The following is a 126,836-nucleotide window of genomic DNA, read 5'->3' on the forward strand; positions in this document are numbered from 1 at the left end:
TAAAGGTGAGGGTTTATTTCTGACTCTTCATTTTATTCTGGTGACCTGTGTGCCGGTGCCACACTACCTGTATCGCCGAAGCTTTCAGGAAGTTTTGGAATCGGGAGTATGAGTCTTCCGACTCTGTTCTTTCTCGGGGTCGTCCTGGCGATTCTGGGCCCCTTGAGCTTCCCACACGACCTTTCGCATCAGCTCGTCAGTTTCTGCAGCCGCTGGGCCTCAGTGGCAGGGCGGGGCCGCCGGGAGGGAGGTCAGTCTGGGGAGTCCCCGGACACAGGACGTTTTTCCACTTACTTGGACCTTTTAAATTTTTTCAGGGATGTTTTGTAGTTTTCAGTGTGCCGTGTAGCCCCCTTTTGCTAAGGACCCGTGGGCAGCAGATTCCGGGGTGCTGTCTGCTTGCGGCAGGCAGGGCCACACGGTGCCAGGGGTGGGGGCCCAGGGTGGAAGGCCTCAGTGGCCAGGACACGTTTTGCAAGGGTAGGGGTGACGGGCGGCTGCTTTCCTGCTCTTTCCCTGCAGGCTTGGGGACACTTGCCTTTGGTCTCCCGGCCCCGGGGGCCGGGCAGAGAGCATAAAGTGCTATTTGGGACGGCTGTGGGGCAGGGGGCGGGCCTTCTGCGGCTCCGGTTCTGAGTCACCCTCCAGCCTGACCTGGCAGAGCCGCCGCCCGTCGGAGCTGGGGGGCTGGTCTAGTGGGTGGAGCAAGCCTCTTTGTCGTGGCCCCCGCAGCTCCCAGGGAGGGCCAGCTGTCAGAGGGGTGTCGCAGCCTGCAGGGGCCTGCCGCCACCTCCCAGCACCCCCACTGTACACCAGGCCTTGGGGTGCTCCAGGCGCAGGGCCCTGGGAGCCCGTTGGCCTGAGCCCTAGGCTGTGTGACTTCAGACAGAACAGTCAGCCTCTCTGAGTCGTTTGTCCTGTATGAACACGGGGCTGCTGGGATGCAGGCGGTGGGCGTAGTGGGGTGGCGGTGCCTGGGGCAAGCCCCTCCTCGCTGGGTCAGGGACGGGGGGAGAAAGCCCGGCTGTCACTTCTGCTCCGTCGAGGGCGGTGGCTGAGTGCCAGGGCCCCCCATGCTGCAGGCTGGGCATCTGTCCTGCCCCTTCACCGCCCGGCACACGTTGGGTTGTGGGCCCTGTGACCTGGGGCAGCCCGTCCCTTCCGGGCCCTTGGTCTCCCGCTCTCCCAGGCCCCTTCTGCGCGGGAAGTCTGCTCCTAAAACACGAAACATCGGCTGAGCTATAGGCAAAGGGTGTGTTCAGCAGCCGCGGTGTGACAGCTCTCCGGGGCCCAGGCTGGTCATTGAGTCTCAGCTGGGTCCCCTTCCCAGGAGCAGTGACTAGCCTAGGCTTTGGGATCAACAGGCCCGGGCACTCTGGCTGGGTGACCCTGTCTGTGCGAGTCCCCGCTGGGCCCTGGGCCCGAGTCTGCACCTGTGAGGGGGCCCCAGTGTTTGGCCTGGGAAGCCCCTCAGCCCCTGGCTTTCCAGTGGTTTTAACTGTCAGTGCCTTTGACGTGACTGTGAATCGCAGCCCCCGGCATCCCTGCCTTCCCGCAGGGGACTGGGTCTGAAGAGGCCACGAGAGAGGCTGGGGGTCGTCCAGCTCAGGCGGGGCCAGGACTTGCCCCCCAAGAAAACGGAGGAGGAAAAGAGCCCGCAGCTGGCGGAGAACCTCTGACACCGCACTTTCGTTCGTGTTATTCCTGCCACTCCTGGCCACCGGGCCACCTGAGGGCGGTGGCCGATTGTCCCTCTCTCCTCTCTCTCTCTCTCTCTCTCTCTGCAGGCTCCCGGGTCCCGTGTTCTCCCAGGTGTGGAGAGGCCCGGAGCCCCGTGCTGGCTGCGATTGCCTGCCACGCCCAGGCCAAAACCGTTGCTGTCTTTTCTGTCCCCTCAGCCTCAAGGACAAAAACCAAGGCGAACTCATCCCACCCGTGCTGAGGTTCACGGTGACCTACCTGAGAGAGAAAGGTGAGTGGGAGGAGCTGGCTCCAGACGGGGAGCGGGGGGACGGGAGGGCCGCCTGCGTGCCTCACTGGAAGGCTAGCCTGGTCCTGAGCACCCCAGGCTGGGGAGTTGGGGGAGGGGCGCCCGTGCAGGGGGGTGACCGGGATGTGACGTGTTTCGGGACCGGGCGGAGGATAATGCACAAAGACCCAGGTCAGAGACTGGGAAAGGGGCTGAGTCTGTTTCAGGAAGCTACTCTGTCCGTTAACAAACAAACACCGAGACAGCGCACAGCAGGGGCTCAGGGTCTGTTCCTTGAGTAAGCAGGGGGCTGGAGGCTGGAGGCTGGAGGCTGGAGGGAGAGGCGGCAGGGGCGGGAGACGGGCTGCAGGGCCTGCCCAGCTGGTCCGAGTCAGGGATCCCCGGGGGTGGGAGGGGGGAGCATCCTGTGGCTGACGAGGGAGGACTGGAGAGTCGGCCCAGCCTGCCGATGCTCCTACGGAGCCAGGGGGCAGGGAAAACACTGGAGAGGGGGCGGGGGGGAACACTGGAGAGGGGGCAGGGGGAACACAGGTCTCGCCTGGGCCTCCCACCCCCAAGTGGGCGTCCCTACCCCCCGAGGGGAATCGCCCCACAGAGCCCTTACACCTGGCATGAGTGCTGAGTGGCTGGAGTTTTAAATGCCATTTAATTTTAATTAAATTTAAATCTCTGAGTGCAGCGAGGGACTGTGTGCCGGGCAGGCAGCCCTAGACCCTGGTGGGGAGGAAGGGAAGCAGCAGGCTGGGGCCCGGGGGTGCCCGATGCTCGCCACTCCTTTTCCCGTCCATTGGCCCCCGGGGGCAGCGGGCGGCCCGGGCCTCGCTCTGCAGACCGGCGGCTGAGCTCGGGCAGGCTGTGTGCTGGGTCCGAGGCAGCGCTGCCCGGGACCCAGGTCTGTCTGGCCTCCATGGCAGTTGGTCTCCAGCCTCCCTTCCCGGGGGCCACACAGGTGGGAGGGAAATCGGGTCAGATTGGGGAACGTGGAAAAGTTTGAACCGAGGGGAATGAATGGAGGAGGGCAGCGGAGGGAGGAGGAGCCCTGGTACGGGCAGGGGGAGTCATGGAAGGTTCTGGAAACCTGATGTGCTGGGACTGGTGAGACCCCTGGAGGCCCTCTCCCTGCAGGACTGCGCACGGAGGGCCTGTTCCGGCGATCGGCCAGCGTCCAGACCGTGCGCGAGGTCCAGCGGCTCTACAATCAGGGTGAGTCGGCCCCCCCCTCCCGGAGCCACCTGCCCGCCGGGGCCTTGGAGCACCCCCCCACCCCCCACCCAAGGCAGCTCAGCTCTGCCCCCAGCCCCCAAAGAGCCCTGGGCCAGGACAGCTGTCCCGGTGGGTCCTGTGCCCAGCTCCAGGGGCAGGTGGCCTCTCGACGCCCTTCTGCCCTGAGGGTTTCTCCAGGAGCACCAGGAGGACGGTGCAGGGGATGGTTCTGCGGCAGCTGCGTCGGCAGCAGCGCCGACCTGCTCGGTGGGGCGTCCTCAGTGGCCAGGGTGTAGCCTGAGGGTGGGGAGACGCCCTGACGCCGGCAAAGCAGATGGCTCACCCACAAGGAGGAGCCCCATGCCCCCCATCCCCTCGTCGTTTCTGTGGTCACACATTCGCTCCCGTAGCGACTCGGCTGGCGCCTGGTGCCGGCGGGCCAACCCCTCCCTGCACTGGTGTGGGCACTGGGGACAGTGAGGGCCAGGGCCCTGACCCCGACCCTGAGCACTCCCACCGTGGCCGGGACACAGGCTGCCCAGCCGAGAAGCCAGCAACGCCCCAGCCTCCACAGGGCTCCCTGGGGGACGCGGGGGCGGGGGCGGGGGCGGGGGCGGGGGCGGGGGCGGGTGGGATGACAGCACCCCCACCTCCAGAGAGGAGCCAGACCACCCCCAGTCATCCCTGCTGCCGCCTGAGGCTCTCCCTCGGAGGTTTAAAGCCGCTTCGCCTCCGCCCCGTGTTGAAGCCCGAGTCCCCGGCCCAGGGTCGGACAGAACTCAGGGCCACGTGCTCCGTGTCCAGGCAAGCCCGTGGACTTCGACGACTACGGGGACATCCACGTCCCGGCCGTGATCCTGAAGACCTTCCTGCGGGAGCTGCCCCAGCCGCTGCTGACCTTCAAGGCCTACGAGCAGATCCTGGGGATCACCGGTACGCGCCTGCCCGGGGCCACCAGCTGTGGGCCCGGACCCGGGGTTGCCCGGTGCCGCCGCGCTGAGAGGCAGGGTGCTCGAGGGCGAGCCGGGCCTGGCTCCAGGCACCCAGGACGAGCCCCAGGCACGGCGGCTCTGTGGCCGTCAGTGGGGCGTCCCTCCTGCCCGCTGCCAGGGGTCTTTCCCGAAGGGGCCGCAGGGGGCGCTGGAGACGGCCGCCGCACCGGAAGCCGCTCTGGGACCCTCATGCGGAGGACGTGGGGTGAGGCTGGAGAGTTGAGTTCCAGCACAGGGGGTGTGGGGCAGCCCCAGGCGCGTGGGCGGCTCGAGAATAGTCCTTTCACGGGGACTGCATGTCCCTTTAAATGGCCCGACAGCGGGTTTTCACGAGAGAACGGCTTTTACCAGAAACCCTGCAGGAACGTTCGCAGCGGAAGGCTTTGTGTCCTTCCGCTGTGGCCGCGTTTGCGGAGCCTGGGGTGTCCCTGGTGGCCCCGCCCGAGGTGCAGCGGGAGGTCAGCACACCCCGGGACTGGGCTGTGAGAGTGTGTGTATGTGTGTGTGAGTGCGTGTGAGTGTGCAAGTCGGTGTGGTGTGAGTCAGTGCGAGCGTGTGGGTACGCTTTTGCAGGGGGAGCTTGGGGACACTTGTTGGTTGGTGAGCTGTGTGTGTGTGTGTTTAAAAGATTTTATTCATCTTTTTTTCAAGAGGGGAAGGGAGGGAGAGAAACATCAGTGTGTGGTTGCCTCTCACGAGTCCCCCACTGGGGACCTGGCCTGCAACCCAGGCGTGTGCCCTGCCTGGGAATCAAACCAGTGACCCCTTGGGGTTCGCAGCCAGAGCTCAATCCACTGAGCTACACTACTCGCCAGGGCTGGTTGGTGAGGTCCGACCTGAAGTTCACAGAGCTCCATGGGGGGCGTCGTTAAGAGGGAACTGGGGTGGGGGGGGGCGGTCTCGACCCTGGGACAGCTACATCCAGCCCCCTTGTCGCTGCGGGGCCCTGAGCTGCTGAGAATCATAACCGGGTCAGGTCAGTCGAGAGCAGGGTCAGCACGCGTTCTAACGGGCCATATAGGAAATGCTTCGGGCTCAGTGCGCCCGACTCCACTCCGCAAAGGCGGCCGCAGGTAGTGTGTGAGCGGCAGGCGCGGCCCCGAGCCGGGGGAGCATTAATGATGAGAACAGGCCGCTTGGCCCCGGGTCCCCGGGCTGCTGTGTGCCAGTGCCCGGCCAGACGCCCCACGGGTGGAGTGATGTGGCGCTCCGGGCCATTGGCGGGGGGGGGCGCCTTCTGTCCTCCCTCCGCCCACGCCCTCCCCTCGGAAGGGCTCAGCGGGACCCTGGTGCTGTCACAGGCGTGGAGAGCAGCCTGCGGGTGACCCGCTGCCGCCAGATCCTGCAGAGCCTTCCAGAACACAACTACGCGGTGCTCGAGTACCTCATGGGTTTCCTGCACGAGGTGCGTGGGCGGAGCCGGGCTGCGGGGTGGGTGGGCGGCCTCGCCCTCTCGTCCGTGCACACCCACGGACCGGGGTCTGGGGTCACACCCTCCCTCCGGCTGGAATGCCACTTCCGGGCCCCCGGGGGCTTCCCCCCGAGGCCTGGCGGGCAGCTGCGGCAAGGAGAAGCCCTCCGCCTTCTGGCCGGGGTCAGCCACGCCCACCCCCTGCTGCCCCACGTGGTCTCCCGGGAAGGGGCGGTCCTGGAGGCAGGGGCAGAGCGGCACGGTGACAGCCCGAGGGCACGGCCCTGGCTCCCAGCCCAGTGCTCTTCCCGCCACGCAGGCCCCACGGGTCACCCCGTGTCACGTGTGTCCGCAGGTGTCCCGGGAGAGCATTTTCAACAAGATGAACAGCTCCAACCTGGCCTGCGTCTTCGGGCTGAACCTGATCTGGCCGTCGCAGGGGGCGGCCTCCCTGAGCGCGCTGGTGCCCCTGAACCTATTCACCGAGCTGCTCATCGAGCACCACGGAAGGGTCTTCCGCGCCCAGGACGCTGGTGGGGAGCCGGGCGCCGGCTCGGCGGGGCGGGAGAGCAGGGCGGCCCCTTTGCCAGAGGCTTCGCCGCGCCCCGTGCGCCTGCGCCCCCTGGCGGCTGCCGGGAGCCTCCGCTAGTGTGGAAAGGCCTGTCCCTCTGGGCCGGCGCGCGCGTTAACCTGCCATTAAAGACACTCCTGGCGAACCTTCCGGGGCAATGCCGTGGCTGTGGTCCTCCGGCCCCGCCCACGCTGCTGAGCGTGGGCGCAGAGGGGAGGGTGGCTCTGTCGGAATCACAGTCCGACGTGGCTTCACTGCAGATGGGTGTCTGCGGGCTGGGCCCTGTATGGGGCAGCCGCTGTGGCTGTGATGCTGTGTAACAGACGGGCCAGTAACGTACAGCGCCAGCGTTTCTGGCGGCTGTCGGTGGGCCAGCCGGCCACTCCGGTTGGGCCGGGGCTTTAGGAGGCGGAACACGTTCCCACCCTGCAGGTGGAGGGGCAGGCGGCCTCCTGGCTCTGGCTGCCGTCCCGCGTGCTTACACTGTATTAGCCAAAGCCAGCCTCGGGGCCAAGGCCAGATTCACAGTGGGAGGGCTCTGCCGATTATCTGGCACAGGGGTGACCCTGGGGCAGGTGGGGGCTGGGGTGGTAAGGCAGGCAGCCTTCCTGGGGGCTCTGGGACCCGCTCTGGCCCTGCGGCCCTGGCTGCCCCACCAGGAAGGACACCGACCCTCTGACCGTGTCTGGAGTACAGGAGGTGGAGCCGGGGTTCGGTGTGCTGGGAGGGAGCCCCCGCGGCTCACGGGACGTGTCTTCCCTGGGGGAGGGCAGCCCGGGTCCTCTGGGAGGACGAGGTGGGAGGCCGAGGCGGGTCCCTCCAGCAGGGGCCACAGGCTGACGAGGAGACTGCTGCCACCCCTGCTGGGCCCCTGCCGTGTGCCGGGGGTGGTGCTGGACCGCCTTCCCCACCCGCCACGGGAGCCTCGTGGCAGCCCAGCTGGGTAGGTGTCCTTGGGCGGGGCTCGAGGGGGCTTCATTGACGCCCCTCCTCGTGCCTCAGCTCAGAACGGCAAGGGAGAGGACGTCCCGAGGGCAGAGCGGAGTGGAGACCTGCCTTAGATCCGGGGCCGAGGGCGTCTCGGCTGCTCCAAGCCACCGCCTGGCCCCCACCCCGGGAAGGCGTGGGCTGGAACCCAGGCGCCCCCGGCAGCCGACTTCCGAGAAGGAGAGTTCGGCTCCCTCTCCCAGCCAAGCCAATCCGGAGTGTCCCTCCTCTCCCCAAGGGGGGGTGACGGCGGGGAGAGGGGCCGGGGGTCATTCCACCTGATGAAGTTTCCCCGCACCCCCAGACAGGTGGGCATGGGGGCCCGCAGGAGTACAGGGACTTGCTCCAGGCCACACAGCCCCTGAGCGCAGACCTGGGGGTGCACCTTCAGGGAGCTGTGGGAGCCACGGGGAGGGCCTCCGTCTCCCCATCTGCACAATGGGGGCATTTGCACTGTGTGCCCTGCCCCCGCCCACTGGTTCTCAGCACCTGGCTCAGGAGCCACGTGGCCTCGCCTGGACTCGGCTTCCCCGGACGCTGGCCCACCTGAGCCGTGTTTACCCTCCACGCGCCTGTTCCCTGTCTGAACAGGGGATCCGGCCAATGTGGCACCCAAACCACTGCCGCCACACAGCACTGTGGACACTTCCTACCTGGACCAGAACCATCTAGATCTTTGGTTTAACGTGGGCTTTGGTCCCCCCACCCCCACCCCCACCCCCGGTGGCCATCGTGTTCCTCAATCTGTGCGACCCACCAGGCGCTCCTCCAGGGACTGCCTCTGCCCTGGGCAGAGGGCAGCGGGCAGCGGCCAGCAGGTGCCCCGGAGCCCCCAGGCTTCTGAGGCTCCAGCTCACCCCGAACCTGCACCCGCACCCACACGGCTGAGGCCCTAGCGGAGAGCAGAGCCCCCAGGCGCCAGCCCCCCTTCCTCTCCAGCCTCCCTGAGCCTCCCTCTCCCCCCAGGTCTGGTGTCCCCCGCCCGCCATCCGCTCCTCTTCACAGTCTTCAGCTCACAGTTCACCCGGGCTGGAATATTCTCTCCTGCACCTTAAGGAGGGATTGTTTATTTCTTCTCAGTTCAGCTACCAACATTTTTTTTTTAAGAGAATGAAAGAAAAAACAAAACACAGCCCTGGCTGGTGTAGCTCAGTGGATTGAGCGCAGGCTGCAAACCAAAGAGTTGCCAGTTTCAAAACCCAGTCAGGGCACATACTTGGGTTGCGGGCCAGGTCCCTAGTGAGGCCCATGTGAGAGGCAACTACACGTTTCTCTTTCTCTTTCTCCTTCCCTTCCCCCCTCTTTAAAAAAAAAAATTAAACAAAACAACCCTCCAGATCTGACCAGCCAGTTCAGGGAGCCCAGACCTGGCCTTCGTGGGGTGCCCAGGAAGGGTTGGGTTTGGACCCCCGGCCGTGAGGCTGGCATCTGCTTCCCGCCCCTGGGGCGGGGGGTGTTGCTCTCACAGTTCAGAGCAACCCTGAAGTGGCCTCAGCGTTCTGTGGCAGGAAAAAAAAAAAATCTGAAATGACGGCTCCCTTACGTGCTCACCACTGTGAACACCAAAATTAATAGCATTAAATCAGGTCTCATGAATTATGCAGGAAGGTTTATGGCGTGACGCACGATGGGGGAAATCTGTGCCTCAAATTTTCTGACGCCAAAAGGTGGCCCGAGACATTCTCCCAGGCGCACTTTGGTAGCAGGCCCCCCCGCCGCGCACCGACTGTGGAAGCGTAGCCACAGTGTGCGTGGTGAGGCCTCGTCACCCCTCCCCGCCTCCAAGCCCGATTTCCCGATCAGCTCCCGGCAGAGGGAAGCGGTTACAGGGTTACTATCTTGAAACACACACAGCGCCTTTCAGCTCGAAACAATGAAACGTGATGGGGAAATGAGGACTCCAGGGTGTCGCTGCTGTCGACAGGGCGTGTGGAAAAATTGTCCAAACATTCGCTTCTGCAGAAATGACAGATGTTAAGTGACGTCAGAGAGTAGCAGGCGGGAGGGGGAGCCTGCCACTGACGTCCTCGGGGAGCGGTTGGATCCCGCCCAGAGCCGAAAAGGCTGAAGCCAAAAAAAGCAGGAGGTCGGTCTAACCCAAGGAGAGAGAGCCAGGACTGGGCACCCCACCTCTGGGGCCAGCCCAGAGTCACAGCAGTATGGCCCTAGGTAGGTAGGTCGGTCATTTCGCTGGGCAGGGGGAAGCTGCGGTTGGAAGGCTTGGGGTGAGCTTCCTCTGTCTGACGCAGTGGACGGTAGAGGCAGGCTCAGTGCCTCGAGCTCTCCCCCATTTATACAATGAGGAAGGCCGTGGGCACGTTGCAATTCCGTGGACCTGCTTTGCTCCAGGTGAAGCCCATGTCGCAGTTTACAGAGACACGTCGGGCACACCTGCTCGCAAGGGGCTTGCGGAGCAGTTGGGGAGAAAATAAGCAGGGACACGCACGAGGAATGTGTTTTTAAAGGTTTATTTGTTTTTAGAGACGGGAAGGAAGGGAAAGAGAAACATCAATGTGTGGTCTCCTGTCAAGCGCCCCCTACTGGGGACCTGGCTCGAAACCCAGGCATGTGCCCTGACTGGGAATCAAACTGGTGACCTTTCAGTTCCCAGGTGGGTGCTCAATCCGCTGAGCCACATCAGCCAAGATGGGGGTGGGGCTTGTCTCCACGCCCCGCAGGGCTGAGAACCGGGGCGGCCCCGTGCGCCCGTCGACGGGAGGGTGGCAGACAGGCCTGCGCCACAGCCGTGGGCTTGAATGCTGCCCCACAGGTGAAGTTACCCAGCTGGGCTTGCACGTGCCCACGTGGCTGCAACTCCAAATACCACGTGAGATAGGGGCGGGGGGGGGGGGCTGCGGAGCGAGAGACACGTGTGCTTTCACTTGTGCAAAGTTAGAAAACTCCCGATCCTGAGTGTGCTTTAGGAGCTAGCGAGTGTTTTGAGCAATATTCATAGAAAAAAAGGGTTTTGAAGAAGTGAGTGAGAAGGCGACACACCGCACCCCCATGGAGGGGAGGAGCAGTGAGGTCTTCAGCTGCGTCTGCAATGTGTCTCATCGTTTGTCCGAAACCTGTGACCGTCCCACAGACAGCGTCTGAGAGCCTTGGACCGACTGTGAAGCGACGAGGGCAGACCAACCAACGACCTGACGGCACCGGAGGGTGCAACGCGGTGGCTGCACGGCACAGGCGGAGCCTCCACAGTGTGGCTCTACCCTGAGCCGGCCAGAGCTGGCGCTCCTGTCAGATGGGGCTCGATGTCCAGGAGGAAATGACAACCTTGTGGCTCAACGAGCAGAGGACAGGGTCTGGGACGACCACCGCCTCTAGAAACGAAGGGGGGGGGGTCCCAGGCAGGGGGAGCCGGGGAGAGAGGGCCTGGGTCTATGCCTCCGCCTCCACCCACCGTGCCGCCCGGCCCCCAAGCCACGCACGGGCGGGGCCGGCACCAGGTGTGGGTAAAAACGAGGAAACACAGCTGAACAGAGGTTTGAGCTGCAGATGGACAGAGTTGACAATCTGGGTCCATCCCAGGTAAACACGTGCTGAAGCAAACAACCAGGACCGAACACTCTTCAGAGGAATGTAACAGAACCCAGGGTCTCCCCAACATCATATTCGCAGTGTCCAGGATACAGTACGGATTAATCACTATACAAATAAACAGGCAGACATAGCCCAGCCGATCAATCAACAGAGACCACCCTTAACACGACGCAGGTGTTGGCAAGAGTGGGGGCGGGGCAAGGCTGTCAAAGTAGCGATTATAAGCGTCCTCCAGCGTGGGAAGGAAAATGTGCTTATTGTTAGCAAAAACATGGGACAGGTCCGTTCCAAAAAAAGAAAATTTTTTTTAAAAACAAAGGGATTCCAGAAAAGCAAAATAAAATACCTGAAATTTTTAAAACACAGAAAAAATAGACATTAAAAAAAAACCCTGGAATTTGAAAAACACAAAATCCAGGGTCTGAGGTTTCAGAGACACGGCAGCGCCGGTCGTGTGTTCCGAGGACGGAGGTGGCGGGAGGCGTCGGTGGCCGGCAGGAGCCGCCCGTCCGAAGGATAAGCCGTAAAAGGGTTGAGAAAAGGTGACAGGGCCCCTGGGACCTGTGGGGAAATGTGACACCACCTCACACACGAGGTCTGTCCAGAAGGCAGCCGGCCATGCGATATGAGAAACAGAGACAGGTACTGAAGACGCAGGACACACGGTGCACAGGACAAGGGCGCCTCGGTCCCCTTTGAAGCAGGCGCCTTGGGACCTCACGCGGTTCTCCCAGTCGCTGTCGGTGGCCCCGCCTTATTTTCTTGAAGCTCATTGTCGGTCTGAAACCTCTTCCCTTTCGAAGGTGATTTCAGTTTTGGGAAAGGTGAGAAGCCGCAGGTGCCAAATCCGGGCCGCAGGGGAGGGCTGAATGAGTCACGTGGGGGGCGCGATGTTTTGCAGACAACCCTGCCCGAGACGGGATGCACGGGCGGGTGGGCATGCCGCGGTGGTGACGCTGCCCGCCACCTGCGCCCAGAGCGGCGGCCTCCCGAGTCACCCCGGTAGCTCCCAAGCAAGAACGTTCAAGCTTGACGCGAAACCTGATGGTGACTTGTTGCTCTGCTTGCTCAGTCATCCTGGATGGGACGGCCACCCAGCACACACGCTTACCCGGTGGTGTCTGCCGCTCCCCTTGGCCGGGGCAGTGGCGTCACCACTGCTGCGGGGCTCACAAGCAGACACAAGCTGACCTGGGAACCTCTGCTCCCCTCCTGCGCACACATGCACACGTGTGTGCACATCCACACGGACACAGGCATGGGAGCTCTGACCTGTCGTGTCTGCCCATTTCCGAGGTGTAAATATTCCCACCTGGCCTCAGACTCCCCACACGAAACCCCCAAACATGGGTTTGGGGAGAGACACTCACAGCGGCCCTGGGGTTGATGGGGGCTGGTCCCAGCACCAGAGGGTGCCCGTCCCTGGCCCGGCCTCCCTGCCACTTCCAGGCGCGTCCCTGCCTAGCAGGGGCCCCGCCCGGGGAACACCTGTCTGTCTGTGTTATCCCAGGGGTGGGAGGAAGCTGGGGTGGAAGTATAGCCGAACACTCCCCACGGGGACCCACCTTCCTCCGGGCCTAGTTCTTACACCGCCTGCCACCCACCACTGGGACCCGGGGACCTCTGTCACTTGACATCAAAACAGGGCCTGTTCGGAGCTGCACTGCCCTGCAGGTGGAGGGGGGCCCCTCTGCTTCTGTCTGGAAACCAGGGGTCCTCGGTGAAGTAACAGCAACCGTGGGTAGCGCCCAGCGCGCTGTGGCCTGGCGTGGGGTCCTCCAGGGGGACGGAGCAGGTAGGGGCGGGCGTGTGAGGTGAGGGGCAGAAGGGCCACACTGGGTGGTCCCGGTGGGGGGGAGTCCCAGGAAAGCACACCCCACACACCCAGGGACAGGGGCTGTTACGGCTGGAGTGTGCTCCCCGCAAAGACGCGGAAGTCCTGACATCCCGTGTGTGAATGTGACCTTATTTGGAGAAAGAAGTAGGGCGGGTAAGTTTAAAGGAGACCACCTGGGTGGTCCCTCATCCACCCTGCCTGTGTCCTTCTGAGAAGGGGACACTGAGACACACCAGCATCAGGGGGAATGCCACGTGAGAAGGGGACACTGAGACACACCAGCATCAGGGGGAATGCCACGTGAGAAGGGGACACTGAGACACACCAGCATCAGGGGGAATGCCACGTGAGAAGGGGACACTGAGACACACCAGCATCAGGGGGAACGCCACGTGCAGACGGAGGCCCAGGGTGGGGGGGGGGGGGCAGGGGGCGGAGCCCAGGCCAGGGACCACTGAAGACCGCCGGCCAACTGCACGGAGGGGAACCAGTGAGAGCCCCGGAAGAGACCGCCGTCCGCAGGCCACGGACACCCGAGGTCACCGGGAGCCGGGCGGGAGGCTGAACAGCGTGTCCCACCGCCCTCGGGGGTGGGGGGGGGAACCAGCCCTGCTGGCCCCTTGACCTTGGACCCCCAGCCTCCAGAACTGGGAGAGAATAAGCACGTCTGCTGTTCAGGCTGCGAGGTCTGCGGTGCTGTGTCACAGCTGTCCCCCAGCTGAGAGTGTCCCAGCAGCAGGGCCCTCGGCCCTCGGGGAGGGCGAGTCTGCTTCAACGTGGTCGCGTGAGCAGGGAGGGGTCGTCCCCAGGCCTGCACCCCTCCATTCCCGGGGGCCCCTCACCCAGGAGTGGAGCCTGTGGCCTGGGCTGGGTCACATGGAGCTGGGGAAGGAGGCGGTGACGGAGGGATGGCCGTCCCCACCCAAGGGCTGTCCCAGGGCACGGGCACGGGTCACCCGGGCGCTGGGTTGGGTGGGCAAAGCTGTGGGGGGCAGACATCTGCACACTGGGGCCCCCTTCCTAATGGCAGAGTTGTCTCATGGAGGAGAAGGGGGCGTGGAGGGTGGGTCTTTGGAGGGAGCTCCCACCCTGGTCAGGGAGTGCAGTGGGCGGGGTGGAGGGCCGGCTGGGGTCCTGGCTCCCCAGCTGCCCCGGATGTGAGCAGATTCTTCACTTCCCTGACCTCAGCGCTCTCGCCGTCCCAACACCCCAGCTTCACAGGGCCAGTTGGACCTGGCCCCTGGCCTAGCAGGGGTGCCCCCCAGGGGGCCCCTGAGCCAGGACGGAGGCCGCCCCAGGCCCGGCAGCTCCGGACGAAGCAGCTGGAGTCCCCCGCCCCTGGCAAGAGGAGTAGGGGAGCAGCAGCGCAGACGCGAAGCCAGGAGGCTGGGCGGAGCGGCCTAGGAATTCCAGAGGGCGGGGCGCAGCCCAGACCAGGACCTGCGCACTCAACGGTGGGGCAGGAGGGGAGCGAGCGCCCTCTAACTAACCGAACAGTGCGTGGCAGACCCCACCTGGGTGGGCCGTGTAGCCCTGCCCCCACCCCAGTGTACCTCTCAGAACCCAGAGCTCCAGGGGACAGTCGCTTCCTGTTGGATCCCACCCAACGGCCACGGGTGACTGCCCACCGGTGGCCCCTCGCCCAGCCTGGCTCACCGGCGCAGTGTCTGCACCCAGGGTGCGGGGGCTCGGGCCTCCGCGCGCATGCTCTCAGAGGCCCACAGATTAGGCCTCCGCTGGTTGTGGGTCACTGCATGCCTTGCTGCACGGGAAGCAGAAGTGGGTGCCGTCGATCCGCTGAGAACGAGAAAGGAGCCAGCGGGGCAGTGTGGACCGCACCCTTGGGCTCCGCGTGGTGCCAGTGGCCTGGTGGGTTTCTTACTGGCAACCGTGGATCCCGGCCCTGCAGGTGCACCTGCCGCCTCCCGGGGAGGGGGCGGTCGGCCTGTAGAGGGCGCCCGTGAGCACCTCGCCCTCCGCCCTGCCCCATGGGCTCCCAGAGGCCTCTCTGCGGAAGGCAAGCGGACAGAACCACAGGACTCCGCAATCATCAATCGAGTTTAATGCGTCGCACAGAAGGGCTACACGGGCATATTTAAGACGAACACTCTTCTCTAGCCTGACTCTATCCACTGGACGGCCCTCCGGGGTCCGAGGAATCTAAGACTCAAGACACGCCAGCAGCGACCCCTCCCGGGTCCAGCCGCTCACACCCTCCCATTACATTGTTAAAAAAAACTCAATCCAATCCATCCAGGAAGAAAACAAACCCAAAGAAAGGAATCTGAGGACGTTTGCATCGCAAGCCGCGCGGCAGGTACTGCATAATCGGCGTCTCGAGTAACCAACATAGAAGACGTGTGTCCCGCAGTTCGCTCTGTTCATCGATAAAAGAATATAAAAATCTTGTTCAACCCAGTGTTACGTGTATTAAAATAGCTCTGTATCGTACAGCACAGTTTCTCCCGGAGTCGTGGAAGTGGCAGGAGGCCCCGCGGCCGCCTGTGGGGGCGGGGCCGGCCCCCTGCTCGGCACCTCTGCGCGCGCATGCGTGCGCCCGCACACGTGTGGTCCCTGCAACGCGGCACCGGGCGACGGGCTCGGGGGTGGGAGCCCCCGAGGCTCCCGGGTGCTTGTCTGTTGTGCTAAGTCCCTCGGGACTGGAGAAGCTGGTGGGGGTGAGGGGCGGGCAGAGCCCACCCCGGGGTGCAGGAGCGCTCTGAGACAGCGGGCGCCCCCTCTGCTCTCTAGGAGCCGGCAAGGAGGGGGGCTCTGTGGAGTCTCCAAGGTCTGAGCCCTCCCGAGGCCCCACCCCCTTCCCCGCCCGCCCCCGGGACGTCTCCAGCCCCGGCAGCCCCGGGAGGGCGCCCCCACTCGGACCTGGCCGCAGAGAGTGGCCGGCAGGCAGGGCGGCCAGCAGGCGTGCCCCCTTCACATTAAACATCCCACAATAAAAACACCGTACAAAAACGGAAGGTTATTTTTGGCATAGTGTCTGTACTGGCAAGAAACAGGGAGTGGAATACTTGATCGGCTCTTCGGAAGGAGAGAGTAAAAGGCTTCGGTCGCAGGTTGAACGATTCAACCGGAACCAGGGTGCCTGCCCCATGCCCCGCCGCACGGCTGCGCCTCCGTCTGGCCCGAAACTCCATGAGAAAAATACATCGACAGCAACGTGGATCCGAAGCACTAGCGAGAGGAAGGCGGTGCGCGGCCGGGGCGCCCCAGGACTCTGGGGACCGTGGCACTGGCAGGGAACGCAGGCCGCGCAGAGTTTCAAGTCAAACAGCTGCGATTTTAACGCCAATAATACTGACCGGCAGGCCTGGGGTTCTGGGAAGGCACCCGTGGCCCAGGCCCAGGCGTGGGCCCCCTGCGGGGGAGGGGCCGGAGTCCTACCTAGATTCCTACCCACTTCTGCCCCACTACCTGCACTACTCAGCTACGTCTGCATCCCGGCTCCCTCCCTGCAGGACGCTGGACAGGTGCCGGCCCCTCCGCACACTACACAAGGCCACAGGGACAGCTGGGCTAGAGGCCGGAGCGGACAGTGTGCACCACCTGGCTTCCGGGGGTCCTGCCTGCACCTGAAGGGGCAGGACTCCACCCCCACCCGCCCCGGCTGCAGGACCAGGACCCCCATCCAGCTCCACCTCCCTCTGGCCCCTGTCTCTCTCTGTCTGGTTTTATTTTTGTCTGAAAGTCAGAGTGTTTATGAATTAAGGCTGACGGAACCCGCGGGTCTTGTGAGCAGGGGGTCCCAGGGGCTCTCCACGGGCGTGAAGACGGGTCCCTCGGGGTCAGTTGTGCCCCTGGGGGTGCTGGAGGGCAGAGTGCATGGCTGCTGCTGAGGGCTTGGTCCAGGGCCCTGCCAGCAGCGGGGTGGGGCTGGTGGTCGTCATGGTGACCTGGAGCATCTGTTCACCCTGTATCAGTCTCAGGAGGGCCCGAAGACGGTCCAAGGACGACTGGGTGCCCCTCTGCCGGGCCAGCAGGCTTGTCTTCAGCTCCAGGCATTTCTGTGAGGGCGGAAGGGGGCCAGAGACAAGGGTCTTGGAATTCCACAGTGGGGGTGCCCCCAGCGGCCATCCCTCAGCCCTGTCCCCCAAAGCCCCTCCCTCCCATGGCAGAGGCCTGAAAGGACCAGCCAGAGGGACTCACTGAACCCGGGCAGTGGCAGTGAAAAATGTAATTAAACAGCAGCCAAACCCACAGGGGAAGTTTGTTTTAAATTTGGGGGTTGGGGGCCAGAAGCCTGACTGGTGTGGCTCAGTATATTGAGTGTGGGCCTGCGAACCAAAAGGTTGCCAGTTCCATTCCCAGTCAGGGCACACGCCTGGGTTGTGGGCCAGGTCCCCAGAGGCAACCACACATTGATGTGTGTGTGTGTGTGTGTGTGTGTGTGTGTGTCTCTCTCCCCTTCTCTTTCCCTCTCTCCTAAAGACAAATAAATAAAAATCTTTAAAAACAAATGGTGCCAGAAACGGTGTGGCTTGTGCAGAAGTGTGGGAACCCCCTGCTCACCGCCGCAACCCCCCCAACTGGCCACACCTGTCTCTCCTCCTCCGGCACGAGCTCCGAGCCAGATGACGCAGCCATGGCAGCTGTGCCAGACCTTGCAGGTCACCAGCCAGTGTCCGCTCTTTCTCCTGCAGGCTGTGTTCCTGCCTCTGCCTAGCCTTTCTATACAGAGCTAAGGACAGATGCATCGGGCTAAAGTTCATTTGGTGCTGGGGCCAACAGCGTAAAATCCCTAAGACTGTCCAGAACACTAAGACGGGAATAAACAGACAGCCTCATCACATTACATTGAAAGGGTTTCACCAGCCCTGGCTGGTGTGGCTGGGTGGGTGGAGCATCAGCTGGTGAACCTACATGTCCCAGTTCGATTCCCTGTCAGGGCACATGCCTGGGTTGCAGACCAGGCACCCAGTAGGGGGCGCATGAGAGACAACCACACATTGATGTTTCTCTCCCTTCCCCTCTCGAAAAATAAATAAATAAAGTCTTTAAAAAAAGTTTTACAGGGCCTGGCACTGCTGTTACTACATCAACATCATCAGCAGCAGCAGCAGCATCACCATCACCACCATCACCACGTCTCATTGGCATGCCACAGAGGAATCCTTATGGTCGCACCAGAGAGAGGAAACGGGTGCAGACACAGCCAGGGCTCGGCTGGCGCCACAGCCGAGAAGGAACCGAGCCACCAGCCAGTGAGCTCACTCACTCGACAACGCTGGTGGAGTGAGTCACAGGGCCGCACCCTCCGCCGACCTGCGGAGGGATACGGGCGAGTCCGCCTTCTCCTGGGGTCCCAGGAACCGGACGCCGGCGCTGCGCTCCAGACCCACACCGTGTGGTTCCAGGACGCACCCCCCGCCCCCAGCCCCAACCCCCACGCACCTTCACGGCCGAGGCCAGGCGCCGGTCCCGCTCCTCCAGCTGCCGGTGCTCGCTCTGCAGCTCCGTGCCCTTCTGCAGCAGCTTCTGCTTCTCCTCTTCTTTCACTAGAAACAGGGCCCGGCCGCGCCGAGAAGGGCAGGTCAGTGGCTCCTGCCGGACGCACGGGGACTGGGACGCCACCTCCCACGGTCACTGCCCTGCGCGCAGGACCAGTCCCAGGGCCCCTTCCAGAGTTCAGGCCCAGAGCGGCCTCCGATGGGCCCGAGGCGAGCCCGGAGGCCTGGAGGCGGGGCTAGAGAGAGGGGCGGGGCCGCTCCCGCTCCCTACCTGTCTTGTGGGTGACGTAGGAGCGCACGACGGCCAGCATCCCCGTCCAGGGCACACCTTCGTCCTTCTTTAAGGCCTGCGGGGCGGAGGGGAGATGGGCAAGCAGGCAGGTGGGGACCCGCCACGCCGGGTGTGTGTGTGTGTGTGTGTGTGCACATGCACACACGTGTGACCCTGGGAGAGGCTCGAGCTCCCCGAGCCACACCCTCCGCAGCTGTGACCAGGAATGGGGGCCGCCCTGGGGTTCCGGCTCAGAGGCTGCTGAGCGGGGCAGGGCCTGCTGACCACCAGGGCCTCCGACAGTGGCCGCTGCGAGCAGACTCGAATTCTTCTCCAACAAATGAATAAATGTCTGTCTTGTTCCCGTGTCCCGGGGACCTGAGAGCAGCCAGCGGCAAACGCAGGGGCCCAGGGAGGCCCCACCACCGTGCTGAAGTGGGAAGCCACCTCGCTCCCCCTGGGCACCCCTCAAAGAGCTGTGACCCCCGGGGAGTGACAATGCAGGGGCTGGCAGCCCCCTCAGCGACACACAGACCCCCACATCTCAGAACCCAGATGACAGAATGCTCCAGGTGGTGGTTTTTTGAAACAAAGAGAACCACCCTACGGTTTTACAAGAAGACGTTCCTTGGAAAACCGTCCTGTTAAAAAACCAGTCGATGCCCCTCACTGCCCAGCCGCAAACAAGGCTGCCCACTCGGACCCCTCGCCCGGGTTTTTCTTCTGCACACAGCTTTCCTTAGCTGGCAGCCACACTACATGGCAGCTATAAAGCCTGTTTTTAATTTTTATTTCTTTAAACTCAATTCCACATAGTGAACATGTCCCGAAGAACTGCAAACTCTTTGTGAAAAAATAATCCTTAAAACTTTATTTATTTATTTATTTTTAGAGAGGGAAAAAGAGAGGGAGAGAAACATCAATGTGTGGTTACCTCTCACGCGCCCCCTACTAGGGACCTGGCCCACAATCCAGGCACACGCCCTGACTGGGAATCGAACTGCCAACCCCCTGGTTCACAGGCTGGCACTCAACCCACTGAGCTACACTCGCCGGGGCAAAACCACCATTTTCAATGATCGCCTGTCTCAGCACAAGCCTTGGGATTTATTTCACCACCTTTGACTGCTGGGGAGCTCATCTCTCCCCCTTCTATAAACAGAGGGGGGCTCCTTCATGCACGGGGTTTTGAATGTGTTTGGATTATACCCTCAGACTGCATTCCCCCAAGCAAGATTCTCGGCTGTGAGGTGCACACTTTTCCCTTAAATCCTACCAGGGGATTTGCTTACTGATCTTAGAAAGAGGGAGGGAGGGAGAGAGAGACACTGAGTGAGGGAGCAACATCGGTCGGTTGCCTCTTGCAGGAGGCCCGACTGGGCACTGAACCTGCAACCAAGGTATGTGCCCTGCCGGGGAATTGAACCCGTGACCTTTCCATTTAAGGGACGACACTCCGGCCGAGTCTCTCCACTAGACACTGGCAAGTGTCAGAGTGGCCGCCTCACCGCCTCGCCGCAGGAAGGGCGTGTGGCTGCTCTGGCTAATCTGAGAGCTTTTCATTCCCGCCATCGCTGCCTTGGTGGCTGGCGTCGCTGGTCCCCTCCGCCTGGGGGAGTCTGGTGCTCACGGCGCAGCCCCTCGGGCGGGCACGGCTGCGCTGGGTCCACAGCAGCCAGCGGTCTCCAACCCGCACTGTCTGAGCACCCTGATGGGGGGCTCCCCCTGCACGGGACGGCCCCCACAACGGGTCACTCGGGGTGCAGAAGCCTGTCCTACAGCCGGCCCCTCTCGTCCGTCCCTGCCTCCGCAGGGGCCCCCACCCCCAGGCCGCACGGGAGCCCGTACCTTCTGCTGGCACTTGGGGCACAGCCACACGCCCTTGGGTGCCGTCTTGAGGGGCGGGTCCAGGCAGCCGAGGTGGTAGGCCCCCGGGCAGGCGCCGCAGGGCTGCAGGTCGGTGCCGCGCTTGCAGGCGGCGCAGCGCTCATCGCGGCCGGTCTCGTGCTGCAGGACAAGGGCGCCGGGGGTGAGCGGTCCCCTCCCGGGCGGGCGGCTGCCACCCCAGCCGCGTGTCCCGGCAGCTCTGGGAGAGAGGGCTGGGCCCCAGCCTGACCGGGAGGGGCAGCAGGACTCCCGGGCACCCACAGGCACGCTTGCTAGTGTCACCGAGTGTTAGCAGCGGGCGGGGGTCGGTGCACCGCAGTCTAACCTGGCGTCTCCATCATCCTGGGGCGGGTGCTGCACTCCGTCCCCACGCCTGGCACCCGTGCGGATACCGGCCCCGTGGGAGGGGGGAGGGCTCACCAGACCAGGGCACACGGAGTGCCACCCGGAGAGGAACCTGGGGAGGGGTCGCCTTCCCTCTCCTCAGAGTGACCATCTGCAGAGTCATCCCCCTTGGGTTTGGTCTATACTCACACACCTCCAGGGACGGGGAGCTCACTACCTTTCAAGCCTCGGGGGGCAGCCCTGAGGGGGAGGAGCCTCCCGTGGCCTGCACAGTCTGCAGGACCTCCAGCCAACTGACGGAAACCCTTCTCCCTGCATGTCATGCCTGTTCCCCAGCCCCGTGTCTGCGTCTGCCCCTCAGGAACGGACCAGAGGACCCTCATGCGGGATGACCCAAGCCACCGTGACAAGAGATTCCAAGGCTGTCTCTGAAGGCGGCCTCGGAGACCCTGTCCCCCTCACCTCTAGTTTCTGTTCGAGGGCATAGCGAGGGTGACCCGCTGGCCCAAGGTGACACAGGGAGCTGGGGGTGGGGCCAAGGCCGGCCTCAGGGTCTCCTGCCCGGAACCCAGGCCCTGCAGCGCTGTGGGCTCTGCAGGCGTGGGCCTCGGGCTCGAGGTGGGTGCCACCCCCACACCTGCACGGGCTGGGCACAGGGTAGCTGTGGACCAGTATGGCCAGGCCTCCTGCCAGGGTTCACGCCCACCGCCGACTGTCTCTCAGCAGCGTGGCCGTCATGGGCACGTAGGGACCGGGCACCCCCAGAGTTAGGTCTGAACCCCGGTGAAGAGACACACTGAGTGAACTCTGAGCAGGACCCCCAAACGAGGTCGTGACCCATCTGTCTGGGAATGGGGGGGTGCACAGGCACGAGGGGCTGGGGCTCGCAGTGTCACAGGAAGGTGGGTGTGGGGGTCAAGACCCTGCAGACCACCGAGCCTCACCCCTCGAGGGGCGGGCAGTGAAGACCAGAGCGGGGCAGCTCTGCCCAGGGCCCCACAGTGAGGCCGGGCAGCACCAGGGAGAGTCCAGCCGGCACCCGGGGCATCGTGGCTCCCAGGGCCCCTGCACCCTCAGCGCCGGGCGGGGAGGCCCCAGTCTGCCCCGGGGAAGGCTGGGCCGGCTGAGCCCGGGTGCAAAGTGCGGCACCGGGGCCAGAGTCTCAAGGCCCTCTGCTCCACCCCAGGACGGGGTGGCCCCTGTCCCGTGCCAGGAGTGGCTCTCCCTGGATTGTGGGAAGCTCGACCCTCCCCCAGGTGTGAAGAGGGGACACGTACCTTCCAGCAGGGCTCCTCATTGGCTAGCACAGGGAGGAAGGGCGTAGAGAATGTTAGTGGGTGTCTGGGAGCACCGATGGGGACTGGAGTCCACGGGGCCCAGTGTGACCCGGTCCTCACCCAGGGCATGATGGGAGCGTCACAGGCCCCGGCGACAGCCAGTTCTCACCCATGGAGTGGTGGCAGCGAGGGTCTCTGGCCTGGTCACGGCCAGGACCCGCCCCGGCCCAGGCCCGTCGGGGCCCGAGTTCCCGAGGGACATGGCAGCAGTGAGCCAGGGGAGTGAACCGCCGTCACTCCCAGGAAAACAAGTGACTTATTTTCAGGTCTCTCTTTGGCTGTAACCCCCTCTCACGCTGGGAGGTGGTGCCCGACCCCGAGTTTCAGTTTGAGAGCTGACCGGCCCGCGATGGCGCCTCGCAGTGGGGAGGACGGTCCTATGCGCCCAGCACCCTGGAGTGCCATCTGCTCGGCCCCCATGCGGCTGCCCGAGCTCGGAGAGGCGGGTACCGCAGGGCTCACTCCGGATGGCAGCAAAGCGAGGCCAGAGGCGGTGTGGCAGGTGCGTGACGGGCCAGCATTACAGGGCCCCACGAAGAGCATGACACGCGTGCCCGGCCCTGGAGCCTGCTCGTCTCCCCTCGCTGCGAACAAAGGCCCCTCCTGGCCGCTGTGCCGGAGGACGCTGCACCTGTCAGGGGCTGTGTCCTCCGTGCGCACTGGGTTCCCGGGCCGGCGGCTCCCCCGGTGGGGCGGGGCTGGCGGAGGAGAGCGGAGCTGTGCATCCCGGGGGAGGGCCTCAGGCCGGGGCCCAGCACGCCAGTGCAGGGTGTGGGTGTACGCCCCGTTACCCAGAAGGACCCTGAGGCCCCGGGGGAAGGTCTGGCCCAGGCAGCACAGCTCTGACCGCTTGGGGAGTCAGAGGCAGGGCTGGGCCAAGGGTCCCGGACCCCCTCACGGTGCAGGGCGGGCCCAGGAGGATGCACCGAGAGCCGCCAGCCCAGCCAGCTGCCTGTGTGGATGGAGAAGGAGGGGTTCTCCAGGGCTCCTCCCGGCGCACTGCCTTCACCCTGGCCCAGCTCAGCCCTGGGAGGGCGGACCCTGCCCCAGTGGCGTTCAGCACCGAGGGGCAGCCTGAGCCCTGGGTGTGGCCCTGTGGGTGACCCCCATCGGCACCCCTGCTCAGAGCCCCAGTGCCTGCCCCTGCCAGGAGGGGGCCCTCCCCCCACCCCGGGCCTCCTCCCCGAAGCAGAGTGAGGCTGAGGAGGCCAGGGAGGGCCGGGAGCTCAGGCCCAGAGAGGACGGCCCCCGAAGCGCCCGCCCCAGAACAGCCCCGGCTGGGCAGCTTACCTCGTGCTGTGAGGAACAGGGGGTTGTTGAGATAGTTGGACGCCAGCCGCTTCCTCTGAAGGGGACAGAAAGCGAGACCAGACCACCCGTCGTGCGGAGCCTCCTCAGGCCACAGCCCCTGCCCGGGACACCCCTGGCCGGACGCCCACGGCCAGAGGCAGGAACAGGGCCAGAGGGGACGCAGGGCAGGGGAGTCCCATGGGTACGTGGCGGACCGCACTCGGGAGGGACAGGCTAGGACCCCGCACTGGGGCAAATTGGAAACAGGGTTGGCGTCTGGCTCCCGTGTCTCCTTCCTCAGCCGGCTCTGGGGTCCGTCCGGTGGGGAAACGAGGGGTGGTGCTAGCCAGCTCCGCAAACCCCACTTCCGCCACGTGGCCCAGGGACCTGGGTCCCTCCCCTCGCGGGTAGACGGAAGTTTCTGGTGCGCGCACTCCAGCAAAGTGGCTCTGCCCCTCAGGCCACACTGATGGCTTTGGCGGTGGCTGTCCAGAGACCGTTCTGGAGCTGTGTTGGGCTGGAGACCTGTCTCTCTGGGTACCCCTGGGCTGCGGTCAAGGCCGAGGGGGGACCCATGGAAGGGCCGCTCCTGAGGCTACTGTGTGGCCAAGGCTTAAGGGCCTGGAGCTTAGTGCCGGCTGCTGATGTGCTCCCCAGGTCACCTCCGGCCCCAGCCGGACGTCAGAGACCAGAGCAGAGGGGCAGCTCATCAGTGACCACAGCCAAGGGGGCGGGGATCTTATCCGACGGAGAGCCCGCCGTCCCCAGGCGCAGGGTGAGAAACAACTCGGTGGCATTCTTCCAGAGGGGACGCGGGCCCGGGGCTGCCCGTGCTCCCCGCTGAGGTCCCGCTCACAAGCTGCGGACTGGGGACGGCGGGCCCCAGCCGGCCAGCGCCCAGGAAAGCCAGCACAGCCGCTCCTGGACGCGCCTCGGGGCCCCGCAGAGCCTTGCCGGCCCCTGGCCGTGACGGCTGAGTCTGGAATGTGCAGTCGCTGGCCTCTGGGGACATCATTCCGCTTCAGAAGCCTGTCCCCCACTTTGGACTTTAAAGCCCTGAAAATCTGCTTCTAGTTTAGGGGACAATTCCTGGGTGCCGCTCCACAGTGGCTGGGACCGGGAGACAGGCCTGGCGATCGGGGGAGGGTCAGGAGCCCATGCCCCTCGCAGCCCGGCCACGCCCCCTCGCAGCCTGGCCACGCCCCCTCGCAGCCCGGCCACGCCCCCTGCCGCCGGGCCACGCCCGGTGCAGCTCACGGGAAGAGGTCGGCCGGCATTCTGTCCTCCCACCTAGGTCTGTCGGCTGATTCTGACCTCAGGAGTGATGAGGGCGTGGCTTACGGCCACCGCCCGGCTCCCGTGCAGGTAGGGCAGGGGAGGCTGGCCAGTGCCCCGCCCCCCCCCAGCCTCCCCGCCCCCGCGCAGCAGCGACGGGGCTCACCTCCGTCTCCAGGAGGCCGCTGTAGGCCGGGTTGGCTGTGCTTCTCCTCTTGCGCTCCTGGCGTTTGCTCTGGATCTCTGCAAGGCACACGAAGTGGCCGCTGGGTCCCTCCCGCCCCGGAGCCCGCACGCCTCCTCCACAAGCTCAGTCGCCACGGCCCCCTGCTGCCCCGCAGGCTCTGTCTGCGCAGCGTCCAGGCCTGCCGCGGCCTGGAGCAGGTGGGGTCAACAGGTCTCGCGGCCTCCGAGGCAGGACAGGCCTCCTGGGCTCAGGCTGGAGAACGGGGCGGCAGGCAGGGGGCAGCACTCGGAATCCAAGTGCCCACTCGCAGCTCCCTGTGCCCCTGGGCCTAGCCTGGGCTGTCTCTCCCGGGTCTCTCAGGCCGACAGGTGCCCATCGGTCAGACACTGGCCTGGCTGGGCCGTGGAGTGAGGCTCAGGGCTGCTGGGGGACCGGGGTCCCCGAAACCCCAGACACAGAGACACCAAGAGGGGTGGTGTGGCGTGTGCCCCCACAGGGACAGTGACCGAGTGTCCTCTCCCCCATCTCACTCTCCCCCTCGGCTCTGACTGCGAGAGGGACTTGAGTGCGGCCGCGCTGACACCAGCCTCCAGCCCTGCCTCTGGGTCCCCACGGGCCCTTTCGCACCCTCTTGTGTTCCTGGTGCGCGCCCTGCGGCACCTGGGGCCTTCCGTGGAAGGGGGCGGGGCCCCGGCGCCTGGCCCTCAGCGCTCCACCCTGCGGCCTCGCCCCGGGGGGCAGGGACCCACAGGGTCCCTCCGCCGAGACCAGGAAGCGCCACATGGGGTTTTGTGCGGACGGCTGCCAGGGAGAGCGGGCAAGGTCTGCCTCGGGGGTGACCCCTCGGCGGGCACCCCGGCAGGCCTCCCAGGAGCCAGCTCATGCTCGGGCGCCGCCATCTGACCCAGGGGATCGGGGACCCGCTGCTTCTACTCAGGGGCCCGAGTACGGCCCGCCCTGCCCATCATCCGGGCCAGCCCCGGCCCCGCCCACGCCGCGGGGACCTTACCTTCCAAGTGCTCCGTGGTGACCAGGCCTAGCGCCACCATGAAGGCGATTTTCTGGGGGGAGGAAGCAGAGGAGTGTGAGCGCGGCCCTCCTCCCGCATGCGCTCACTCGGCAAACTCCGGCCGAGTGCCCGCTCCTGGAGCTTCCTTATCGATGTTGGGGTCCCCTGGTCTTAACCTAAGGGTCTCTCCCTGGTCCCAGGACCCCCTCCGAGGTCCCACCGTACATCACGCCGCCTCAGCTCCCCTGGGCGCCGACCGTTCCTCAGAACTTCCTTGTCTGGGCGACCTTGGCAATGGGGCGGAGGGCCGGGCGGGGATTCTGGGAGATGCCCCTCCCCTGGGGTTCCTCAGGTCTTTTTCTCAGGGTCACAGTGGGGTCACGGGTCTGGGGGGGACACAGCGGGCAAGCGCCCTCTCGTCACATCCTGTCGGGCACGTGCTGTCCACGTGACCGCTCACTGTGACCCTGACCTTGACTTCCCCTCCCTGGCGGTGTCTCGGAGAGGAAGAAGTCCCTGTGCACGGCCCACGCTTACGGAGCTGGGGCCACGTGCACGTTACACCGCGTGTGACGTGTGTGTGGTGGGGCTCGTCACTGTCCCCCCGGGCGGCGCCTGGAGTTTCGAACCTCGGCCAGAGGCCGTGAGGTGACAGAGCACGTTCACTGCGTCTCGCTTCAGCCCCCCGTTTCCCGTTCTACCTGCAGAGCTTTGACCCGCTGGCGTTCACCTGCAGTCACAGACTGACTGGCCCTACGTACTGGGGTGACGTTAACACCCCTCACAACCCAGGGCACCACGACGGCTCTAAAACACCGAATTCCCCACCCGGACCACGGCGCGCCTTGATTCCGTTTCCTCTGCTCTTCAGGGATTTAGACTCTCAGGTGGGCGCAGAAGTTCGTGCGACGATCCCTCCGAGGCCCTGGGCCTTCCTGCCGCTCTGTCCCGGGGGCCGTCCACTCGGCCCCTCCCGGGGGCCAGGCCCCGCCACGCCCGCTCGCCCACACCCCACCCGCTGCCACGCCGCAGTCTCTCCCGGTCCGAGGGAGATTTCACGGATCCTCCGGGGCTTCCTGCACTTTCAAACAGTGACCGTTCATCCCCCTTTCTAATTCTCACTTCTGCGCTGTTACAAACACTTCTCCTCACGTTGTCAGCTGTGAATGACACTCTCTGGTTCGTGTGAAGTCCCAACTACGACCCGAGCCCACGGGACGGCTCAGTCCGCCCCTGCCCCCCACTGCGCTCAGCTGGGCCTGTGACCCGCCACCGGAGGAGCAGGTGATGTCCACACTGTCCCGACATGCTCCTCCTGCCTCGGGTTCGCTCTGCAGTGAATCTCGGTGGGGGGGGGTGCCTGCCTCAGTCCGGGAGCCAGAGCGGCCCCAGCGGGCTCACGGCCGACTGCGCTGGGCCTGCAGTAGTGCTCTCCCGCCAACGGCTCCGGGGAGTCCCTCGCAGACTTAAAACTTCCCTGTGGCCTTTCACCTGGAAGGCCAGCTCGGCTGGTGGACAAAGCATCCTCAGCTCCTTCTGTCCTCGGGATCCTGCCGCGGTGGCCGGGCTGTGGTCTCGAGCTCAGTGCTGCGTGGACAGGGCAGAAGCCGGTCTGACCATCCTCCCCCCAAAGTCTCTGGGTCGCTTCCGCCTGGGCGCCCAGCAGACCCCTGTGCTTCTGTGGAAAGGCAGTGACTTTCTGGGTGGCGTCTCCCGGTTGACCGGTCATTTCTGCTGCTGCTCAGTGTGTTTGCTCAATGTGTAAGTTCAAGTCCTCTTGACTTCAGTAAACCTTGCTTGGGTTACATTTAAAAGACACCGAAGCATCACCACACCCAGGAAGGTGGGCCATACCATCAGATCCTGTAAGGTGCGTGCCCAGCTCAGTGCGAGACTAATGGGTACCCATCGGGCTGCAGTGAGGTGGCTCCTGGTGTCAGTGTCACTCCCGGGCCCTGTGGCTGAGTGGATGGCAGCGGGGCCTCCGGGCATCCCCGGGACTGGAAGGCTGGGATGGGGACACCGAAAGGCCTGTGCTCCTGCCTCCTGGCTCCCCGCTCAGGAGCTCACGCTCACCTGAGGACAGGTAACCGGTAGGTCACAGTGGCCAACAGCTGCCCTGGTGTGGCCTCACTCACACTGGGGGACCGCGGGCGGCTGTATTCACTGTTCTCCGTCACCCCGGTGTCCACGCCGGCCTCCGGTGATCTGCCGGTTGCACCCTCTCTGCCGTCTTTTGCATCACGGTCTAACTCTCCTTTGGTTCTGCGTGCTTTGCTCACCTCTGCCTCCTTGGTGTCGCGCTGTGTCCACGGCACACTCGGCTCATCCGGCTACGTACGTGCTCCTGTGTTACTTCTTCCTGAGTCATTCCGGCGCGGGTCTCACGGTCTCCTGCACTTTGGCCACTGAGCCGGCCCTCCCCTAAACCCTTGTGTTCCACGAGTCGCCCCCTTCCCAGTGGTGGCTCACCTGCGTTTTCAGCTGGTCATCCCCCCTTCCACCCCCTTTCCTGTCTTCTTAAAAACACAGTCCCACACCCACCTCCTTTTCCTCCGCTGATGTGGAAATTATAGGTGGCATTTTATTATTTTTAGAGATTAGCCTAGATGTTTGAAGGGCATGTTCTTTTTTTTTAAGATTTCATTTACTTATTTTAGAGAGAGGAGAAGGAAAGGAGGAAGAGGGGGAGAGAAACATTGATGTGTGAGAGACACATTGATCGGTTGCCTCTCACATACCCCAACTGGGGACCCAGCCTGCAACCCAGGCCCATGCCCTGACTGGGAATAGAACCGGCAGCCTTTTGATTCTCAGGTGGGTATTCAATCCACGGGGCCACGCCCTCCAGGGCTCATGTTTTAACTGCACGGTTTTCTAACCAAGTCTCAGGTTATTGAATGTTTGTATCTTCCCCCAGCACAACACTAACCCTAGCAGGCTCTAGTGCCCTCCGAACATCACCAACCGACTTGCTGCTGTCACCCAGGACTCCCCGTCCACCTGCTCTGGAACACGAGGCAGGGGACCATCGCAGGCTCGGCCTGCGTGTGGCAGCCGCCGCCACTAACGACGGCCGTGCCGGCTGCGGCTTCTCACACCCGCCTCTGGGCTCCCTGGCTCCCCACCAAAGCCCGGCCCTTTTCATGGACGGTTTGTGGGGGACACAAATCTCAGTCTCCCTACGTCTAAAATGTCTCTCCTTCGCCCTGGCTCTGGAAAAAACGATCTCAGCGTCTGGGAATCCCTGAGTGTGCAGTCACCCTCTCTCAGAGGGTCGCCCCCTGGTGGTGACCTGTGCCTCTGCACCAGCAATTTTCACAACCTCTCCTTTTTCTCTCTGGACACAGAAGCCTAGCCTTCTAGGTTTATTCTCAGTCAGCTGCCCGGCGGGTGGAGATGACGTCTGATCTAAAGACCCCCACCAGCCCTGGCTGGCGTAGCTCAGTGGATGGAGCGCGGGCTGCAAACCAAAGTGTCGCAGGTTCGATTCCCAGTCAGGGCACATGCCTGGGTTGCAGGCCATGACCCCCAGCAACCGCACATTGATGTTTCTCTCTCTCTCTCTCTCTCTATCCCCCCCTAAAAATAAATAAAATATTTTTTAAAAAAAGACCCCCACCGATGCTCCTCAGTCCCAGGACGCTTTTCGGCTCCGTTCTCGGATCACCATGGCTCCCCGTTCCCTCCCCCTGTGCTCCCACGCGGTGGAGCTGAGGCCTCTCCGCCCTGCGGCTTCTCGCCTGCTCTCACACGCAAACTACCCTTGAACTTGGCATCTCTGCGGGGCCCGCGGCACCACTCCCGGGGCACTTGCTGCCTCCTCGCTCATCCCGTGTAGTAGGGAGGTTTCCTCATTTCCACTCACCGCCACGTGGTTCGCTGGCGGGTTCTCAAATAACTTTCATATTCGCCGGTTCCTGTTTGATTTCAGGATCTTCTGCTTCATTGTTCCTTGTGGGTATCGTTCCCTTTTCTGAACGTCTTTGAGGACCCCAAACACCCTCACTTAAACAGTCGCTGTGAGAGTATTCCACCAAATCAGCTCCGTCGAGAGTGCATGAATCCAGGTTCCAGTGCTGGTTTTCATGGGTCGTTGTTCCCAGCATCAGATCACTTCACACGTTTGGGGTTCTGTCCACAGACTCGTCTGGGGCACAGCTTTTTTTTCCTGTTTATTTATTTATTTTTTTGCATATTCTCCCTGCTGCTTAGCCTTCCCTTACAACAAGTTTGCAACAGCCTCACCACCTGCCCCCTCCCTGCACCACAGGTGCAGAGTGACTCCCAACACTCAGAGAAGCCGGGTTCCGCTCCTCTCTAGCCCAAGTAGCTTTGGGGACCCACTGCCCGTGTGTGCTGCCCCTCCTGGCCCCCCGCCCCGACTCTGGGCCTGGGGCCCAGCACCAGTCCTGCTCCCCACGGCTATTCCAGACACAGCGGCACACGGCCCTACCTTTGCCCTGCCTGTGCACCCCCTGCTGCTCTGGTGGGTCTGCAGCAGACAGACCTGAGAGTCACCCCGAGATGGGATGTGCTTTGGGGGGTTCCGAGAGGGGGCTGAGTTGGTTATTTCTGAATTGTGGGAGGACCCTTCCAGCTGCAGAGTGGACAGAGGGGGGAGGGACCCCGTCTGGGACTGGAAGACAAGGGCCTAGTGGCAGACGAGGCGGGGACAGGGCGCTGGCAGCAGGGACACGTGCAGGGAGGGAGCAACTGCGTGCACAGGTCTGGCCCCGAGAGGCAGTGGGGCGGGGGCCTTGGACAGGCCCGTATGGGGCTGCAGCCCCCCAGACCCCGCTCCAGCCGGCTCTCTGCCAGCACATGGTGGTCTGAGGGCGGCCAGCTCCGTCAGGCGCCACTGAGGCCAGGACAACAGGAGGCCCGGACAATGCCGCAGCTGTCGTGAAGAAGCCCAGGCCTGGGACAGGAAGGAGCAGAGACAGCCCAGGCCAGGGCCCTCGCGCACGGCCAGCCTCAGTGGGCCTCACCGACCAAATGGACGCACAGCTCCCCGGCCCAGCTCTGGGGCAGAGCCGCCGTGAGGACGTGGGGAGAAGGAGCAGACGCACGTGAGCTCTGAGGCCTCCGCTGTGTGATTTGGGGTGACTGCCCGCGTCCTTGCCACACCTCGGGTGGGCACCGTCCCCTCCTGGGCCCGAGCGTCAGCTGCCTGCCCACCTCCCAGGGCCCCACCCTGGGGCGCAGCAGACGCCCAGCGTGCGGACGCATGTCACAAGCTGCAGAGGGTCACAGACACAAGCAGCCCCACCACGGACCCTGGGCCGCCCTGCCTCTGCTTTCACACAGCAGGAAGCCCTGGGCACCCCCGAGACGGAGCGGGGACGCCCCGAGAACGCCGGGGTCCGACGGCGGCCAGACTGCGTGGCCCCGACCGTCCATGCCGAGTGCTTTCTCTGGGGCCCCTTCTCTGTCTACTTCCAGCCTGGTCATTCGAGCTGTGTCCTCATGAACACGCAGCCCATCACCATGGCAGCCAGGAGGCGCCGTGGGGCTGCAGGGAGACTGGAGACGGGGTTCCTGGCCCCAAGTTCCCAGAACGACCAGGACGGAGGCCTCTGGCTGCTCTGAGCCTGGGGTGCACACGCATGCCCCGCGGCAGGGAACATGAGCCCATCCCACGCGTGGCTGTGTGGGGTCAACGGACTAGCCACGCACACGTGTGTCCCGCACGCGCCCGGTGCAGCCTGGGAGTGTGAGGATGGGCCCGGGCCCCTGGGTGCGGGGTTGTGTGGGGCCACGTGGCGTGTGTCCTTCAGGAGTGAGTGGCGCAATCTCAGCCATGAAAAGGGTCCTTCGGAGAAGGCCTTGACCTTGATCACAGGAAGAGCAGCACATACCTGCAATCAGCACTAATTACTGCGTGACTGATGTCCAAAATGATACCCACTCAGTTCCGGGGAAAAAGAACTTGCAGTGGATGTAAACAACGGGAAAAGGACAAACACAACAAGGAAGCAGGGAGGAGGGGGAACAAACTTAGGAACGCCAGTCAAAGGCAGGCGGGCGGGGTCCAGCCTCACGCGGCCGGTCAGGGGCCATCTGCGATGATTCAGGGCAGGGCACAGCCGGCCAGGAGCTCCCTGGCAGCCAGAGCAAAGAGGGTTACTGGAGCAGTCCCAGGGTCCCAGGGTCCCATGACCCCGACCCTCAGGAATCTCGTGGAAGTGCAGGGGCCCTAAAGGGTGGGGGGGACCCCCCCACATGGATGATCAGGATGCGGAGGAAAGGCTGGAGCGGCCCGTGGGGAAACCAGGGAGCGAGGGGAGCCCGGGGTAGCGGCCGGCCGCTCCCTGACCATCCGAGCAGCTCAGCCCGGCCCCACTTTGCACGAGCGAAGGTGGAGGTGGCCAGTGGGGCTCAGGGCTTGGGATGCCTGGGGTAGCCCCCACCTCTGCCGGGCACTGCTTCTGAGCCTCAGTTTCCCTCTCTGCACACGAGGCCAACAGTCTCCCGCGACAGGCCGCCCCCGGTGAGGACTGAGCCTGACCCACGTGGAGCTCCCCCAGGCTGGCAGCGGGTGCTCTCAGAGGCACCCCAGAGCCACAGCAATGTCCTTCCTGTGACGCCCAAGTGTCCTCTGCCTGTCCCTGCTCGGCTGCAGTACCGCCGGGCGGCCACCGGGCGGGCCCCGACGGCTGGTGGCACTGGGAGCTCAGCAGCCACCAACCCGAGGCCGCCTGCACAGCTGGGCCTTCGGGACACCAACCACCGTCCCTTTGCTGAACGCCCGAGTCCCGCCCAACGCCCAGCTCCCGATGGGATCCTGGGGCAGCGTTCTGGAGCTGCTGCCGCCGCTGCTCTGGCCTCCCAGGCGCTTAACCTGGACTGTTCATGAACGGGTGCTGAAGGCCACCGCCACTGCTCCGAGTCCTCTTTAAAAAAGCAACTTCCAACTTCCAACCCAGACTGGTGTGGCTCAGTGAAAGGTCGCCAGTTCGATCCCAGCCCAGGGCACGGGCCTGGAGTGTGGGCCAGGTCCCCAGCTGGGGGCGTGTGAGAGCCCACTGACAGATGTTTCTCCCTTTCCCCTCCCTCCCCTCTCTAAAATAAATACACAAAACCTTTAAAAAAATTAACAAATTTAAAATAAACTTTGATGCGGACTTTTATACCGGAGTGCACTGTAAGTTCTATTTACACCATTACACAGAGGGATGCTAATGATGCAGTTGGATGTAATTATACTAATTGCACAAGCGCACGGTAATTGATGAGGGTAACGAGAGCACGAAGACTCCACCCAGGAAGCCCTCCTGAAGGTTAAGGGTGTGACAGGACCCCACGGGGGACAGAGGGGTGCTCGTGGGGGCCCTGGGCTTTGAGCCAGCCCCGGGCCTCACCGTGCACACAGTAGGTGCTCACACACTCCCATGGAACCATCTTAAGACAGAACTGTGCCCAGGGCCACTGGGGACACTGGGCTCCACGCCGGCCTCGGGGAGGGGTGACTCCGAGAACCCCAGCGGACTTTGGGGGCCCTCAGAGGACAGCGGCCAAGTCACTGCACTGCTCAGAGCTGTCCCACGGCTCCCGACTCCCGAGGGGGGGGACCGTCACTGGGGCGACCTGGTGCCCCACCCGGGACGGCCCAATGCAGTCGCTGCCCCCACGCCTCCAGCAGGGCACGTAGTTGCCCCCCCGCCCCGGGAGGCACAGCGGGAGCCCTTCCCTCCTCCCTCCTGCGGTGGAGGTGGGGGACGGGTGCTAGGGCAGTTTCTGGAAAGTACCATGCATTCCTTCAGGAGACATCCACACCACCCCCCATCAGCCCCGAGCAGGAGCGGACTTCTGGGGCACTCAGGGCCCTGTCCGGCCGCCGTCAGGTGCCCAGGGCTGGCGGGGGCAGGGAGAGCCAGGCCGCTTCAGGGCCACGGGCTTCCGGAGCACCTTGTTCCTGGGCCCAGGGCTCCAGGACCTGCGTGAGCCAGGCAGGGATAGGCGGGCCTCGGCCGGGCTGCGGGGGGTAGCTGACCGCCCACAGCGCCCCAGGCACTGCCATCTCCCATGTCACAGACAGGACAAGGGCCCATCTGCCCACCTAGCACACCCCGAGACCTGGGCAGCTCCAGGACCTACACTGGGGGGGAGGCCTGGCTGCAGAGCTGCTGCAGGGCACCACGCCCACTGCCACTCAGTCGCCGGTCTGCGCACCGAATCGGCTGAGACCAGGGCCGTGGGCGAGTCCCCACTCCGAGCGCCTGCCGCACGGGGCTGCGCCTGCACCTGCCTGCTGACTCCATGCAAGGCCCGCCCCCGGACCTGCCCCCGGCCCCCGGACCTGCCCGAGGCCCCAGGACTGCACACAGCCCCCAGACCTGCCCGCGGCCCCCCGGGGACCGCAGCTGCCCCACCTCAGGGTTCTCCTGGCTGGGCGGCGGCCGGTCCTCCTCCTCCTCGGCGGCCCGCGCTCCCTGAGACAGCTCCTGCGTGGGCGGCCGCGAACCCGCCGTGCCCTCGGGCTGCAGCTGCACTTGAGGCTGGATGAGGATGACCTGGAAGATGGGGCGAGGGGTGAAGGGGGGCGGGGGCGGGAGCGGGGAGCGGGGCCGGGAGCTGGGAGGGTCCAGGGTGGGCAGGCCTCACAGAGCCCAGGTGAGGCTGGGCGGCGGCTCTGGAGGAGTGGGCGCCCCCCCGCCCCGAGTGGCAGGGTCCCAGGGGCACGAGGCGGCTGGCTCTGACCCTCCTGTCCAAGGGGAGGGCTCATGCCTCCGACAGCCCTTCCCCCCCAGGGCGGCCTGCCCTAGAGACCGGCCCAGGTCAGCCCTGTGCTGCCGCTTTCCAGCCGTGGGGGCTCGGGGAGGTTCCTCTGCCTCTCTCCCCGGCTTCCTCGCAACCCCTACCCCAGGAGGCTGTTCCCTTCCGGGCAGCAGGGACAAGAGACGTTAGTTTCTTTATCCCAGCTCCAATGCAGGTAAACTGAGGCTGAGGGGGAGCAGAGGGGCGGGGACCCTTCCCTGGCTGTCCGTCCCGGTGGCATTCCCTGGCCGCCCTCTCCCCCGCTGCCCCTTGGCCCCAGGTCACTGGTTCTGAGGTGCTCACACCTGGCCGGGGGTGGGGGTGCAGGTAGGAATGGCGGAGTTTCTCCCCCTCTGAGGAGCCCTGTGGAGCCCAGGGGTGGGTGGGGTGTGGGGAGGGAGGAGGCAGGCCGCAGACCCACACAGAACCACCCAGGGCAGCCCCGCGTGGGCCAGCCCTCCGCAGGGTCCGGGGCCACCACTGGCTCTGACCGGAGGAGGGTCAGAGGCGGGAAAGCCCGACACGGACTTCCGAGGCCCGGCCCGTGGCCCGGGCCACAGCCCCTTCCACGCGGGGCTCGGCTGTCTGGCTGATTCATTAGTTTTCAGACGGGGACTGGGAAAGAATCGCTATCTTTCACGAGTCCCGGGACAGGAGCTCCTGGGCCTGAGCCAGGAATAAACTTGAACTTGTATCCCACCCCACCCGCCCCCAGGACGTGAGGACACTGTCGGGCCAATCTGTGAGCCCCGCACGCGCAGGGAAGATGCATCCTGGGAGGTTTTTTCTGCTGGCTTAAGGGAAGGCCCCTTGCTCTTCTTCGTGCCCCAGGCGCTCCGCGTGGGAAACAATGCCCCGTTCTGCCGTATTCACGGGGAGGAAAGCAGTGAGGTCCCCAGTAGAGAAAAGGGCAAAGAATGTCCTCAGACAAGTCACACGGAAGGAGCCGGAATTCTTGCCAAATACAGAGAAAACATCCAAGCCTAACAATCACCTAGCAATGCAACTCGCAGTAGCGAGTGTCCGTCTGCCCCGATTAGACGGTGAGAAGCGGGAGCGGGCGAGGCTGCGGTGACACGGGCACACTCCCCCAGCACACACCTGTGACGTCTCCACGCGGTCCCCGCCATCTGACCAGAGCCCTCCGGCCACAGCTCCCTGGGGGACCCGTCTCCCCAGGGGCGTGGCCCACCAGGGCGGGGTCACGGAAGCCTAACACTCGTTGCACGAGACACCAGGTGCAACGACACTGGTGGCAGGAAAGGGGAGTGGATGGGACACTGGCCACACATAGGAGGGGGCGGCCTGGCGGACCCCAAACTGGGAACAGGGAAAGAGGCCAAAGAGAGAAAACTGTGTCTTCCATGCAGTCCCGAGGGCCCGCAAAAGCACAGAGAGAAGGAGCTCGGAGGGGAACTGGGAAATGGTCTAAGTTTTGGTTTTAAATCTTGGCACCGAATCTGAGGTTTTCCCGTGCAGACACTGGGGTCCGGAAAGGCCCCGGCCGCCTAGCTGCACGGCAGAGAGCCGGCGCGGCTCTCGCCACACACTTTAGTGTTTGAGCTACTCACTCCGGGGAGCGAAGCGATTCGGTCAGGGGCCAGCCGCTCCTGCCCGGCTGGAGGGCGTCCGCTCAGCCGCACGTCCGTTCAATCCTACCGCCAGGGCGGCGCCCTCCCCCCTTCCCGCCCCGCCCACCCAAGCTGCTCCCGGATCCTCCCCCCCCCCAACCCGCATCCGGCCACTCCCTCTGTCCCCGGCCTCCTCCGTCGGGCCCCGCTCGGACAGCGCCGCCGTGTGGGCGGGCCCACCCCGGCCGGCCTGCCCGGGGGCCCGTCCTCACCTTGCTGTCGGCGCTGAGGAGGAGGGGCTGGACTTTGACGCTGTCGCCAACCGCAGGCACGGCGTTGCTGGGGGCGACGGCGGCGGCATGGCTGGGGGCGGTGGAGACGAGGGCGTAGGCCACTCCGGCGCCGCTCAGAGGAGAGGCGACAGCGGCCGGCTCGGCCAGGGCCTGCGGCTGGCTGCCGGGCGTCGGCACATGGCTCACGGTGTTGTTGGCGGTGGGGAGGGCTGGGCTGGGGTTCTTGACGCGGACCACGGTGGTCTTCTGCAACGTGGGGGGCTGCTTGGGGGGCCGGTCCCGGCCCGGGGTGACGGGGAGGCTGTCTGGAATCAGAGTCTTTGGCCTAACCTGGGGGAGGGACAGCTGCATGGTCAGGCAGACACACGGCGGGGGAGGACAGGCAGAGCAAACAGGCAGCCCTGGGCAGACCCAGGACTCAGGGGTGCAGCATGGCACCGACGGACCTGGCTCGGGGACCGCCCACATCAGAGACGAGGGGGAGAGAGCAGAGAAGCCAGGGGGCCCGCCACGGCCGCCCGAGTCCTGGGCCAGCACGGATTGGCCCGAGGCCCAGGAGGAGCCACTCTGGGCCCGAGCCCCTCCCAGCCCAAGGCGGGCACGACGGTGCAGACCAGGGCAGGAGGCCGGGGGAGCAGAGGGACCTGCCGCAGGCACGGGCCGCAGCAGCACCCTGTCCGCATCGGCTGCAAAGCAGCAGGGCTCCCTCTGACACCCCACGGGCACCGCGTGTGGGGACGGCCAGCAGATGGTGGCCTCCGCCAGCTGTGGCTGCCGACGGTGACCGGCTCAGAGACTGTGGTCTCTGCCCCCAAAGTGGGCCAGCAGACAGCGACCCCGCTTTGACCTCCAGCTCACGTCAAGGGAGGGCTGTGCTGTGCCCTGCCTGGCTCCCCGGCCTGCTGGGTTTGCCCACGGGCTCTGGTCTGCACCGCCAGCTACTACCAGCCAACCCAGACCCGCACGTGGGCGGGCAGCCCCCAGACCGAGTGTCAGCTCGGCCGGGGGCTCCGTGCTGGGCTCAAAGGCTGATGCGTCTCGGTATTTTCTGTTCTATTCCAGCCAGCCTAGTTTATCCCATTAAAGACAGATCCTGGTCGCTACCCGCTATACACTGACGTCCCGGTTCCTCCCCGGGAACAACTGGGTCTGGTCCGAATGCGTCTGCACAGCAGGTCTGGGCTCCCGCCCAGCTCCGTGTCTCCCCCAAACCTCAGTGCAGAGGGGGCTGGGGTGAGACACCACGGGGACGGGCAGACAGCTGGACCCCCCCCCCCCCCGCTGGGCCCACCCTCCCGGGCCGCTTACCTGAGGTAGCACTGCCGCTCCTTGCCCGGCCAACCTCTGCAAGGAGCTGACCTGAGGACCCGCGACAGGCACTGCGGTGATGGAGCCCAAGGCCTGGAAGACAGGGGGCGCCGCTGAGACGGGCTGCGGGGCGGGGGGCGCGAGCACTCCGCCAGCCCGGCTGCCCGGGGCCGGGGCGGGGAGACAGCGCACTGTCTGTCTGCTCCCTCCACTCTTCGTCACCAGGTCTTGGTCGTGAGGAACAGACACTCGAGAAATCTCGGGGACTGGAGAGAGAGAGAAGGAACGGCGGCACCCGAAGGCAGCCACCCCGGGGCGCACGTGAGCCCCCTGCAGGTACGCCCCCTGCAGGTATGCGGCGGTACGCGGGCGTCTGCCGCCTGTTTTGCTGCGTTCACTGGAGGCGGGGCGGGACTTTCCGACGTTGCTGCGACCCTCGTTGAGTCACTCCCGCGGCTGCTGAGTCTGTCCTTCTGCACATTCGCCGGCGTTTCCTCCCCAGCCCCCGCCCCCAGAAACGTGGGTGCTGGCCCACCCTTTCCCGACGCACGCACCAGGCTTCCACGGACGTCTCCGTGGAGAGAGCCGTGCCCACCCCCAACGTGCTCCCAGAGGAGAGGGGCTGCAGGCGGGGCTCCCGGGCAGGGCGAGGGTGAAGAATGGCGGGAGTGTTTTTGGGCCCCCGATTCATGTCCCCACTGTGCCCCTCCGGTGGGCTGTGTCCAGGGCACATCCCGACACACCCCGAACCCCAGCTCCCCAGTGCAGGGCTCTCTGGAATGCTGACGCCGCACCACCAGCAGGGGGCGCCGTTAGGATCCAGGGAGAGGGGAGACGGCAGCCTCCCGGGGACTCTGGGCCCACACATACACATCGCTGAGTTCGGGGTGCCTGCTTGCCGGAAGCCTGCTTTGGTGGGGATCGCCACTGCCCACAGCCGATGGAGGAGCAGTCCTGCCCAGCCACGCATGCCCCCCAAGAGCCTCCCTGCTGGGGACGGGCACGCCTCGCTCGGAGCCCGGTGGCCAGAGACCCGTGAGGATCTCGCTTGAACGTAGATGCAAAAATTCTCACTGAAGTGTTAGCGAGTCAATCCCGACGATAATAAAAAGGAAATACAGCAGGAGAAAGTTGCATTTACCCCGGGAATGCAAGGCTGCTTCGCCGTCTGAACAGCAGGTAGGGAGCCCTCCCCCCACTACTGTATAGTTACCTCGCGACAGATGCAGAAAAAGCACTGAGCACCCTGGCTGGCGTGGCTCAGTGGATTGAGCTTGGGCTGTGAACCAAAGTGTCACAGGTTCGATTCCCAGTCAGGGCACATGCCTGGGTTGCAGGCCACGGCCCCCAGCAACTGCACATTGATGTTTCTCTCTCTTTCTCCCTCCCTTCCCTCTCTAAAAAATAAATAAAGTCTTTTTTAAAAAAGCACTGAGCAAAACTCACCATCTATTCAAGACAAACGTGTTCAGCAAACTAGGAACAGAAAGCAGCTTCCTTAACCTGATAAAAAGTCACCTACAAAAACCAACAGCTGCCACCATACGCCACGAGGAGGGGCTGCAGGCTGCCCCCCGGGATCAGGACGAGGCAGGGATGGTCTCTCCCCCACTCCTGTTCACTCCCCACTGGACTGGAGTCCGGCCACTGCCATAAGGCGAGAAAAAGAAGTAAAACGCCTCCGGATTAGAAAGAAGATATAAAACTGCCTTCACCTGCAGATGGCAATAGTGGCTACATAAAAAAATCTTATAGAACCTACAATAAAAGCTCTGGGAACTATAAACGCGTTTATTAGCAAGGTCGCAAGAGACAAGATTAATATACAAATAAAACAAAACTGTATTTCTATGTCCTAGCCACCAACATCCAGAAATTTAAAAAATGTGTACACGCCACCTGTGGTGGCTTTGAGAAGCGAGGAGTACTTAGAGGTAGATGTGCCATGGCCGTGTACGGCCTGTACACGGAAAACCTCCAGGTGCCGCTGAGAGAAACATGTCCAGCCCCACGTGAAGAGAGACACACGCTGTCACCAGGGATTAGGGGGCTCAGTGTTGTTAAGATGTCAGTTTTCCCTAAATTGATCTACATATTCAATTACAACCTCAATCAACATCTCAGCAGACTTTTTTTTTTTTTTGGTAAAAATGGACAAGATTATTTTAAAAAGCATATGGAAATGCAAAGGACCAGAGCAGCCAGGACAACCCTAGAACAAACAAAACATCATCGAGGTGAAGGGCTCGACCGTGTGGCCCGAGGGCCCACTGGGACGCCGCGGCAGCCGGGACAGCGCGGTGTGGGCGCTGTCCGCACACAGTGACGGACCCAGAGCCCGAAAGTGGACTCGCGCACACCACCACCTGGTTCTCGGCAAGGGCGATGCACTCGGTGCAGAAAGGGCAGCTGGTTCACAAAGGGCGCTGGAACACGTGGACACTCACGTGTTAAAAACAAACAGGCACCATGACAAAAAAAATGGCCCAAACGAAAGAACAGATCAAAGCTCCAGAAGAAATACAACTAAGCGAGGAAGAGACCACCAAGCTATCAGATGCACAGTTCCAAACACTGGTGATCAGGATGCTCACAGAAATGGGTGAGTATGGTCACAAAAGAGAGGAAGACGTGAAGGCTATGCAAAGTGAAATAAAGAAAAATAAAGGAAAGGGAAGCAACAGTGATGGGAAGGAAACCGGGACTCAAATCAACAATTCGGAGCACAAGGCAGAAATAAACATTCGACCAGAACAGAATGAAGAAAGAAAAATTCAAAAAAATGAGGAGAGGCTTAGGGACCTCTGGGACAACTTTAAACGTTCCAACATCCTAATTATAGGGGTGCCAGAAGGAGAAGAGAAAGAGCAAGAAATGGAAAACTTATTTGAATAAATAATGAAAGAAAACGTCCCCAATTGGCAAAGGAAATAGACTTCCAGGACATCCAGGAATCTCAGAGAGTCCCAAAGAAGCTGGACCCAAGGAGGAACACACCAAGGCACATCATAATTACATTAGCCAAGATTAAAGACAAGGAGAGAATCCTAGAAGCAGCAAGAGACAAGGAGACAGTTACCTACAAAGGAGTTCCCATTAGACCATCAGCTGATTTCTCCAAAGAAACCTTGCAGGCAAGAAGGGGCTGGAGAGAAGTATTCCAAGTCATGGAAGGCAAGGACCTACATCCCAGACTGCTCTATCCAGCAAAGCTATCATTTAGAATGGAAGGGCAGATAAAGTGCTTCTCAGACAAGGTCAAGTTAAAGGAGTTCATCATCACCTAACCCTTAGTATATGAAATGTTAAAGGGACTTATCCAAGAAAAAGAAGATAAAAAATATGAACAGTAAAAGGGCAACAAACTCACAGTTATTAACAACCAAACCTAAAACAAAAACAAAAACAAGAACAAAAACAAAAACAAACTAAGCAAACAACTAGAACAGGAGCGGAATCACAGAAACGGAGATCACATGGAGGGTTATCCACAGGGGAGTGGGAGGGGGAGGGGGAAGGTACAGAGAATAAGAAGCATAGATGGTAGGTGGAAAATAGACAGGGGGAGGTTAATAACAGTATAGGGAATGGAGAAGCCACAGAACCTGTGTGTACGACCCGCAGACATGAACTGAAGGGGGGAATGCAGGAGGGAGGGGGTGTGCAGGGCAGAGGGGAATAAAGGGGGGAAATGGGACAACTGTAACAGCATAATCAGTAAAATATATTAAAGTAAAAATAAAATAACACAAACAGTAACGTTGACTCCCACCTTGCACCACGGCAACAGGAAGGAAAGCACCCGGCGTGGATCAGGGCCCCACTCGAGGTGTGGACACCTGCAGAGGTGGCAGGGGAGGACAGGAGGGGCCTCGCCCGGGCACTCCGGGTCGGGGGAGCCACCCCACGCGTGACATCCAAACCACGCCCCCTGCGAGAGTGAAGCCACACGCCGGACTTCACAACCGAAAAGCCCCTGAGGCTGCAAAGGCAGTGTTACGAGAGTAGTGGGTCTCCTCCAGGACACCAGAGTCACCGCCCACCCGCTGTCCCTTCTGCTCAGGGGCCAGCCCGAGCCCCCGCCTCCGGTCCGTACAAACCTTCAACGGACCAGCTGCAGACGCTCTGCAGGCCGGGCAGGGCCAGGCCGGGCAGGGCCGGGCCGGGCCGACCGACCTCCGGCCTGCCCGAGATTTGGCGACACCAGCAGAGGCCGCCCCGGAGGCGCCTGCAGGAGCTCCAGACAGTCCGGGGGACACTTCCGTCAGACGTGGACAGGCATTTGCAGCTCCAAGCATTTCAACAGGAGAAAGGGGCCACGAAAGTCAAAGATAAAACGTTTCTCCTGCACCAGCGGGGTCCCTGGGGCGGCCGCCCAGGGGACCTCAGACACGGCCGAACCTCAGATGACTCCCGGAGGGCCGGGCCCAGCCTGAGGCCTGTGTGTCCTGGAGCCCCGCCCAGGCCACCGGACAAGGAGGGCCCGGGGGCCCCGGGGTCCAGCTCGGGGGCCCCGTCCCCTGGAAGTCTCTGCTTCTCCCAGCCTGTGTGAGTGTCTGCAGTCGCGATGCGGCACCGGCCCGGAGCAACACACTGAGTACACACGTGTACACACGTGCCCCGTGAGCATGAAGACGTGTTCCCGCAAAGCCCCCACACCACCTGGAGAGGGAACTCTCGGACACTGCTCTCGGAGAGGCTGCATGGTTGGGGACCCCCTGGCAAAACCGGGGCACCGCAGCAGCAGCGGCTGCCCCGGGGAGGGGGAAGGGGGCAGGGCGGACGCCACGGCCCTGCAGGTCTCGGGGTTTGAATCGGGCGGGGCAACCGAACGACATGTTCCTCATTCGTCTGCGGGGGGCTCGCGTGGGGTCTGCTGTTGTGCCTTCCACACGCTTATGAGCAAAAATAGGGACAAAAGACGGGGCTCTCGGACGGCCCTACCGCTGGGTCTGCACAGCCAGAACGCTCCTCCGAATGGGGATTCCTCAAGCCCCTGCACAGACGCCCTTTTCTGAAGCTCAGCCTTGGAGACTAGGCGCCCCCCCCCGGCAAACCCGATCACACGTGCAGCTCGGCGGGGGAGGGGGAGAGACGGCGCAGGAGATGCTGGGAGGACTCGGCGGCCCACTGCCGCCGGGCACAGGCGGCTTCTGCGGGGCTGGGTCCCGGTGACCCTGACCCTGACCGCGCGGACCTCCCGGGCTGCTTCCCCGCAGTGGACGACGTCTCTGCCGGGGGGGGCGGGGGGGGGGGGCCGCTGTTCGCCAGGCAACGCGGCGGCCTCTCCGCGCTGATGTCCACGGTGCGCTCTCAGCAGCCAGCGCGGCCAAGAGGTTTAATTAGCCCGAGAGGGAGCAGTCTGACGCTCTCCAGCAGGAAGCACGCACTCCAAAGGGCGCCGTGGACGAAGAATCGGGCGGTGGTCTCGAGGGGGCGCAAACCCCCGCCGGGGGTGTCTGGCAAGCACAGGTGTGGGGGCGGCGGGTGGGCGTCCTGGACGCCCCCACCCCCGACGGCGACCTCTGAAGCGGCAGCTCTCCGGCAGTGTCCCCGAGACCAGCAAAAACGTGCGTCACATCAGCTCAACCGAGAAAGGCCGCATCAGAGAGAACTGGACTTGGGGGAAGGCCTAGGAGGCCAGCGAGGACCCTGTCGAACCGCCCCCCCAAGGCCATCTGGGCACCCCTGATCCCCATGTGGGAGACACCCTTGCTGCCCAGCAGCCGAGGGAGACACTCTAGCTAAGCCCAGAGCACCAGCGTGGGGCACCCACCGCCCAACCATCCAGCTGGTGAGACCCAAGGGGGACGAGAGTGGCGGCACAGTCCCCAGTCACAACTGGCCCTGGGCTTGGACATCACCCCTCCCAGCCTGTGTGACCTCACGAAGACCCCCGGCCCGCCCTGCGCCTCAGTCTCCCCACGTGGGAACGGAGACCGGTGTGCGTGGTGACTACAGCCTTCCTGCGAGAAGAACGGAGCCCGGCCCGGAGTCCGCGCTCACAGCTGCCCATCGACACCGCGGAGGAGGAGAGTGAACAAAGTTTGCACGCTCACTTCACAGACAAAGGCCGGCATGGTGGGGCGTACCTCGAGCAGTGCCCACCCCCACCCCACCCCCACTCGGCCAGAAAGGGCGCGGCGCTCTGGGCCCCAGCGACTCGAGCAGAGGCACATCTCCTGGAGCCGAGTCCCTGCAGGCACCCAGGGGTCTGAGATCCCCGGCACCCGGGGGTGGGGGCAGGGCCGAGCAGCAGTGACAGAAAGGGCTGTCACCAAATTCACGGGGCGGAGGCCTGACCCCGCGCACTCAGGGCTTCCTCACCCTGATGAGTGCATCGCTTCCCCATCACTCAGCGCCTCACGGGACGACAGCCAGGATGAGAGAGGAAGTCATCCCGGCCCCATCACGGCCAGCAAGATGGCGCCAAATTAAATCTGGCCGTCAATGGGGCCGTCAATATTTAATTTACTCATTTGCAGGTGGCAACGCAGCCCTGGAGACGCCATTGTTTAATGACAGAGATGGCGGGATTTATGTGGGGTGGAGACCCGGCCGCCTCTGCCGTGGATGCCCAGGGAGTTCCGGGGGCTGGACTTGACCCTGGGGGGCTGTTGGGCCGGCCCAGGGCAGTGGCTCCTACTTTCGGAACCAACTTGGCCCTTTGTGGAAACAGGAAACGCCAAGAAGTGAGGGGTGGAGGGTCCTGCCGAGTGGCGGGTCCGCCCTGCGGATCCCCAGCCTCCCTCACCTGGTCTCCCAGGGAGCCAGGGCCGGAGAAACGACTCCACCGAGCGGCACCGCAGGTGCTCTGGACCCATCAAGAGTGCCACCCTCCTCCTCCTCCCACGGGTGGGAGCTGTACCTGCTGGCCGTGGCCCCCACGGCGGTCCCACAGCCTCGGCCAGGTGAGCACGCCCCCCCCCCCCCGGGATCCACCCCCAGCCCGCAAGCCCACCAGCAAGGACGCCTGCTTCCTCCCCTGGCCCACAGCCGCCACCTGGCCTGGCCGGGCCTCTGGCCTTCTGCAAAGGGACTGGTTCCCACAGGCCAGGCCGGGCACATGGCCACGCAGCGCCTGCCGGGCCCTGTCGTGAGTTGCGGAGCTGGACCACGTGCCTCGCAGACACGAACTCTCTTTGAAAGGTCGTTCACCCCTCCTCCTCCTAATGTTTTTACGTTTGGACACTTTAGCCTGGTACTCCTTTTCATCATCTTGTCCGAAGGAAGGGGGGACACGAGACACAAAGGGGTCTGGGACCTGGACCTGGCTGGACAGACGGCTTCCCGGGGGGCAGAGGGGGCAGAGAGGGCAGTGGTGGCCCATGTTGATCGCCCCACGCCCCCCATGAGGGCGGTTTGGGGTGCTCTGGGCAGAGCCGGCACACGGCCCGAGGCTCACGGACCCTCGCTCCATCAGCCAACAAACACCGATGCCCTTCACGTCTGCTGGCTCTCGGGGACCGACCTCCTCCCGGGGCCTCCCCTCCCCAGAGCAGTACACACCAGGCCGCGTGTGTGTCTGTCCCCAGAGAGGGAGCTCCTCGCACAGACCACGGGGCCCCGCACAGGCCCAGGCTGCGGGGCAGGAGGCTGCCCGGAGAGACGGACAGGTGGCCACCGAGCATCCCAGCTTCCAAGGGCAGAAGCCAGGGGAACCAGGTGCTGGCAGGATGGTGTAAGTGGTAACTTCAGTGCATCGTTGGAGGCCAAGTGTGGACTAGACTGAGTTAAAAACTCCTGGGGGCCCCCAGGTTCATGGGTTTCACCTCCAGGACCCACCAGGTTCTCCCAGTGAAGCCTGGGGAAGAATCCTCATGTGTGTAACTGCGGGGTGGGGTGGGGTGGAGGAGCAGGTGACCAGTCTGAAACACACCTAACACACAGCAAGCACCCGCCGAGTTCCCAGGTCGGGCGAGGCGCTGTGAGAGTGGGGGCGGGGCACCATAGGAGGGGGTTGTGTGGCTCCTGCTCCCAGAGGTGTGCAGCCAGCTGAGGAAGACCTGGCCTAGCCCTGCAAAGTCAGGAAAGACTTCTCGGAGGAGGTGCAACATCAGTTCCTAAAGCATTAGCAGGAATAAGCCAGGAGGAGGCAGGGAAGAACAACACGGGTAGAATTAAACACAGAGACAAAAGCCGATGGGTGTGTCTGGGACACTGATGAGCCCCCCAAGTCTGCAGCTTAGGGGCTGGGGCCTGGGTCCCTGGACCCTGGAGGAGGAGGACCCTGCAACCTTGGCTCAGGAGCACTGAAGCTTTGGGCTGGGATCACAGCAGGAGAAGGAACAGGAGTAACAATCCATCAGCTCCATCCCTGGCCCTGGAGCACTGGCGTGTGATGCCGTGAGCACACACGTGTGCGCAAGTGTGGGGTTCGGCATGATCATACCTGACATGAGCCCTGTGTGCGTGCTCACGTACACCACCCACACGCCCCAATGCTCCATGGCTGCATGGCACCAAGTCCCACACCCACACGACCTACACTGAGCCAACAGAGGGTCACCCCCAGGCCCCATCCCCAACCCTGCAGCCGTGGCCTGGCGTTGACCAGCGTGCATCCAACCGAGCCAGCCACGGAAGGAGAGCATGTGATCTCCAAAGGGCAGGCACCCTTCTGCCCGAGCCGGCCCCCGACCCCCTGTTCAAATCAGAGCTGCCACGCGTGGGTACGCCGTGGACTCAGTGAGCCGGCGAGGTGCAGGACACAGCGCTGACCGGCTTGTCCTGACTGGCGGTATGACGTCCTCTGTGGTCTTGAGACTGTAGATCCCGGGACACAGCTCAGGGCCTAACCGCGTGCGGGGCAAGTACATAAGTAAAAAAGGAATGTGATGTAACACACGGGTGCTGCGGGGGCCAGCAGCAGGCGCCCTGCAGTTCAGAGTGGAGAGAACGTGGACCTTCCCGTGGCCGTTCCTTTCCCCAGGCACAGGGCCCCCACCTGGTCACGCTCCTGGCCGGTGACTCCCCATCCTCTGCCGCCGCCCCTGCTCCCCTACCCACACACTCGGGGGGGGCCTTGCTGCTCACTTCACTCACTGAGGAAAGACAGAGAACTTTCTAGAAGCCACCACCACCACTGCCAGCTCTCTACCCCCTAAAGGGCATCAGGACACCCTTCTCTCCAGGGACTCAGGGTCAAGGGCCCGGGCTCCTGGCGGGCACCTGTTTGGCCTCGCCCCTCCTCCGGTCACCTGGAGGCTGGTCCTGAGTGGGAAGTGCAGGTGGAGGGCAGGCAGGTGCTCCTGCCCCCCCCCCGCACCCCCCTACCCTGTACCTGCTGCCCAATCACACAGGGAGCAGAACTGGTGGGGCGCCCGGCTCACCCCAGTCCCCTTGACCACCCTTTCAGCTGAGTGGACGCTTCACAGAGGCCCACGTGCCAGCCCCACGTGTGCTGCCTGAGGGAGCCCCTCCCCTCAACAGCACGGGGTTATATGTAACCAGAGAGAGGACCACTCTCGGAGCCCGGAGCACACGCTGGGCACCGTCACAGCAGCTTCCCCGACGCGCCTCCCCTACAAGGAAGACAGGAGGGAGCCGAGGCTCCGGAGCCCCAGGGGGCTGGCCCGAAGCCGCACAGCCAGGAAGGCCGAGAGGCAGGAGCCGAGCCGGGTCTCCGGCCGCAAAGCCGCCCGCCCGCCCGCCCGCCCGCCCGCCCGCCTCGGCGAGGGGCGCGCACCCAGCGCCAACGCGGAGCCCGCGGGGCGCTGTCCGTGGTGCTGAACCAGCGCGGCCCGCTGTCCTCGCGCGGGGGAGCCAGCGCTCCGTCCCACCTTGCCCAGGAGAGGGCGCTAATCAGTTTTGCTTTATTTCCAGAATTTACATCGATTAAAACAGAACTTTTAAAATGTGGCCTTGGTGCTATATATTAGGGGGAAAAAAGACACCGTATGACATGAGCTCCACAACTGGCACACCTCACACACTTCTGACCATTCCGTCTTGTTGTGGAAAGGTACAACTTCTTTCCTCCGGGAAGCTGGGGGTCCCCTGTCCCTGGGGGCTGGACGACCAAGGGCAGCCCTGACCTCTGTCCACCCGCCCTGAAGCCCAGGACCTCACTGTGGTTTGAGGCAGGACATGCCACGCCCACAGGCTCACTCTAAAAATGTGCGCATGTCTTAGGTACCGAGGAGACGGCAGGGATGATTAAATGCGCACACCGTCCGGAGAGGAACACCATCTGTGCGCGGCGCCCGGCCTAACAAAGGAACGGACGGCAGCCTTGAGGTGCCTCTGCGTGCCCTCCCCTCCTCCATGCGCAGGTAACCACGGGTTTGCACACCGTTCCGTGACTTTGTAGCTCACTAAATATGTTTGTCAGAAAGTGCATTCCTTTGTTCTGCGTGGTTCAAACGTCAGACACAGGCAATCGTACCCGAGTACTGCGCCACCCCCTTTGCGGACTCGACTGCAGGTGCCTGAGGTTCCCGGTTGTCACCACACGCGCCTGGCTCGTGCCTGGCACAGCCCCACAGTGCGAGCAGGGGCCTGCTTACCCGCCCCCGGTGGCGGTGTCTCGTTCCCACCGCGTCTGTCTGTCTGGCTGGCGGCCGGGAGCCTGCCGGTGTCCTGCGAAAAGGCTTCACTGAGGCGAACACTCACACCTAGAAGTGGGTTTCTGGTCACCGGACGTGCATGTCTGACTTCAGCTTCCCCAGCGGACTCCACACTGTTTTCTAACCTCTCCGACTCCCGCCCACAGGCACCGTGTGGGAGTTCCGCTGGCCCCGGCTGCCCAGCCCCGGGCACTGCCAGCACACGCCACGGGTGCCCGTCCGACACGGGTGGGGCTGGGCGTCTTCTCACGTGTGCTCAACGATTCGTTTCCTCTTCTGGAAGGCCCCTCAGCCACCCCCCGCCCAGCTGCCACAGGACAGCCCTGGACCAGGGTTTCAGCCCAGGGGCCTGAGCACGAGGCGCTGGGGACTGGACGGTCACTGTCCTGCGTGGCTGTGGAGGGAGGTGGGCTCGCCCACGGCTGCGCCTGGGCCTGGGAGGAGAGCGAACACCCACAGCTGACGGCTGACCATTCCCTTTGCTGCCCCCGTCCCGACTGTTACAACCCTTAAACTGAAGTCACACTGAAGTCCAGAAAGGGCGTTCTCAAGCTGTCTCCCCAGCACCCCGCCTCGTGGACGCGGACAGCGCTGAACCACAGCCCCCGGCTGGGAAGACCATGTGTGTCTCACTCTGCTGCACCCACGGGCCCGGGCCAGGCCTGGACCTGAGGACCCCCCGATGGTCTGGGGGCTGCGAGGGGCTGTGATCAGGGCTGCCCCTCTGAGCAGCCTGGCGGGTGCTGCCGCTGGGGCCACGTCCGGGAGCACCCCCACCTACGGACCCGGCGTCTGCAGGAACCTGATCTCCCTGAGGCTGCTGGGATGCGCCCAGTGTGCCATGTGTGTGCTTGCAAAGTCTCACTTAGCACTTTTCTTCCTTTTAAAACCGAGACAAGGCCCTGGCTGGTGTGGCTCAGTGGACTGAGTGCTGGCTTGCAGGTCAAAGGGTCGCTGGTTTGATTCCCAGTCAGGGCACATGCCTGGGTTGCAGTTCAATCCTCGACCCGGGGTCAATGAACCCCTAGTCTGGTGGTGTGTACGGCCCCTGGTAGGGGAGCGCAGGGGAGGCAGCTGACAGATGTTTCTCTCCTGCATCAGTGTCTCTCTCCCTCCCCCTTTCCCTTCTTCTCTCTCTAACAGCAACGAAGAGAAGTGTCCTTGGGTGAGGAATAAAAAATCCACTTTCTGGCAAATGGGTCAGCGGCATTTACTCTGTCCACCAAGTGGAAGCAGCACCCCCGTCCAGTTCCGAACGTTGCTAACGCCCCACAAGACGCAGCTGGCTTTCCGCAGCAGGACGTGCACGCCCCCGCAGGACGTGCGCGCCCCCACCGGAAGGGACTCTGGGAGCTCCTGGCGGGGGCGGGGGCGGGGGCGGGGGCGGGGGCGGGGGGCGGGCAGGCTGCACCGTGGGCGTCCCCACCCCTCCCCCGCCCTCGTCCAAAGTCACCAACGCTGCTTGTCGAGCTAACCTAGCCCAGTCCCCGGTGACCCCTAAGTCCGTGGGGCACCTTCAGCGTTAGCGGGCGCCCACCGCGGACCAACACACACGTGGCCGCGGCGGCCTCGCTGCAGCCCTGGCTGAGCCCGGGGCAGGGCGCCGGCCCGGAGGAGCCGTGCTGGCATCGGGTGGTGCTGGGGTCGAGCCCCGCAAAGACAGGAGTCGGGGACAAAGGCCTCGGCCGCTGCTGTCGTCAGCGGTGCCAGCTCAGGGCGGCCGGGAAGGCTCCAGCGCCCCAAGGTCAGGCCGGCCGCCGGGCACACGACGCGCTCACTGCGCTTGAAGCAGGCGGGCCGTGCGCATGCGTCTCTGCGAAGTGGCTCATTGGCTGTTGTTACTCAGAGGAGCCCACGACTGGGCCGGGGACCTGCGCCCCCCCGGGGGGGGGGGGCAGTCCCTTTGCAGGGGTGGAGCGCCCTCCCAGTCTCCCCCGGACCAGGAGGCACATCTGTCACCCTGCACTGCCACCCAGAGTCATCAGCACAGCTAATTACTGCTAATTGTAATATCGTTTCTGTCTTGCCGCTAATACATTTAGACTTGCTAATCAAATCAAACCGTCCGCCTTGCCGGGCTGCTTCCAAATAAACATTTCTGCAAAGCGAGAAATAAATAAATAACTCCCCAGCTTTGTTCTCTCTGCTCCGTGGCTGCCGTCTGCAGAGACGTGGGGGGGGGGGGGGTCATCCCTGTGTCCCCGAGACCGAAGGCTACAGGGAATCTGACGTGGAACGGCCCAAGGCTTCCAGAGGAGGAGGCCGAGGGGAACAGACACCGGGCACGGGGAGGCAGGGACCGAGGTCAGCAGGATTCAGGGAGGGAGGACGGAGGGACAGAACCGTCACAGCTGGGCCCTCGCCATCTGTCAGCCACTTCACCCGGGCCGTGCCCTCCCTCTCAGGGCCTCAGTCTCCTGTGGCCCCTGGCTGGGCTGGGGGGCTCCTCCTCAGCACGGTCAGACCTCGGGGCTCGCCCCCTTCGCTCACCGAGTTCAGCGCCGGGGCCCTGTGTTGCTGGCCTGTCTCCCAGCACCGCGCCCAGGGCCTGGCCCGTGGCAGGTGGTCGGGACCTGGCTGGTGGACACACGAACAGACCCCCCCCCCCCCAATCTGCCAACAAGGAGACCCGGCTGCCCAGAGGTGCTCAGGGAGCGCCCAGCAAGGGGCGGGGCCTCGGCGCCAGTTCCTCCCGGGGAGGCCCGGCCCCGCACCCGCTCCCTGGGAAGGTGGGGGCGGGCGGCCCGAAGCAACAGGGCACGGGGACCAATAGGAAACGCGAAGGGCTCCGGGCACCAGGCTCAAGGACGCGCCGGAGTGTTTCTGAGAATCTGGAGTGGGAACCGACAAGAGGTCGCCCAGGAACGCAACTTCGCAGAAACGCACCCAGTTTCTATAGCAATGCTGCGGAGGACCTTCCGCGCCCTCACCCCGCCAGCGCCCCTCCCCCGCCGCGGAGGAGGGGCCCCTGCTACACGGGGGTGGGGGCCGGGACCACGGAGCGCCCAACCACGGCCCTGCGTGGGCTCCCTCTGTGTGCGGCGATGCCACCCGCCCCGACAGGGCAGGAGGGTGCTGGCTGGACAGGCAAGCCTCAGCTGGCTCTGCCGGCCGGGCCTAGACCGAGTCGCTGGCGGCGCACTCCCAGCCTCGGAGTGGCGACCCAGACCGGAGGGAGGCGCTCTGTCTGGGGCCCCGCCCTCTCCGCCTCCCGCCAAGCTTCCTCTCCTCTCGTTGCAGAAGCGAGTGAGTGAGTGAACAAACGAACATACAAATGAACGGAGCCAGCCGACTGCAACCGTGGGGTGGGGGTGGGGGAGCCCTCCCACGGCGGCTGCAGGGCAGGGAGAGCGAGGAGGACAGAGGGTCCTGTGCTCTGAGCTGGGATGAGCTATCACCTCGGGACACGCTCAGAGACTGGACTATTACACCCATTTTACAGATGAGGAGGCCGAGGCCCGAAGGTCATCCAGCCGCTGAGAGAGGGTGCAGCGTGGCCAGCAAGGTGGGGGGACTCTGAACCCGTGCGCTGCCCACTCCCAAGCGGTTCCGGGCAGCCCAGCGGGCCCTCCAGCGAGTGTCCCCCGCCCCCTGTATCTCGCAGCCCCTGTGAGTGACCCCCCCCCCCCGCCCCATGCCCCCCTCCCGAGCAGGAAAACGAGAGGCATGTCTGGCATCCAAGAGGCCGTGGGTTTTCATTAATTTCAGGCTGTGTGTTTCGGCGACTGTACGTAACAAGGTTTGCAGAGGGCACTTATTAAAATTGTGATTTTTATCTAGAAATCGATGTATCTTTTAGGTAACTCATTAGGGGTGAGTGCGGATTACAGATGCCACAGGTTCCGGGTCGGGAAGGAGGCCCCAGAGGGCCCCCCACCCCCCGCACCTGCAGCCATCAGTGGCCCAGGGACAACTCCAAACCTGGGGGCAGCAGGCGCAGGCTGGTCCCCACACCCCGCGCCAGAGGGCAGGAGGCAGGGAGGCTTGCTCGGTTGTCTTCAGCACTTTCTCTGTTTGCTTTTCTCGTTTCTTTAGAGAAATAAGTTTCCTCAGTGGATTGAGCATGAGCTGCGAACCACAGCATCGCAGGTTCGATTCCCAGTCAGGGCACATGCCTGGGTTGCAGGCCATAGCCCCCGGCAACCGCACATTGATGTTTCTCTCTCTCTCTCTCTCTTTCTCCCTCCCCTCTCTAAAAAATAAGTAAATAAAATCTTTTTAAAAATCTTTAAAAAATTTTTAAAAAGAAACATTATGAAGTAAGTTTCAAGACCCTAAGAAAATCGACGCAGGCGGACAGAAACGTCTGCCGGTCACGTGACGCTAGTGACGACAGTCGAACATCACAGACCATTTCACACTGTCCCCCCCGCCCTCCTTTCGCCTCTTCATGAAGACGCCGCACGACCGATATGGGGTGCAGTCCGGAATCGTGACGACAAAGCCACGTGCATAGGCCTTCAGAGCTTATAGATGCCATCACTCCCACTTTACAGGTGGAAAAACTGAGGTTCAGAGGTTCCCATGCCTCACTCTAGTGTGCAAGGTGAGGTGTCCGAGGACCTGCGGCTGAGCCCCGCTTCCGTGTCCCAATCCCCCCAATCCTTCCTCGAGTTCAGCAAGGAACGACCATCAACTTCCCCAAATCACCAGCATTGTGTTAATAACCGTTATTACCACCCCACTGCTACCACCATCACTAGCCACATCACACCACCATCATTATCACCGCCATCACCATCACCATCAAAAAAGGAAACATCTCCCCCATAAGGGCTGAAGAAGCTGCCACCCACGCCTTTCCACTTTGCTGGGCGGCCAGGAAAAGGCTCAGCCTCCCTAGAGCCTTGGTTCTCGCCCTTTGGGGTTCCAGAACCTTGTGGGGAGCATGTCCCACACACTCCCGGGCCCAGGGGTGGAGCCTCTGGTTCACAGCACGGGGCGGCTCCAGGTGCCTGCTGGCAAACGGAGCTCCCAGGGGAGTCCAGGGACAGGCTCTGGGGACCCGAGTGAAGGTCCGTCCAATCAGGGCCTGGGTCTCCGCGAAGCCTGGAAACACTGTGACCGAGACTGAAGAGTCCCCTGAGAGTTAAATGCTACACAGTGAGTGTGATAAGCAGTGATTACGTCAGTGAAAGTACGCAACATATATGCTACTTACGAGGGGGGATCCCAAAAACTGTAATTACCTTCAGGAGGGCAGGCCCCTTACAGTAAAGGCTCCTCCTGGTAGTGAGTGTCCTAGGAACCCATTTGGACCAGCGCACCAGCTGGTGTTGTGGTGAGAGGCGGTGTTCAGCTTCAGTGAAAAAAATTTTTCTTAGACTTTTTCAGCACGTTTGCCCATTTCATGACAGGTGATTTACGAGCGCACCTGCCCACACCACACTGAGTGTTCGGCAGTTTTTGACCAAAACAGCGTGAGTTCTGTGCAACTTTTTTTTTGGTTTCCCCAGATGAAAAAAGTCCTCCAACGGAAACATTTTGTTGAGGTGGAAGAGGTGAAACAAAAAATGGCAGAAGCCCTAAAAGGCATCAAGGTCCACAAGCTCAAACACCGTTTCGAGCCGTGGGGAGAGCGTCTCGACAGGTGTATTCCATCACAGGGAGAGAACTGTGAAGGTGGCTGAAGTCTGACCGTGTAAGAATAAATACACAATTTTTAATGAATGAATTCTGGTTTCTTTTTGGGCCCCCTCTGCATATACATCTTGCTCCATCGTTCATCCACTAAAATGTGTAGGTGGTGGGATTCTGTATCTTGTTGCTTTTTTTCACTTAAAGTTTTGATTTTTTTTAAAGAAGATTTTATTTATTTATTTTTAGAGAGAGGGGAAAGGAGGGAGAAAGAGAGGGAGAGAAACATCAATGTGTGGTTGCCTCTCAGGCACCCCCTACTGGGGACCTGGCCTGCAGCCCAGACATGTGCCCTGACTGGGAATTGAACCGGTGACCCCCTGGTTCACAGACTGGCACTCAATCCACTGAGCCACACCAGCCAGTGCTCAAGTTTTGATTTTCAAGAAAAATCATGTGTGCCCAGGCCGGGTAGCTCAACTGGTTGGAGCGTTGTCCCATACACCAAAAGGTTGTGGGTTTGATTCCCGGTCCAGGCACGTACCTGGGCTGTGGATTCAGTCCCAGTCAGGGTGTGTGTGGGAGGCAACCGACTAATGTCTCTCCCTCTCCCTCGCCCTCTCCCTCTCTCTTTCTCGCTCTTCCCAGCCGCCTTTTCTCTCTCTAAAATCAGTAAACATATCCTCAGGTGAGGATTAAAAAGAAGAAAGGGAAAATCACACCCTGTCTCCTCCTCCTGTGGTTCCCTTCCAGATCCTCAGCGTTCCCGCTGGCAGCCGCCGAAGCCGCGGCTCACACAGAGGAGGGACAGACAGTGTCCCCCGGGTGTGGACCTGGGACGTTGGAGACCTGCTAAGTGACAGACAGTAAATGTCACAAAATAACTGCAAAACAAGACACACGTGCCCGGGAAGAGCCCCAGTCTCTAAGGCACGCCAGGTGCGTTCTGGGCTTCGTGTCGTCTTGCAGAGCTCTGTGGGGGGCGTCCCGGCGGGGCATCCTGGGTGCCCGAGGACGTGGTGGCCCGCAGGCGGCCGGCACGTCTGGGAAACGGCCGGTGCCCGAGGCTGAGGCCGAGCGGGGAGGCCAGAGGCCAGCGGGCCTGTCAATCACCCGCAGAGAGTTCCTGAGTCGTCTTCCTCCAGGCGCTGGCTGCCAGGCTGTGCTGCTCCCAAGAGCCCTGGTGCCACCCCCCTGGCCAGCGGCCCCGAGGAGGGGGGCCAGCCCCCACCCTGCTCCCGGCCTAGCAGCGCCTGTGTGACTCGGCCCCGGGCGAGAGGCCAGGAGACGCTCCCAGCCACTGCCGTGGGCGCTGGGGCACGGGAGGTCATCCTGGTGCACAGAGAGGTGACCCAAGGGCGACACTGTAGAGGAGCCACCATGGTCGTAGGGTGGCAGGCAGACTCAGGAGGCCGCGAGAGCAGTGAGGCCGCTGAGAGGCGGACTAGAGCCCCGGAGGCAGGAACAGGTGAGAAATATGTGGGAGGTGCAACTGGCAAGATGCTGGTGGCCAGCTGGGTGCGGGGAGAGGCCGGAGTGGGGACCAGGAGACTCGGGAGGTGGAGGTTTTGGAAGCTCAGCGTCGTCGGAGGTCAGCGGCCTGGCTGGAGCCACAGGGCGGGGACGCACCTCCCCAGAGCCCCTGAGGTGCGCCCCGTGCAGTGTGGAGCCGACCCCCACCTCTGTCCCTCAGGCCCCCCGGTCACGAGTCAATTCTCGCACCGTCTCCACCTCACGTGTGAGTCCAGGCGGGCAGGAAGGTGGCTGGTAGCTGGCTTGATGTCACAACAGTGACCGGGTCACAGGTGCGGGCAGGGAGCTGAAAGTGTTCGTTGTTCAGGGTCCAGGTTTGGGGGACAAGGTCTCCCCCTCCTCTGACCTCCCACCATCTCCGGCCATCACACCCCACCCCCAGGCGGCTGCATGACTGCTCCCCACGGTGACCGAGGCCCTTGAGGACAGACTCCGAGGCTCACGGGTCTTCCTTCTGCGGAGCGCCCCACGTCTGACACACACACACACATGCACACACACATGCACACACACACGCACACACTCTGCATGGACTGTGATGCCCCGCCGCCCCACTGGGGGTGGGGACGAAAGGATGGGAAGTAACCGCCCTCTGAAGACCAGCTGACCAGACCTGGGAGGAACCCCTTTGGAGGGAGTGAGCTCCCCGTCAGAAAAAGACCTCCACTGGGGAGGAGGCAGAAGAGAGAGTCCCCGGAGGATCTGGTCGGTGTTCGTGGAACCTGTCTGGAAGCAGGGCCTACAGGTGACATCTGCTCAGAGCGCCCTGAACCCCGGGCACACTTCATTCCGCCAGGGACAGACTCCGCTGGGGAAAACCCAACTGGGTTTATCCGCCCGCAGCCGCGCCCCGCCCCCCCACCGAAGACAGAGTCACCAGCAGGAGTCGTCCCGAGTCGAGAGAAATCGCCGCGACCTGTCCAGTTTTGTCTGCATCTCATGCCGTTTCATCGCCTGCGAGGGTCCGACACGAGAAGGTGAGGAAACAGAAGCGACAGAGAAAGAGGTTTCGGGGAGAAAGGCCTGCGTGTCGCACGCGCGGCACGTTCCGCAGCTGGGGAGACCGTGTGGCCGAGGTCCTCGCCCAGGCCAGCACGGCTCAGGGGCACGCCCGGAGGTCCACAGCGGCAGAGCCACGTCGTCCGTGGCTGACGCCGGGGGGGCCCTCTCCACATGTTGTTCCTGAACCCTGGACTCCAGGTGTGGGCGACGAGTGGCCAAGGCACGGGAGAGGGAAACAGGGGTTCTGGGAAGGTGTGGCCCAGCCCCACCTGGCCCCCTCACCCTGATCTCCTTCACCCACGGACGCCCCAGACCGGACCCACCCGCCCTCGGGCCTCGGCTCTCGCACCCACGCGACGTTGCGACGTGTTCACGTACGTGCCGGTGCCAGAGACACCAGACGCTGTCGTGCGACTGTCGCCGCTGCCCCTGGGAAGACTCTGGGGCCCCACCCCCCCACCTTGATTCACCATCAGGAGAGGGAAAAGGAAGAGAAGTCACTCACTATAAAGCAGGGGTATCAACCCGAGGCCCGAGGCCTGCACACCGCCCAGGGTGGCTATGAATGCGGCCCGACACAAAATCATAAAGTCACTTAAAACATCTCGAGGGGTTTCTTTTATGATCACGTGTCACAATGTATTTAGTGTGTGGCCCAAGATAACCCTCCTTCTTCCAGTGTGGCCCAGAGACGCCCAAAGGCTGGGCACCCCTGAGTAAAGCCTGGACGAGCCACCACAACGAGGCTACATTTTTAAAAAGATTTACTTATTTTTAGAAATGGAAGGGATGGAGAAAGAGAGAGAGAGAGAGAGAGAGAGAGAGAAACATCAATATGCAATTGCTGGAGGCCATGGCCTGCAACCCAGGCTTGTGCCCTGACTGGGAATCGAACCTGGGACACTTTGGTTCACAGCCCGCGCTCAATCCACTGAGCCACGCCAGCCAGGACAAGGCCACATGTTTAACGTGCACGTGTTTAGCGTCCACGCAAACCTCTGGAGGGAGAGGTGAGTGTGTGTGCACACCCCTCCTGAAGGCACACACCGAAGGGGCCCATGGGTGTCCTGGGTGCCTGCGGGTCCGCCCAGGCCCAGGCCCCAGGGTGCAGATCTGCCAGAAGCCTAGAGCTGGCAGGAGACACCCCGAGCTCCCTGGAAGGTGGTGAGGCTGAAACCAAGGCCCCCCGCGGTCTGCCGGGGGGTGGCCACCCTGGATGTGCTCTCCCATGGGCCGCCCCGGCAACCTGGCAGGCTCCTCTCCACCACGGGCTTGTCTGGGAGGGAAAGCCAGGTCCAGCCCAGCAGCGGGGCGCAGGTCCAGCCCAGGTCCAGCCCAGCAGCGGGGCGCAGACCCCAGTGGCTGAAAGCAGGGGCCCCGATGGATCCAGGTCCGGCACACCCAGGTTCACAGCCACGTCCCGCACGCCCGGTCACTCCCAAGAGCCAGCGGGAGGAAAAACTCGAACGTCCCTGCGAGATGACGGGTGGACACAACGTGCTCTGTCCCCACGGCGGGCAGGATTCGGCCCGGAAAAGGGTGGGCGGGCCCTCCTCCCGAACCTGCCTGGGCCCCGGGGGCTGGGAGTCAAAGCCGCACCTGCCCGCCTGCCCAGACGGTCACTCGGTCCCCATCGATGATGGGCAGGGACAGGCCCGGCCACCCGTCCCGAGTGCCGCGGCCGGGTTTCTGTCCAGGCTCGGGCACGACTCGGTCACTGGGGTTCAGCGGAAGTCGGGCACCCACCAGCCGGTTCCCTGGGCCTTGTCATCCTGCCTGAGGTCACCCCGAGCCACGCAGATGCTAAAGGCTCACCCCCATTGTACAGATGCCCGACCTGACCCAGAGGTCCAAGCCTCGCCCCCTGGGGCCTTGGGGACACGGCGGGGGTCCTGCCTCTTCACACTCAGGCCGACAGGGACACACCCCCACCCCACCCACCAGCCCCCGAGACACGGGGGGCCACATGGCATGGGGGACCTGGGTGAGCCCCAAGGCCACACTCATGTGTGCTGCCCCCGGACGGGAGCGGGCAGCATGCCGGGGGTCCGCCTCAGCCGATGCACAGACGGCGCCGGGACTCAGGACAGACTAACTCGGGGACTTCTTTCAGCCCTTGGACCAGGACCTTACCCCCGAGCCCCAGCTTCTCACCCTGTAAGGAGGGAGGGGAGCAGAGCGCGGAGTTGTGGGAAGGTGAGGGGGGCACGCCGCCACCTGTCACAGGTGAGTGCCGCCTCCACCCTCCCACCCACGAGGGCTCAACAGCAGCCCAGACAGGACGTGGCTCCTGAGACTTAAACATGGATTCCAGTCCCCTGTTCAGCCAGGGGGACAGGCCACAGCCACCGGACAGGGACCCCAAAACCACACAGGCACACACACAAACACACACACTCACTCAGGCAACCTGCTGAGCCACACACGTGCCTCCCCGTAAGGCCCATGACGCCCACCACGGGCCTCGGTGGTCGCGTCCTTCAGTGCGGCCACTTTACAGGTGGGAAAACTGAGGCCCGCGAGGATAAGCAAGGTGCACTGAGTGGAGCAGCCCCTGGGAGGTGGGGGTGGGATGAGCAGCCCTCCCTCAGGGCGAAGGGGCCGCAGGCGCTGTGCGGCAGGTGCACACTCCTGCTGACCGCTCACTGGGCTCCAAAGCATCCTCTCCCCTCGCCGGAAGGAGAACAAATCAGGGCGAAGCCATGGGCCGGCTGGTTTTCAAAATCGCACCTGTAGTCCACGCCGGGCCCCCACGCCCAGTGAGCCCCCCGTGGTCACGAGGGAGGCACTGCATGTCCTGGGCGGCCCTGACTTCCAGTCCTCAAGCCAGACAAGACGTCATCTCACGGCACACGGAGCCTGAGGTCCCAGGCTCCTCCATCTCAGCCCCTGGCTGCCGGGGCGGGGGGGGGGGTCAGGGGGGAGAGAGGCGGCTGCCCGCAGAGCCCACCGCGCCTGGCGCTGAGGCGGCATCGAGGGCCGATCCCCAGCTGCTGTGTGAAGCAGGTGGGAGTGGCCTCAGCCGGCAGGTGCAGTGGGCTGGGTCGTGTCACACCCCCAAACCTCAGACGGCAACCCAAAACCTCAGACGGCGACCTTATTTGGAAATGGGTCTTTGCTGATGTAGTTAAATGGAGGTCACACTGTGTGAGGGTGGACCCTTCACCCAATGACTGGGGACCCGATAAGAGAGACACAGACGCAGAGGAGAGGCCACGCGAAGACAGAGACGGACTCCCTGATGCAGTCGCAAGCCAAGGAGCCCTGGGGCGCCCGGGGGCTGAAAGGGGCCGGGAGGACCCCCTGCAGATGGAGCCTCTGTGGGGGAGCTCGGCCCTGCGGATGCCTCGATTCTGGACTTCCGGCCCCCCACAGCGGGAGAGGACACACTTCCGCAGTTCGAAGCCGCCCATTCTGAGGTCAGCAGTTACAGCGGGCACGGGAAACTCACGCAGCAGATGGGAAAGTTAGGGCTCAGGGCGGGGTGCAGCTGGCGAGGTCCTCAAACTTGCCGTGAGCGGGGCCCGGGCCCGGCGGCGCCCCCTCCCTCTTCCCCGAGGTGCAGGCCCCCCCCCTTCCATCTAGAACACTCCCTCCCACCCCGCTTCCAGGCTGCTGACGGCGAGGAAAGATCTGCAAACGTCCCCACTTCCGCCGTCTCCAAATGAGTGCCATCGCAGGAAAGCAGTCCAGATAAAAATACCCCACCCCGGGGAGGGCCAGGGACAGGACCGGCGCAGGGACAGGGTGGCCCGCGGCCCCGGCATCGGAGCCGCTGGGAGGCCACGCACCCTCAGCCCGGGCCACGGTCCCCACCACGGCAGCGCCCGCCTGCCCGCCCGGTCCCCACTCCGGCCGGTGTTTATCTTTTTCATCAACTACACAAAGCAGAAGAGACGCAAACAGCCTCGGGAAGGGAGGCGGCCCGCATTCCTCCCTCCAGGCGGAGTGGGGGGGGGCAGGGCGGGGGATAAATTACCGCGCGTGAGTCCAGCTGCACCAGGATGTAATAAAATGTGTTGCTAAGATACAAGTGCCAAAGAAGTTCATTAAAGGACACTTTAAGCCGAGCCGCCAGACTCTTCTCCCTTTAAAGGCTGCTTATTTGGTGCCGGCCCTCGCGCCTATAATTAGATCGGCGATGTGCACGCGTGGCCCCCGTTCAAGCCCACTCAGCAGAACTCGTTAATAACGTGACTTCAACGAGGCCCGGGCTCCGGGCGAGAGGAGGGGGGTGGGGGGGGGGCTGTTTTATTTACAGAAATAGATTCTTGAGTCCCACTTACTTCTCCAAACCAGAGCCGGGCACTCTTCAGGAACGGCCTCGGCCCTCCAGCCTCGCACGGGGCACCTGCTCCCCCCCGGGGGGCGGGTCCCCAGGTGCGCGCCTCCCCGATTCCCGGGCTTGCTGTCAGACCCCCTTGTCTCTGGAGAGCCTGGAGGCACGGAACCGGTGTCCCGGGCTCTGACTCACCCCGAGTGTGTGCCCAGCGCTCTGCCCGCGTGCAGGCGGCAGGTGAGACCGAGGAGGAACCAGGGGCGGGGAGGGGGAGGCGGCGGGGAACTGCTCGAGGGCAGCCCAGGAGCACGGAGCTGTGAAGGCGTGTGAGTGGGGAGGAGGGGCCCCTGCCCTGCCCTGTCCAGAAGCAGGAGGAGCCAGGTGACAGGTGACATGGAGGACTGCCGCTCATGGGCACTGGAACAGACCCAGCGGCCGGCGGCATCTAGACCAGGCATCTGCATGCCGCCCACATGGAAGCCACCAGAGTCACCGCTGCCGCCACACGTGGCTTCTGGATTCTCCCGGGAACTCCGAGCAGCAGGGGCTGCGTGGGGCCGGGCCCCTGGCAGGACGGGTGGGGCCCACCGTCTCGGAGTCTGCGGTTCTGCGTTAGATGAGGTCGGAACCCCCGTAGATCGCAGCGGTTCTGAACCACAGAGTCTCGGCCGGGGAGATCCAGCCGGTCACACGTCCACCCGACGGCACCGGTGCTGCCCCGGGGCCGGTGGGGCGGGCGAATGTCTCAGAACGGTCACCTCCCCCCACCGGACAGCTCCAGGGGCCCCTACAGACTGGGGGCGGAGGTCAGCCTCCCGGCGACTCCCAGCCTCGAGTCGGAATTCCGCCCCCCACCCCCCCGAAGGTCCCTGCTGGTCGGTGATGCTGGTATGGGAGCCCCCTGCCCTGTCCCCACTCTGAGACCACCGCCCTCACGCTCCCGGCTCATTCACTCTCCCCCGGCCCCACCGGAAACGCCAGGCCCCGCCCCAGGGCTGTGGCACAGGCCGTCCCCTCCCACGAGGACACCCTTCCTTCCTGCAGGGGCCACCAGGCTCACCCTCCCTGCCCCCGCAGCCTCGTCAGAGACGCCCCTGCCGAACCGCCCTGTTTAAAATGGCCACCTGCCCTCCTCCTTGTCGGGGCACCTGTCACCTGCGGACCCACCCCGCCACCCGTCTCTCCCGTTTCTCGTTGGTCACTTGTCTCCCCCTTGGACACTGGGGCCGTGTCTCAAGGGCCCCCTCCAGCCACTGCTGCGGCCCCAGCACCCAGCACTTTGCTGGCCCAGAGCAGGCACACACAGGCCACTGCCGGCACCCTGGCCCTCAGAGCGCCCTCTTCTGGACGCACGGCAGCTGACAGGGCCGGGGACACACAGAAGACACAGGGAGCTCTGCCACCCGTCCCCTTGCAGTGCCCTGGGCCCCACACCCCAGCGCCCGGCAGCCTCTGGCGGCACGCCTGTTCCCCGGCGGGGACCGCGCCCTGGGCCCTTTTCGCTCTGGCCCCTCTGACATGGCTGACACTGTGCGGCCATCTCTCCTGTCAAACCCGGACAAGCCCCGGGGGGGGGGGCTTCTGGAGCGCGGGTCCCCTTGGCAGTGGCAGCCGGGAGGAGGGCGCCGGGCGGGCAGGCGGGCAGACAGGGCTCCACTCCGCACGCAGCGGGCCGCGAGAGCGCGCTCCGAGAAGCGACTCGGGTGCATACTGCTGGGTGCTGATCGCCACCGAGACTCAAGAACCTCGGGGAAGAGGCGGCGCCGCCGACGGCAGGAAACGCTGCTCGTCGCCCTGCGACCCGCAGCTCACGTTAAACTCGGGATCACGGTCGCGAGTGTGTGTACGTCTTTAGTTGCATCTGGAGGCTCATTTGCATGCGCAGATTGGCTTTCCGCCCGAGTGGCACCGAAGAGGCACGCGGCTCCCTTCCTGCCTGGCCCACCCCAGCCTCCCCGCTCCATCCCGCCCTCTCCCCTCTGCTGGAGCGTGGGGCCTCCCCCCAGACTGACTGCAGCACCCCTGACGGACAGCCTGCCGGCGCCCCCGGGCCCCCACCTGCCAGCTCAAGGGACTCCCGCTGCCCCCGCTCCGACGGTGCACAGGCACTCCGCTCTCCCCACACCGACCCCCGCCGCCATCTCCCAGCACTTCTTCGGTTTGGGGGGGGCCCCCACCTGTAGACTCTGGGAGCAGAGCTGGGTGTGGGGCGGGGGGCTGGTGGGGAGCGGCCCTGCTCTTCCTGAGCCGTCTCTGTGTCCGTGTGGTCCGGGGCGTCTCGCTAGCCGACAGCCCTGGCGTGAGCCTCCGCCATCGCCCGCCCCCTCCTGTGCATAACCGGAAGCCAGCTGCCCCACAGCTCTCACAGCCGCTCCGCGGCACTAGGTGCTGCCCCAGGGCTCTTTTTAAAAAGTTCTCACCCAAGGATGTTTTTTCATTGCTTTTAGAGAGAGAGGAAGAGAACGAGAAAGGGGGGAGAGAAACATCGACTGGTTGCCTCCCATACACACCCAGACCTGTAACCCAGGCATGTGCTCTGACTGGGAATCGAACCTGCAACCTTTGGGTTACAGGCTGAAGCTCCAGCCCACCGAGCCACCCGGCCAGGGTCCCCGGTCCTTTCTTGGTGGCCCTGTTGTCACACCAGAACAGCTTCCATGAGACCACAGCACGTCCCATGCCGAGGACACCCTCTTGGGCAAACAGCTCCTGAAAGAAGACCCCGGCGAAGACCCAGGACTTAACTGCTTAAACAACCACAACCGGCTTCTCGAGTGGCCGCGGCGTGTGGCCAAGAGACCGGAGTCCCCAGGGGTCCCGGGTCCCCTGGGCCATCCCTGTCCCCACTCAGGGACATGATTGGCCACCGGGACGAGGGGGGCCCGGTGGCCGTGCCCTGTGAGGACCCCCTGCCTTTCACACTCTGCGCTTGAGGTCTTCAGGGCCAGCCGGGGGGACGCAGGCCCTCGTGTCTACCGAATGCCCAGCTCGGGACCCCGTCCTGGCTGTGGGTGCCCCTGTGCACAGGGGCGAGAAGCCCCCGGAGGTTCTGTCCCGGCAGAAAGCCGCAGGTGCCCGCCTGCTTCTCCGCAGCGGTGACGTCTCTGGGCCTGCCAGCACGCCGCCCCTCGGGTCACTGTCAACAGGGTAACATCGACGGAGCGCCCCCAACCCGGCCTCCTCCAGGCAACTCGGCCTGGGAAGCAGCATTCTCCGCTGTGAGACAGGGACCCCGCCACCTGCCCTCCTGCTGCACTGGGGGGCTGAGGGTGCCAGCGGAACCTGGACAGAAAATTACCCCCCCCCATGAATATCCTCCCTTCCGCTGTGTTTTAACCAGACCCACCCAGGTGCCGAGCAGGAAACACAGTGTGGCCCACCTGAGACCAGACAGGCCGCCCGCCTCCGGGACCCCGCAGGACATCCGCCCCCGAGAGCCCCCGGGGGGTGCCACCGGCAGCAGAGGCGTCACCAGAGCGAAGGCGCCTCAGCAATTTCGCACCGCGCCCTGCAAACCGCTACGAGCGGGTAACTGCCCGTAAAAACTATCTCAGTGAAGCACGTCTGCTCCTCTGGAGAACGGGGACCGTCTCAAAGTCAGAAGAAGGTGCCTCCGCCCCGAAGTGCAACACAACCACGGTCACAATAACAACAGGAGCGGCGGCCCCGCGGAGGGGCCCCAGGCCGCCGCGGGCGGCCCAGAGCAGGTGAGTCTGCTTGGGGTCCACCCAGCCTCCCCGCCGCCGGCTCCGCCCCCCACACCGCAGGGAACCCTCCCTGCGCCCGGCAGGTGGCGCACTCCGCACCGGGGTTAGCTAGTGGGCGGCGGCGCCTGGGGAGAGGCAGGGCCTGGCTGCGGACCCAGGGCCCCTACCGGGGTCCAGGACATTTGCCTTTGGAGTGAAGATCATTTTCACGGTGGTCTCTGACGCACCGACCTCACTGCCTCTCTCCTGAATTTGCCAGTGGAGTTACAGGCCACCAGACCTTACTGGCGGTGCAGAAAGCGCGCCATCTCTCGCACGCACACTCCGGCGCAGGGGCTGCGGTCCGGTCGGGAAGCCACGGACCGGAGCGCAGCGCCTCCACTCCCAGCGGGGCGCTGTCCACAACCACCCCCCACCTCCCCGCCCAGCCCCCCAAGCCCGCCCCTGGAGAGAACGGGAACCAGGAACAGGCCCCTACGCGCGGGGCTGTGTGTCGGGCGAGCCAGCCGTTCCAGGGGCCTGGCATTGGATCAGAAAGCTGATGGGGGGGCAGGTAATGCCCAGGTCCCACCTGCTGAGGACGGACCGCGGACACAGAGCTCCCGGTGCCTGTCTCACGGCCTCCCCGCGCGCCGGCCCGCGCCAGCACGCCCACCCGACCGGTGGCGCGCCGTCACTCTCGTTTCTAAGTGCCTTCTCACCGGCGCGCCTCTAGAAGGGAAATCAGGTCCCGGGTCCCGGCCCCGGAAACCCTGCACATGCCAAACACTCGCGGGAAGACCCACGGTGTGGCCCCGCTACACGCCCCCCCCCCCAGAGACCCGCCTCTCCCCCAAAGTTGGAAGCTGAGCCAACAGACCTCCCGAAAAGGGCCCCCTCCAGCCCCCAGTGACCAGCGCGGAGCAAGACGCTGCTCCTGCGCAACAGCGCCCCCGCCCGCCCCCGCAAGAAGGACCAATCGCGCTTCCAGAGGCCGGCGGGCTGCGGCGCGCACGGGCGGAGGCCACCGTCAGCGAGACAGCAGGGCAGCGAGCCCCGACTCGGCTCCGGGACAGACACAGGTGCTGGAGGAGTCGCTGGCTGAGCCGCAGGGCACTCACCAAAGCCAGCAGCTCCCACGAGGCTCGCGGGAACACCGAATTAGGACCGAACGCGCCCCTCGGAAAGAGCCCAAGGGAACTGGGACCACGGCACCGCTCCAGCAGCGGCGTCTTAAGGGGCTAAAATCCGGAAGCGAACTCCTCGGACCCAGGGGAGAAAGACGGCACAGTCACCGCGTGGGCACCTCCGCCAGCAATGGGGGGCAACAGGGGGCACCAGCCACGGCGCACAGGCTCTGCACCCCCCTCCCCCTCCCCCCAGTGCAGGGTGGAGCTCCCTGGGGTCACAGACCCGGCCACCGCGGTTCTCTCCAGACCCACCCACTGCGCACTCACCAGCCCGCTCACCTGAACAACGCGGGGAGCTAGGTCTAGGCAGCTCACCGGCCTTACAGACGGAACCCAGAGCTCCAGGAGGCAAAGTGACTTGCCCGGGCTCCTCGGCTGTGTGCAGGGAGCCGGGCGGCAACCCTGGGGTCGTGGTGTTAGGGCGCCACCCCGTTACACTCCGCAGCGCAGGGCGCTGGACGGGACCGGGCAGGGGCTGTGACTGCCGCACCCTCCCGGCGGGCCAAGCTGCCTGACCTCAGGAAGTCCCCTCCTGCCGCCTGACCACCTCACGGTGCCATCCTGACAACTAAGCAAGACTGACCTCAAGGAGGGAACGGGACAGACTCGGTGAGGCGTGTGGGGGCCGCAGGGAGCCGACGCCCTGCGTGGGCAGTCTGTCTCCACAGGTGCCAGGGCCACCTCCTCCGGGACAGCCCAGGCACCCGTCACCGGCCGGTCTCGCCGGCCGCCAGCCGAGTCTGGGGGCGGGAAGCCCCACAAACAGGGAGCCCGCCTCCCCAGCTCTGCGGGACAACGCCCGCGGGCACAGCCCACGAGAGGCACTGGGTGACCTCGAAGCCTCCTCGGGTGGGAGGCCACTGTCACTACCCACACCCCCCATCGCCCCCTCGTCCCCAGGGCCGGGCGGGAGCTTGTTAATGTTTGCGGGACTAACTGCAGCCGCTCCCGGGAGACGTCGGCCACCCGGAGCTCAGGGTGCGAGTCAGGTCTAGGAGCCGCGTGGGCAGTGCACCCACGGGGAACATCGACGGTGTGGGAGGGGTTTGCGTGCCGGCCGGGACGGAGGGCAGCCTCGAACCCGCGCAGTCTCACCCCCATGTCTGGGAAGGGGGTGGCGGGGAGGGGCCGCTCACGCTTCCTGACTCTGGAGTCTGTGCTGTGAGCCCTTCCCCTGCAAGCGTGAGTTTCTCTCCCAGCAGAAACCTTCTTCAGGCCGGAGTTCTTCTCCGTCTCCCGCGCGTCACAGAGATGGTGGCCAGGACAGCGCTCGCCGCCCTCCTCGGCAAGAGTTCACTTTGGCCTGGCTGGCGTGGCTCAGTGGATTGAGCGCAGGCTGGGAACCAAAGTGTCGCAGGTTCGATTCCCAGTCAGGGCACATGCCTGGGTTGCAGGTCATGACCCCCAGCAACCGCACATTGATGTCTCTCTCTCTCTCTCTCTCTCTCTCTCCCTCCCTCCCTCCCTTCCCTCCCTAAAAATAAATAAATAAAATCTTTAAAAAAAAGTCTCTTTAAAAAAAAAAAAAAGTTCACTTTGGCGAGAGAACGGTAGTCAGTTCCCTTCCTCCTCGCTTCAGGAACATCCCCCGGACAAAGCATTATCAGGCGGCCGTATGTACCATAAACTTTGGGTGTGCTGCGTTTACTGGTATATGTCAGCACATTTATTACGTAGTTTACACACAGTCAAAATAAAATGAGTCAAGAACATGCAACAACTAACGCACAAAGGTGTGTACACACACACACACACACACACACTTTTTCCTTAAACCAACTGAGCAGACGCCCACGGAGTCACCTCCTGGAGGCCCCCAGAAGTGCCCCCCACTAACTTCTCAGCTCTGAGAGGCTCAGGTGGAGGCAGAAGGGGGTCCCATGTGGTCTCCCCACCCTCAGGGCCTGTTACAGACTGGTCACCCAGGGCCGTGGGCCCCCCAGCCTCCCCCCGAAGTCACGCCTGGGCCCTGCCACGGGAATGCGCAAGGACTCCCCACGCAGCTGACAAACACCCGTGGAGCTCATACGACAGGGCTGGGCCTCAGTACCAGTCCTGCCCCCTGCTGGCAACACCCAGGCCCCGCACCCGAGCCTCTGAGGCCTTCCTGCTCCGGCCCCCGCCCACTGCCTCTGCTGCCTCCCCTCCACTCCCTCGTGGTTCTACTGCAGACCCTCGGCCCCTGGTTTCCCAAGGCCGTTTCCCCTGAGTGGGCTTGGCCACCGGCTCCACCGGCCCACAGCCCCAGGTGTCCTGGAGGACCCTCTCCCCACTTCCTCCAGGGAGCCTTCCTCACCCCCCAGGCCAGACACGGTGCAGAGGCTCCTACCACAAGACCCCCACAGAGCTCTTCCGGAACGCCCCTGACACAGGCAGGGCCACCTGAGGCCCCTGACACAGCCCCTGTCACCTACGCCTCATTCTCTCGAGAGGCACCTAGGGCGGGGGCTGCTGCTCCCCCTGGCTCTGAGTCCTCTCTCCTCACACACACGGTTTTGAAAGCCTCCCAGGTGTCGCACACCTGCCGCAGGCTAGGGCCGCCACTAGGACCGGTGCACCCACCACTGCCGACCCTCACTCACGCCGTGGCTGCACCAAGTCCTCGCCGCTTCCACGAGCAAGCACTCAGCTGCCGTGGGCACTGCCCTGAGAACTGGGGCGGGGGTGGGGGTGCAGGGGGGAGACACAGCCCCGGGCTCACGGAGCTAACAGTCCAGCCAGCAGCCGCAGCCGGGTCAGGACCCTGCAAGATCAGAACCCGCACGGCACGCCCTCTCCAGAGGCAGGGATGGTTCGAGGGGCAGAGGAGCAGCCGGGAAGCCACCAAGGGGGGGGGGGCTGCACCGTGGGGCGCCAGGGAGGCGGAGGGGGCCCAGCAGAGGCTGGGTGGGTAGGCGGGGCCACCCCCACAGGCTCCGGGACCCTCGGGTTTCCTCCCGAGAGGGAGGGAGTGCCGCAGTGGCCTTCGGGGTTGAAGACACTCGTTCGGTGGAGAATGTGGCAGGAGGGGCCAAACGGTGGCAACGAGCAAGGGTTCCTTGCTGGTGGATGGACAGACAGACGCGGTCTGTCAGATAGCAGGGCCATCTCCAGACACAGGGAGGGGAGAAGTGCCGACATGCTTCCCACATGGGTGACCCCTGCCCCGAAACCTCACACTCGGTGCATGAAGCCGGTCATGTTAAGACCACACGGCCTGCGGTTCCAGTCACACGGAAGGGGAGGACAGGCCTCTCCACGGGGACAGAGAGTGAACGGGCGGAAGTTTGGGGGTGGGGAGTGTAGGGGCTGAGAGTCAGAAAGTTTCTTTTCAGCCCTGGCTGGCGTAGCTCAGTGGATGGAGAGCAGGCTGCCAACCAAAGTGTCGCAGGTTCGATTCCCAGTCAGGGCACCTGCCTGGGTTGCAGGCCACAGCCCCCAGCAACCACACATCGATGTTTTTCTCTCTCTCTCTTCCTCCCTCTCTTCCGTCTCTAAAATAAAATAGAATCTTTAAAAAAAGTTTCTTTTCAAGATGAAAATGTTCTCAAACGGGTGGTCTCGATGGTTGTGAAAACCACGTGGTTGTATTATTTAAAGGGGCAGCTCATCTGCCTGCGCTGTGTGGCTTGTGCTTCAACCAGGCTGGCTTTGGTTTTTCTAAGCAGATACGGTGAGGGGCTGCTGCCCTTTTGCAGCTAAGAGACGATGGGGGCGGGGGCCAGGGTGGCGGGAGAACGGAGGGGAAGCAGCGCTCCGGGAGCAGGGCTCAGGGAAAGGTGTGGCCCCGGGCGGATGGCTGTGCGAGGGCAGGAGGGGGCCCGGGGCCTCTGGTGGTGGTGGGCGGAGCCAGGCCCAGCCCTGTCCTCTCCCCATCGCACCCGCTCTCCCGCAGAGAATGGACGGAGGGGCGCTGGGAAACGGCCTGGGTTTCCTCTTTAGCGGGTGATGCCACTGCTTGAAGGAGGAGGTCTCAAACCCCCGGTCAGAAGCATTAAAAAGACGCCTCCTGGTCAGGAGCAGACTTGGGGGGAGGACCGGGGAGCAGAAGCTCCCTGCAGCGCAGGCCAGCGAACCACTGGTGGGGGCGGGGGGGGCCTTTCGGAGGGGACCTGGCCCGGTTTCCACCGGCGGACACTTCCAAGGAGGAGCTCCTCCGGGGCCCAGCGCGGCGGCTTGTGAATCACACGGAAGACATGATTCAGCGCCAGGCCCGCGCCCCGTACATGACAGCTTTCAAGAAGACGTACTTTTATTGCTGCACTCGAGGGCGGCCCCGCGGAACCCGGAGTCCATCAAATGGACAGGCGGAGCAGAGCGCAGGGCCCCAGGTCCACCTCCAGGGTCTCCGTCTCTCTCTCCGGCTCTGCCACGCCGGCGTGGGCGGCAGCTCGCGCAGCAGGCTCCCGGGCAGCGAGGCTGCGCTGGGCACCCAGTCCAGGTCTGGGGATGCCCACCGCCCGGGGCACCCCGACGCTGTGCCGAGGGCGCCACAGCGGGAGCAAACGCTCCCACGTCTGTGGTGGGTCTCCTGTTCACACAGCAGCGCTGGCGGCTCGGCGGCCGAGACGGAAGCGTGGCTGCCTCTCTGCTCGCGCTGCGGACTCAAGGCCTCCACCCCCTGGAGCGACTCATGGAAGCTTCCAGCACCCTACCTACCCCGTTGAAGAAGAGGGGGCCTGCCTCCTCCACCCGAACCACAACTGGATGCGGCCGCCGGCACAGCCGCTCCCAGGAACTCGGCCTGGCCACTCTCGGCCGGGCCACCACCCGGCACACACCCACTCCCCACACGCGCGGCTGTTTCCAAAGGACAAATGTGAACTGCTCTCAAATCTCGGGGTTCTGTGGAAGGGGGTTCCGGCTTATGCCCCACCCACTGGTGACGGCAGGGGCACGGGGGAGTTGTATGCATGGAGTTTGCATCTCTCCACTTCTGACCCACGACCTCCTGCCTGCTTCTAGGGGTGCTTGGGAACCCTCTCTAAACACCTGTCTGTGCTTCCGGAAGTCACGGGGAGCAGCCCTGAGCCAAGGGCATGCATGGGAAATGGATGCCCCCCGCACGCCGAGAGATATCACTCAGCGGCTATTGTATTTCTAGCAGATGTGGGTAATGGGGTCATCCGCTCACCGACTACCCAGTTCATCATCCACGTGTGCACTTTTAATTGAAACTTAACCTTTCCCTCCCGTACTCCAAGCAGGAGCAGCACAAAAATCACATCTGTCTCCGTCGACAGACGGCATGAGTTTCTCCCCCAAGCAAACCTATAAATGAGCACTCCCTTTACATGTGTGTTGAGTTAAAAACGAACTCTGAAATATCGGTGTGTTCACCCCTGCTTCCACACTTCCACCCCCGTCCCCCCCGGGCAGGTCGGGGTGGCCAGGCAGAGCCAGGGTGCAGCCCAGCATCACCTCCGAGAGGCAGGTCATTGACCTTTCCCCCACCAAGCTGCCAATCGTCACCCAACTCTCCCAAAGAGACACCCGTGACTGTTAAGTCTACCCAACTCATCCCCCAGGCCGACCTCTGCACGGTTTCACCTCGGAGCTTGGGAGAGCCCGGGCAGCTTTATTAGCATGCTGCACCACGGCCCCGGCCGGGCCCCGGCCCCTCCCCTCCCTCTTTTATGAGCCCTTGTTACATAAAATGTCACAAAGGGAAAAGGAAAAACAACACACTTACAGTTACAAACATGAGTTCGCGGGCCAGGCCAAACCCTGGCTGCTTACCAGATGTCACGTCTAGTCATTTAAAAAGGAAACATTTTGAAAAGGCCGGAGAACAAAAGTTTCTGTTGTTGTCTTTCTTCTTCACGCGCACACACACACACACACACACACACAAAGATGGAGGTACCGTCGCTCACAAGCATCCTTCCCCATTCAAGCTGAAAGGCAGAGAGGCAGGCTGGAGCCGGACAGCTCCTTCCGAGGAACGAGAAACAGCAGCCTTCCAACAGGATTTTCCAGTGTTTCTCTCGCCCTCATCGAAATTCCGGTATGACAGATAATAAATAGCTACTCATGTACGATCACCATAAAAATTTAAACAGCCTTGAAATAGTTGCTACAATGCAGAAGAAACGAGCAGACCCCAGCTCTGAAAAGCCACTCCGAACAGTGAAACTGTTGCCATGGACGAGACACAGAAAGAGACATTGTCAGCAATGAGAGCTGCGGGATGGCTGGGTTGGCTCTTTCAAATCTTCTGTCGCTGCGTAAGAGTCAACAACTTGCCGCTTTACCCGGTGAGAAAAGCGGTCCAGCAACCCTCGGCTATCACACGGTGCCGGATTTGGTGGCGGTTTCTTTTTTTTTTTTTTTTAAAGAAAGTATCTGATTTGATTCTACCCAGTGATTAAACATCTTTGTGCTCAGCGGAGAAGGGTCTTCCAACCCCTCCCCCTCCAAAAATGGCATCAAAGCAATCAAAATGGTAATGCCGAGCCCGGGTCCCCTCCCCCCGCGAACTCCCCGACTTCGCCGGGGCCGCGCACCGGGCCCCCCCTCCAGCGCGAATGGAAGCTTCCACTCCAGGCCGGGCGCGCGCGGCCGGGGAGGGGGCCGTGGCCCCGGCAGAAAGGGGGTTAATGCCGTGGTCCCAGCCCTGCGGTCCAGCCCGACGCCCCCGACCAGGCGCGGACCCACGGCGGGGAACAGCCATCTTTCTTTCCGCAGCGCCGGCCCCCTCCTCTTCCGCACGCCCCCTCCCAACACTTTCCAACTTTAAAGACTGGTAACCGGCACCGGCCTCCGAGTTCTCCCTCGCCCTCGCCGCCACCCCCGCCAGTCTCCTCCTCCTCCAGGTCTCCGGACAAATTCCTCCGGGGAGGGGTCATCTGATCCGGTCACTCCGGCAGGGATTGGGGGAGGGGGCGGGGGCGCTGTCCAAGTTTGGTGCTGAAAACGGCGGCCGGCAGGCATTCCAAAGGAACCGGGATCGATGGCCAGGGGGGCGGGGGCGGCGGGGAGGGGCACCGGGGCCCCCGTCCCCGCCAGCCTCGGAGCCCCGGGAGCGCCATTGGCTGCGCCTCTCAAAGTTCTCCGGGCGGGAGCGCGTGTGAGGGGAGGGGAGAGCCGAGGGGGAGGGGCGCGCGGGGCCGGGGAGGGGGCGGGGGCGCGCGGCCGGCGGCGGCGGCATCTGTTCGTGGTGCTGAAACCCCGAGCGCTGAGCTCAGCGCAACTAAGTCACAATGGACAACTTTTCCTCCCCGAGGGGCCGGGAGGGGGTCGGCGGCCGCGGCCCTCACCGTGAGCAGCTTCCCCCGGACCCCCATCCACACCCGACTCCCGCACACCAAAGTTGGGGCAGAACTGGGGGGGTCCCGGGGGCGCGTTTCTTTTGTTCCCAGGGAGCTGGCGTCAGGTTCCAAGAATAAAAAGTGACGCCGGAGGAGTGAGGGGAGGGGGCGCCCGGAGGAACGCTTCCGGAGACGGGATTCGCCACCAAACCCAGAAACCGCGTCCGAGCAGTCCGGTGTCCAGGCCCGAATGACCGCCCCCCCACCGCCACCCACACGCCGGCCTGAAACGGGGGCGCGGGGCCGGGAGAAACGCCCACGTTCCAAAAACATGTCCACCAACTCAAAATGGACGCCGGGCTGCCGGCCGCCTTTTAAGTGCCGCGTCTGTCTTCCGGCCCCTGCGCTCTACCCCCTCGGCCTCCGGGAACCCGGCTCTTTCTTTCCAGAAAAGGGGGGGCGCGGGTAACTTTGAGGATGGCACACGGACTCCCTGGGGAGTCTGAGCGCGCGGCGCCGTGGCCGGCACTTTTTAGGGTGCTGCCAAAGTGCCCGGAGACCCCTCCTCCCGACCCGGGCGGGCGGGGGTGGGGGGTGGGCGCAGGCTCCGGCTCGCTTACTCGTTTGTCGCTGAGCGCGGCGATCCGCGGCTGCCTCTCGTGGAGCGGCTTCTTGAGGTCGCCGTTCTGTGGAAACACGGAGGAGTGGGCTCAGGCGGACCGCCCTGGGGGGGCGGGTGCGCCCGGAGCCCCGCGGACCTCAGCCCCGCGCCCTGCGGCCCCGCGGGCCGGGCCGCCCGCAATGCGCCCCAAGTTCCCCGGCCTCGTCCCGCAAAAGCGCGGCGACCGAGCAGTCAGGACCGTGCGGGGCCGCTTACCTGTGGCTGCCGCCTCATCGGGGCAGCTCGCGGGGCGGGGCGGGAGCCGAGGCACCCGGAGGTGCGCCCCGAGCCGTGCAAGTTTGCAGGCCGGGGTGCGTGTGGACTGAGTGTGAGTGCGTGCCGGGGGAGGGGGGAGGAACAAAGAGCCAAGTAAACACGGCGAGTCCGTGTGGAGCAAAGCTCATAAATATTCAAGTCGCGTCCTAATCTCCCCGGCACACACTCGCGCACGCCGCAATACCGCTCGGGCTCGGGCAGCCACGCAGCCGCTCGCTGAGCAACAATCGCCTAAACTACTTTTGCAAACTGTGCGGGGTTGCACGCGGGTGGGGGCCGCAGGGCGTCGGGACACACTCGCACCGACCCCGGGGCGGGTTCACGAGGGGTCGCCACCCGGCACCCTCGGTCCTGCAGACCCCGTGGGGAGAAAGGGAAGACGCGGGGCTCGAGTCCCGCGGGGCTCCGGCCTTGCCCCAGCCACCCCGCGCGGGACTGCACGAGGCGGGTGGAGGGGAAGCCAGCGGGGTCCCGCAGCAACCCCCTTCCCCGCCCCCGGGGGCAGGCTCCCGGGGCAGCGCCCCCCGGTACCTCCCGTCCACCAGACCCAGCGGCGAGGAGCGCGACGCCGGGTCCCTGCAGCCCGCGGCCCCCGGCCCAGGGCGCCCGGCCGCCTACCTGGTGGCGCGCGAGTTCCACGGCGAGCGCCTCGGGCCGGCTCTGCAGCTCCATCGCGGCAACTTGGGCTGCACTTTGCGCTCACTTTGGCCCGGGCTCCGCTGAAGTTGCGCGGCTCCGCGGGGGCGGACCGGGACTCCCGGGGGTGGGGGGACACCAGCCCCCGCCCCCACCACCGAAAGCGACGGCGGTTCGAGCGAGGGGGAGGAGAGGCGGCCGGGCGCCGCGGCGCAGAGCCCGCGGCCACCCCAACTCCTCAGGATGCCCCGCAAGTTGCGCCGGGTCCCCGGGCTAGCGGCGCCGCCCGGCGCATGGCCCCGGGGCGCCGGGAGCCCCGCGCAGCCCCGCGCAGCCCCGCGCCGCCCGGCGCGCGCCCGCCCCGCCGCCACCGCTGCCCGCGGGAGCCGCCCGCCGGCAGGGACTATATTTCCTCCGGCGCGCGCGCCTGGATCTCGCTGGGTCTCGGCAAAGTTGTGCCTCGGCCCGATGCTAATTCGGCAGTGCCCGGATGGAGCCGGCCGGGGCGGCGGGGGGCGGGGGGCGGGGGGCGGGGGGCTGCGGGGGGCGGGGCCGGAGCCGGCCGCCCCGCCCCGCCCCGCCCGCGCGTGCGCACTGCGGCGCCGCCGCGGCCCGGCGCCCAGAGCGGAGAACAAAAGTGGTGACCCGGAGGGGCGCGAACTCGCAGCGCCGCCCCAGGACCGCCGCGGCGGGGCGCTCTGAGCGGGGCTCCGGCGATGCGGTCCTCCTCTCGCCGACCCCGGCCCGAGCTGAGGATGACTGGGCGCCCCCACCCCCCTCCCCCTCCTCCGGGGGGGCCCCGCCTAAAGCCGGGGTCACAGATACCGATCGGTGGGAGGAAAGAAAATGTCCGTTTTTCGTGTTTTTTCTCCCCTCTGGCTCTCGCCGACCGCTTTGTCCCCCGCTCCCCCGCTCCCCCGCCGCCTGCCCCCTCCCACCCGCCTGCCTTCCTGCTCGCTGTGAATTGCGCGCCCGCCCCGCGGGTCCCCGCGCTCACCGGCGCGGCGACTCGGAAGACAAACCGGTCACGTCGCCAGACTCCGGGCCGCCCGACGGTCCCCGGGCCCTTTAAACTGTGCGAAAACTGACCTCTCGGCTGTTCCTCTAGTGGGGTGGTTTTTTTCCACACGCACAATTAAACTCTCAAGAGATGTCACTGGAGTTTTTGAGACTGTTGTTAAAAGCCGTAGCATGCCCGGTCAACGTGACCCGGAGCAAGCACAACTACGGCTCCTGCAGGCCCGCGGCCAGGACGCTCGCGCCTCCGAGTTGACATTCCCCGGTCTCGCCGTCGCCGAGGCCCGGCTTCGTCCACGCGCCTCTGCGTGCTGTGTGCGCTGTGGACGGCGCGTCCCGGCGTGTTGGAAAGACGCTGGAGAGAAATGGTGCAACCGCACTTCGGAGGAAGCGTTTAAACCGATGAACCGTTACAACTTCACGCTCCTCCCCAGCACAGACAGTACCCAGGCGCACACGACCCACACGCGCCCCCTTCCGGCACACACCGAGGGGCCACGGGGTTGTGTCTAGGGTCATGACCCTAGGGTCAGCAGGACTTGCTGGGTCTCGTTTTTCAGCTGGGAGCCCCAAGGTAGTTCTGGACTCTCTTAGTGCATTTGCCACAAGTGACTTAGGTGTTTGTCTTAGGTGTTGGGGACCCCACCGACAGACAGGAAGCACTCGGTAAGGGGGCTCTGTTACCCAGGGCGGAACTAGCCCAGATTCTAAGCGGCTGGAGTTCCAAGGGGTCCCGCGTCCACCAGAGAGGAGAAGACTTCACCACATGCAAAACAAAAAGGCTAAGTCTGGGTCCTCCCATGGGGTCCGGTCCCTTCCATTCTGGGGTTCTGGGTTCATTCTGGGTTCAGCTCAGATGGTGTCCAACTCAGAGGGGTGTCCCTTGCGTTTTAGGGCTTTTGCTGGCCTGGACACCAGCCTGGGAAAGGGGACTGCCCAGGGGTCCGGGGTTTAGGGAGCCAGAGAGAGAGTGCTATTATGATTTCTGTAAATGCCACTGGCTTTTTAGTAAAAGCTGATACTAATTTCATTAGCCACACAGGCACAGACATCAACAGAGGGAATATTCAGGTTATTCGTGACCTGCACACACTCAGGGGGATGCTGGCTGGAAGACAGTGACTCCTACTGCAGAAACGTTCAAGTGCTGTTTGGCCCTGGTCTGTGTGGCTCAGTGGGTTGAGCACCGGCCTGTGAACCAAAGGGTCGCCAGTTCAGTTCCCAGGCGGGGCACATGCCTGGGTTTTGGGCCAGGTCCCCAGCTGGGGGCGCATAAGAGGCAACAGATTGACCTGTCTCTCACACCTGATGTTTCTCTCCTCTTTCTCCCTCCCTTCCCCCTTCTCTTTTTTTTAGATTTTGTTTGCTTATTTTTAGAGAGGGGGAAGGGAGGGAGAACGAGCAGGAGAGAAACATCAATGTGTGGTTGTCTCTCATGCGCCCCTCACTGGGGACCTGGCCTGCAACCCAGGCATGTGCCCCGACTGGGAATTGAACTGACGACCCTTTGGTTTACAGGCCAGCACTCAATCCACTGATCCACACCAGCCAGGGGTAAATAAAATCTTTTTAAAGATGAAAGATGATTTATTTAAGTGCTGCTTGCAAGTTTCTGCTCCTTAGTGCAGAATACAGGCCTGAATTATCCACACACCCCTCTGTTGTTGCCATAGTCCCCTGACCCCCCCGCGAGCCCCGGGGGGCGGGGCGGCGTGCGGTCTGCGGTGGGGAGTGGTTGTGCGGAGGAACACGGTAGCCCTGGTTGTGCTCGCAGACAGGCGGGGCCTGTGCCGCTGCCGCCGCTGCTGCGGACACACTTCCCTCGGCGCGCCCTGCACTCCCGGCCAAATGCCGTGCTCCTCCTCTGGAGTGCGCTTCTCCTCCGAGCCCACCTTCCAAAAATTCCTCTTCAGCCTCCAAAACTCACTTCACATGCCACCCTTTCCGGGAAACGTCCTAATTTCTACACATAAATTCTTCGCCCCTCCCCCCAGCCCCCAGAGGCACCACGTGGAGCTCGCTCAGCAGGGAGGGCACTGGGTCCCCCATTAAAGGTGGTTGTTCTCCTCCCCGTGGAGCCTGAGCCCACTCCGAGTCTGGCCTGCGGGCTGAGCCCGGTCTGTGTGTGCTGAATGAAGGCCCGTGTGCCGGGAGCCACGTCAGTGCCTCGCGGTTGAATACAAGAGTGGGGGAATGAGTGAATGAATGAATGAATGCTAAAAGAGACGTACATTCTGGCTTTGGAGAGGTGGGCCATTAATGGTGGCCGTGGAAATAAGTAACGTCCACACTTCATTCCAGGATCCACGTTTTCCCTCAGCAGCTCTGCGGCCAAGTGGGCAGGGGCCTGGGTCGGGACTGTGTCTGGCTTTGAGACCAGTCCACCCCTTAGCAGCCTCCTGGCCTTGGGCGAGGCAGTCAGCATCTCAGCCTTCATTTCTTCGGAAGGAAAATGGGGATCTTCAACCAACCGACTGCCCTGAGTCCCTCCTGCCCCGGACCTGGGCCACCCGCTGGGTGGACGGCCCCCATCACCGCCCGAGGCTGGCTTATCAGGCCCGGACATTAGGCAGGAGGAGAGGCCAGTCCGACCCCGTGGACCTATGGGGCCTCCAGCTGCTCCCCACTTCTGCACCTGGAGGCACAGACCTGCCACCCCAGGGGACCACAGCTCTGAAGTCTAGGGAAGTCAGCACTTCATCGAGTGACCCTGGACCAACTGGAAACAGGATTCAGGATGCAGCTAGCTAATGAATGTTCGCCCCCTCCCTCGGCCGGCAGGAATGCTCTCCAGCGCAGCGGTCCCACTGCGCGGCCTGCAGAACCCCCCCCCCCCCCCCCGCACCACCCAGCACGGGGCAGTCTTTCCCAGGACCCCGGTCTCGCTGCCCCTCCTCCCTTCCCTCCTCGCTCTCGCTGCTCCAGAGCTTCGCCTGGAAAACAGACTTGGAGCTTTATTCTGCCCCTCCGTTCGCAGGAGCCCTGGCTGCGAGGGGGCCAGCCACAGCTCGTCCCACGGGGTTCCAGTGACACAGATGAGGCCACGTCTAGGAAGGCCCTTAGTGCCCCGGGAAGAAACCAGGTATCAGGGACTCGGGGTTCTGCGACAGGTGGGGGCGGGGCCTTTTTCTGGAGAGCATGGTCACCTGATGCGTGCGTTCTACCTGGTAGACAACTGTCGAAAGACCCGGCATTAGAGCCAAACTCTGAGATTTGTGTTCACAACTTGAGGAGCACCCCAAAGTACAAGACGGAACTTTTTTTAAAGATTTTATTTATTTATTTTTTAGGGAAGGGAGGGGGAGAGAGAGAGAGAGAGAAACATCAATGTGTGGTTGCTGGGGGCCATGGCCTGCAACCCAGGCACGTGCCCTGACTGGGAATCGAACCTGCAACACTTGGGTTTGTGGCCCACGCTCAATCCACTGAGCTACGCCAGCCAGGGCTAGCAGTGACCTTATTTTCATGAAAAGCTCTCAGTTCTTCCACAAGGTGGGGCGTCCGGAATGATCACCTCCTTCTTCCCCCAAGGGCCCTGAGACTGGGGGTACAGGCCCTCCCTCAAGATGAGCTAGTGGGGTGGGGGGGGGCTGGGGCGTGGCCTCCCCGGGGCCCTTACCTGAGCCCCACCTTTGGGCCCACACGGACCCAGGCCCACATACCAGCCTTCCTCCCTGAGGTGGGTGACTCTTGGGAGGTTACTTAAGCTCCGAGTCCCCGTGGCCCCCCCTCTGCAAAACGAAGTTACAGGGGTGCTGTAACTTCAGCAGCACCCCTTTAAATGAAGGGGTGCTGGGTCTGGCCGTGGGGCCAGCGTGAGGCAGCGGGGGGCCAGGCGCCCCTGAGTCCCTGCCCTGGAAGCACTGTGTTCCCAGCAGGTGCAGGGACTGTGTCCTTCCCTTCCCCCTCAGGGCTCCCCTGAGCCGACGCTGTCTTCTCACCTGGCACCTGGGACCGGATGTCCCGCCCGCCCAGGGTCACACAGGTACTGCATGGGACCCTCTGGTGCCGGGCTCCACGCCCAGAAGTAAAGGCATCCGCTCTGGACAGTCCGTTCCATCCGGATTTGCATTCTGCACATTTCCGAAATGGAAGCCAGGGTGTTCTGGTCACAGTCCGTCCATCTGGGTCCCAGGGCACCGCCACCGTGGAGTCCAGCTGCCTGGGTGACCATGTCCCAGCACGGGGCCCCCACCCCCACTCCAGGCCCTCCCAGGGCAGCCGTGGTCTTCGGGGCAGCATCTGGTGCACCTTTACCTGTCGGCCTGGGATGCGCATGCGCCTCTCACCCGCAGCGGACCGGGCGGCTGCGCCCGGGGCCCCCTGACCCAGCTCGGTAGGCGTGAAAGAGAAGAGGAAAACGCTGGGCCCGGAAGATCCGTTCCCTGGGGAGCGAGCTCGCCCCCGCCCTCCGGCCCTCCTCGGTTCAGCCCGTTCAGCTGCTTCCGGTGGAGGGAGTGGCCGTGGGCCCCCGCCTTCCGTCCAGCTGGGCCGGAGGCGCACATGGCAGCCCGGGGGAGTGGGCCCCCGTGGGTTGCGGTCTGGCGTGCACCCGGGGTGGGAGCCGCCTGCCCGTCGCCCTGGGTTTGGTCCACCCTCGGGCCCCACGAGGGCGGCAGGCCCGGAGGGGCCTAGGTCAGTGGTCTCGGGTGAGAACATTTCGGCGTCACAGTGGAACCACGCCCAACTTCTGCCGACTGAGACTGAAGGCCGCACGTACCTCCTCCCGCCCTGGGCCGTCGCTGGGGACGCTGGGGACCGACCCCAAGCCCGGGGGCCGTTTCCTGTCCTGCACCCACCTCGCCGAGGGACTTCAGACGCACTCCTCTCCTCCCCCCCGGCGGAGGGTCCTCCTCTGTGGAACCGCTGCAGGGCGGGGTGCCGGCCCCTGGCCACTGCCGGGGAGTCTGCCGCATCACCCCTGCCTTTGGGCATGACCGACCTGCCCACCACACAACGTGCATGGGTAGCACACCCCCCCCCCCCGCACCCCTGGAAACGCCCTGAAATGTTGGGTCTCCTCCCACCTTCACCTGCTCCCCAGCTCAGCTCGCCCCTCCCCTCCCCCACAGGGACTCCCCGGGACCCTCCTCCCTCTGGGTCCCTGCTCCCAGCACTGCGCCGACCTCCCTGCCCCTGCTCACCTCTAACTGCCATCCTTGAGGTCTCCACAGCCCCCTCCGCCCCCCCCCCCACCCCGACACCCTCCCATCTTCTCTGCCCCCAGCTGACCTGCCTCGACTTCTGTCCGCCCTCTCACCCAGCAGGGGTTGCCCGGTCCCACCGTTGACTTTATCTATTTTCCCTCTGAACAGCTTCTCTCCCCTCCGCCCCCACGCTGGAAACTTCCAGCATGTGGAAGCCACCTGGCCGGGCTGGGTCTTCTCTCCTGAAGCTTCTCCTTCCCTCGGGGCTGTGCAGCGCTACCGTGCCAGGCTCGCCCCCTCCCTCCAGCTCCGGGCTCGCCCCCTCCCTCCAGCTCCGGCTGAGGCTGGAAAAGAGATGATTTTTCCCACTCCCGCCAGCCACCCCCCACAGCTGCACCCCTCGGCCTCCTGTCTGGAGCCCCTGGAGATGATTCTGAATCGGCCCCTCCCAGCACCTGTGCCTCCGACAGGCCCCCACGCTGCCCCATTCTTACCGCCCCTGACACCCGCAGGACCAAGCCGGCGCAGCTCTGATCTGCCCTCGCATTCAGGCCAAGTTCTCTTCCGGAACCCGGCTCCGGGGTGACACGCCCCTGCTCCCCAGGGCCCCATGTCCCCGCTCCTCAGGCTAGCACAAGGCCCCTGCTCTCGGCCACCAACCCTTCCCCCGACTCGAGCCTCCCTCGCTGCCTCCCAGAGTCCCGCTCGCACCCTGGCCCCTCTGATAAGCTCCCCTCTCCTGGGAACCCCCATCTCCAGGGCCTCCTGTCAGACCCCCATCTGCACGCCCCCTGCTTTGGGAAACGGGTCCCAGGCGGCCCCTCTGCAGGCACAGCTCCTGGGGCAGGGACCGTGCGTGCGTCCCCTCTGCGCCCCGGCGGGCACGGGTCGGGGCTCAGCCAGCGCACACGCCACACGAACAGACCTGAGAAGGCCGCGAGTAAATAATTTTTAATGCGTTGGAGCACATTAACAATGCATTAGGAAAGCTGGCTATTTAAAGGAATTCCAGCGGGAGCCATTTTCTAAAAACGAGAACGCCGTCTTCATGGAAATAATCACTCCCTAATTCACGGGGTGCCGGCGTGGGGTCTTTATTGACAGTATCGAGTCTCTTAATAAAAAGAATGTCTTACAAGGACACTCTTTGTTGCCAAAAACTTTATTCCTGGAACTGCCATAAGGCCAATGAATGGTGAGGCCAGAAAAAAAAAATGCAAAGAAGTATTCACTAAAATTATGTCAAGTGCCCAAGAAACTACGAAGTCCACTTCTCGGTGTCTTTGCTGGGAGCTGGGGGTCAGGGTCGGGCTGGCGGGGACCCTTTCACTCGCAGTGCTCAGCGCAAAGTGAAAGACAGAGCCCCTGGTAGAAAATGGTTACGGCCCTGGCTGGTGTGGCTCAGTGGATTGAGCGCTGGCCTGTGAGCCAAAGGATTGCCAGTTTGATTCCCAGTCAGAGCACATGCCTGGGTTGCAGGCCAGGTCCCCAGTAGGGGGCGCAGGAGAGGCAACCACACATTGATATTTCTCTCCTTCTCTTTCTCCCTCTATTCCCCTCTGTCTAAAAATAAATAAATAAATAAAATCTTTAAAAGAAAAGAAAATGGTTATGAACTTCAAGGCAGCAACAGCAGAGCATTAGACCAAGCTTGGGGCCCTTCTGAGCCCAGCCCCCACGGGACCACCCAGGCTCCAGGGAGCTCTCAGAAGGGGGCTCTAAACTGGGGTGCCACAGCCTCCATCCAGGGGGTCCCGTGGCTCTGGTGCCAGACCATGGGTGACAAAGAGACGGACGTGGAGATGAGACGGGGTCCGAGTGGGGCCAATCACGTGGGGGAGCATTTGTGAGAGATTCTGAGCCACCCTCCAAAACCCAGCCTCAGCGCCCCCCCCCCCGCCACGGCTCACCTCCCGAGCCACGCACACCCGGCCTCACCGCACTCGCCCCTCCCCCGTGCCCACCACCCGATGGCTGCTGCAGGGGGCAGGGGTCTAGGCCCCGCTCCCCTCTGGGGCCCTGCCCTGGGCCCGGCACAGCGGAGACACCCAGTGCATGGCGCTCCGGGGCCCAGATGGAGGACCAAACAACAGTCACCGGAGAAAGCCTGGTTCCCCTCGCCGACGCAGCAAAGAATTACAGATCAGCGAGCCTATGAGCATGCACTAGGAGTTTATTAACGGTACGTTCTAATGAGAGAGCAAAAGCAAGGTGGCCAGAGGCCGGGTGGCCAGGGCCCCCCAACCCCCCACCCCGCTGTGTGGTAAGAAAGGGTCCAGAGAGGGAAGCAAGTCCTTCATTCTGAGGGCGGACTGCACGTGGCTGGTGGGTGGGGGGAGGGATTACACACGGATCCACGGGGAAGGTGGTGCCTGCTTCTCCCCAGGGAGATGTGACTGCCCAGACATGGGTGTGGGTGTGGGGGTCTGTGAGCCCGGACCCTCATCCTGCCCCGGACTCCCTCTGCCCGCTGTGCACACGAGTCTCCGGGGAGGCAGGCAGGCACCCAACCAAAGCCGTTTCGTGGGCTTCCTCTCTGGGCACCGTGGGCCCTCCCCTCCCCCTCCCAGGCCTCGGGGTGACCCCACAGTCTCAGGGTTGTCCTCTTCCCAGCCAGCGGGGCTGATCCACTGGGACTCCCAGGACCCCCCTGCCTGCCCCCCCACTCCCTGAACTATCACAGTTTGTCCGTCGTTCGGGGGGCCCGGCGGCCTCACCAGACCGGGCTCAGGACCACCAGGCCCCGGGAGAGGCTGCCGTCCTTCGCTTCTGGCCTCCGGTGTTAGTTGTTAGGTGCAGTGGTGAGGGCCCTGCCTTTATTTCCTCTCTGGACGCTCATTCCAAGCTGGTACCTAAGTGTCAGAAGGTGTTGCCTGGCAACCAAGATGCTAGCTGCAGGTCAGCAGCAGCAGCCCAGCCTCAGAGTTCTCCCTGTGCTGCTTCCGGCCTCACAACCGGTGTGACCTGTTGCGCAGGGGCCACGGGGGAGGAGGGGCCCTCCAGCCAGCGGAGCAGAGTGGGGAGGCTCGGGGTGCGAGTCTGCGGAGCTAGGGGAGAAAAGGAGTGAGGAGGCAGGGGGTGGGCCTCGGCTCCCTCTCCCTCCCCCCGTCTCCTGGCTGCCCACCTGACAGCTGCCGCTTCTGTTCTTGGGTTTCTGGCCGAAGGGAAGCCCCGCAGGCGCGGGGGCCGAGTCAACAATGGACCCACCTGCAGGAAGGGCTGCAGACACCTGTCACGGGAAGGCCAGGGCGACCGGCAGGTGGCCAGCGGTGGTGTCTGCCGTGGCAGGAGCTGTCCAAAGGCTCCCCAGGCCAGCCTGCTCTCGCAGCCTGACGGCTCTCTGTGCCCCGGCCGGGCAGGGCCTCTCCCCTGCTGTCCCCTGCACGTGGGTCCCTGGCCGCCTGGGTCCAGCCTGTCCTGGGCTGGCCATCGCCCACCCCGACCCCTCCCTGCCCCCACCCAGGAGCACAGACAGCCCCCTCCCCTCACGCATCCTGGCCCACTCCCCTGAGAACCCTGCACCTGCCCTCTCCCCCCTCGGAGGGTGCGTGGGTGTCCTCACTGCAGAGCCAGCGGGGCAGGGGGAGACAAGAAGGTACTCCCCAGCTTCCATGCGCTGATACGCACAGACAGGAGCCTCTCACCAGGAAGGACAGGGGGCGGGGGACCCCTGAAGCCCGGGCGCGGGGCCCTTGCTGCGTGTCTGCTGCTCCCAGGCCGGGGCCCCAGCATCACCCGGGGAGCAGAGGGGCGAGCCCTAGGGGCGCGCTCTTCCACCTGCGGCCTGAGACAGGAGGTGAGGAGAGGGCTCGGAGCCAAAGGCCCCCAGAGAGACCGAGAGGGGAGCTCAGCAAGGAAGGGGGTTCTGGGTGGTGGGGGCGCGGGCTGGGAGGGGCTCGGGGCTGGAGAGAAGGGGGCAGCAGTGGGCAGCCCTGTTCCCCCCAGGTTCGGGGGAGAGGTGTGCCCGGGGAGCAGAGGTCTCGGGAGGAGCCCACGGGCACGCAGGCCCCGAGAAGGGGCTGCCTGTCACACAAGCGAGCGACAGGCGAGCGACAGGCCGTCTCTGGCCCCCAAGTGTGGGATCCGAGGAGGATTCTGCACCTCAGGTGGCTCTACACAGTCACCCGGCCTCTGTCCCGGGACCCTGTGGAGGACGTGCGGGAAGAGCCGGAGGGAGCCTTCACCGCGTTGGAGGGTGGGGCTTCCGGAGCCAAGCCCGGGGGACTGCCAAGCCTGTGTGCAGCACCCTCTCTGCTCCGACCGGAACCCGAAGCGCAGCACCCCTGGTGCCCCCAGACGTGCCCCCAGGTGCCTCCCCCCGGTGGGTCCCGGCCAGCCGAAGGGCCCTGCAGCCGTCCTCCCTCTCCTGCACCCATCACACCTCAGCTGCCGGAGCCCTGGAGTGCGGAGCCGTGACTTTGCCGTGTTTCACAGAAAGTGAAATTGGTTTTTAAATAGCACGGTTATGGGTTTTGGGGAAACACACTGAAGCCCACAGCACACATTGGTTCTCTCGGCTTCCAGAACAGGAGGACACCCCGGGGGCCTCCGGCTGCCGGGCCCCTGGGGGAGGGGGCAGAGGATGGGCAGCGCTCGCGGTCAGCACGACGGGCGAGGAGAGAGCGGGCGCCTCCAACCTCCCCGGTGCGTGAGGGGCCGGTGGGCTCCGGGGCCCTGGAGCTCAGACCTCACCGTGGGGCAGGGGAGCCGCTCAGGGGCTCAGGTTGCAAAGGGCCTCCGGTGGCCGCGTGGGGGGTGCCAGAGGATCCGGATCCTACTGCTCGGGGCACCTGGCTTTCTGGCCCTCTCCAGCCTCCCTCCGGCGCCCTGATACGCCTCCCCCCTCCCTGAGCTGCCAGGCCTCCGTGCCCCCTCACCGACACCCACACTGCTCATTCCTCTTCCTTCTCTCCTCCTGCCCCGCCGGCCCGCGCCTGTCCTTCAAGGCCCAGGCCATGGATCACTTGCTCTGTGGCATATGCCCACCTTTCTGAACCCACCCAGGCTCGGGGAGCAAAGAGACAGTGGGGACCAGTCCCCATGCATTGTTAACCCTTAACAGCCCCGGAGGAAGGGAGGTAACCTGGGGTGAGGGGTCACCCTGGTGGACCCACCCGCCGGGCCGGGGAGTTGGGCTGCAGAACTCCGGGAGCCTGGGGACCGTCCGTCCCCAGGAGGGAGTCCTCTGGACAGGGCAGGCCACCCAGCCTACCAATGTTCAAGCGTGCGACCCAGCCGTGGCCCCGCTCCCAGCGCTTCTGTGTGAGGGCCCACGCGGACTCACGCGAGCGAGCACACGGAAGGGTTCACGTGTGCGCTCACACGCCGTGTGAGCGAGCGTCTCTCGTGTAGCCCTGAACTCCCCACCACATCTTAAACACACAGCCACGGTGCGTAAGGGCCAACAGCGCTTTCCCTGCAGCCCCTCCGGCCTTCCCCCCTCGGCAGCCGCCTGCAGCTCGTGATGGTTGGAACACCTGGGCTTTCTTCGGCGGACCCCGGCCGTTGGCGGGGGCACAGAGGTCTGAAGAGAAAGAGAGGATTCCAGGCGGTCGGTCTACTAGGCCCCGCAGGGGGGAGATGAGGGCTCCCGGGGGTGCCTCACGCATGGTGCAGAAACAGAGCCCTGGTGGCCCGGCTGCCAGGACCGCCGTGTGGGCGTGCGCTTTGGAGGAGGTTTTGGCACCGACACTCTTCGAAGACAGCGGAGCAAAGACCGGTAGACGCTTGCCCACGGCCCCTCCTCCCCGACGGCAGGCGACCGGGGGCTGGTCTCCCGTGCGCCCTCCCAGGACTTTAGTGCCTCTGTGGGCACGTGTAAGTGTCAGTCCCGAGTGTGTAAAAGGGACGTGCAGTCGCGTTGGTTTCCACAGTTGTGTAAGGAATCCGCTCCACCTAGCGGTGGGCTCCCGACTTGGGACACGCTCGCCCAGAGGGGCATCCCCAGCACTTTAATCTTTTCTTTTTTTTTTTTAAGGTTTCTATTTTCTTTCTTTCTTTTTTAAGATTTTATTTATTTTTAGAGAGGGAAGGGAGGGAGAGAGAGAGAGAGAGAGAAACATCAATGTGTGGTTGCTGGGGGTCATGGCCTGCAACCCAGGCATGTGCCCTGACTGGGAATCGAACCTGCGATGCTTTGGTTCGCAGCCCGAGCTCAATCCACTGAGCTACGCCAGCCAGGGCTGCTTTTATCTTTCCCACGCAAGCACCAGCGCGCAGCGGAGCCTCAGAGCCAGAGCGCACATCCCCCACGGATGCGCACGCCCTTGCGACCCGCACCCCAGCCAGGATCCAGAACGTTCTCTGCTGTACCAGGGTGGGCCCGGCACCCTGGGACTCTGCCTCCCGCTCTGGGGCTACTGGGCTTGCGTCAGTTCCTGACGACTTTTCGTGTATTTTATTTAATCCAACATTTTCAGAATATTATCGTTTTGATATGTCATCAATACTGAAGTTACTGAGATATTTTATATCGTGTTACTCCACTAAGCCTGCAACATGCCGTATGCGCTTTGCACCCACAGCACCCCGGCCGCAGTCTCGGACCGGGGGGCTCCGACCCCTCCGCTGACGGCCGAGGGTCACTCTGCCTCACAGCCCCGGGGCGGTGGGGGGCGGGACCCAGCTCCCCCGCACGGAGGAGGGACCGAGGAGGCGGAAGGGCGGCAGGAGGCCCGATCTCCCGACGGCTGACCAGCCGCCTCGCCACACACGCATGCCGCGCCTGGTGTGGGCGCCAGGGGCTGGCCCGGTGGACGCGCTTGGGCTCCGGACCCCCTCGGGGGTCTGTCTGTCTGTGGACCTCGGACCGCAGGGGGCAAGCAGGCATGCACGCCCAGGCGGCCCGGCTCTGCCGGCCAGCACACCGCTGCGTCCGAGTTTCGGTCACCAACTGCCTCACGCTGGGCCATTTTCTCGTTTCCTCGGAAAGTTTGGGAGGGCAGTGGTGACGGTTTCGGCTGCTGTTTTCACCCAACCTTCTCAGTCACCGTGGGCGGCTCAGGAGCCGGCAAGAGCCTTCCCCTCGCTGCCAGGGATGCTTATCAACCCTGACCCCCTCCCCACCAGGGCGCTGACCCCCACCCCCGCTGAGGACTGAGTGAGTGGTGAGCCCTGGCCCCCCCCCCAGCTCCCCAGGGACCCAAGGGAGAGCTGGAGCAGTGCCGCCCAGTTTAAGCACAGACAAACCCAGGCTCCTGCCACGGCCAACCCCACAGTGACCCCCGACCCCTCCGGAGAGCCAGTCTCAGCTCCGTTCCAACCTGGAACCTTCTCTAGAACTGGAAACAGCAGACACCAGCTCCTGGGCATTCGACACAGGCGCCCAGAGCCCGAGTCCCAGGGCTCACGCCTACAGCGGGGAGAGCCCCTCGGCCCCGGGCGAGGCCTTGTTGTTGTTGCTTTGGGTGCAGGGTGGCAGTCTCGACCTGCTCCCGCGGGCAGATTCGGGGAACAGAGCCCTGGCGTGTCGCCCGCGCCACCTGCCGCAGGAGTGATTCAGGTGTCGTGGGCGGTGTCCTCAGGTGCCTCTCGGCCCCCCCCCGGCCCCCACACTGCCAACGTCCGCAGCCCACAGCACAGGCCGCCGGGGGAGACACGGACACGGCTGTGCACTCGCGTCCCCACTCCGCGCCCACCAGACACGCCCACACCCGTCGTCTGGGAGACCCCAGTTCTTCCCCACGCCCACCCCAACCCCGACCCCCCTCTGCGCCCTCTGTCACCGCCGGAGCGAGAGGGGCTCCGGGCGGGGGCGTCCGGCAGAGCGCTGCAGGCGGGGCCCTGCCGGAGGGAAGTGGACGAGGGCCAGGCCGTGGAGTCCCTGTCGGACCCCCCCCCCCCGGCCTCACCGCCTCGCCACTGGGCCCAGGGACGCTGCGGGACGAGAGGCTGGGCCCAAGGGCGTCGTGCGGGGCGGGACACTGAGTGGGACAGGAGGGCGGCCACGGGCCACCGGTGTCCACAGGGAGCCTGCAGCGGGAAGTGGCGTCAGCAGCTCACCCAGCAGTGGGGTCCCCTCACTCCCCACTCCGGGGACACCGCAGACGGCCGCCCTGGAGTCCAGCGGTGTGTCTCCTGTCCCCATCCCCGGGGGGCTCCGCCCACGAGGGAGCGGCCTGCCCCAGGGCAGGTCAGCCAGCCCCCGGAGCTCCACACCGCCCCCCCCCCCAGCTGCCCACTGCTTCCACCGCTGGGGAGGAGGGCCTCCGCCCTTCCTTGTCTCGTTAGCTCCTGGTCGGCAATCAAGACTCAGCTCTGCGTCACTTTCTTCTAGGAGTTTTCTCTCCTCAACTAGATGAGCAGGCAGATCAAACATTCACTGAGCACCTAGTGAATGCAGGGCTGGGGGCTGTTTCCCCGGGCTTGAGACGGAGCCGCCCGGTCCCGAGAGTCCGAGTTAGTCCCACGGATGCAGGAGCCCAGGAGCAGGGTCCCCGAGCAGCAGGGGTCCTTGCCAGGCCGGCCTGGGCTGCGGCAACGGCCGGTGGGCAGCTCGGGCTTGGAGCCCATGCTTTCTGGGCGCTGCTTTCCCACCCCTCAGCCTCACACCCTGGTGACAGCAGGTGCCGTTGTTATTCCCATCTGATCGGCTGGGAACCTGGGGCCCGGAGGGTTCCTTGCTCCAGGTCACCCAGCCACACAGGATCTCGGGGACCAGCTCCCCCGGGTCCCCGCCACGCCGCACCAGAGCACCTGGGAGCTTCACCGAGCGCTTCTGGAGCGCTCAGGGGTCCCCCCGCACTGCCGGGGTTGCAAACCGTCACCAATCCCACCCCTGGACTTCATGGTAGGGAAACTGAGGCCGGGAGAGCCCAGAGGATGGGCCCCGGCCACGCGGAGCTCTGGATGGAACCGGGATTGAAGTGCAGGAGTTTCCAACATCCCGTCCACTGCTCCCTCAAACAGGCCCGTGTTCTCCCAACACCATTAGGTATCCCTTTTGGAAAGGAGGCGTGGGCTTCTCCAGGGAAAGATGTTAGTTAGAAACTCAAGGACGGTGCCAAGGTCGCAGGCAATGGGAGCCTGGGTGGGCAGCGCTGAAAAGCAGCCCCCACCGCGGCGGGAGGAGTCCCTACCCCAGCGGGGAAGAAAATAGAGAGGGCTGTCTCCTGGGGGGGGGGGGGGAGGAAAACAAAAACAAAAACAAAAACAAAACCCCAAACTGCTCTCCAGCGCCCTCTAGTGGCCCCAGGAAGTACAACTCAGAGCTTTCGGGAACCCGGAACGTGGGTGGACGAGGAGGGAGGTCCTTAAATAAGAGGCTTTGCGTGGACACGACCACAGACTTGTCACCAAGGGGGTGAGACTTGAGGAAAGCTAGAAATTTACAGTAAAACGAAGCATTTCACTGAGAAAGGGAAAAAGGGAGCGAGGTATGGCAGGCGCTCAGAATGTTAAACATAGAGTTGCCCGAGGACCCGGCAACCCCATTTCTGGGCGAACACCACAGAATCGAAGGCAGGGGGTGGCACAGACGCTTGTCCACCCTCATGCACAGCGGGCCCACTCGCAGCAAACGGTGGGGGGGTGACCCGAGTGCCCATGGACGGATGGATGGGCAAGCAAAATGTGGCCCGTCCTCCCAGTGGGACAGGACTTGGCCCAGAACAGGAAGGAAACTCCGGCACCTGCTACCGCACGGGGGGCCTGGCGGAGGTCCTGCTCCGAGAAACACGCCGGTCCCGACAGGACAACTATTGGACCACCCCACTCACATAAGGTGCCCGGACAGTTCAATTCACCGAGACCAGAAGCAGGATGGGGGGCTCCAGGGGCCAGGGGAGGGGGATAACGGCGGTTCGTGTGTGACGAGGACAGCTGCGGCCTGGGAAGCGGGAAAGTTCTGGGTGTGGGCGGTGGCGGTGGGGGTGGCTGCCCGGCAGTGTGCACGGGCTGGTGCCACCGAGCTGCACACTTAGACGGGGGCCGAGGTGGTGGTCTGTGCTCTGTGCTCTTTCCCGCAGCCCGACAGCAGGGAGGGAGGCGGGGGCAGGCCCAGAGCGCAGAGCGCCGAGTCAGCTCGCTCCCGGAGCAGGGTAGCCCCTGGCTCTCGCTTGCTGGCTGATTCATAATGATGTTGGATACGACTCTACTTGGAAACAATGTTAAAATGTTAAAGGAAGAAAGTCAATGATTTTGCATAGATCAATCTGATACTTAAAATGAAACAGAAACTCCTTGCCTGAAAACTACAGCCAGAGAAGGAGCCTGTTATTTATGAGCCCCGTGGAGGGCAGGGCAGCCAGTGCAGAGTTCCGGCAAGCGCGTCTGCCAGCCTTCGTCATGCCTTCTTCGGCTCTCTGGGGGGAACGACAGGATGAGTCTCCCCTTCTCCCCCTCCCTATGCCCCCTCCCTCCCCACCCCCACCTGCATAAGCTCCCCGTGGACTGTTTAGGCCTTAACAACTCTGGAGAGCTGTTATGATCTATCAGGTGAAAACAACCGTCTGCATTACAGAGGGGGGTGTGATTCCCACCATCGACCGCCACAGCAGCGGACAACCACTCCGGCTGGCTGCGTGCACAATCTCTGTGTGCTAAACTTCTCTACGCGTGGATTACACGGTGCAGGAAAACAGCCCCCCGGGGCCCACTCGGCGCCACGGAGTCAACAGCGTGCGCTTCGTAAATGGGCTGAGTGTGCGCCAGAACCAGCGCTCAGGAGGCGCCGCGGTGGGTCTGGGAGACCGCCGAACGCTCGCAAGCTGCCTTCACAGACCCTTCCGTGGTACGGCAGGGGGAGCGGGGAGGGGATCACGAAGTCACCTGCAAAGAGACTTGATTTTCTGCTCGCCGCCACCAGCAGACAGGCGGCCCGAGGCCGGATGGGCCCCCTCGCTGCCCAGCCCCCTGTCCCAAGGATGGCCGTGCAGTCAGGAGCAATAAGGTCGGGGGCGGATGGGGCTCACCCCGCCCACTGCTTGCTGATGTGGACACGGGACTCGGGTCTGGGAGAAGCGCTGGGGGGTTGCGACAGCCGGGCTGTGAGAGTGCCAGGACCTGCCTGGCTCCTTGCGTCTGTCTCTCCGTTCCTCGTGGGGGTGCCCCCTCGGTCCTCCCGGGAGAGCTCGGCCCAGCCCCGGGGGCTGGCAGCCTGCCCTGAGGCCAGGCGCTTCGAGGAGTCCAGGCCCGGCTCCACTCAGGACCACAGAGACGGCAACTTGAGGAACTCGGGGTTTTTAGGGGGAAAGAGCGGGTGCCCAGTCACACAGGCAGCACCAGCTCGCTCGGGCAAAAAAGGAAATACGCCGCTCTGTCAGCGAAAGCTACCTTTCGGCCTGAGTGTTTTTCCTAATTTTTTGCATTTTCTAAAATTTTCTGCAATGAACATGCAAGAAATAGTAATAGTAAAACAAGACTTTAAAAACCTTGAGGTCCCACTCTGGTCACAAAACGTGGGTGCAGGGAGCACAGCAACCCACTCGCCCCTGACCAGGTTGGCGCAGCACCAGGAGCTGCTGTCGCGTGCAGGGGGAAGGGCTCGGGGTGAGGGCCAGGGGCCTTCCTGGGTTCTCGTCCCCTGGCTGGGAGCTGCGCGGGTCACTGGAGATTCACACGTCTGACCTGCAGGGGAGAGCTGGCCCCCGGCCCTGCCGTGGACACCGGTCTTTCTTCCTCCTCGCATTCCTCCCCCTCGCCCCTCCATGCGCTCCTGCCTGGACATCCCAGCTTCTCCAGGGCCAGGGCGGGCCCAGGAGCCAGCCTGGGCAGAGTACAGCGTGGGAGCCGGACCAGGCAGCTCCAGGCCCAGCGGCTGGGCGGCGCTGAGCCCAGGAGAAGAGCGGTCCTCTCCTACCGGGACCCAGGCGCTGAGGGTGGCCTCGGCCTGGAGCTGGGGCTGTGCAGCTGCCTGGAGAAGGGATTTCGGAATCCAGCCGAAGAGGGGGAGAACAGTGCTGAGAGAGGGAGAGGCTGAGACCGGAGGATATCACCTGAGCCCCGAGTTCAGCGCCGGCACCTTCTAGATCTTTTTACTGAGCCTGGAGTCGCTCTCCTTCTGGAACTCTCCGGAGCAAGTGTGGGCGCGCCGTCCACCGCCTTGAGACAGAAAGACGCTTGACGGGGCACCTGGCCGGCCCGGGGGGGCTGGGACACTGCTGGCCGCTCAGGCAGGCCGACAGGAGGCCTGCGTGCCCTAGGGCCCCTGTGGGGTTGGAGACGGGAGCTAATGCTGTAAAACCTGGGTCTCATCTACAACCCTACATCTTCTGTTTCTCTGAAGACAAGAAAGAATCAGAAGGTCTGTCAACACCGGGCTCCCATCCTCCGCAGCAACCATCAGCGTGGGCTGCGGAAGGGCTGCCCCAGCGGGAGGGGCGTTCTTTCCCTGGGGGGCCCCCCCTGGGCCGCTTCTGTGCCCTCCGACATGGAGGCCGGCCGTCGGCGGACCCTGGCAACTGGGCCTGCCCTGTTTCGTCTCGTTGTCCTGATGCAACATAAGTTTTTCTCTGTACCGAGGTGGCTGTCAAAGACGGTGCGTGCACCGCAGGACGGGCAGGCCATCCCCAAGGACCCCCAGCTCCGGGGCCCCAGCCCCCTGTGCCGCCCCGCCCATGAGGATGCCCAGCTGGGCCACGTGACTTGCTCTAGCCAATGAGGCCTCAGCGCATACATAACAAAAGCCAGGGGCTCAGTAGGCTCAGTGGGTACCAGGGTTTGCCCTCTTTGAGGATGGGCCTCGGGGGAGAGAGTCCAGAGGAGGGGGGATGAGGAGGGAGAGAGGGCAGGGAGAGGGCAGGGAGGGCTCGGCGCTCCTGGGATGGGTGCTAGGGGCACATCAGAACCCGTGGGACCCGTGCGTTAAGGCTGCTGCCGGCCAAGCCTAGGATGATTTGCGCCTGAAAATGCTGGTCCTAACGATGAAGCCGTTGCACTATAATAGGAAACCACGAATCCAGAGACAAATCGGTAATGAGAGCAGAGAGAGCCTGGCGGGGAGTGGACATCGCTGGGGAGTCTCGAAGGCCCGCCCCACGGAGCGGCAGGAAACGGGGGGAAGGACGATTATGCAGCAGGAGGCTGGCGTGGCGGACAGCGCCTCACCGGGAACCACAGCGAGCGTGGGGACGACGGTCCGCGGACACCCGTGCCGCCCGCTGGGCCGCCGTGAGCGCGCCGGGCCGGCATGTCTGCGGGGGCGGTGGTGCCGGGCCGCACGGGTGGGCGGGGCCGAGGTCAGCTCCTTCCGTGCGGCCGACCCCGCCGGGGGCCTGTCCGCCCGCTCCTCCTGGGAATCGTCCGCGGAACTCGAGCTCTCCCAAGTCCACGGGAGGCAACCGCTGAAGACCCTGCCGTCAGAGCCGATCCCTGGGAAGGGCGGCCGCTGCCTTCTGCTGCTGCTGACCCACGCTGCTGTGCGGCAGAGCCTCCGTCCGCGTCCTGGCCGGGGGCTCCGGGCTTGCACACCGTCCTCCTGGGGTGCACGAGAATTCCAGGTGCTTGTGGGTGGCGGCTCCCGGGGTGTGGGGATGAGGGCCCCGGGAGTCGGGGTGCCCACTGCGTCGGCCACACTCAGCCTCCTTCTATGGCGTGAACATGGGAACAGAAATGGGAGGCCTCTGCCCACGCAGGTCCCACCCGAGGTGCTTTACTCCTTCTGGGTCCACTCGGAATGCGTTAGCCCCTCGCAGGGGATGAAGGGAGGTCCTGGCCCAGAGCCAGCCCGCCACCTCCCGGTTTCTGCTGGGACACGGGCGGATCCCGCCGCCTCACCTCTCCTCGCCGCTGGCGGAACAATGAACCAGGAGTTGGGAGGTGCGGCCCAGCCCGGCTGCCTGCCCCGTCTCACTCACATGCCAGTGTGCGCGGGCATCTCCCTCCTCCACACGGGACGGAAAACACGCGCCAGGCTGCCGCCTCGCTCCTTCCACAGGCCACCAACCACCCCGCCCACCGAACCCAATCCTGCCCTGGGCGCTCCGATCCTCGCAAAGCCCGAGGTGCCGGAATTACAACAGTAACGCGCTGTCTTCAAAAGTGATTAGAGCAAAGCGGCTCACTAGGGGAAGGCAGTGAGGGAGGAGAGAAAATAGTCTAAATATCCTGGGCACTTCCCTCGAGACGTCATTAGTGTATCTTGGCAATCACTCATTTTCAGCGCTGTTGTGATTTCCAGCGGCAGGTTACGCTGCTGAGTAGGGAGTAATAGCTATTAATTAGGACACGGACTCATCAAGTGATGATGAGAAATAGACAGACTCGGTGGGGGGGTGGAAGTAGAAGCCGTTCCGCGCATCGGTTTCCACCGCGGCTGCACCCGTTTGGCCGCCGGGCTTGGGGCGGTCAGCCTGCTGGCCTCTGGGACCCGTGGCCCGGTCGCAGCCCTGACAGCCTGACCACCGGCGACTTCTGGGCGAAGCCACCCAGCTCAGCCCAGGGTCACTTCCCTGGCCTCTGAACTCTGAAGCCTGTCATTTACGAGCCCATTATGTCCTGTCCCGAGACGTAGCTTGTGTCCCAGCCCAGCCTCGGTCAAGGTCTCTGCTCCTCACTTCTCCATCCACCGCAAAGGTCTCCTCCTCAACCCTGCCATCCTCAGAGCGGCTCGCTCCAGAGGCACCAAGGACCAGCCGCTTTGCCAGATCCGAGAGGTCCTGCATCATCTTCACCTTAGCCCTTCAGCCTGTGCAAGATGCCCCACCACTCCCTCCTCCTTCACCTAGCAGATGCCTTCTCCCCTGTGGGTCCCACACCCTGAGCTGACCGTCCTGGGTCTGGCCGGCTGGCTCCCCATCCTCCGGTGGGTGGTGTGCGGAACTGGCAGGAGTCCTCGACAGCATGCCCTCACCCCAAATTCCACTGCTAGGCAACTTCATCCACTCCCTCGGCCTCTGTTCCTCCTTGAGCGCCTCTGATTCCGAGCTCAAGCCTCCCCTTTGAACTTCAGACCCACACAGAGGTACGACAGCCACCTTAGACCCTTGTACTCAAAGCTGAACTCGGTCTCCATCCCAGGCCCAGGGCCCTCCAACAAACCCCTCTCTCCTAAACAGAAAACTGGGCTTCATCCTTGACTTTCCTGTCCTGTGACCCCTATCATTCAGTAATTCTCAAATTCCGTCAATTCTACCCCCTCACATCAAGTTCAATATCACATGCACCCGCTTCTGTCCGACATCAATGCTGGGGACTGAGGCACTGTCCCCACGACTCCACCGGAAGCTCCCACCTGGTCTCGCCTGGACGTCACCTTCTGTGCCCGTCACCCCAGTCCCTCTGCTGATTTTAACCTGTGCCCTTTTGTGGTAATAAACCGTGGCCACGAGTATGCAGCTTTCCTGTGTCCTGTGAGTCCCCGTGAGTCCTGGACCTGAAAGTGGTCCCGGGGCCTCCGGCGTGACAACAAATAATCGAATGCTAAGAATCGGGATTCCAATCTTGGATAGGAGAAATCTTTCCAGCTTTTTAAAAAATATATTTTATTTATTTTTAGACAGAGGGGAAGGGAAGGAGAACGAGAGGGAGAGAAACATCAGTGTGTGGTTGCCTCTTGCACGCCCCCTACTGGGGACCTGGCCCGCAACCCAGGCATGTGCCCTGGCTGGGAATTGAGCTGGTGACACTTTGGTTTGCAGGCCCGTGCTCAATCCACTGAGCTATACCAGCCAGGGCTTTTAAAAAAATATTTTATTTTTCAGCTTAAAAAAAGATTTTATTTATTTTCAGAGAAGGGAAGGGAGGGAGAGAGGGAGAGAAACATCAATATATGTTGTCTCTCATGCACCCCCTACTGGGGACCTGGCCCACGACCCAGGCATGTGCCCTGACTGGGAATTGAACCCCCAACCCTTTGGTTCACAGGCTGGCATTCAATCCGCTGAGCCACACCAGCCAGGGCTCTTTCCAGCTTCTTGTAAGACTACATGCATTGTGCGAACCTTGACTGTGCTGATGGTGGTCTTTGGGCTGAGGGGCAGGGGGCACAGAGGGACCAGCTGGTGATCAGAAGCTATTGGACAGTGCTGGTCACGGGTCGAATAGGAGAATGTTAGAGCTAAAAGGCACCTAGGAGACAGCATCTAGTTCAAGGTCCCGTACCTGCCAGAGGAGGGGATAGATGGAAAAAAGCCCAGGGACAGGAAATGAGTTGACCCAGGTTACACGTGGGTTCAAATAAACTGAATGCTTGTTGAACACTAGGTGCCGGGCACTAGGCCGGATGGAGCGATCCATTCCCGGGGTTCGAGGAACTCAGTGCAAGAGGCAAGGGGCGGGGGGATGCCTGAGTTGGTGGTCCCTGCAGCGGGAGCCAGGTGAGTGCGAGCCGTCCCACGTGGCGCCTCTCAGGCCTTTACCGCCGCCTGCCTGCCCCCTGCAAGGGCTACGCGGAGCAGAAGAGCAAGGACCCCCACCCTCCAAAGGGAGCTGAGGGTGAGGGGGCGGCGAGGGGGGGCAGGGAAGAGACGTCAGGAGGGAGCCTATGGGAGATGCCCCTAGGGCTCAGGCCTTTCTCCCCACACCCCGTTCTCCTCAATCCGCACGTTTCGGAGAAGCTTGCCGGACGGACGGTGACTGAAGCAGAGGGGAGTGTAGGAGGGGGGGGTGTGCTCAGGGGCCCCTCTGCCCGAGTGAACGATGGTCCTTCTCCACAGGGGAGAGGACTCCGGAGACCACAAGCCAGGCAAAGCTCGCTGCGTTTAAGAGCAAAGTGCGTGAGGTGCTCTGCCGAGGGGGGATCGCACTCGAGCGTGTGGATGACACTCCAGGCCTGCCTTTGCACACGCACACATGCTTGAGGCGGCTGCTCTGCCTTGGGCTCTGCAGTGACGCGGGAACCAGTGAGTCTGTTTCTGAGCACGGCGGGCCCCCAGCCTCACCCTCACCGCTCCCCCCTGGAGTTGGCGGACGGCAGGAGCCGGAGGGCAGGGCTGACTCTCACCCCCTCAGACCGAAGCTCCCCCTGCACAGCAATCAGGGCAGCCCGTTCAGGGGGCCGCCCCCTGCCCATGGCGGGGAGGAAGGTGGGCCCCTCCAGCTCCCCAGTTCATCAGCGCCCGGGAACCCTGCCCTCGTAAGGCTCCCAGGCACTGAGGACTGGCACTGTCCACAAAGCTGACACCTTACTTTGAATTCATTTGCTCCCATTTCTCAGCTGGTGAGAATCTGACACACGTATTCAATCCATACTTAATGAATAAATCGATGGAACCTTGCTCTGAGCACCTACCAACGAGTGTCTGTGTGTGAGGCTGGGGAGAAGCGGACAGGGAGGAGACAGGGAGGAGACCGGGAGGAAGGGGGAGAGGAGAGGGAGGCTCAAGGTATTTGCCCCACACCTGGAGTCCCCAGGAACCTGCTTGGCCCTAGAAATGACCTGCCTTATGGCTTCAGGCAGGCTTTAAAATGTGATGTTTTAAAAAAATGTTTTATTATGTTATTACAGTTGTTCCATTTCCCGCCTTTACTCCCCTCCACCCTGCACGCCCCCTCCCGCCTGCATTCCCCGCCTTTAGTTCATGTCCATGGGTCATGTATGTAAGTTCTTTGGCTTCTCCATTCCCTATACTGTTCTTAACTTCCCCTATCTTCTACCTACCATTTATGCTACTTATTCTCTGTACCTTTTCCCCCTCCTCCCCTCCCCACTCCGCCACTGATAACCTTCCATGTGATCTCCGTTTCTGTGATTCTGTTCCTGTTCTAGTTGTTTGCTTAGTTTATTTTTGTTCTTGCTTTTGTTTTAGGTTTGGTTGTTAATAACTGTGAGTTTGCTGTCATTTTACTGTTTGTATTTTTTATCTTCTTTTTCTTGGATAAGTCCCTTTAACATTTCATATACTAAGGGCTCAGTGATGATGAACTCCTTTAACTTGATCTTATCTGGGAAGCACTTTATCTGCCCTTCCATTCTAAATGATAGCTTTGCCAGATAGAGTAATCTTAGATGTAGGTCCTTGCCTTTCATGACTTCAAATACTTCTTTCCAGCCCCTTCTTGCCTGAAAGGTTTGAGAAATTAGCTGACAGTCTTATGGGAACTCCTTTGTAGGTAACTGTCTCCTTTTCTCTCGCTGCTTTTAAGATTCTCTCCTTATCTTTAATCTTGGGTAATGTAATTATGATGTGCCTTGGTGTGTTCCTCCTTGGGTCCAACTTCTTTGGGACTCTCTGAGCTTCCTGGATGTCCTGGAAGTCTATTTCCTTTGCTAGATTGGGGAAGTTTTCAATTTCTTGCTCTGCTTCTTCTCCTTCTGACACCCCTATGATTCAGACGTTGGAACATTTAAAGATGTCCTGGAGGTTCCTATGCCTCTCCTCATTTTTTTGAATTCCTGTTTCTTCATTCTGTTCTCGTTGAATGTTTCTTTCCTCCTTCTGGCCCATACCGTCGATTTGAGTCCTGGTTTCATTCCCATCACTGTTGGTTCCCTGTACATTTTCCTTTATTTCACTTAGCATAACCTTCATTTTTTCATCTCCCTTGCAACCATATTCAACCAGTTCTGTGAGCATCCTGATCACCAGTGTTTTGAACTGTGCATCTGATGGGTCAGCTACTTCTTCATCGCTTAGTTGTATTTTTCTAGAGCGTTGATCTGTTCTTTCATTTGGGCCTTTTTTTTTTTTTTTTTTTTTTTTTTTTTTTTTGGTCTGGGCGCACCTGTTACGTATAAGGGGCAGAGCCTTAGGTGTTCACCAAGGCAGGGCAACTCACGTCACTGTACGTTGTGACGCTGTATGTGGGGGAGGGGCCACAGAGGGAACGGTGCCGCCTTCTGGGCTCTGCGTTTTGTCACTTCCCCCACTTCCCACAAGCACAGTGGGCCCTTCTGGTGCTGATTCCCGGGTGGGTGGTTTGTGTGCGTTCCAGGACCCGTGGGTCCCTCCAACGGACTGTGAGGCTGGGAGTTTCTCCTGCTGCCGCCTCAACCCCCACGGGTGTTTTCAATCAGAAGTTTGAGGCTTCATTTCCCAGCGCTGGGACTCCGTCTGACTCCCCAGTCGTTCCTCCCAGTTTGTCTGCACGTGAATGTGGGGCCGCCCAGCCCGCCCTCTGCCGACTGCAGCCCACCCGCCGGCGCCTGGCCCGCCCCGCCCGACGGCCGCCCGTCTTGCCGCGAGTCCTCTCCGGCCGGCCGCCCGTCTCCGCCCCTCCCACCGGTCTGAGTGAGTTTCTTCTTTAATCCTTGGTGGGCGGACTTCCACGCAGTTCGGTTTTTCTTTGTTTTGAAGTGTGTTGTTGTCCTTCTCCCGGTTGTGCGAGGAGGCACGGTGTCTGTGCACGCCTCCATCTTGGCCGAAGCTAACCTGTGATTTTAAGGCCCCCATCCTGGCAGACCTCCCGGCCCTCCGGCCTGAGCGGCCTCACTCCGAACCGGCCGTGGCTTTGCCCGGCCCGCCCCCACGTGCCCGGCCCTGAGGAAGAGCTGCCCCAGCCTTCCGCTTCGGCCCTCCTCTCCCTCAACGTCGGCGCTGCTCTCAGATCGCGAGGCCGGCTGCCTTTCGGGGCCTTCTCTTCCACCACGATCCCATCTGCCCGCACACACAGGTCTCAGAAGAAAACTGTGTGCCCTCAGGGAGTGTGAAAGCACTCAGTAACTTTACTTTATAATCTTACACCTCTTAGGACTCTCAAGTATTTTCTGAGAAAGGGAGATGTAAAGTAATTCAAGCAACCTTTTAAAATAAAGGCTCCCCCCCCCAACTAGAACAAAGCTGGTATTTGTGGAGCGTAGGACACGCCCAGGACACATTGTGTCCTTTTGTCCCGGTGATCTGTGACCTCCCAGCAACCCCTGGGGGCAGACCGCGGAGTCCTCACGTACCAGGAAGAGTAGCAACCAGGGACTGAGGGAGACTGAGGGATTTCACTGCTACGTAATGACCTTGGAACTTGAGCTTAGCTCTGACTCCCAGGTGCTTTGTCTCAACAAGGCCTGGGCAGGGCCGCGGTGAGGAAAGCAAGGGTTCCATTGCATCAGCTCCACTCTCTGCCCCACGTGTCACAAAGCAGATGACCTGACGTGAGCTTGGTGTTTCTATCTGAGTTTCTCTGTGTAAATGCAGGCAAAGCAAGGAGTGTGCCTCGAGTATCTGGTGTAACAGTCCCCCGTCTCCCCTGCCTCTGCGAACCCAGTGTCCTCCCGTGGGAGGGGCAAGGCCACGTGGCTGTCATCCGGCACGAGTGTCGTGTCAGAGAGAGGGGACGGGTCAGATGGGGCTCATCCGGACACTGTACTCTCCATAAGGGGACAAGGACCAGGTTCCTGAAACAGAGACTAAAATGCAGTGGCTTACGGGAAGGTCTCTTTCCCTGTCACGGAGCAGCACCAAGGTCCAGGGCGGTGACCGGGGCCCTGTGCACTGTGCTGCTGCACTGGCCCCTTGGGCACTCTCTCCCTCCCAGGGTCAAGCGGGGTGGCGAGCACAGTCACATTCCAGCTTGCGAGCCGGACAGAGGGGCACCGGTCCGAGGCCAGGGACCATCTTGTCGGAGACGGCCCCGCAGCTACACCGCCGTACACCCTGGCTCTCGGCCACAAGGCCCCGCCAGCAATAACGGGGATGGGGAGGGCCACCTCTTGCCGTGCCCAATGGCAAGTCCATCCCCGTGGAGGGCAGGGAGAGGGGAGTTGGGCAGCCAACTAGCAAGTTCCGCTGCAGCAAGGACCACTGCCTGCGCCTCTCTGTGTTTTGCCGTACGGTCAGCAAAGGCCCTGCCATCCCCCAAGTCACCCGCCCAGCAACAAGCGTCCCAGCAGGTGACCCTCCTCTCAGGTTAGGAGGAAAGGGCCCAGCGGGGTCAAGGGACTGGGGCAAGGCATGTTCGCCGAGTTTTAAGTGCATGGTGAGAACGGACCCTCTGGTGGTAAAATATCTGTAGAGTCGAAAAGAAGAGCCTGTTCGATTTGTTTCAGCCCCATTAAGCAATTGACAAGAACCAAGGAAGTGAGCATCCAGGCACAACAGGGCGGTCCTTCTCCTCGAAGGCCTCCCGGTAGCTGCTTGCGGGACGGTGCAGGATAGAAAAGGGGACACGGTGACAGAGATGGGCAGAGAAAGCTCACCAGGACGTGGAGAAGACATCGGTGACTCCTGGAGTAACAAAGACTACGTGACTTTTCCTACCACGAGTGGAAAAGACAGTCACTCCCAAATGCCCTGGTAGGAATGAAGAAGCAGGGCGCTCGCCGCGGAAACACCGAAGCGCTCAGAAGCACAAGGCCTCTCAAGCGCCCTGCAGCACAGCCGCTCCCCCACCTCTCATCCCAGCCTGCCGCGCCGCCCGGCCCCATCCCGCAGGCGCCGCCCCATCCCGCAGGCGCACCCGAGGCTCTGCTGCCCGGTCTCTGGTGTCTGCCCCAGGGCCGCGCCGACGCTGCAGTGTGGGGCGCCTGCCGGACTCTGCCCAGCACTCGGACGCCCACAACCGGGCAGAGAGAGCTCGCCCCCTGGGGCACAAGCCTGGCCCGTGGGACGTGGCGCCAGTGGACAGATGCCCCCTCTGTCCTAGGCGGAACGGTCTGAGCCACGTTCTCCACACGCTGGGAGGGAGGGACCGGGGTTTGACTCTGCGACAGTTAACTTCGATGTCCGCCCGCAGGGTGCTTTCGGATGAGGTCAGTGTTAACATGGCCAACTTGGGGTACAGCAGAGTGCCCTCCACGGCACGGGTGGGTTTCGCCCAACCACGTGGGGGCCCGAATGGCACAGACTGGCCTCCCCGAGTAAAGCCACCTCAGACCCTGTGTGCCCCCCTGGGTCTCGGGGACCTCTGACCGCGGGGCACTTCCGTAGGGCGGTAGCTGGTACAAGAAAGGACGCCTTGAGCGGAGAAGCTTGGCCAGGAGGCGGCCCAGTGATGGGGGGCGCCGGCCCCACGGAGCAGACCGCTGCTGTAGCGACCAGAACGGCGGTGCCCCCAGGTTCCTCGTCTCTTCGCCTCGATGGAGATGAATGTACACACAAAATCTCCCTCTTCAAACCCAGACTATCTGGTTTTTATTACTAACAGCACCGTCTTCTGAATTATCTTCTTGAATGTATCTTATCAATGAAGCCAGGTGGCTTTTCTGAACCAAGTGAACTTTACCCAGGGGCGGCACTGGCCTCCTGAGGATGATGTGACCAACGACATTTAAGTCCTCCCTCAAGGCCATCCGTAGGTTCCGCAACTCTAAGTGACAACATATAACGAAACCAGTTTTACCACCGGCAAATGGGTACACACAAGAGTTAAGTTCCTACAGCATCTCATCCAAGTTATGAAATGTTATTGGAGGACCTGGTGCATCACACTGGCTAGGTCAAAACCAGAGAAGTTTACTCTCCTGCAGTTCTGAAATGCTCTGCAGAACGGCAGCTCTGCAGCCTATTCCACACATCGGGGTCAGAGGAGGGGACGTCAGGGGTCACTGATGGCAGGTCAGGGAGGCGGCGGGAAGCAAAGAGGGAAAATCTCTGAGATGAATAAAAAGTAAAACGAGGAGACACTTCTTTATGGGTGGGTACGGGAGAGTTAATATTTAACATCACAGCACATAGAGATGGCACGTGGGCACCGAGAGAGCAGTGAGGGGCTCTGTGGCCCCCTGCTCTGGTGGGGGCTGTACTGCCCTGAGGGGTCTGGAAAGGGGGGTTATGTTGACTTTCCAAGGATGTGCGTGACCTTAGATGCAAAAAGACAACAGACAGGCTGACTGATAGTCAAGGCTGACCTTTACCAAGGAAGCTGCAGGCCCAGGCCGTGACTACCCGCCAGGACCTTTTAGTTAGGAATTTCACATTCATACCACCGTTTGTTTGTTTTCAGTCTCTGAGTTTCTAGGGCCCGCGGCGCAGACCTCCCCTGGGCTTGTCAGGACTGTGCACGGCCCTGTTGTCCACAGTCGTAAGAGCAAGCTGACTGATAATTATACTTTGACATTCGCGGCAAAAATTACCCGTTTTTAAGGCACTAGAAAACAGTTTGAGATGAATAAGCCTCAGAGGCAGATCCAAACATAAAGATTCAGAAGCCGTTAGACAGAAGGGAACTCAGAAAAAGAGGGGTCTGTCCATTTGGGAACCAGTGGCGTGCCCACCTCATCCTAAGGGTAGTGAAGCAGGACATGAGGCCGGGGGCTGGGAGAAAGGCGGCTAGAGAGGGCTAAGCGGTGAGGATTTAGAGCCGTCACTGTGGAGTGTGGGAAAGCTGACCGCAACAGCCAGAAGAGACCGAGGGACAGCTGTGGCTCTCCAGCCACATCGGTGGGGTCCCCCTAAGCAGGCATTTGGTGTTGAAAGGGCTTGTGGAGTGGGGCAACGCTGGGCTCGGGACCCAGCTCTGCCACTGACCCACCGGTTGGCTTTGGCAAGCTCTGCATGATCCCAGCGGGTCTGTATTGTAAACTCTGTTGGTGTTGATGAAAACAAAGACACTGGCCTTGGCTGGGTAGCTCAGTTGGTTGGAACATTGTCCTGATATGCCGAGGCTGCAGGTTCAATCCCAGTCAGGGCAAGAATCAAATAATGAGTCCACAAATAAGGGGAATAAATCGATGTTTCTTTTTCCCTTCCTTTCTCTCTCTCTCTCAAATCAATAAATGAAACGTTTAAACAACAAAAAGACACTGAAGTGCATGCCATAAGGATCCCTTTCTGCAATACACCGTTAGTTAACGTTCTCTCGACTAGCGGTACATACGGTTCGCATTATCCCATCCGACTCACCAACAGTGTGCAGGATAGACACCTGACACGGTTCCCTGGCTGGGGGTTCAACACCTGGGCTTTTCGCTTCTACCTCAGAGAAGCAGCGAAAACATCTGGCAACATCTTCCTTCTGGATGTCTGGTCTTAGGGAAACATAATGGCAGGGAACAAATCTGACTTTTTCTTGTATGTCCAGAGCAGGGGCCACTTTTTTTTTTTTTTTTTTTTTACCTTTTATGCATTTGATCCAGTATCTAAATAAGAAGTCCTTAACACATGGGTCCATGGACAGGATTTTAGAGAGGGTTCATATAAACACCCGGAAATTACACGCCAATTGCTTTTCCCACACGCATATCTGCAAAAACTGTCTTTGCATTTTCAAGTATACCCACAAACACCTGTTCGCCAAATGGTTAAGAACCACTGCTCTAAGAATGTTCCTTTTCTGAAGCAAGTTTCTAATTAGCTCCTGATGGGTCTGAGTCCCGCAGTGTCTCATGGCTGAGAGCCTTCACCCTTAGTCAAGAACTGGGCAAAGCCGAACTGCCGTGTACGGCATAACCTACAGCCTGAAACGCTCCACTGTAACACGGAACAAAAACACAGGCACAGGAACCCTGACGCTGGACGGGGGTGTCGGCGCCAGTTTCGACGCGTGCTTTGCAGGCTTCACCCCCGTGAAGTCCAACTAGGTGCACAGCTTGGGGCACACTTCTTCACCGCAATTCGCCCACCACGGGAAAGAAACGACTACAGGCTGTTGGGCAAAGGGTCCATGCCTCCTCCACCAACGCCACCCTCCTGGCTCCGCAGCCAGGCGCGTCGCAGGTGACCACGTGGCAGGGCCAAGAGGCAGCTCCCAGGGTCAAAGTGGCGGCGCCAGCTCCCCACGTGACACTCTCCCAAAGTCACTCGCATTTCCCGGACCATGGCCAGTTTCTTTGCAGCCCTGCACACGGAAACCAGGAGCCGCGGGATCACTGCCCAACCCCCCGTGTCCTGCGCGCCTCGCGTAGCACAGGTCCCATAGCCCCGCAGCAGGGACCGCGCGCGCGAACGCCTCAAACGCCTACGGCGGCCGACATGTGACCAACGTGCGTCAACTCCAGCCGCGGGCGCCGGCTCCCCGGCTGAGGCAGGCGCGCGCATGCGTGAGACTGGGACGCTCCTCCTGGAGACGGTTTCCAAGCAGTTGTGCGACTGCGCAGCGTGAGGCCCACTGCCCCCCCCCCGGAAGGAGGGCCCGCTGACCGCGGCTCCGGCGCGCTTGCGCGGTAGCTAGACGCGGGCGTTTCTTTCCTCCCTTTTTTCGGAACTGGGTTTGAGGGGTACATTCGAGTTACAAGATGGCGGCGCGGGCCGTGTTCTGCGCGGGTCCCCCGGCAATTTCCGGCTGAGCGGGTGGCTGTCCCGTCCCTGCCGATCGCGGAGAGACGTGGCCCTCAGGGGGTATGGTGTTTGAGGCTCGGGGCTTGCTGGTCACCGAGTCCTTCGAGAATCTCGGCGCGCCGGAAGCGGCCAGGGGCGCTCCCCCGGCGACGAGCAGTGTGTGCACACCCGAGCGCCGCCGCCGCCGCCGCCGCCGCGCGCTCCGGCTTCGCCGCGCCAACAACCCAGCGAGCGCCGGGGCAGCCGCCCGGGAGGTGAGAGGCGGGCCGGCTGAGCAGGAGAGGACGGGGGTGAGCGCCAGAGCCTGGGGGCCGGGCCGCGGGGCCGCGGGGCGGGGGCCGGGGCGGCCTGGGGAGCAGAGCCGGATCGCCATATGGGACCTGGGTCTAGAGGGCCTGGACCCTGGGAAGGAGGAGCCGGAATGAAGGGCTCAGGCTTGAGGATGGGGCGCCGGGCGCGGGGCGTGGGGGAAGCTCGGGAGGGTGGGGCGGGATGACAGCAGCCACGCAGTCCCGGGTTGTTTGTGATGTCGGGCCGGCCTGCTGGGGCTGCGGGGTGTCCGATCTGGCTAAGGCTCGCCCGGGTGCTGGGCCCTGGCGGGGTCGGAGGCGGGCCGGGGCTGCCCTGACGAGGCCTTCTGCTTCACTTCCTAGCGGCTTCTCTCGGTACTTCTGTCCCCTTCGCCCTTCCACCTGTCTCTCCTCGCCCCCTTCGGCCTGGCTTCACTTTCTTACTGCGTTTCCAGGCCATTGATCTTCCCGTTGCTTTGTTCCTTTAAGAAAGAAGCAGTTTTGCACCCCCACCCCCCACCCCCGCGTTCGGTCTCCGGGGTCCAGCCCTTGTTCTCTTTTCCCTCCCGGCACCGCACCGTAGGGTTCGCGAGAGCGTGGACTGAAGTTCAGCCCCGCGGGCTGGGCAGGGCCTGATGGCAGAGCCCACAAGCCCTCCCTCCAGTTACCAAGTTTCGATTTCCCGCCTCAGTGCTCCCCTGAAATCATCTCATCACTTGATGCCTTTTAACCACAAGCCCAAACGTTTTTTTAAAATTCCCTAGAAGAATAGCTCATAAGACCCCCAGGGTGCCAGGCCTTATTTTAAGCCCTTTATAGGAATGTTTTTTCCTCACTCTGGGTAAAAAGTTACTGCCTGAAATGTCATGCTTTGAAATAAACTGAATTTAAGCTTGGCTCCTAATTCAAGTAAGTTCTCTTCTTCCATAGTAGAACTTTTTTAAGGTTTGGGGGAGGAAATAGTGTTTTATATTGTTTGCTTCTAACAAAACTTGCTTCTTTAATATTTATTAGGCCCTTCCTCTGTTCCAGACACTATTCTAGACTAAGTTCTTTGTTTATCTCATTTACTTTTCATACCTCCCTGTTCTGAAGGTGAAGAAACTGAGGCACAAAAATTAAATCACTTGCCCCAGGACTCCTGCAAGAAAATGGAGAACTGGAGTGCAGGCATCTATCTTCCTTGGGTGGTTTTCACATGCTCAGTGCCCCACGTCACTGCTTCCACCGCAGGTAGAGCGCCTGTCGCCTCCAGGCGGGTCCGGGCCGGTCTGGCCAGCGCAGAGCCCGCAGACCCCTGCCCTCCGGGTAGGTGCTGATTGGATGACGGTGGTGGAAGATGACGTTTTGGCTGAGATGATTATCGCTTCCACTGTGCGCTTGAGTTAAGAGGTTAAAATTGTACTTTATTACAGTGTTTGCACTTTCAGCTGCACCTCCTTTTTCCATTTGACAATAAAGTTATTAACGATTAATAGTTAATAGCAACAGTGGCTATTTCATCTTCTCCCCTTTCTGCCCTCCAGTGGAAACGTTGGTTACGGAACAGCCAAGTGGCCAAAGGAATGCCTGCGGAGACCTAGGCTCGGGTAGTTCAAGTTCAGTGAGGAGTTCTGTACAAAGTCCATTGCTTCTTTCTGTTTGGATTTCAAAGATTATTAGCAAAACTTGGCCAGAGGTCTGTGGGGAGACTTTAAAAAAAGGATTCAAGGATTATTAGGATGCCACTCGAAGCTGAAAACTCCCGTGTAATTACAGGGGTCAGATTTTGGAGCACTTTGGAATGTCATCATTTGAATTTTACTCTGTGGACACTAAGATACGTAGTTCGTGCCTTCATGACCGTGAAGTTCCAGAATGTACTCGGCCCCGTGGTGCCGAGGGCAGAGTAGGAGGGGAAAGACCCTGGGAAAGGGTGTGAGCCGCCGGGAACTAATGGGTACGCTGCTGGCCAGGGGAGGGGGCGGGGGAAGTGGAGGGTTTGGGCCTGTTGAACTGGTGAGTTAGGGCGCTCGAGTGGAGCTCTCAGTGGATGGTTTTTGTTTTCGATGGCAGAGGAGGTGACTTAAATGGAGGGGCAGGTACAGGCACCCTCTTTGGCCAGGCCTCGGGTCCCCGTCGCCTCCCCTGCCTGCCCCGTGGTGCACTGCTGTGACAGGGGTTGAGCTCATGGCTTGCTTTTGAAGCGGCCATAAGTTCTCGGAATGTTAACCCATTTATATTAATTAATTGCATTTTGAGCCTTTACACTGCAGTATGCAGTTTGTGGTAATTAATGTTCGGTCTTGGGAAATGCATTCACAGTGGCCCGTGCCCAGGGAAGGGGACCTGTGCCTGGAGGTGGGACCGGTGCCTCACTGGAAGTCCTGCCTGAGAACGGGCTGCTTCTCCGGGTCACCTCGAAGAGAATTTTAAATAGTAAAGAGGCCTTGTCTGCAGCAGGACTATGGTTTGCATGGAATAAGTCAGTTGAGCACTTCTTTATTACATACATAAGGTATTTAAGATGTCAGGTTTTAGAAACATCCGTTGAGGTGGCATGTTAATTTTCCCCAGAGAGGGCTGGTTAGAGCTGTTCAGAGAGCGTGTGGTGGGCCTGCGCGGGCCCGCCCTGCCCTGGATCTGATAGCTGGGAGCCTGGCAGCTCCTTCGTAAAGGTCTCGGCGGTTCCCGGTGGTATCAGGAATGGTTTTATCTCATTTTGTGCCAGAGCGAATTTTAAAAAGTCTCTGTAAGAATGATCTCTTAGCCCTGGCTGGCGTAGCTCAGTGGATTGAGCTCGGGCTGCAAACCAAAGTGTCACAGGTTCGATTCCCAGTCAGAGCACATGCCTGGGTTGCAGGCCATGACCCCCAGCAACCGCACATTGATGTTTCTCTCTCTCTCTCTCTTTCTCCCTTCCTTCCCTCTCTAAAATAAATAAAAATAAGATCTTTTAAAAAAAGTTCTCATTAAAAAAAAAAGAATGATCTCTTGGCCTAGAAAAGCAAACTTTTTAACTTCTAACCTTTTTACTTTTAGGGTCGCAAAAATGGCCAAGAGAATCGCCGAGAAGGAACTGACGGACAGGAACTGGGATCAGGAAGATGAAGCAGAAGAGGTAAGACAGTTTCCCCGGGGGGGTTCCCACTGTTTCCAACCGTAAACTCGGCTCCTCAGGAAGACTGTGTGGGTGAGGAAAGGCCTTTCTGAGGCCACGCTGCACGGGAAGTTGTAAGGTTTCCCCAGCCTGTGCTCGCTGTGGACGCTTGTGAACTGTGGATGCTTGCATTGAGGTGCCTTGCCCCCCGCCCCGCACCGAGTCCCTGCATGCCCTGCTCCTTTGAGAAGCGCCTCGCTCCTGAGCTGCACGTGCTTGCGGCACTCCAGACCCGTGACTCCGTCAGGGCTGAGGGCCGAGCCTGTGACCGCGAGGTGACCCCGCGGAGTGGTGCACTGCCAGCCGCCCTGCAGATTCCTGGAGGGTCGGGTGGCCTCGTGACGCTGACCTTCTCGAGACCAGCCTTACTTCCTGTTCTCGTAGATCAGAGACCCCCCCCCCCCCCCCTCGCCCCAAACAGTGGCGTCAATAGGAGTAGAATTTAGGGTGGCCTAGTTTCGTTGCCACCAAAATAAGAATGGTCCTCCCTGGGGAAATTTTTTTTCACAGAGTAGAGCACAGCGCGTTGGTGCGCCCAGGCCAGCCTGTAACCAAGCTAGCCTTTCAGGTTGACAAAAGTGTCAAGTAAAAAATTAAAATTAAATGAAAGAACCTGCAAAAGTGTTTTTGAGCTTATTCTTAGAGTGCTGTCTTCTTCCTGAGTCTGTTTCCTAGTAACTAATATTTTTTCCTTTGCAAATACAGGTACTAATATGGTTAGGGAAGTCAAAATCACAGACACACTAATATTTTAACACGGCTTTTAACACATTTAACTGACGTGGTGCTTCTTAACCAAGACTTTGGTCACTGTATTTTTTCTGGGTCTCACACACAGCTCCGTCCCGGGTCTGGTAAGCCTCGGGCTACCATATAAAGATTTGCTTTGACACTGAAATATCTCAGGAATGAAAGGAACTCCTGTTGGACAGATCCACAGGAATTCGCGTGGAAGGGCACTCATTCCACGTGGGCAGATGTAACCGAGCGCTCCCTCCCGGGGCTGCGGGGATCCCGCCGTGAAACATTTCCTGAAGTAACTACGGGACTTCCCCAGAAGAGGTTTCACGCGATCCTGTAGGGCAGAGGGAAGGAGGAGCTGGAGCCACAGGTCCGCAGCGCGCTCCTCGTGGCGGGTGGAGCGCTCGGGGCACCCTCTGGAACCCTCCAGCGGCCACTCCGGGTCCCCGTGCCACAGTGGTCTCGTGGACAATGGGCAGGCGGGCAGAGCTCTTCTAACAAGAGTGTGTGTGTTTCCTGCACGCAGACTTCGTTTTGGAGAGCGGGAGTGGGGCGGCACCAGATCGGGGCGCCTGGGTGTCGGAGCAGCTCGCCTTTCGTTAGAGCCTTTGAGTGCAGGGGAAGCGCCCGGGGACCGCGCTGCGTCATGGGCTCCACAGCCTGGCGGGCCCGGCCTGGCCGGACGTTCATGCGCACAGGCTTCTCTCTGTGCTCCAGGCCTTGGGTTCGTGGGCCCAGGGCCCTTCCGACCCGCCGGACTAGCGCTGGAACAGACAGACGGCAGACGCGAGCTTTACCTCAGCGTGCCCACGCTGCCAGTCGTGCTGCGGCTGCTAACAGCACCTTAAAACCGGCTGGTCTCGGGGAGTTGGCCCGGCCCGGCCTCTCCTTCGGTGTCCGCCATCCTTTCGGGCCTTCTCTTGCTGCCGTTGAGCTTGTGTGCTCCCGCAGGTGGGGACGTTCTCGGTGGCCAGTGAGGAAGTCCTGAAGAACAGAGCCATCAAGAAAGCAAAGCGCAGGAATGTGGGCTGTGAAGTGAGTATTTTCCCCAGCTTTCCTCCCGCGGTGGTGGGGGGCAGTCCACTCGGTAGACGCTGGTGAGAGCGCTGGCCCCACATGTGCGCCTTGGTGTGGTCCCAGAAAAGGGTGAACGGGACAGCCGAGCCTTCCCGCGAGCTGGCCCCGCTGCTGGAGAAGGCAGAACGTGGGCCAGTTGTAGAGGGAGGGGGGTGAGGATGGCCGTGCGGAAGGCCAGAGACCGCGTGTCGGGTAGGCGTGGGAAGGGACGGGAGAAGCTGTTCCTGGAGTCGTGTGGGACCTACAACCTGGAGTCACTCGGTCCGGGGTCAGCAGTCAGCCCCGCCCACAGCTCACAGCCGTGCCAGGCGCTGTCCTCAGCCCTCCGTGTCTGGCAGCCCGGACGTCTGCTGGGGGGGGGGGGGGGGGCACCTACACAGCCACTCCTGCTGCCGTGGCTCTTTGGATTTTTTATTTAAAAAGAAATTCCAAGTTCTTTTCTTGTCTAGCCTCATTCTGAAGACTGGTACTCAGTTGGACGTGGGTGTTAAAGTCGAGGGAGGTTCCATGGGGGAAGGGACAACTTGTTAGGGAGGAAATGGCTGCTCTCTGTTTGGGAATGTGGTCCCAGGGCCTGCCGGGCGGAGCTGTCTGGGCGGCTGCTCCGGACAGGAGCTGGGCGAGAGGTGCGCGCAGCCCTGGGAGCTCCTACAGGCAGGAGGAGCTCGGCCACACAGGTGGGGGGAGCCGTGGGGGTGCGGACAGAGGCCTGAGGGGAGCTCTCCAGGAGGATGGGGCCCCCAAGGGGAGACGGGACGGCTGGCCGAGCTGCTGGCTGAACCGGACGGAGGAGTAGAGGCCCCGCCAGCCTCAGGCCACCCTCGGCGGGGGCGTCCTCTGCTGTGAGAGGAAATAGGTGTTTGTGGATAAACAGACACACGTAAGTATCTGTTTGTGGATGTTTGAGATCCACAGATAGTGCAGCTACAGCTTTTAGCGTCAGGTTTCTGTTAGAACTTGTGTCGTCCACTTAGCTGCTGAAGCGTCGCTCTCCCCCGGGAGCGGGTTTGCCCCTCTGCCCCGCAGACCCGCTGGGCGCTGGCAGACCCGCTGGGCGCTGGCGAGCAGTGGCGGGCGGGCCGGGCCGGGCCAGAGCAGGGCGTTTCCGTTGCCCTGGAGCCCAGATGGACGTCTGGTTCAGCTTTTTAACTCTGGTTGTGCTGAAGGTCTCACTCCCTTTTTTTTTTTTAAACAGTGGCTTTTGAATTTTTGTCACGATTCTAGAACCAGTTTGCTATCAGTAACTTCCAAAACAGCTATAAATGCCATGTGGCTTTTAAACATCACGCAAAATAAAAGGCTCCGAAGAGCCGCCTTTGCAGTTTCTTTAAAGTAACAGTTCGGTGTATTTTGGACTTGGAATCGTCAAAAATCAAATGTAAAGCTCAGAACCTAGGCTATACTTATTACATGTATTAAAAGTCATACAAGTTAAGATTTGGCATTCTTTGCCAAGTTTTGTTGCCACGAGTTTACCAGCTGCCTGCAGCTATCGGAATTCCACAGATGTGACCGAACACTCGAGGTTCCTGGGGACTGTGCGGCTGTGCGAGGCTGGCCGGCCCGTTCAGAACAGGGCGAGTCTGCGGTGACGGCGGTTTCCCTGCGAGGTCACAATGGTCACCGTGTGTGTGGGAGCCTACAGTCCGTGGGCTCCCCGGGGTGCCCGGAGCCTGCCCTCCGGGACAGAGTCCTGGGGGGGGGGGGTGCTTCCTCCAGCCTCCCCTGCCTCCCCGATCTGCGATCAGCTCCGCCCCCGCCCCCCCCACCGCTTAACCGCTGCCTTGAGTGAAGAAGGGTCCTACAGGAGTCGTCGTGACTTCAGCAAAGCACAGTAAACTCAGGGAGCCTCTCTCCGAAAGTTCTCGGGGACAGAGAGCAGCAGCTTCACAGTTTCCTGGGAAATGCCAAGTGTTCCCGAAGCTTCTGGGGCTAGAGACGGGACCAGGAGGCGGCGGGAAGAGCCCGCTGGAAAGACCGGTGGGAGGAAGCAGCGGGCGAGTCGTGGGGCGGGGGTGGGGGGGAGGGAAGGGCTGCCTCCGGCCTTCTCGGCTGCAGAAAATCCAGTCGGAGCGGCACAGCCACCTTCCGGGGGTTTGTAGGCTGAACGCAGGCGGGAAGCTGTGGAATTGGTTAGGAAACTACAGGTTAAACGGGTAAAACACTGTCAGTTTACCTAACTGGACCTCTGTGCAGCCTCGTTAGCCTGCTTGTCTGTGAGCCGCAGGTGCACGGAAGATGCCTGGCGCGCGGCTTGGCCGTGCCGAGGGTGTGTCGGTTCCTGCGCCGAGCGGTGGGTCTGCCATCACCGCGTTCATTCTCTGACCTTGGGTGTCTCACTGCCCTGGCCCTGACTCGGGCTGTCTGGGGCTCTCCCCGGGGCAGCTCCCGCCAGCAGGGCTGTGGCTGCGAGAACGCTCGCTCCCCTGCTGGGCTCCTCCGCGCTGGTGCGGTGCGTGAGGGTCCGCGCTGTTCCGCCGCGGCGCAGTAGCAGCACGCACGTGCTTCTTGGTTGTGGAACACCGTCTGACGTACGCCCTTTCTTTACGTTTCAGTCTGACAGTGGGGGGGCCTTTAAAGGCTTCAAGGGTTTGGTCGCCCCTTCTGGAGGAGGAGGGTTTTCTGGATTTGGTGCTTGTGCTGGAACAAAGGCCCTGGAAGGACTGTCCAACGGGAACAGCGTGACCGGCGCCTCCCCCTTCTCCAGTGCCCGGGCCGCCCCCGAGACCAAGGTGGCCTTTGGTAAGTCAGCTCCCCTCCCCCCACTGACACCCGTGTCCAGGCGATCTGTGAAAACTAAGTTTACAAAGATGTTTTTCTTGTACTTAGTGTAGGTCCTGGGACTGTATGAGCAAAAGCTAAAAAGGAAAGGGAAGGAAGTTCATGTTGGCTATTCACGGATTTGGGTAGAGCACAAGCTTTTGAGCCAGAATAGACCTGGGTTCTGTTCTCAGCTCTACTGCGTGCAGCTCTGAGACCTTGATAGAGTTCCTTAACCTCTGGGCCTTCGACTGGGCAACGAGAATGACCCTCAGAGCCGACCTAAGGGTCAGAGGGGGAGAGGAGGCTCTGGGCAGGGCCTGGGGAGGCTCGTCCTCCTGGCCCCGAGTCACGTGTACCTGACTTCCGCCTGGCCTGCGCCCACCGGACACCCAGGGCTCCTCCCGCCGGGGCGCGTCTTGCCCAGCAGATGTCGGTTGCCTGGTCTTGTTTTAAGAGGCGTGGCCAGAGTTTTGGGGATTAGCAACAGGGAACAGGGTTGCGGGCTAGAGTCCCGAGTTCTTGGAGACGATTGTTGGGATTGTGCGCAGCTGGTTGTTGGAAACGTGCAGTTTATTTTCATGAGGCGGAGTGGTTGGTGTGAGTGAGACGGGCACTTTCTGTTGCGGTGTTAACGGCGTTAGTGTGTGTTCTGTGCCACAGCCCTGGGGGCTGAGCTTTACACTAACGGTACTTGACGGTTCTGAGCGAAGTGGGCATCCTTTTGAAGGAAAAGGTTGTTTCAAAATTACCAACACGAGCCTGTGAGAGATACTGCTCTCGTACAGTGTGTTTTGATTCTTGTGACAACCGGATCCTAATTATGAGATGCGCACACGCTTCTTGAACTGTCACCAACCGGGATGCGGTGGAAGCACAGGATGGGAGGAAGGACACAGAAATCTAGGTGACTCAGTCAGGTCAGCTTCTGTGTAAACCTACAACTTGAATTTCCTGTAGGGTCTGTTGCTGCAAACGGCCCCGTCTCCTTGGCTGATAGTAAGGTTTCAGATCCCAAAACCAACGGTGACAGCCAGCAGCCCCCCTCTGCCGGCCCCGCCCCGAGCCCCGCGCCCTGCGGGAGCGCCTACCACAGGCAGCTGGCGGCCTTGAACTGCTGCGTGCGGGACTGGATCGTGAAGCACGTGAACGCCAGCCCGCTGTGCGACCTGACGCCCGTCTTCAGGGACTACGAGCGGCACCTGGCGGGCATCGAGCAGCAGCTCGGCAGCGGCAGCGGCAGCGGCAGCAGCAGCGGCGGCGGTGGCGGCGGCGGCGGTAGCGACCCTGCCAAGGAGCCCAGCAGAGTGCCGCTCGACGCCCAGCCTCCTGCCCTGGTTGGTGCAGCCACGTCACAGCAGGAGTCCCCGCTCATGTTCCCGGGCGACAGGCGGGAGGAGGGCACCCCCGAGAAGAAGGTGGAGGCCCTGCCCGAAAACAAAGCGGACCCGTCGCCCGGAGCAGCAAGTGCCTCGTTTAACTTCGGCAAGAAGATCGACGGCTCTGTGTTTCGCTTGTTAAACTCGAGCCCCCTGGCCGGGTTTTCCCTTCCTCCTGGGAACTCCAGTTTATTCGGCAAAGACGCCACCCAGAATAAACCAGTTGCTCCGCCGTTCTCCATGCAGACGGCGGAGAGGCGAGCGGACGGCGGCCGTGCTGACTGCAAAGGTGAGCGTCCGGCTGGCCCCGCGTCCCCGTGGGTCTGCGCGAGCCCTGCGCCCGGCAAGGGGTGGACGCCACGCGGTCATTTCTAGCTGTGTGGGGTCCTGGGCCAAGTTGGCCAGCCTTTCTTTGTTTTATGTTACTTTTTTTAAGTATATTCTTTTTTTTAAAAGATTTATTTATTTATTTTTAGAGAGGGAAGGGAGGGAGAAAGAAAGAGAAACATCAATGTGCAGTTGCTGGGGGTTATGGCCTGCAACCCAGGCCTGTGCCCTGACTGGGAATCGAACCTGCGATGCTTTGGTTCGAAAGCCTGTGCTCAATCCACGGAGCTACGCCAGCCAGGTATTTTATGTTACTTTTCAATTTTTATTTATTGATTTGAGAGGGAGAGACATCAGTGTGTTATTCCACTTACTCATGCATCGTTGGTTGATTCCTGTGTGTGCCCTGACCAGGGATCGAACCTGCGGCCTTGGTGCATCCAGACAAGGCTCCAACTGCTGGCTGCTGGCCAGGGCTTGAGGGGTCTCTTTGAGCCTCTGCCTCCATATTCACACAGTGGAGCGAGGCCTGTTTTGTGGGGTTACTATGAGCAGTAAGAATATAGAAAAATTAAGAATATGAAATATTCTGACTCTGAAAAGTATTGAACACATAGCTTTGCATATAAAAAGAGCTCAGTAAATTAACATATGTTGAAAAATTGTTCTGTATTCCACAGAATTGTTTGTATTTAGGAGATTTGGTTATAAACAAAGTCCCATAACAAAACAGTGACATTAAATTTAAAAGGTAGACTTTTCATAGCCAGAGGAAAGACGTTAAATGCTTTCCCAGGACATATCCAGGTTGCACCCTCCATTCCAGAAGTTTCTGCTGTGTGCAGTGTCAGGGTCCCCAGCGAGGTGAAGAGGCTGGATCTTAGTCCCAGCCCCTCTACCCCCTCGGCGGCTCTGAGCTCTCTGAGGAGGCAGGGCTGTGTCACCAGCCCCTTCCTGCCTGGGGGCTGTGAGCAGCCGACCCCGTGCAGGGTGTGGGCGGCAGGGCTGCCTCTCTCAGGTGGCAGTGACATGTGGATCCTGAGAAGGAAAACCACAGTTGGTTGTACGGTTTTTACACACTGCGTTTTCCCCTGGAGCTACACTTCCGTTACTGTCGAGTCTTGCCCTGCCTTCCAGCCTGTGCTCCAGCAGGGGCCGTCCGGGGCAGAGCATGGGTGAGGGTCTCCGTTTCTCCCTCCCCTCGGCCCTGGGCAGGGTGAACGGGGAGTGGCCGAGGCCAGTCCCAGGGACACGAAGCTGGTGCTGGTTGGGGGACGTGGTGTTGGAGTTGAGCCCTCGCCCCTGCAGGAAGGCCCTCCCTCCGGAAAGCACATGGTGTTTGTCTTGTGCTTGTCACGTTGGGTGCATCAGGAGGACTGGGGAAGGCTTGTTGAAGCCCGGAAAGCCGGCCCGCACCCCGGAGAACCCCGCTGGGGGCCGCTCGGAGAACGGGCTCTCTTCCCCAGAAGAGGGCGCCTTCCCCGGATTCGGGGCTTGGGGCTTGTTCGCGCGCCAGAGCTGTTTCTCCAGGGACCGCTTTTTAACTTAGGGTTTGTGGGGCTGCCTTTCTCTTGAGGGGGGTGGGTGTTTGCACCTAATGCGGGGTCTTGAGAGCTCCCCTGTGCTCGGGGCACTGGTGTGGAAAGGAGCAGGGGGCGCCGTGGCTCAGCGGGGCGTGGGGTTGCAGAGGCCTTTGAGGCCAGCGGGGCTTCAGTGGCTAGCCCTCGGCCTGGAGCCAATTTCTCCGACGGCTCGGGTGCCCCGCGAACGCCCTTTCTGCTTCCCATCTGACTGGTGGTGGCGTCCCTTGGTGCGGTGCGGGTGTAGTCACAGGACATCGGGGACGAAGGCGGCAGAGCCCGTCGGAGGCTGCGGTTTCCCAGTGGTGACAGGAACACGCGTGAGCGCTTGCTGGTGGCCCGTGCGCCCGAAGCCCCCGCCGTCAGAGGTGGGCGTGAGGAGGGGCTTCCTGGTCTGGAAGGGGCCGGCGGAGACCGTGGGGGAACAGTCCGCAAATCCATCCTCAGAAAGTACAGAGTCCGGCTTCTCTTAGGGGAGGGGGGGAGTGGGAGGGGCCGGAGGCCATGGGCCCCCGGCATCCGGGCGCCCGCAGGGGTGGAGGGAGACTGTGCTCATCGGTCTGCTGACCCCCGTTGATGTGAGTCCGTCTGGAGGTTCCTGCCGCTCTCCGGGGAGCAGTGCGTCCGTCCCCTGCCTCCCGGGAGAGGCGCTTTGGGGCGAGGGGCTGTTCCTGTGACACTCCCCCCTCGAGCGGAATTGCTCCTCGGGTCAGCGCGTCCGCAGCAAAGCGGAGCAGGCGCTCTGAGCCCGGGGCCGTGGAGCGGAGCCGGTGGGGAGGAGCTGGGGTGGGAGGGGCCGCGTGGTTCACGCCCTTACGGGGTGACTGAGTTCTTCTTTGAAAGTTTGCGTACACACTGAATTATAAGCAAGGATGTTTCCTCATTCCAAGGCTTTCTGCAGGGTAACAGCTGTTTCAGAAAAGCATGTTCCCATTAAACATTGTTCTCATTTTTCACAAAACAATTAAAATCCAGTGGGCGCATCCCCACCCCCAGAAAATTTGGCATCAGCTCACATGAAATGTTTAGGTGGAAATGGGGGGTAGATAACAAACTTCCTTTGTCACATTTTCAAGCTCTTGGTTTGAATCTTGCTGAGTTCGTGTTGTTTTTATAAAAGGTGGAGATGAGGAAGAAAATGATGAGCCGCCCAAAGTAGTGGTTACAGAAGTCAAAGAAGAAGATGCTTTTTACTCCAAAAAGTAAGTGCTACTCAGAGGGATCCACTCAGCAACTGCGTTTCCAAACACGGGTGGGCTTCCGGCTGGAGGGCGAGGGGGTGACCGTCCCGCAGACTTCCTGAGCACCCGTCTCTCGGCCGCTGGGGCCTGCTCTCCGCACTGCAGCCAGGAAGGCCCCTCGGAGGTCCCTGCTGGGCGGAGCCTGCCCTCTCCTGCCGGCGCAGCTCTTTTCTGCACTGGAAGGGCGGTAGCTGGGCCTTTTCTCTGCGCCCCACCCCCAGCTCGTCTGCCTCCCCTGTCCCTTTGTTTTCTCCTCCCTTCCCTTCCTCCTCGTGGTCCCCCAGGAGGGAAGTCCCTGTCACTGAAGGCAGGTTCCGCTTCTGCTCTCATCCGGAGGCGTCCCTGGCGCACCTGGGTCCCCGGCTGGCCCTCGTGGGTCCCCCTGCATCTCTGCACACTGCTCCCCTCCCAGTAAGGGTGTGCGGGCACTGTCCTGCTCTCTGACGGGAGCTGCTTCGTCCTTCAACGTACTCGGGTGACGCGGGTCAGTACCCTGATGCAGGTGCCAGGATACAGCTCCCCGCCGCGTCACCTGCGGGTCGCACCGCGTGCTCAGTGCCCAGGTCAGACCCCTTCCGGCAGCCTCTGTCCGGCCTGTTTGTGCTACGTGTGAGCTGCCACTTTCAGGAGGAAGCGGGAGAGGTCACCTGCTCTCACGGCAGCGAGATGAGATTAGCACTGTTAGCACGCGCTTGCTGCAGACCGTCTTGGCCATTCTGGAAGCTTCCCCGGATGTAGTTTTCTAACCGGAAATGTTGGTGCTAACGAGTCAGGGGTTTCCGTAACACAAATCATCATAGCCCGTGAGATGCTTCTGAGGACTTTTAAAAGAAGCCAGCCATTCTGTTGCCTGTTTTTAAAATGTAATCGCACGGATGACACAGAGGAGGGCCCGGCTGAGTGTTCTTCTCCAATCAGAGTGCGCGCTGATCGGGGGCAGTGGCTTCGGTCGGGCTGTTCGTGGCCGCAGGGGCCGTGAGACGCGGCGGCTGGGAGATGTCCGGCCGCGCTGTCGTTGATCAGGGAGACCGGGAAGTCGCCAGAGCCCTGAGGAGAGCTCAGAACCGGGAAACGGGGAGGAGGGGGGCTGGGGGCAGAGCGTGGGTCCTGCGCTGGTTCTGGTCTTGGGAGGGCCGGGCCGGGGGTGCGGAGTGCCTGGCCGCGGTTTTGGCGGACTTGAGGAGATGCGGTTTTGAAAAGTGATATTAAAAAATGTGCCATGGGACACCATGCCCCTCTCCTTTCTTGGAGAATAAATAAAAACTTTATTCTCTAAAAATAAAAACACTGTTCCATGGGGCCCACTGTCTAAAACCGTGACGGAACGGGAGGGGTTCTGGACGAGGGGTACCAGCTGGGCCTGGTCGGCGGGGCGGGGGTTCTTCTCGGGCACCCCAGTGCGCGTTAGAAAACTGCGGCGGCTTGGTTTGTCCTCGTGTGTCTGACGGTGCCCGTTCTTTTCCTCCGCAGGTGTAAACTATTTTACAAGAAAGACAATGAGTTTAAAGAGAAAGGCGTAGGCACGCTGCATTTAAAACCTACAGCGAGTCAGAAGACACAGCTCCTCGTGCGGGCAGACACCAACCTAGGTGGGTGCCCCCCCCCCACCCCCCCACGGTCGGCGCCAGACTGTCCTGGCCACGCGCCTGCAGCGCGCACCTGCCCTCCCCCTGGCCCGGCCCGGTCCCTCAGGCCGCCAAGCGTGCCCATGCGGTCTTGGGGGAGAAGGGAGAGGGGGTCGTTCGGGCGGACGCATCCCGTGGAGCGTTTCCGGGCTGCCTCGAGGGCTGCGGTGACCGTGTGTAGGGCGTGTGGGCTGTGACAGCTGCGGCCGAGGGGACCAGCGTGGCGCTCGTGCTCCTTTGTGTCGGACACGTTGCCGTCAGGCTGTAGATAGACTGGACAGTTTGACAAACACACGAGGGGGATCAGTCATTTAAAGGAATCCTTTTTGTGCGGCAAATAGTCATTAGTCCACCCCTCGGCTCACGCCCCACCCAGCTCGGCCCTGAAAGCAGCCCACCGAAAGGAGGGGAGTTCGGGGCGGGGCCAGGCAGGTCTCGGGGTGGGGGCGGGCCACGCCAGGCTGGGCTCCGAGCGGGACTTCCGGGTGCTCTGTCTTTCCTGTGAGCTTGACTGGTGTGCGGCCTGTCACGGTGGTGCCACTCTGACCCGGCGAGCCGTGGCGGCCCCTGGGGACACTCGTCTCTGCCGACCACTCTCTCGTGCGCCTCTCGGTGGCGAGTCCGGGTTACGCGGCTGCAGCTCCTCCGGGCAGGAGTGGGCGGGCTGCAGGGGCAGGAGTGGGTGGCCGAGGCGGCTCCTGCGTAGCCAGCTCGAGCCCCAGTCCCGCCAGGGGCCTCGTGGGCCTCTCGGGACACCGCGTTGGACCGCGCCTGCTCTCGTGCCGCTCCCGTGGCCCCAGTTTCCGGCCCGGGAAGCGCGCTGCCGCGGTGTTCGGTGTGGGGCCTCCGATGGCTCCGTTCCCACGGAGCTCCGGCCCCCGTGACCCGGTGCTGTCTTGCAGGCAACATTCTGCTGAACGTCCTGGTCCCTCCCAGCATGCCGTGCACGCGGACAGGGAAGAACAACGTGCTCATCGTCTGTGTCCCCAACCCGCCCGTGGACGAGAGGAACGCCGCCAGCCCGGTGCCCATGCTGATCCGGGTCAAGACCAGCGAGGACGCGGACGAGCTGCACCGGGTCCTGCTGGAGAGGAAGGGCGCCTGAGCCCCCGCGCCGCCGCCCACCAGTTAGCTCTCCTCCTTCCGTTGACATTCTCAGCACCCGTAGGTGACTGAAAACTTCTGTGAGGAAACCAATATGGCCAATAAACCTTTAACACTTAGTGTCAAGAAACTACTCTGCCTTCTTGAGAGCTATCTGATGTGTAAAACACGTTAGGGAGCAATTTCGGGAAAGATTTTATGTTCGTTTACTAAACCAACCACAAGTGAATTCTTACGGACTGAATCAGGGTACCGATTGGATCTCCAAAGCCTTCCCAGGCCCGAGGTGCGGGCGAGGCCTCTGACGGCGGGGCGCCCAAGGGGCCCGGCCGGAGCCGCCTCCCCCCCCCGTCCGGCGGGCTGGGCTGCTCTGCCAGGACAGCGCTCTTCCCACGTGAGCCGCGCCGCTGCGCCAGGACCGCCAGCCTCGCCGCCTCTGTGCGTGCCTTCCGGGCTGCCTCTGCATCGGGGGACCGCACCTCCCCTTCTGCGTGGGGCTGCTGGGCGGCGGCCACGGGCCCCCACCCTGGAGGCTGCCGCCTGGGACTCGGGGCCTGCGGCTTCATTTCAGAAGGAAACCAGTAGCTTGTTCTTTGGTTTGTAGTTGTGTTCAGAGGTGCTGTCACTTGCGTACCCCCCTCCCTCTCCCCCCGTGACAGGCTGGGGGACGGCCAGGAAGGAGGTTTCAAAGCACAAATGCCGTGGCGCTGTAAACCGCGGGCGTGAGCCCTGTGACGCCGAGTGAGTCGGAGGGAGAGCGTGCACGGAAGGCGGTGTGTGTGGTTACCTGCACCGGGGTCGCCTGGTGGGGCTCAGAACTGCTCACGGCTCAAGTCCCGGGTGCGTTCCTTGTACACGAGCCGTGGGACTGCGCCAGGAGGCACGCGGTGTAGCTGCGCAGGAGAGTGGGGTGCCGGACGCTGCCTCTCTCTCCCACGCCGGGCTGCTCGGCGTCCGCCTGAGGTCCCCATTGGTCAGGACGTCCCTGGGAGGGGGAGGGGCCGGCGTGGGCCCGGGAGCACCGTGTCTTTCCTCCGACGTCAGGTCCTGGTACTGGCGTCCTTGGAGGACTGGGCGTGTGAGTTGCTGTGAACTGCAGCGTTGGGGTCCGTTTCCACGAACCCTTTGGTGCCGGCAGCGGGCGGGGGGTCTTGTTCAGTCAGGCTCAGGGCCGGTGCCTGGGGCTCCCACTGGCGTGTTCTGATCTTCAGCACGCATCTCCTGACTCAGAAAAGAGGGGTCCAAGCAGCTGTAGATAGTGTAGGTGCTTTTTAAAAACTACGGTTTTTAGATGTAAAGGGGGCAGGGAAACTTACGATCAAATGTTTACCATGAGATTCTTGCCCAGGCTGTTTCTTAACGGCGACGTGAGCGTCGGGCCCAGAGACCCCGGAGCGAGTGGGGTCCGCGCTGTTGGGTGTGGGGGCCCGGGGGACCGGCGGCAGAGGTGCTTGCGCGTGCCCTGGGGAGTTGGGGTCGCTCGTGTCCTTCTGGTGCCGGTGGTTGGTAATGAACACGGGGTCGACGCCGTCACGGCGACCCTGCCCTGCCCCGTGCACCCGGGCGGGTCAGCTTACCCAGCTGCTGGAAGGACGAGGAAACGGGGGCAGACTGGGGCGTGTCCGGCTCAGCCGCACGTGCCCGTCCAGCGGGGCGGCAGGCCTCGGCGGGCAGGCAGGCAGGCAGGCGGCTCCAGGCCCCTGCAGCGCTCGCCGCTCCGCCTGTGAGCCTGGGCCTGAGGGCGGGTGTGCAGCTGCGGGGCTGGGACGCCCCGTACCCGTAGGTCCCCCCCCTGTAAGGCAGTGACTGTGTGTGGCTTTTCTTCCCAACATTCCCAGCAAACTCGCTGCTAAGACTCACTGTCACAGTGAGATCCCAGGGAAAATGTGACGTGTAGACCACAACTCAAAATGTGATGTTTTCCTAGAGCGCTTGCGCTTAGGAGTTGGGTGGTGCCCACTTAAAAGTGTGCACTGTTGTGCAAGGGCCTCCGGACGCGCGGGTGTCCTGCCAACCCCACGTCCTCGCGCGGTGCCGGGGGAGGGCCCTTGGCCCCGGAGGGCGGGCTCACGCGTTCTTCCCCAGCGAGCTGACGGCTCGTAACAAGTGTCAGGTCTCCGGAAGGATTCAGTGTGGGCCGCGTGCGGGGCCCGAAGGGACGCGTACCTCCCTTCTGCCCCGAATCGGGCAGGTGGCACCTCGCTGAGCGCTGAGCATCCCGGTGGCCTTTCCTCGAAGTGGCGTGTGTCCGTCTCCCCCTTCCCAGCATTCCCAGTGGGTGACCCGTGGGCCGTGGGCCGTCCTCGTTGGCAAGCTCCTGGCGGGAGGCGTGTGCCGAGGTCCTGCGGGTGTTCACGTTGCGTGTTCCCCGGAAGGGCCCGTCTGGCCGCGGTGGGTCTGGTTTTCTTTACAGCGACTGTGTCACCACTTCAGTTTCCAGGTCGCTCTTCATGCCGCCGCCTGCCAAGACGCCCACCCGACGTTCCGCCTCCCTGGTAGTTCCAGCAGCGAGCGGCTCACGGGGAGGGTCGGTGTGGCTTTGTCTTAAAGGTCAGGAGTCCTGTGTTCTGGGGCGTTTGGCAATCATTCCGGAACAGTCCACATGCAAGCGCCGTGCCCTCAGAGGCGCTGAGACGAAGCGGCTCCCTCCCAGACGCCGGTGTCTGTTCTCGTTTCGAGAGGGAGACGTGGGAGCAGAAACGGCTGTCCCGCGGCGGCAGCAGGTGGAGGGAGCAGCCCGCCGAGCTGGCCTTGCAGCCCGGGGGCCCACGGCCTCGCAGGGTCTCACGGGAAGGACTGAGGACCCTCCTTGTGCGGGCACAGGTGTAACGGAGTGGAACACTTCCTAGCAATCACATGGGGAAATTGTTTGCTTTCTATTTTAAAGAGGAAATTGTTTTTTAAATACTTGAACTGTCAGACAATGTAATCTCATTTGTATTAGTTTTCCAATGAGCCCATTGAGGAAGTGGAACGCCCAGGAACTGTGAATAAACGACCAGGAACGAAAGCCCAGCGTCTGACCGGCACGTTCTTCCGCGGCGCCCTGGGTGGTCACAGCAGGCTCTGCAGGCGGGCAGCAGAGCCCTCACCTCTGGCCCGTGCGCCCGCTGGTGCAGGCCGCTTCCAAACTGCGGACCGGGAGTTTGTGGGAGCGCTGTGGTGGGCATTTTACACCTACTGCCCGGTCTTGTCCTCACGGCGGGCCGCCCAAGCACGTGGGCCCTGGGGTGGGCGTTCCGAAGGAAGGAGTCTGGGGATGCTGTTGCTTACGGGTGAGAGCGAGCGGACTGGGGACCTGCGTCCGCATCCCTCGGGGTCAAAATCCTGGGCCCTCTCAAGGACACTTTAGAACGAAGAGGGTCGCAGTGATCAAGACAAACGTACTTTGAGCTTGTGTAGCTGTCAAGGGCTCAGTGACTTGGAAACCACCACGGAGGCGTTAACAAGGACCGGGTCTGGAGCCAGGCTCCTGTCTGTTTAAAAAAGTTCCCCGAGTTGTTGGGCGTGGAGCTGGTTTGTGAGAGGTGGGCCCTGAGGAAGGGCCTATTGCAAAAACGTGCCTCATGCCCACCCAGGTGTTCCTCCCAAACTGCCCCACCTCGTGGAGGTGCTGCTGTAGGGGCTCCGCTGGGCGGCTGGGCCGGAACAGGCCCCCACACAGGTGCGAGCGGGTCCCAGACGTAGCAGCAGCAGCCCCGGGGACTCGCACAGACCGGGCCCCGCCCCCGCCCCGCCCAGCACTGGGTGGGGGCCGGCCTGTTTCACCACTTGGTAGCCCACATACTGTGACATTGATAGCCCACTGCAATCGTTTTTAGTACATTCACAGAGTTGTGCCACCATGCCCACTGTCTAATCCCAGAACGTTTTCTGGGTCTGAACAGGTGGTTTCTGATACACACCTGAGTTTGAGAACCCCCCGGCCACCTCTGTGCTCCCTACGACTTCTGTTTAAAGGTGCCTAGGACAGCCCCATCGGGCGCCCGGCGGGGTTGAGGGGAAGCAGCAGTGACCATTGGACTGTGGGACTGGGCCAACCCCGTGTACACGTCTCCTGGGAACCTGGTCGTGCCCAGGAAGGTGGGCGGCGGGCAGTTCTGCTTCAGAGCCGAGAGAACCCAGCCGGGGCTGGGACCGAGGCCCACGGGTTAGCCGCGGCTCGCGGAGGGCCGCCGGGCCGATGATGCCGGGCTGCCGCCTGGAGGCACACATGTGCCCAGGAAAGGGCGCGACCTCCTTGGCTTCCGGCATCGCCTGAAACATTTTGAACCAAGTGGTTTACTTAAAACGTGGTCATGAAAGTTCGCTAACCACCATGGTGGTTTCAAACTGAGCCATCTAACTTTATTATTAAAGTTGTATTCCAGGACGAGAGGCCCTTGGTCCCCACTCGGGGGAGGAGGCTTGTGAACCCTGTTGGCTCCAGCAGGGGCCACGTCCGGGGGGAAGGGGTGCAACACGAGGCTGTGAGCAAAGGAAACCTCTCATCATCACCCCCCAGGCAAACACGGTCCCTTCCTCACACCAGTTACCCAGCTGTCGGCCAGTCGGCAAAGCCCAGCGTGTCTGCACACTCAGCTGTGCACCCATCTACCACGGGCCGCGTGGTGTGCGGGTTCGATTCCTTTGCCCACCGCCCCCCCCCCCCCCATGAAATTCCCACCGCTGCTCCCTCCCGGGCGGCGTCCCCTTCCGAGCGAGGGCGTGATGGTGCTTCCTGAAAGTCCCTCCGGGTCAGAACTCGTGAACCGGAGCAGGTCACCCCGGGCGACAAACAGGGACGCGGTTCTCGTAGGCAGCTTCCAGGGGAGACGGTCCCCGAACAGCAAACATTCCCCCCAGAACGGCAGACACTTGGAAGGACCTCCTGGTTCGTTAACGAGAAGGGGTTTGAGCAGGGCGGCCAGGAGGCCGTCTTGGTAACCCGCTGACTGGCCAACCCGCCTCCTTCACCACCGCCCACCGCCCACCGCCCACCGCCGTCTCACTGCCTGCCCCGGGCTGCCGGGCGGGAGGTTCTGGCTGAGACGCTTCTTATGCGGTTGGTTTCCGGGAGGGGCCGACCCGACGTGGCGTCCCCCGCCGAGCTTCAGGTGTGCCTGTGCTCCTCTCTGACCTCCCGACCTCCCTCGGGCCCCTCCTCTGTTTGCAGCGCCCTCCTCCCACCGCCCACCTGTGGCACGGAGGGCAGGTGACCGCGGGGAGGAGGAGCCCACTGAGTGAGAAGGGCTTGCAGCTGCTCCTGTCCGTGGGACCCACAGGGGCAGGTGCTGGCGGTCAGCCCGAGTAACCGCAGAGCAAGGCATCGGAGAGCCCGAGGCCCCGAGTCCATCTTCTGGAAGACCAGGCGGCTTGCCGGGCGCCTGCCAGCACTCGAACTCGGGCCCTGACTGTCACCCTAGGCACCTTCTCCCCAGGCAGGCGGGCTGGGCACAGCCCGGGGAACCTGACGCACGCTGGGAGGCCGCACCCGCCTCACGGGGGCTGGAGCTAAGGCTGATGTGCACCTCACGTGATTTAACTTTGGAAACACGGCGTCTGACCCCTTGTGGACTCCGGGGTGGCTGAGGCCCGGGTGCCGGGTGGTTTCCGTGGAGTCGCCAACGACTGTTCCGCACAAGCAGCTTGCGTGAGCACCCCGAGAGAGACGTTTAGGAAATCTTTGGGGGGAAATAAGGCCCAATGGCTAAGTTATCATGTTGCTGTAATATCTGTATTTCGAGTGAAAAACCCTATTGGAGAAAAAAAGGTAGCTAGGTACAGTGGTTCCATTAGGGGAAGATTTGGAAGAAGAAAATGTAATATTCAACATGCAAATCAACTTTCCACAGAAACGCACACTCCTGGGCACACCCAGAGCCAGCCACGAACACAGTCTAGAGACCATAGGGCTGATCAGTCCGGAAGCTGCCGCCACGTGGTGGGAAAGACCCCTGACGATTCGGCCTGGAAGTCCCCGGTGCGCCACCGAGGGGTTCTCACGAAACTAGAGTTTGTAGAAACCACTTCAGTCTCGCTCCTCGAAGTCGTGAAAAATCTCAACAGGTTTCCTGGCAGGTTCCGCGATGGCAGGTTCCAGCATTCTCCTACAGAGGGCTCACTAGGAAAGCGTGGCGGTTTCGCATTTACGTCCGAGTCGCCCAAGCCTCTGCAAACAGGGACCCGTGGACGAGGGAGGTGAAGCCGCGCGTCCAGCGCTCAGAGGTGGAATG

General features: G+C 62.4%; 3 protein-coding genes across 7 annotated transcripts in view; 2 read left to right on the forward strand and 1 right to left on the reverse strand.

The window, feature by feature from the left end:
* Positions 1-6,317, forward strand: part of ARHGAP8 (Rho GTPase activating protein 8) — a 29,819-nt gene extending 23,502 nt beyond the window's left edge. For both annotated transcript variants that reach the window (XM_028533274.2, XM_036019729.1), the window contains exons 9-13: positions 1,899-1,972; positions 3,116-3,193; positions 3,998-4,126; positions 5,487-5,590; positions 5,952-6,317. In XM_028533274.2, the coding sequence (XP_028389075.1) occupies positions 1,899-1,972; positions 3,116-3,193; positions 3,998-4,126; positions 5,487-5,590; positions 5,952-6,245 (679 nt within the window). In that variant the 3' untranslated portion in view covers positions 6,246-6,317. The remainder of the gene's footprint in view (positions 1-1,898; positions 1,973-3,115; positions 3,194-3,997; positions 4,127-5,486; positions 5,591-5,951) is intronic.
* An 8,263-nt stretch (positions 6,318-14,580) lies between these two features.
* On the reverse strand, positions 14,581-74,675 carry PHF21B (PHD finger protein 21B). 3 transcript variants are annotated; one of them, XM_036019736.1, is made up of 13 exons: positions 74,152-74,675; positions 73,217-73,282; positions 37,533-37,625; positions 36,204-36,470; positions 33,976-34,116; positions 25,601-25,652; positions 24,571-24,647; positions 23,130-23,184; positions 21,780-21,802; positions 20,119-20,277; positions 18,271-18,346; positions 17,944-18,047; positions 14,581-16,556 (listed from the first exon to the last, which is right to left on the reverse strand). In XM_036019736.1, exons 1-13 carry the CDS (start codon positions 74,203-74,205, stop codon positions 16,338-16,340), a joined length of 1,386 nt encoding a protein of 461 aa, XP_035875629.1. In that variant the 5' UTR covers positions 74,206-74,675; the 3' UTR covers positions 14,581-16,337. The 3 variants fall into 3 exon arrangements, with proteins under 3 accessions (XP_035875629.1, XP_028388777.1, XP_028388778.1); XM_028532976.2 differs by having other exon boundaries at positions 36,204-36,554; positions 74,152-74,673; XM_028532977.2 differs by lacking the exon at positions 74,152-74,675 and adding an exon at positions 73,474-73,612 and having other exon boundaries at positions 36,204-36,554.
* Positions 74,676-105,084: 30,409 nt separating this feature from the next.
* Positions 105,085-121,189, forward strand: NUP50 (nucleoporin 50). 2 transcript variants are annotated; one of them, XM_036019737.1, is made up of 8 exons: positions 105,198-105,612; positions 108,670-108,748; positions 110,480-110,563; positions 113,161-113,347; positions 114,326-115,033; positions 117,772-117,853; positions 119,363-119,481; positions 120,420-121,189. In XM_036019737.1, the coding sequence occupies exons 2-8, from the start codon at positions 108,680-108,682 to the stop codon at positions 120,620-120,622; spliced, it is 1,452 nt and encodes a 483-aa protein (XP_035875630.1). In that variant the 5' UTR covers positions 105,198-105,612; positions 108,670-108,679; the 3' UTR covers positions 120,623-121,189. The 2 variants fall into 2 exon arrangements, with proteins under 2 accessions (XP_028388849.1, XP_035875630.1); XM_028533048.2 differs by lacking the exon at positions 108,670-108,748 and having other exon boundaries at positions 105,085-105,612.
* The last annotated feature ends 5,647 nt before the right edge of the window (positions 121,190-126,836 follow it).

Source organism: Phyllostomus discolor, chromosome 2 (genome assembly GCF_004126475.2).
Source record: "Phyllostomus discolor isolate MPI-MPIP mPhyDis1 chromosome 2, mPhyDis1.pri.v3, whole genome shotgun sequence".
Classification (NCBI taxonomy): domain Eukaryota; kingdom Metazoa; phylum Chordata; class Mammalia; order Chiroptera; family Phyllostomidae; genus Phyllostomus; species Phyllostomus discolor.

Coding starts and splice junctions, on each gene's coding strand:
- PHF21B (XM_028532976.2), bottom strand. CDS start 74,205: ATGGAGCTGCAGAGCCGGCCCGAGGCGCTCGCCGTGGAACTCGCGCGC. Junction 37,626..73,216: donor CCGCGCTCAGCGACAAACGA/GTAAGCGAGCCG, acceptor CCTGTCTTCCAG/GCCTTGGGCTCCATCACCGC. Junction 36,555..37,532: donor GAGCGGCAGTGCTACCTCAG/GTAAGCGGCCCG, acceptor TCCCTCCCCCAG/GTTAGGCCAAAGACTCTGAT.
- NUP50 (XM_028533048.2), top strand. CDS start 105,421: ATGGTGTTTGAGGCTCGGGGCTTGCTGGTCACCGAGTCCTTCGAGAAT. Junction 115,034..117,771: donor CGGCCGTGCTGACTGCAAAG/GTGAGCGTCCGG, acceptor TTTTTATAAAAG/GTGGAGATGAGGAAGAAAAT. Junction 119,482..120,419: donor GCGGGCAGACACCAACCTAG/GTGGGTGCCCCC, acceptor GCTGTCTTGCAG/GCAACATTCTGCTGAACGTC.